Raw genomic sequence first — 121,896 nt, forward strand, 5'->3', positions numbered from 1 at the left:
TTGAACTACAAATCCCATCATCCCTGATAATCAACCATGCTGACTGGGGCTGATGGGAGTTGGTGTCCAGCAACATCTGAAGGCTGGGGTGCTACAGATTTTTCATCCCTAACATAAACTCGCATTTCCCCAAAGGGCTTCATGGCATTTTCAGCTGGACAGAATACATACTTCTGATCCAAATCACAAACATAGAGCTGCTTTCTTTTTATGTTTTTTGAAAAGCCTGCAGGAAATCCTTTCCCTGCATCTCTACCATTGTATCCACTGTGGTTCTTAGTAGCAACAAAGACCTGCAGTTTAGTGCATTTCAGCGCAGTTGAGGAATGGCTCTTACTCCAGTATCAACAATTCCAGCATACAATAAATCACAACTGTGCTATGCTGTAACTGTGCTATGCTTTCTTCAACCTGGGGTCTTCCAGATGTTTTGGATCCCTCACCTAGTGCCTGCCATATTGTTTTGGACTGTAACTCCTATCATCCCCAGCTAGTATGGGCCATCGTCAGGGATGGGAGTTGTAATCCAAAGCGGCACAAGATTGGGGGAGACTGTGTAGAAGTGGCTGCCCTGACTGATTTAAAAGGAGGATAAATCAGAAAGAGGAAGAAATAGTTTCTCTTGCTATTTACCCTTCTGACAGTAGTACAGTCATACCTCGGTTGAGGTACGCTTCGGTTTGAGTACTTTCAGTTTAAGTACTCCACAGACCCATTTGGAACGGATTAATCCACTTTCCATTACTTTCAATGGGAAAGTTCGCTTCAGGTTAAGTACGCTTCAGTTTAAGTACTCCGCGGACCGTCTGGAATGGATTAATCCACTTTCCATTACTTTCAATGGGAAAGTTCGTTCAGGTTAAGTACAGACTTCCGGAACCAATTGTTTACTTAAACTGAGGTACCACTGTATAAATGCATACCTACTGGCTGCATGCACTGTAGAATCCCTTGCAAGGACAACATGACCCAACAGGCTTCCTACATCAGCAAACCATCAACCACATCCAACGTTGCACATGTTCTTAGAAAAATGACAATATTCTCCCACACACTTGCCATACCCTTTTCATTTGCTCTCCATTGTTTGCTTACATTGCCTGTGCTCTCCTGGAATGAAATAACCTGCCATTCTAAGATTCACTGTGAAGTCTTCAAGCACATTGCAAGACAGAACGAGGGACCTCTGTGACAAGAAATATATTGGCAGAGAGCAAAGGTGAGAAATGTCAGCAATGAGCCGTGAAAACTGGAAAGCATTCATATGGCAAGAGTGTTGCATATGACTTACAATACCAATCTTACACCCGTGTGTGTGTGTGTGTGTGTGTGTGTGTGTGTGTGGTTCCCCCCCCTGGGGCAGACATGGGGCCTGTCTGAACCCTTAGCGGTTGGTATCCTGGTTCCCTCAGGTCACAAGTCCTGTCAACCATCATTACCTCAGACTCGACCAGACTCAGCTTCAATTCTATTGTAAAATAAACATGAGCAGAAGCCATGAATTTCTCTTCAAGGGAGACTGTAATAACAGAAGTACTCTTGGAGTAAGGGTGGAGTAATGGTGTGACTCAACTGCCATGGGATGCTTGTTTATGTGCCCAATACAAGTCATGAGTAATACTCTCTACATCAGGGCTGGGGACCAGTGGCAGAGCTTTATGCTCCAGCACCGGGGCAGAGAACAGGCAGGGGCATGGCCCACGGCCCACAGGGATGTGGCGTGCATCCCAGGGGCATGGCACACTACCCGCAGGGGCGTGGTGCACGTCCCGTGGGTGTGGTGTGCTGCCCGCAGCGGTGTGGCGCGCGTCCTGAGGATGTGGCGCCCAGTGGGGGGGCCGCGATGGCACCCCATCAGGATTGTGGTGCCGGGGGTGGTGCGCTCCCCCCACCCCCTCTTCCTCCGCCAGTAGTGGGGACAGACTTTAGGCTTGATAGATCTACCGGGGAGGGAGAAAATCAGGCCTGGGGGTGAAAAACAGTCTGTTAGGCCTCTCTATTTGGCCAGTGGGACTCTTCTCAGGACACAAGCCCTCTCCAGACACACATAACCCCCTGCTATCATGTTTTTGCAACCTCCTTGTGTGTTTTTCTGGCTGAAATACGCCCTTGAACTCTGATAATGTCTCTAGTATGCCTGGATGGAAGATAGACGTGTGTGTGTGTGTGTGTGTGTGTGTGTGTGTGTGTGTGTGTAGTGTACTAGTCTACTGTACAAAGGTAAACTTTTCATACGTTGCACCACCCACCTTCACCTCTGGCCCCACCCACTCGGGGATTTAGCCCCCAAAAGGCTGTCCAGAAGAAATTGTGACCCTTGAGCTGAAAAAGTTTCCTCATAGCTGACTAGAACCTTGACCTGATAGAGTCACATGAAAAATTACGGAGATTCATTCCCCGTGTCTGCAGTCATGGGATTGTTGTCTATCACATGATGGTGTATGTTTTCATTCCACAGAGTGGGGCGTGATGGAGACAGGATGTTTGTGTTACTGGGTTCCGTGAAATGGGATTGTTGTCCTTTGTTCTCTCTCTTTGCTGTCTGACGCTAGAGAGAGGGGGAGCGATGTTGCAGTGCTCCGTGTGTGTTTATATGTAAATAAAGTAGATTAGTCAAATGCTGAGTTGCTGAGGTCTGTTACGCGAACTGCGAACACTCTGCAGATCCCTGAGTGTGCTGATGTCTATTGGCATCAGTCGCTGTGATGTTCGGGCAGAAGAAAGCTTTTGAAGCTCCCGAATGATCGACCAGGAGGAAGAGAACATGCCAGTCAGACATGTGTCTCTACCAGGGTCCTACACGAGAGCAGGACGATCTTTACAACACCACACATACCTTGCTCACACCAAATCCCCCCAGAAACACATATACACAGAGACCGAAACACACAGAGAGAGAGAGAGAGAGAGAGAGAGCCCCGTGATGAAACTCACCCCATAGAACCCCCTTCCTCTTCTATTTCTTGCTCTACAATGACAACCCCTGAGCGGGTGCAAAGTACACACGTAAAATAGGCAAGCACAATTTGTGAGATTGCACATCCCTGTTGGCACACATGTGTGAAGGCATCAGCCTTAGCTTCTAGTTTCCCAGCGTTGAGGAGTTTGAGTCAGCATGTGATGATAACCTTAGCTCTGATCTTATGCTGGCAGGCTTTCAGATACGTAATTGCATTATACTTCAAATGTAGAAATAGCACATGGGGTTTATTGATTCCAACTAATAAAACAGGAAAGTAGGAAGGGGAAATTGTTAACTTACAGCTTCCTCTCAACTCTGCTTTCTATCACTTCACCAAGAAGCAGTGTGAAAATTATACAGTAGCCATAATAACTATTACCTGGGTGCTTGCTTTTGAATGGCTTATTCCCTAGTATATCCTGACAACTTATTCTGCAACTTCAATAGGGGAAAGCTTTACTACCAATGATTTTGAAAGGTTTGGGTTTTGGGGGTTTGGGTTTTTTTAATAACACTAAACAGAAAGAAGCAATAAATTGCTATTGAACAAGGCATTCTTCCTTTCCTCTTTCCCTTTCATACAGAAGAAAAAACATGTTTAGCACAAACCCAGTTACTGGAATATTGATCACACAGGCTTCTACTGAAAGAAACATCTTGATTTTATCAGGCTCCCCCCCCCCCCCCGAGTAACTGCAAAGAGAAACTAATTCTGCATACATTCAGTGTCAAGGCAGTTTTTATGTGGAAAAAAAAAACAACCCTAGAAAACAAAGGGAGGAAAAAGTAACAGCAATTAATAAACGTATGTTTACTGCACTAATTAAGCATTTCCTAGAGGGACTGATTATGTGTTTGTTTATACCAGCCAGATACCGCTCACTATGAGAAAATACCCACATTTCATACATCAAAAAGCCACTCCTTTCATTTTTCCTCTGCCATTCTCACTGTAGTGGAGTGCGAGACAAGAGCGTGAAAAAAAGGTAGAATTATTCATTACCTCGTCTCCTACTGGTTTGTATGTTCAGGATTTTTTTTTTAATAAGCACAAAGCCATAAATTAGCTTGTAGCAAAATAGAATTAATTGGGTGTCTTAGTAGGATCATCATGCCAGGGTTTGAAATCAATTCATCTGCCAAAGATTTCAGTAATGTAACCTTCACTCATTAAGGTGAGAGCAGAGATTCTGGATCTCTTTGTTACACACATAAACACACACAATAAAACAATACTGCTTGTTCCACACACACCCAAAATAAACACCCAATTAGATAATGTATGCATCATGCATATTGCCCATTCAGAGACATTAGGGGGAATTTTATAATCTTTTTAAAGAGTGCCATTTTTATGTCATACTCGGACAGATCTCAAGTGTTCATCAAAGTTGTAAGGTGCTTCCTGCACGATCAGTCAAAGCATATGCCAAATGCACTTGGCCCTTGAATGCGAAAGTTTCGTTTCAGTGACAATAGCCAAAATAGCTATTTATTTTTATTAGGTATGCACGTTTGTATAGCCTGCCAACTAATCTAATCTATGGGAAGAATGAAGATACAATAAAACCAAATATAATAGGCAATTAATGCTTTGCCAAAACATGCACACCAATTTCTCAACAACAACAAAAATCCTTTCCCTGCAAAGTAGGCTTCCATTTTTCTTCCTGTTTCTCAAGTTGCTTTAGAATTCCTTTAGAATTGTGGTGGGTTCAGGACTGAACTTCCCTTATTGTTGCAGCATTCACCCCTCCCAATCCCAATCCACGTCATCTTCTCTCACAGTAGGTTCATACTGTGTATGTATTGGAAGGCCATTGACTAACCTTGGCCGCAAAAATATGCTTTCTAAATAAATAAATAAGCTATGAACGACATACACTACTGTTAGACAAAAGCACATATTAGTCATTCATCAACATCACAAACATAATTCTCAGAAGGCCCAGGGCCTTTCTGGAGGGTAAAGCAAAGTCTATGGAAGGAAAATACACAGCACCTTATGAACATGCCAGTTTCTCTCATCAGAGATGTTCAACTCATTCAAAATACGCCATTTATCATCCTTTCTATCCCCAGTTTGGCATCCTCAAACTTACCTTTCCTACCCTGCCAAGTTTCAATTTAATCCATTGGACCATTTTTCTAACTGTAAGTTGCAGAATCTACCACCCCCCCCCTCCACTGATTTCTCATTGCAGTGGTGGAATTGCAATTCAGCTGACTCACCCTTAATATAGGGCCACCACGACAATAGCTCTATAATTTTAATTTTAATGCCTATGCTTTCCCACACAGATGCTCTGAAAGCAGATCATGTGATACACAGACAGCAATGGAAGGGCCAGAATACATATCGAAGCATTAGTACAACCAACAGCTTAGAACAAATTTACTTTTAAAGAAACAATCTAGCAATCTAAATAAACATTCCATTTGAACAATGCTAACAATACAAGATATCAGATTCAGCACAAAACAGGCATTATAAATTATTAAAAGCACATTATCAATCCACCGGCTTATCAGTTGTTAAAATACACAAGCCACAATGTCTCTGGAAAGTTCACAAAGAGGGAATGAAGGCAACAGTTAACTTCTGTTGTTTATTCCCAACTACCTTGAAGATATACTGCCTCTGAACTTGGAGGTTCTATTTACCACCACAGTGAGAATCAGTTTCACAATGGATTTATTTGTCTAAAAATGCATAGAGACGACACCCCCCCCCCAACTAACACACCCACCTTCCAGTGTTGCTCACTATCCTCTCATCATCCCTCTGGGCTTGGCTTCTGCTGTGGGGTTAATACATTTTCTGAGTACTCCACCTGCACTTTTCTGTACCTAGGAAAAATGCAACAATCCCTCCCAGATAGCACATTCATCATAACTTCCAATGGTGTTGAAACACATTTCACTGTCTCTTGATACTCTGTCCTTGTGTGGGCAGCACAGGATAATAGTTTCAGACAGAAACAACCCAGTTCTTTAACAATGGTCAAAATTGAACTGGAGGTGAGGGAGAAGAAAATCACAGAATTCGGCTACTTTAGCTGCAATGAGGACATGAACCTTTCTGCGCTCTGTGAAAGCAACTTAGGTTTGCTTCTCTTGCTCACAGAGCGGCAATAATGGCAAATGGGACTTGGAAGCAAGAGTGGCATTGGGCTGCTGTTCAAATAGCTCTTAGGATTGCAGTAATATGAGGCACAAAAGGTCTCTAAACAACCCTGCACAATTTAGAATTTAATCTGGAAACAGCAACAGTGATGAGATTCCAAGTGGGGTCCTTCTGAGGTCCAAGACGGAACTCCCCAAAGCAAGCAATTTTGACAAGCCAGCAAAAATGCTTTCCCCATCCCACCCCACAACTCACTTCTTTGTAACAGATATTCACCCCCAAATTTCCTTCAGCGAGAACCCGTAGAGACTGTTTTACTGACTCTGATCGGAAGTGGCCACAAGTATATTAATGCATATGAAAGAGATATAATAAGGCACACAGAGAATTAGCAGAAATGGGAATCTCAATTTGCAGGCCACCTGGATCATTTGGTTGGTTCTGCATGGATTGCTATAAAATTGAGAAACAGAAAGCAGAAACAACAAATTCAGCCATCTTTCCTTTACCTTTGACCATATCCCAACAGCATCCCAGGTCTGTTAGGGTGTCTACTTTGTATTGTCTAGGGAATAGTACTGGATGGTTTGAATGGATGTAAGTCATGCTTTGAAAAAGAACATCAGAAGAGACCAAGAAGGCTCTGTTCAACTCTGTTCTTCCAGCATAAAAACTAACATGGAAGTGGGAGGAGGAGGTTGCTGCCCAGCCCCACTCCCTCCAATGCATTGCCAATACCATGATAGGAGTTTGAGAGTGGTGAAGGTCTGAAGTAAGGATATTCCTCTATCTATGAGATCTGTGGGGTTCTACATAGCATGGGGAGGCTCCCCGATTCAGATCTTCACTCATGGGGCACTCTAAATGCTATAATGGCAATGTGCTGGAGGGGTTGTTTACACACAAGTAGAACAAACAGTCAACTAGGGCTGTGGTCTTCCCAAAACCGTATCAAGCATTAAGAGCTGCTCACATGCATGGCCACCACTCCCACCAACATTTAGGAATCTGGTGATTACGGGTGTTTTTCTAATTAGATGAAATATTTCCTAAGCCAGGGCAATCTGCAGTAAGCATGTACATTTTGAAAGGGGCAAAGGAGTTCATTGCCCAGATATCTCTATTTAAAGGAGATTTGCTTTTGTTCAGCAGAGCAGAGCACATGGCTGGGAAATGGCAAAGTGCCAGGATGAAACTGCTCCTAATTTTCGGAGGAGGCCACTTGCTAATTACACAAACTGCAGGTGTGAAGAGAGAAGCTCAAAGTAATCAATAGCAGTAATTAATCTGCTAGACTGGAGCTAAAGAGCTAACAGCTGGACATCAGCAATGGACACATGCAACAAGATCAGCAATAATTACCTCTTTAAATATTGAATTTCCATAGCAACAATTAGGTGGATAAATAAAGGCTTGAAATCAAGGTACCAAAGCAGGATGCAGAACTACCAACACAACCCTCCTACCAAACTATGGCTGTTTTTAAAACACAGCAATAGTTTCCTTAGGCAGGCTGGTCTCTGATGCAGCAGCAAGTTCCCTTTCTGCAACTTCTGGATCCATAGCTGCCAAGTTATCCCTTTTTTACAGGGATTTTCCCTTATGCTGAATAGGCTTCCTCGCGAGAAAAGCGAAAACTTGGCAGCTATGTCTGGGTCCTCTGGCTAAACGCCACTGAGCTGCTTCTGAACCTCAGCTCAACTTCTTTTTGTTCACCCACCACTCCCTGAGGAGAGCAGGTCAACAGCAGCAATAATGGCTCCAAGTACAAAGCGTGTTTTTCCCATAATGTGATGAAATGAACACATTAGCTAGGTTGTTACTGCAAATTAGGAATTCATTTCTCTAGAGAGTTCTGCAAGCCCTAGATCACAAAATCCCAATAGGTAGGCTTTATTTTCTCTGCTGGGTCTTGCGCTCCCCTCTGTAACAATCCTTAAGTGAACTCTTGAAGCTTATTTGAAACTTTGCAGAGAAGAATGCTTGGCGCCAATGCAAATGGCACCATTCCATCATCAATCCCTCAACTCCAGTTTCAGTTCTTGGAGATTTTGTATTGCTTCTTTCTAAATAGCCTGTGTGGTGAACACCTTTACCCCCAGCTCACTTGGTTCCCCAGAAGCCTTGTTCCACATTCCCTCCTTCACCCATGTGTGATCTGCTATGACAGGGTTGGGGAACCTTCAGCCCACAGACCACATTTGGTGCAGCAGGCCGCACCTTTTGACCCACAAGGCCATTTCCCCTAAATATCACATACAGGTGGGACTACAAAGGAAGAAGAAGCTTAAAATGAGATCCTGATAAGAGAGAAGAAGAAATACAAGCTAACTGTGATTTAAATATTGGCTCCTCTTGCCTTCAGTCCAATTCAGTCTTTTGCTGGGTCCTTTTCAACTGAATCCAGGTGAAACTACAAAGGAAGAAGAAGAAGGGTATAGGATTCGTGTCATATGAGGCAACCTTTCGGCTCCCACCAGGACTCAAGTGGCCACATTTTTTACTAGCTGGATTTTCCCAAGCCACTTTGAAGGCAGTCCTACACAGAATGCACTGCAATCATCTAACCTGGGCTTCACTGGTGCATGAACAGCCGAGGAAAGATCAGACCTCTCTGGATAGGGATGCACCTGATGTATCTGCCTGCCTAAACTACAGTGAAAACGCACAATAAACACAGCCTTGAAAACCTCAAACTTACTTTGGTGGAAATCTGCATAAAATCTCTTCAATAAATCTCACCACAGGATTTCAATCCTCACAGGCTCTTGTCTGAAAAGTACATTTTATTTCACACACAACTCTCGAGCATTGATTTCTGCCAGTAGCACTTCTGAATCTCTGTAGCTCACAATATTTCTGTACCTGGAACTTCAAAGTCTGTAATATTGATTCGTATGGCACATCTCAATTGCCTAACAGTGAAACTGCTATTTTTGACCAGCAAAAAATGAAGCTGGATGCTTTGCCCAACAGAATTCTGAAGCATTTTGGAGTTCATTTAACACAGAACATTTGATTTGCAAGAATTTTCTGTGGTGGTAGGGGAACATAAAGGAATAGTGAATGCTGACATCTGTGGTCACACCTGCACTGTAGTCACAATTAAGATTATTACTGTTATCTGAACATACATTATTCTCTTCATAGAGTTCAAACTCAAAACAGTGAATGTAACACACACATTGCCTTATGCACAACTGTATAAGATCAGAGTTGTACAAGAATATACAGGAATAGAGAATCTATTCAGAAAATGCATTGTCCCTCACATATTAAATCTTGAAGAAAAGTCTCCCACCATATCCCCTGCCCTTGGTTAAAGGTATACAAAGGGGCTCCGTCAGCTAGAACTGAGAGGCCAATAATGTTATTTTTTTCTTCTTACTTATTTAGAAACCAAATGTATCCCTTCACACCTGCTTTCTCCTTAATGAGTTGGCTATCGAAAAAACTTCAGATTAGCACCTGCCAGCTTCCTGCACTAATAGGAAGATTATTTTGTACCAGAAAAAAAGTCATGATAACACTGAAAGAGAATGCATTAGCACAAGCGGGAGATGACTCTGGGCCACTTCTCATGTTGCATTTCAAAGACACAGCTGTGTGTTAGTCCTGCATGTAATGTACACATTTGTAAATATAACTCAAAGAACACAATACTATTGTTAAGCATCTCCAGAAAAGAGGTAAGCCAATACAATGGCAGGGTAAGTCAATACATTTTAACACCTGGGGCGAACCACAAAATGCAGTCCCCTTCCTCACTAGGGAAGAAGGGGTGAGTGAAGATCTACTGTCTGTTGCCTCCAGCTCCTAGCAGCACCGCAATGCACAATAAGGGCTAGAATGTTGCTTTGGGGGACACCATCCCTACGGTATGTACCATTCGGGTTGATCTGAAGACCTGATTGTGACTTTGTACTATCCTCTGTGAAGAGGGTTCACGCTGAGGGTACGAAACCCTTCCAGGATTCAAATCAGGTTCCCAAGGTGTCTCGTATCCACACACAAAGAGACAGGGAAAAAGCCCTTGCGTTCTTGGTTGCTAATCCACAGTTCGCTCCCTCTGCCCACCATCTTCCCAACTCTGACTGCAATATCCCTACCTGGTCACCTCTCACATCACTTAATGATCCATCTGCACCATGGTGCCTACAGTAAACTACTTAATTACCATAGCTAAGCAGGTGGCTTGTTAAATATTCATCAAATTTCATTTATTCATTACCATAGAAAGCACTCCTTTTGAAACCTGCCGCTCGTGCATGTGGCTATTTTGTGTAACCATGTGGTGCCATGGTTATTTTAGTACGTCCCATTCTGCTTGGCGATGCCGCCGTCTGTTCTATCCTTTGCAAACGTCTGCTACGATTCAGTCAAAGCCCATTTCTATTTCAGTCTGTGACTTTCAACAGCCGAATTGACCTAACGTGGCATGAGCCAACCTGGATTCTGCTGAATGCTTAGAACGAGAGATTGGGTGGGGGTGCAGAGACAGTCTAACGGCAACAGCAGCAGGGAGCAAGGCTGCAGGATGGAGAAAACAGTATTCTTCCCTTCCCTGGGAAAACTGTCTCTTTTTCCCAGCAGTTTTTATTTTAATCATGGAGCTGTACTGGGATGGAGAGGGGGGAGTAGTGAAAAGTTGGTCTGGGGCAGGGGGCAACAGCTGCAGCTTCCCCCTCCCATTCACACATGCACTTTAACCTTTCCAGGCCTAGATTTCCACCAGTGCTGCTTTGTAGGGATTTGGTCATAGCCCTCACATGTCAGTCTGCTGCCATGACACCTGTCTCCAAATATAGTCCATACTATGGCATAGGACTGACTCCAAGAAATATATTAATGCACCCAGCACAGCCTATAAGTCCATACCTGGACAAAGGATTCGATTTTAGATTTCAGCACAATCAAGGCAAGTTCAGTATTGTGTTTATCAGGGGTGCCAACTTGAATTGGGGGGCAGGTAAGCCCCATCCCACATAACCGATCACATGAAGCAGTGCACACACACCATTTGAATGGCAATGCCCATCAGCTGGGGGGGCGGCCCCCTCAAATATTTTACTGGGAGGCCAAAGCCCCCTTGGCCCCTAGGAGTTGGCTCCTATGGTGTTTGTTTCCTTTCCCTTTTTTTGTCCTGTAGATTGCTTTGAGGGTTTTGTGCTGCAAAGTGATTTATATCCACTAAATAATAGTTTGTTATGAATTTGTGGGTGCTAGACTTCTCCTAAATTCTTGGGTCTAATAGATGTTAGAATTTAATTAAGGCTTATGTGTGAAAACAGATTGCTAGACCTATGTGTGTATTTGAGCTGTGTACTAGATGCTTCTAACTCCCTGGTTTCCTTTGGAGGTATTAGCCTGGGAATGAGCCATTAAACCAAAACATGAAAACATTAAAAATAAAGGAAGTGTGAAAAGGCAATGACTTTTAAAATATCATTTTCCTTCACAGAAAAAGAAATGAGGTCTCCTTCACATCGTCAATCAGCTTTGGCTACACAATCACATTTCTGAAGGCAAACAAGCGAGTTCAAAGCGAGGGCATTGCCCATTAGTTTCATTGTTTCAGTCATAATATCACGTAGCCAATGTTGATTGGCTAAACTCAATGTTTCTAACAACAAATAAATAAGTAAATAAATATTATTATTAAGATCATTATTAAGATTAATATTAATATTATATCCCACCTTTCTTCCAAGGAGCTTGAAGTGGCAGACATGGCTCTTCCCCTCCACAATTCTTCCTCACAACAACTCTGTGAGGTAAGTTAGGCTGAGAAACAGACCCTGGTCTGGGAGGACAGGGCCCTGATTGACTCCAGCTACAAAGGTTGAGGTATTGAAGAGGCAGAGACCATCTTGGCTGTGAGTCCTGGAAGATCATCTCCCTGTCTAGCAGGCCTTTTCCACCCATCCTAGCAGGGTGGACCCTAATTGACTCCAGCTACAAAAGCTGGGGCTGTTGAACAAACTCTTGGGTTTTTTTGTTCGGAGGGAAGTTGTTGCTGTTTTTTTGTTTTTGTTGTTTTTTGTATCTTTATTTTAGATCTTGTTGCGATTCATGTGGAAACTATTCAGTTGGGTCGTGCAATTTTAATGCTTTATTTGTTTATGACTACTTATGTTATGTTAGAGTTATGTGCTTTTTCAAGTTCTAAACCACTTTGAGCATGTCTTGAATTGTGGAAAGGCATACAAATAAAATTTTGTATGTATGTTACCCACTGAGCTTAATGGCTGAGTTGGGATTTGATCTCCCAGGTCCTAGTCCAACACTCTAGCCACTACACCACACGGGCCTCTTTTCTTCTTCTTTAAGTACCATAATAGTACCAATCAAAGCTGGAAACAGATGAAAAAGGTAACAGGGAGGGAGGTACTGAAGGAGAGCATACGCAGGGCCATCTTACCCATAGGCGCTAGGGGTGCGGGGCACCTGGGCACCAGACTCTCAGGGGTGCCAGGCCTTAGAGTTGAGTCCAGGGAAGAGCCCACCTGTCGGTTGGAGCGCTGCGGTGGGCTCTTCTGCTGTGGGCGCCTCTGCACCGCAAGTTCAGGGGCAACCAAGCCAGCAAGACGCTGTGGCAGCTGGCTGGCTCCACCCTCCTGCGCGCCTGGGACTGGGCAACCTGGGGGGGGCAGACCGGGTGGATCTTTGCACCCCAGTGCCGCATATGCTTAAGACAGCCCTGAGCATACGGCTACAGAAAGAGCGTTCACATTGGGGTGGACCTAGCACATGGCCATGGGAGTGAACATTTTAACTCCCTTTCATGCACCCCCTTACAACCTGGCAAAATAAGGGGCATAACTCACAACAAAGAAAGTGTCCACAAAATTCACATTCCACCCATTTCAGCTCCATACTAATTCTCACACATGTATGTCTTGCTCCCAGTTATACTCCATTAGGGGTTTGTGGTCCAAAGTGGTGTGAGTGACATTGCTCTCACACACATGTACTTTCCTCCTGAGTACACCAGACAAGCTCATGCGTGAATTATATAAGCAAGCCAAATAAGAAATAGTCTTATTCGAAAGATTATCAGGACATTCAGGATGATTTCAGGAGGTCGTGACAAATTGCAAGGGGATAGCTATCGCAATTATACAGAAATGTTGCAAAGCACTGAATGAATGACCACTCTGTAGAATTGACTGAAATTGCAGATTTTGCATGTCTGCTAGGTATTTAGTAGCACTATTTTACTCTAATGCAATTATAAATGTCGAACTGAACTCTGCCGGAATTCAGCAGCAGAAACCTTTTCCCTCTGCTATTTCTCCAGATTCCTGTTATAGCTCTCAAAAATGAAAGGTCAAGCTACCTACCTTCTCTTTATTACCCATGCAGTCTGGTTCTGTGAATGTTTACTCAGAAGTAAGTCCTGTTGATTTCAAGGGAGCTTATATCAAAATTGCATGTGCGTCACACTGAAGTCCACAATCCTTTTGCACATATTGTACAGTACTCTTGAAAGTTTCTCCTACTCAGTTTGTTTTCAAATAATCTTCAATACGTTCTAGGAGGCGATATTGACAGAAGGAGAAGCACGCCCACTGTAGGCTAGGTAAGTAACTGCTACTGCAGTTGTAATATTTTGTTAGGGTTTTTTCAGGCACATAGAAAAATGCAAAGGTGGAGGCTATAAGTGGAGGCAAGGGGTAAGACACCACTCCATTAAAAGGTAATTTGGGCAATAGACATCACCGAAGCCAGCAGATGTTATCTCTGAGCAAACATACATAAGACCAATAGACCTTAGTCTTAGACAGTGCTTTTTTCTGGGGGGTTGTGGGGGGGCACATACCCCTAAACATTTTGTGAACCTAAGTTTGGCCTCATTGAGGGGCAGCATTTCAATATGAGTAGGAAAATGAGAGTACCCCTAAACATTTTTTTAGAAAAATAGCACTGGTCTTAGACATTGTTAATTGTCTAAGGGGAGAGCCAAACTGGCCAACAATGACAGGGCTTAATAGAGTAGTGCAGTCACTCCCCTCCCCATAGCCCTATCAGTTGCAACAGCCAGGGCAGAAGGTAGGGGGCGGGGGGGACTATTCTTTGCTAGCATGATAGCAAAGAGACCCAGATTAGGTCTATTGCCATCATCTGATGGCATGGGCATGGCCAGGGGGGCAGGAGGGGGCAGCTGCCCCCCCTAGAAGCCAAAAAGGAGGGGGGAAGGTGTAGAACAGCTTGGCGCAAAAAAAAAGCCGCTGTTTTTTTACAAAGCAACAGCAGACCCGCTGCTCCTCTGGCACTGCGGCGGAACAAGCACCGCCATCCGCCTCCCTCCCTCCTATCTCGGAGGGGCAGGACGCGGGGGGCTCTCTTGTGACGTCACCCTCCCGGCACCCCTCTCCCCGCGGCCGGTCACGTGCGTCCTGGGTGAAGGTCCGCACAGGCTATGCCGGCGATGAGAGGCTGCAGGAGCTGAAGGGCCAACACGGCCGGAGAAGGTGAGCAGCTCGCCCCGTCCCCTCCACCAGGACCCAGTGTTGGCGGTCAAAGCGCGCGGGCATCCCTCTGGGCAGTGTGGCGGCGCTGGGCGGCCCACTGCCCATGAACCTGTTTGTGGCCTGGGAGGTGGAGGGCTCCGGCCCCAGCTGCGTCCCGTGGTTAGTCTCGCCTTCCTTGCACTCACTCCGGCCGGCCCTGCCACCCCGTCGAGGCTCCACCTTTCGCCGCCCCAGCCGGGATGCTCACCCTCCGGGGGGCATGGACGTAGACCACGCCTCCTGGGGGATCCCGGCTAAGTCATCGCCAGCCAGCCAATCCGGTGGCTGGGGGCAGGCAAGCCACGGGGCCCAGCTTTTGATCCTAGGTACGCCCATGGCTGATGGCAACAAGACCAGCTCAAGAAGCAGTGGATCCTGGGCTGGGCCAGCCCTGCACCAAAACTGTGGGAATTAGACTGTAGCTCCCATTTGTAAAGTATAAGGAAGGCAGCACTGGGTCATTTGACCCTTTAGTTCTCTTTTCCCTCCTTTAAAACTATGCGAGACACTCTCGGTTAAAGAACATATAACTTAGTGTACTTGCAGTTGCAGATTATGCGCGCACACACACACACACACACACACAAACTGCAGGTGGATGTTTCTTTCAGTTGCTAAAACATCTTACATAGATTAAACTGTTACAGACTAACTAACATTTAGAGACTGACTGATACAGTGGTACCTTGGGTTACAAACACCTCAGGTTACAAACACTTCGGGTTACAGACTCCACTAACCCAGAAGTAGTACCTCGGGTTAAGAATTTTACCTCAGGATGAGAACAGAAATTGTGTGGTGGCAGCACGGCGGCCCCATTAGCTAAAGTGGTACCTCAGGTTAAGAATGGTTTCAGGTTAAGAACGGACCTCCAGAACGAATTAAGTTCGTAACCAGAGGTACCACTGTCCTCTGACTCGGAGGCAGGCAGCAGCACGACACAACATGCCTGCCGCTCCGTTAAGACCCACAAGACTGTTAATAATTGAAGCAACTGAAAATAACTGCTTCAGGCGTATGACATCACAGGGTTCTGCAGCCCTTTGAAACACGAACCATTTACATATGCCTTTTGGATGCTAACATCCCACAAAGCCACCCCATTTGGGGCAGTTAACTGTGGGTTCTGCCACTCGGGATACCACTTGCGGTAACTTCCACCCACCCACAGCTTGGGTGGACACATTGGGGTGCTCCTCACTGGCGGGGCTCACCTACTGGCAATGGAGCTTCCTCACCAGTGGAAGTCAGCATATTCAGGCAACGGGACACCTCTGCCGCATTTCCCCCAAAGCACAGTGGGTCAAGGGTCTGGGTTGCCCAACAAGTCATACTATGGCCCCTGGCGGAAAAACAATTCCATGCTTTAATACTAGCCCTGCAAGCACGCCAATGTCATCAGCTCACTGGCCAGTGGGATCTCTCTCCCATGCAATTTTGTCAGCACCTTTCCCAATATGTATACATGTATGTGCACACACAGAGACTTTGCCGTTTTCCCGATATGAAAGAATAAGCCACAAGAAGTGTGGCTGGAGCAGATAAAGGGGTGGGGAAAAATCCCTCTGTCTTCAAATTGGCTGCCTCAGAGATTAAGCAGCAGGAACAGATCCTCGCTGATTCAAAAGCTGCCCCCGTGTCAGAAACCAGAGGTGCCTAAAACAAGATTTGGGTTGTAATCCTTACACAAATTATATGCCCTGGTTTATGAAAATACGAGGACTCAATTATGAAAGGATGTTATTGAGGACACCTTCTAGTGAGCATCATTATACCTTAGCAGCATCAGATGGCAGCGTTTTGGCTGAGCCACAAGACATTTCCTTTTATGCCTCTGCTTTCTCTGGCAAGGAAAGCTTCAACAATGTGACGATGTCTACATAAAGCCAAACATGAGCCATGCCGCAGTACTTAAAGATCGATATTATTGGCCTGGCTACCAGACAGACTATGCCACAGGAGAATAGCTTGATTAGAAGAAAAGTCAGTATCACATCCTCTCCTGTCAAAAAGTAAGGCTGGTATTTCACATGCTTTTATGACAAGACTGGAGAGCACGGGGTTTTCGGGAGAAAGGTGTAGAGATGGTGCGAAACTTCTTCAGCTCAGCAAAGCATTTGCATTTGCTAAGACCCAAGATATGTCTGTGCAAGGGCAGGTTCACACATGCATATTTGACACTTGAGGGCAGCAGCATCAAGAGGTGGGATTTATAGGTGTGAATAGGCCATAACACCATGAGTAGATCTTCCAGCTCATAGAGTTGGAATGGACCCCAAGGGTCATCTAGTCCACCCCCCTGCAATGCAGGAATCTCAGCTACAGCATTCATGACAGTTGGCCACCCAACCTCTATTTGAAAACCTCCAGGGGTTGGAGAGTCCACCACCTTCTGGGTAGTCTATTCCTCTGTTGAACAGCTCTTACTGTCAGAAAGTTCTGTCACAATCTCCTTTCATGTAATCTGAAACCATTGGTTCAAGTCCTACCATCCAGAGCAGGAGAAAACAAGCTTGTTCCCTCTTCCCCTTGAGATATTTGAAGATGGCTATCATATCTCCTCTCAGTCTTCGATTTTCCAGGATAAAGATATGCAGCTCCTTCATCTGAAGTGCAAAGGCTTTTCAGTAGAATCTGCAGGGATTGCGATAAATTCATCTGGTTCACATTTAAATGTGGACCTACCTAATACGGAGGGAAGCAGTTTTTGTTCTCCCAGTTTCTGGTTAAGTTCTTCACATTTTTGCAGCAGTTTGTGAGGAGGGATTTTTGAGTGTGTTTTTTTAAAGACCTCATGAAACTACACCAGCATTTTCTTTCAAATGTCTCCTAATAAATACATTTCATATGGAATTTCGACTAATGCATATTTTTGCAACAATTTTTCCTAATAAAATTAATTTTTGTCTTGTATTTTCAATATATCCATTTTCATGCACACTTTCCCATAATGCATGCATTTTTGTAAATACTTGACGGTTGGCGAACTGCATAACAAAATTCAGATATGTGCAAATTTCAAAGGATTGCTGTTTCTCGATTCACATATTTTTTGGAATGTGCAAATTTGATAGATTCAAGCTGTCTTTTGAAAATTGCACTTCTCTTGAGTTTTCCCATGCAGTTTTCCAACCAAACCATGTATGCAAAAATGTATTTTGGGGGAAAACAACAAACAGAAACTGGGAAATTGCTGGGGAGCTGGGGAAGAAATATATATTAGAAAAAAACATAGGCAAAAATGAGTACAGGCTTTTTGTGTAGCTTAAAAAAAAGTAACAAACTGATGTGGAACTGAAGTGAACTGACTTAAGAGCAGAAAAACGAAAATCTGAGAGAAGACCAGAAGGCAGACCCAAGAAATGGTGAAGGTCCAATACTGCATGAAACATATTCACACCTTCACAATACTTCTGTAAAAGACAAGATTAGACCAAACAAAACAAAACTGTCCTCACATTCACCGACTAATGATTTTATATGTTTTAAATCTGTTTTGAGGGTTGTGTTAAGCCAGGAAGGCCTCTACATTAAACGGGTTGTCTGTGTAGCACCTATAAGCCAGAGAAGAATTTCCCAAGGAGTCACCATATGTGCCTGGAATGGTCTTCTGAAGCATTATCTTTAAAGAGATAAATCAATAGTGAAAATAGGCTTGTTTATACTGCTAGATCCCTGCACTGATTGTTTAAGAAGGGGATATGCTCCAGAAATTGCTTTGTGAAAACTCAGAGGATAAGAGTATAATAAAAATTTATAGCAAAGGCCAGAAGCATCAAGACTAATGGAAGCAATGCTATTAAATCCCTGTCTCCATGCGGAGGTAGCCTTCACATATCCTTCACCCAGAAAGCTAGCAGTTTCGTAGTTCTGATGTGACACTGTGAACTGTGTACCAAAAGTGGAATGAGATGCACCTCCATAAGAACGCAAGAAGAGTCCCTGTTGGATCAGACCAAAGGCCTATTGAGTCCAGCATCCTCTTCCCTCCAGTGGCCAACCACATACCCATGGAAAGCCCTCAAGTAGGAGAGGAGGGCACTGGCCCTTTCCTTCTGTTTCTGCACTTCAACTGGAATTCAGGTGCTTGTTGCCTCTGGTAAAAAGGTAAAGGTAAAGGGACCCCTGACCATTAGGTCCAGTCGTGACCGACTCTGGGGTTGCGGAGCTCATCTCGCTTTACTGGCTGAGGGAGCCAACGTACAGCTTCCAGGTCATGTGGCCAGCATGACTAAGCCACTTCTGGAGAACCAGAGCAGTGCACGGAAACGCCGTTTACCTTCCTGCTGGAGTGGTACCTATTTATCTACTTGCACTTTGATGTGCTTTTTGAACTGCAGGAGCAGGGACCAAGCAACGGGAGCTCACCCCATCACGGGGATTCAAACCGCTGACCTTCTGATCAGCAAGCCCTAAACTCTGTGGTTTAACCCACAGCACCACCCGCGTCCCTTATGTTGCCTCTGGTACTGGAGGCTATATAGCCATCATGATAAGTAGCCATTCACAGACTGATCCTTCATGAATTTGTTGTTTTACTGTTAGCATTTGAAGAACCCTGGGACTGTGATCCTGATGGTGCACCTGGAGACATATTTCAAGTGGAGCTACAGGAACTTCTTCTGCAAAGCATGTTGAGTGTGCCCATCCTGATCATCTGCATGCCAGTTGCAAATCCTATTATCTAGCAGCTTAGTACACTAAATCTGGCCTGTGGGGTTACACGGACACAGCTGCTTCCTTGGCAGAAAGGCATTTACAAAGCTGCATAGTCGTTGCTTCCATTCCAACCCCACACTATCTTCTCTTCCTTTAGCCGTGCCACCAAGTCACAGCTCTGCTTGCTGCAATGGTAGGCAAGGAGGGTTGTGGCCACTGCTGTGCAGTCACTGCACCCCTTTGTGCCTACCCAGTGCTCCACGCTGACTTGTAATCTATCAATGCACTAGTCCTTGTTATGCCCCTGCATGCAGATTTATGTGCCAACACCCGGGCAAATTCTGTCATGTAAGCTCCAGAGCATTGGATGCCCCTGAATAAAATGGACTTCTGCTCTCCTGTTCTCACAAAGGTTTCCTTCCTCCTGACATCTGTCAGCTTCACCGCGACTTAAAAGCCTAGGCAAGGCACAGAGGGTCCAGTATCCTCTGAAGCTGCATCCAGGTCCCTGCCATGCCTTCTGGTCCGCACTGCTTCTGTCGCAGTGATTATGAAGGCAGCAGTTGTACTGCAATTAGGATCCTCTTGGGCTGGCCAATCTGCATTAGCCATTGATGCCAGCTGCTCCATCGCCAGAAACATCTTCTTGGCACATCTTCCATGTAGGCACCCGTCCTTTCCTGGAATCTATCTCCTTTTCCAGACCACTGCTGCTATTCCGTTAGGCCTCCAGCCAACTCATCTGCTTCCTTCTACTGCGGACTTTGTTCACTTAAGCAGTTCTTTTAAAATGCTACCTGTGCTTCACGGCCAAGGTCTGTGCTTCAGGCTCTGGCTGAGCTGGAAACAGAGATTCATCCTCTGAACCTCCCCACTGCTGTTTTCTCTCTCTCTCTCTCTCTCTCTCTCTCTCTCTCTCTCTCTCTCTCTCTCTCTCTCTCTTTCTCTCTGAGTGGTACAGATGTTTGAGGGCTTCCAAGGGGAATGCAGCGTCCCTGAGGCCCCATCTCAGGCTCTTCTTGTACTAACCTTCATCTTTCCAGATGATGCATATTCCTCTTCCACATATTTTGCTTGTATTGTTTCATTTTCTTCTGGAAATGAATCCAGACAGCATTTCATTCATTAAACACAGACGTGGACCATTTGCTTCAAGGGTTTCAAAATGGAGGAATTTGCTCACATATTTTGCTGTACTTCTTACAGCCACTTATCACTGGACAATGCTGAGAAACTATTTTATTTAAAAGTATTAGGAGGGGTGTGTTGTTGCTTATTACACATTTCTATAGCCCAGCCAATGACATATGTTCTCTGGAAAGGTCACAAGATATTTTCTGTGGTGGCTCCCTGCTTGTGGAATGCTCTCCTCAGGGAGACTTGCCTTGCACCATCCTTATATATATTTAGGTGCCAGGCAAAAGCGTTCCTCTATAACCAGGCCTTTGGCCTTTAACTACTTGTTTGAAGTGGGAAATACTTGTTGTATTTCTTTTTCCTCTTAGTTTTAATGTATCTATGCAAGGTGTGTATGTCTGTGTTTGGTTGTAAGTTGCTTCAGGCTGCCCTGGGCAAGATAAAATGAATAACAAATGTAATAAATAAAAATAAATAAAATTTTCTTTTAATTTCATATGTGCTATGGACAGACAGATATCTAAATCTAGCTTGTAAATGTAGAAACAAAACAAAACACATTAACCCAACTCAGACAGCATAGTCTTATTGGATGAACATGTAACATCATACGTGTCAGGTACAAAAGAGAAGAGGATCTTTAATAACAGTATAGAAGAGGGAATTTCATGACAACTATTAAAGGTGCAGTAGCCCTGTCCAGTGGCAGATTTAGGGGAGCGCAACCAGTTCGCCCGCACTGGGCCCCAAATCAAGAGAGCACTGTAGGGGACAACAATGACAAACAACGGAAGACAAGAGGTGGGGGCACCAAATTCTGGCATCAGACAGGGCACCACTAACATTTTAAAGCCCAAGAGGTCTGCATTTACTTCCCAGTTGTATGTTTTCCACCAATTTACAAGGCAAGAAGAGATATACTAGGGAAACATAGGTTACTGCCTCTGTTTCTCACTCTTAAGATTTAATTTTGAGACCCTGAAGGAACCTGAAAAGGTAAGAATGGTAACAAGGCATCCCCCAAATCCAGAATTAAGGATAAAATTGGAGAAATGGTTTAGTAAGGACAAATACCAGATACTCTGGAAAAGAGGAACAGAAGCATATGTGTTTTGCATAAAATTATTCCAAACTCCTCCCCCCATATTATTATTATTAGTAGTAGTGGTAGTAGTAGTATACCGCCCTTCATCCATAGATCTGAGAGTGGTTCACAACATAAAAGCACAATATAAAACACACAAGACACATAATAAAGATAAGAACAAAGACAGACCCTCCCACATTTAAAAGGGCATTGGATGTAACATAAACAATATAAGCAAAATATATATTAAAAAAAATAAGCATTTATGGCTATGATGTGATAACCATCATACTAGATCTTATACACACTATGTCTAGACCTCTTTGTCCTTGACCTTTGTCCTTGCACAGTTGCTGGGAGAGCCACGTCCTGCTTCAACCTGTTTAAAACAGGGCTCAGCATTCTCCCCTCCATCACCCGTCAGCTGGGCTAGGAGAAGGGCAATAGCTCAGTGGCACAGCATCCGCTTTGCATGGAGAAACTCCCAGGTTCTAACTCTAGGTGGGGCTGAGAGAGACCCTTACCTGAAACTTTGGAGAGCCACTGTTTGTAAAGTGTAAGCCATACTGAACCAGATGGACCAACAGCCTGGCTGGGTAGAATGCAGCTTCTTCTGTTCCTGAAATCAGACAAAATGAACTTCTGGCATTGGCAGAAAACTCTGCCGCTACTTTTCAAGAGCACAGGAATCAGGAATTATGGCTCTAACATGACTACCAATCTCCCAAACACCAATTTTCACGTAGCATGTGGACAAGCACAGAATAAAAAGTCCTTGGTGATCTTGCTTGAGATGCAAGATAGGTACAAAATTCCATGTAGTTGCCCTCCCTCTAGTGACCAATATAAAAATTGCAATCATGCACCTTTTTATTTAAACAATTTATATACTGCTTAACTACAAACATCTCTAACAGACCCCCCCAAGTGTCCCAATTTTCCAGGAACAGTCCCGGATTTACAGAAGCTGCCCTGGTTTCTGATTTGATCCTAGAATGTCCTTTTCCTTAGGACGTCCCTATTTTCATCAGAGAAATCTTGGAAAGTATGGAGTTATCCGACCCCCGAGCAGAGGAGATAACCTTTAGAAGACATCTGAAGGCAGGCCTGTATAGTGTTTTCATGTTTAATGTTTTATTATGTTTTTATATATGTTCAGAGTGGCTGGGGCAACCCAGTTAGATGGGTGGGGTATAAGTAATAAAAGTTGTTGTTATTGTTGTTGTTGTTGTTAAACAGGAGGCCCCTATTTTCATCAGAGAAATGTTGGTGGGTATGCTCTAAGTCATGTACAAGAAATGCAATACAGAAAACTTTTTTAAAAATGGTAAAAACTGTAAAAATCAGACTTGTTCTGGGGACAGAAGACAACTGGGACATAGAAACTATAGGGGGCTGTATAAATGCATTAAACAGGAACTTAGGACATGGAAACCAATCAGCCTTAGCTAGCTTGGGTTAAAATGGCAGTGTTACCTAAGTTTTTTTCCTTCAAGTTTTGCTTATTCCCATCCTTCCTCTTCGGCTAAAGAGATGCATTTGTGTCAGGATAAGCAGGATATCTAGGATAAGCAACAAAACTCTCTACAGGGCGCCTTTGGATCAAGGTGTGCCAAGAAGAAGAAGAAGAAGAAGAAGAAGAAGAAGAAGAAGAAGAAGAAGAAGAAGAAGAAGAAGAAGAAGAAGAGATAACAATGGGAGAGATTCGTCTTGGGCAGACTAGCTGGAGGCTGGCCGGGAGAGATGTCTTGGGCTCCATGGCTGCACTGCTGAGGAGAACAAGCCCTTCTTGAAATGGCCATGCTGTAATATTTGCACTCCCTGATATAGACTGGAGGCGCAAGTAGGTGAATAAACCATATTTCTTGAAGCTATGACAGTCTCCGACACATTTTCAGTTCTTCAAAGGAGCAGAAAACCTGAGTGAGCACCTGGAACCCTCCAGAATCTTGCAACTGCTCAGCAGAGAGTTGGGGTCTCCTTATGCCAAGTTTGGGTTCAAGAAGGACATTATATGGACTAATGATCTTGACCCTGGGGGTGGGAGTTGGGAAAGTGTTGCATTCTGGACAGCACACAATAGCCTGCCTTGCTGCATAAGTTGTTGGTGCTGCTCTAGCTCGGTAAGCACATACACATTTCACTTCTTATTTGCTTGTTCCCCATGGTTGTCTCAATTTTAGGTTCCTCTACAGAGGACGCCGAGGTGGGAATTATTGCAGTTGTATAGTAAAGTTGCCCTGTGATGCAAGGGCAGCCAGTGGGCTCCATGCTGCACAACAACACAACGAAGTTTCGTTTTCGGCTTGGCTTTGATACACATTGGAGCTTGAAGTTCTAGTTGGTTTTATATCTTGTATATCAGTTCCTGGCCTGTGCAACAGCCAAACACACACACACACACACACACACACACACACACACTAACCCTCTCCGTTCTCTGGCACAATTGCTATACAAGGGGATTCTTGTTGTGCCATAAAGCCTACAATAACATCTGTCTTCTTCCTAAGAATTGGCCTTGTAGCTCGGACTGCCAGATGTCCTATTATTCCTAAATAATAAATAATAAACATCACAGTTCACAAGAGCACAAAGGATGTTCCATGTAACAAAAAAAACTGTTCTGCAGCACTCAACAAAACAGACACCATACTTCCACCCTGTCATGTACGGCTATATTAATAATACCTAACACTTGTATAGCGCTTTAATGTGTTCAAAATGAATTAGCTGGTTATAATGCTTGCAACAGGGATGAGGGATGTTTTTCATCCCGGGGACCACATTCCTTTCTGAATTACTTTCCAGGGGCCACATGCCATTGGTAGGCGGAGCCAGAGACAAAAGTGTGCCAAGCAATGGACCCGTGTTTCCCCAACTTGGGTCTCTAGCTTTTTTTGGACTACAGTTCCCATCATCCCTGACAACTGGTCTTGCTAGCTAGGGATGCTAGGAGTTGTACTCCAAAAAGCAACAGGAGACCCAAATTTAGGAAACACTAGGCCAGGCATCCCCAAACTTCAGCCCTCCAGATGTTTTGGACTATAGTTCCCATCTTCCCTGACCACTGGTCCTGTTAGCTAGGATCATGGGAGTTGTAGGCCAAAACATCTGGAGGGCCGCAGTTTGGGGATGCCTGCACTAGACAGTAGGCTAGTTTCTACACACACACACACACACACACACACACACACACACACACACACACACCTCTTTACCCTCCATCCAGGCAAGCAAGAGGTATTAATTCCAGCCTGATAAAAGCACTCGAGGGAGGTGAAAAATAGGTCCAGGGAGGGTGTATGACCTGGGGAGAGTTTTGAGGGCCAGACAGAAGGGTGTGGAGGGCCACATTCTGCTCCCAGCTCTGAGGTTCGCTGCTTCTGCCTTACTTCAGGGGCATACTTCTTGCCCCCACCCCGTACTGCAGATGAGTGGACCAAGATCAAAGGTGGTTTGTCCTTATGCCATCTAGTAAATTAATTGCAAAAGGGAAATTCCAACCAAGGACTCTCTGATTCCAACCAAGGAGCTCTGAGCCACTGTGATACACCAGCTTATTATTATTATTATTATTATTATTATTAGCCACCCGTCTGGCTGCATTGCCCCAGCCACTCTGGGCAGCTTCCAGCAAAATATAAAAACACCATAAAACATTAAACATTAAAACCTTCCCCATGCAGGGCTGCCTTCAGATGTCTTCTAAAAGTCATATAGTTGTTTATCTGTTTGACACCTGATGGGAGGGTGCTCCTAGCATCAAAAATTATTGGAATTGTTTAAGGAAAGCATTACACCAAAAATGAACTGTGCTACAAGAAAGAAAGGTGGAGGGAGCGGAAGATGGACCTAATTATTATTTACTTTCATGACAAGTAGGCTGCCAAAAATAGATTTCCCATAGCATGTGAAAGCACGTTTGATGGAGCCACTCTAGCATATTCTACTCTATTTAAACCACTTTCCATAAGCACTCATAAAGCATGGCGCAAAGTTATTCAAAACATAAAAATGTATAAGATCAGTTTAAACATATAAAAGTAAAACTTTGTATTTTATGTTAACGACATAGAGCATTTTTAATATTATATGGTAAATAAAGAAAATAATTGTGTTAAAGAAAATGAAGCGAAGGTGTGTTTTTTTAAATGGTTGTAAGTCTAAGAACTGTGCTTGAGTTGTAAATTAAATGCAGAACATGAATGTGAAAATGCAAAGCAGACCTTCTGAAGGCAGTGTGGCATACCAGGAAAAGTTTTCCTTTTTTATAGCCACTGAAAGTGACTTGTCCTGTGTCACCTTCCTCCACAGGTGAGTGGGCAGGTGGGAGAGTGAGCACAAACAGGAGGAAGGTTGCCTCTGATGTGACAGCACCAGGCTCCTCGGCAAGAGCCGGAGACTCTTGGTGCCAGATGTGTTAACCCCAGGGCTCAGCAGCAGCAGCCAAGGCAGCTCTTATGGGGGCAGCCTGTGACTCCAGGAAGTTTGGACTGAAGCCAGCCAGAGCTACTTGTCAAGGACAACCTGGCAGTCATTCCAAGGATACTCATCAATATACCTTTTGGAAAAAGCATACCACAAAACAACAAGGAGGCCATCTCCGGGAAGAGGAGGAGGATTCCTGCTCACATATGATTTATAACAGTCTTTTACACCTCATCTTTATGCACAGTGTTCAGTCTCCTTAGTCAAATAAGCATATTTTTGTTAATAGGAGGAGCACTAACCAGGGGAGGTGGAAGGCTCCCAGATAGACACAGAGTGTCCTGCATGTGTTTAGAGTGGAGGATGTGAATACTTTCCTCCCTCAACTGCTCGGTGAATGGAGGGAGAATATTTGGAAAATGGCAGGGCAAAGGGATGGGTTGTTTGCTAGCTAGGTGTCATGGTGATGTGTGAGAGATTTTTAAAAGCTAAGAAAACTTTGGCCTGCTGTTGTAGTTGGCATCTGTCTGTCTTGAAAGACAATGGAGTGCACCTCTGGGGGTGAGGTCAAACCGCTGGAGAATCACAGCACCTGCTGTGGCTGCAGAGACCGATAACTCGTAACTGCTGCCTCCCGTGTTGCTTTTGCTACGTTTGCAGCACTAAAGTGACCTCTCCTGGGTGCAAGCCTGGGCAGTGTGTTTGGAGGTCCAGGGATGCCCAGATGACAATACACACACACACACACACACACACACCCTGTCAGTCTCTCTGATGTGGTCCAAACGATAGGAAAGCAATACAGTGGTACCTCCGGTTACGAATTTAATTCATTCCAGAGGTCCATTCTTAACACAAAACCGTCCTTAACATGAGGTGCACTTTTGCTAATGGGGCCTCCCACTGCTGCCACACCACCAGCACGCGACTTCTGCTCGCATCCCGGGGCAAAGTTCAGAACCAGGAGCATCTACTTCCAAGTTAGCAGAGCTCGTTACCCGAAGCGTTCGTAAGGAGGATGGTACGTAACCCGAGGTTCCACTGTACATTTGGCACCAGCTTAGCTACAGGAGTTGCCAGAAGGAGGTGTGCAAGAGGCATCCAACCGTCTCTGAGTCTCCATTCTGGATTTGTGTAGGGTTTGGTCTTTAGCTGTTTCGTCTCTCATAGATTTCCAGCAAGGCAGCTTTAGCCTAGCATTTCAGGAAAGGGCTTGGCCTGAAGAGCATTGCTAACCACACTTTAGCCTTTGTGCACTAATCCTGCAAATGCATTCAATGTCAAATGGTGTGGTGTTCAATCTACTACAGTGGTACCTCTGTTTATGTACACAATTGGTTCTGGAAGTCCGTACTTAACCTGAAGCGTACTTAACCTGAAGCGAACTTTCCCATTGAAAGTAATGGAAAGTGGATTAATCCGTTCTAGACGGGTCCGTGGAGTAATTAAACTGAAAGTACTCAAACCGAAGCGTACTTAAACCGAGGTATGACTGTATATACTTAAACACGGAGTGAACGGTAACAGATGTGTGCCATTTCTTTTCCTTTATTTATTTATTTGATGAGCACTCCAGCACTGGAGAAGTTAAGCATGACATCCTTTAAAAACTAAATAAAGTTACATTATGTTTTAAAGAAAATTAAAGAGAAAGCTAAAAGCAGAAGAGTAATGGAATAGAAGGGCATTGGCTGGAAAGGGTGAGAAGGGAATAAGCTTAGGAGCTTTCACTGCTTTTTTTTTCAAAAAAAATAAATACCATCTGGAGTGGTACTATAAAACGGAAGTACTCAGCCTCTATAGTCTCTTTAAGAACATAAGAACCTAATTGGAACAAACCATAGGCCTATCCAGTCCAGAATTCTGCTTCCCACAGTAGCCAGTCAGATTCCTATGGGAAGGCCACAAGCAGGAGGAGTGGGCAAAAGCTTTCACCAGCTGTTGTTCCCAGCAACTGGTTTTCAGAGGCAATCCACCTCTGATCCCAGGGATAGCATGAAGCAATCAAAACTGTTGCATTTTCTCACAGTATATTTGTGGTGTGGAAGTAATTGCGGTGGGGCTCATTCTCATGCCACTTGAGCAATGTGAACCAAATTTATGTTTATTTTCTGCACAAACTATTCTTAAATAGTTCAAGATGTCAGAAAAACCAATGTCTCTCCAATGAAATACCTAACAATGCATTTTCTAGAATATTTGGAAACTTGAGCAAGAATTTGCTTTATGGCAGACAAAGTCAATAACAGGAAAGCAATAATAAATCTCATGGAAGGTAGAATAAATTCCTATTGATTACAGCACAGAGTGTGTTTCTTGTGTCCTAAATTTGCTAATTTGTTGTTTCTTAAAGTTGGAAAGAAACACCGGGAAAGTGTTGTTTTTTAAGTGCATTCCCTAGCACATGATCTTTGGGGGGGGGGAGAATTGCAAGGAAAATATAATCAAGCTGCCACGCTAGTTCCCTTCCATGGTACTTCTCTCCTTGCTACCTCAGATAAAGTCACAGGTGAGCCAGAAAAATTCATCAGGACAGCGGCAGCTGTGGAGCATTGCACACATACTAACTGTGTAAAAAGCAGGATGTTGGAATGTTGTGGAGAGGTCCCAGGGATATACAAAGACAAGGGAAAGGCAGTGGCGGTCGTGTAATTATTCTTTCTTTTTACTTATTTATTAAATTTCCATTCCACCCTTCCTCCAAGGATCACAGGGAGGTTTATACAAAACCCTAAAAACACATACCATAGTAACAAACAAAAACAAAACCCACCACCCGACACAGTTTAAAAGACCATAGATTGTTTAATTACCCAAAGGGAGAAGAGATTGTTTTAGCCTGACACCTAAAGATGTGTAACAAAGGTGTCAGATGAGCCTTCCTGGAGAGAGCATTCCACAAGAGGGGAGCCACTGCAGAAAAGGCCAGTTGTTGTGTTGCCACCCTCTGGACACAGGCATAGCCAAGTGGGGGCAGGGAGGGGCAGCTGCCCCCCAATCAATAAAAATAAATAAAATACATAGGAAACTGAGGTTCTGCCCCCCTAACAAAAGGCCTCCCCCCCATAACAAAAATCCTGGCTGTGCCCATGCCTTTGGACCTCTCATGGAGGGGGGCACACAAAGAGCCTCGGGTGATGATTGCAAGTCCTGAGTTGGTTCATATGGGGAGTGACAGTCCTGCCACCCTCTCTTGAGTCAGTTGTGGGGAGGGGGAGGAATTGTAGACTAGACACTGAAATTCCACCGTTTATACGTGCCACCATTTATTCCTAAGGGCTCCCCTCCTGCCTGAAGGCCCCACATGATGTGCTAGCAGCATGGAACAGCAGAAGCACCAGAAATAGAGGAGTCCAAATGGGGAAGGAAAAGTCCTAAATAAGTTCTGCAAAGTGACTCATCATCTGCTTGCTGACATTAACATTTCAGCTTCAGCCAGCTGGACAGCTGCACTGGCCAATTGAATAGGATAGGAATGTTTTGTTCTAACTGAGACCAGAGGAGGGGAAAGCTTCCATGCATGTGTGTATTTATGTTATTGTTGTTCTTTAGGTCCAGCCATTATAACACTAAAAAATAAATAAATGATGATGTTACAGTTCACATTCCCCAGACTGGCAATTCTGTGTGCGCAGCAGGGGCCACAGTAAGTCACGATGATTCATAAAATGGAATCAAACCTGCTAAGGTATAATTGCAATTACATTTTGAGCAATGCCTGGAGTCTCATCAGAATAGCCCATTAATCTATTTCAAAACAGAAATGCATTTGTACACAGAGAATTCCCGGTGATACATCTCACCTCAACATGGTGTGGAAAGATTCCTCTGTAAAGATGACCAGAGCTCATCTTCTGAAGTCTGAAAATTTAGCAACTGTTTAGTGCTCATTCTCATTGCCCTCTCCATGAGGGAAGAGATGGGCTATGGACCTGTAGTGGACAGCTCCCATGTCCACCAGCCAATGCAGGTGGCCAGAAATTATGTACTACCTTCCAAACCTGCCTTGTTCTGAATTTCTGGCATAGAAAAAACACCTGCCCCACACAGATTTTATCTGACAGTGGCTGCCATTGCCTACAGAGTAAAGCCTTGTGGAACCATAATCATACATGCAAGCTGCTAAATAAAGCCTATGGACCTTAGCACTTGGATCTCTACAATGTAGTTCTGCAGCATCTTCCCTTCACTCTTTGCAAATTATTGTACCAAGATGCCATGATTAGGAAGTGATGTCCCAGAGTTCCCCATCGAGCTCCAGCTCCAGCCCATTGTGTCCCCTCACATCCTGTTCTATAGTCACCACTTTTAAGGAGCTGGAGGAGAACCAAAGAAAGCCCCATTGCACGAGAGGCACTTGATCTTCCCTTTATCTTCTATCATTCTCCTGCCCCCATCTTCCATGGGGGTTAGACTATTTAGATAAAACCCAAGCCCCTTTCCAAGTCTGGATTAGCATTTCTTACAAAGTAGGGGCAACTCGTAACAGGAGGTATCCGACAACACCATTCAGAATACGTAGTTCAACCTGGAGCACAAAACGGTGATCTGCAGCTCTATAAGGAGAACCAAAGCTTTACCTGGAAGGAAGTCACAACAGAGCTTTGTAAACTGAGCAATGGAGCCTTAGGTTGTTGTTGTTTAGTCGTTTAGTCGTGTCCGACTCTTCGTGACCCCATGGACCATAGCACGCCAGGCACTCCTGTCTTGCATTGCCTCCCGCAGTTTGGTCAAACTCATGTTCGTAGCTTCGAGAACACTGTCCAACCATCTTGTCCTCTGTCGTCCCCTTCTCCTTGTGCCCTCCATCTTTCCCAGCATCAAGGTCTTTTCCAAGGATTCTTCTCTTCTCATGAGGTGGCCAAAGTATTGGAGCCTCAGCTTCACGATCTGTCCTTCCAGGGAGCACTCAGGGCTGATTTCCTTAAGAATGGATAGGTTTGATCTTCTAGCAGTCCATGGGACTCTCAAGAGTCTCCTCCAGCACCATAATTCAAAAGCATCAATTCTTCGGCGATCAGCCTTCTTTATGGTCCAGCTCTCACTTCCATATATCACTACTGGGAAAACCATAGCTTTAACTATACGGACCTTTGTCGGCAAGGTGATGTCTCTGCTTTTTAAGATGCTGTCTAGGTTTGTCATTGCTTTTCTCCCAAGAAGCAGGCGTCTTTTAATTTCGTGACTGCTGTCACCATCTGCAGTGATCAAGGAGCCCAAGAAAGTAAAATCTCTCACTGCCTCCATTTCTTCCCCTTCTATTTGCCAGGAGGTGATGGGACCAGTGGCCATGATCTTGGTTTTTTTGATGTTGAGCTTCAGACCATATTTTGCGCTCTCCTCTTTCACCCTCATTAAAAGGTTCTTTAATTCCTCCTCACTTTCTGCCATCAAGGTTGTGTCATCTGCATATCTGAGGTTGTTGATATTTCTTCCGGCAATCTTAATTCCGGCTTGGGATTCATCTAGTCCAGCCTTTCGCATGATGAATTCTGCATATAAGTTAAATAAGCAGGGAGACAATATACAACCTTGTCGTACTCCTTTCCCAATTTTGAACCAATCAGTTGTTCCATATCCAGTTCTAACTGTAGCTTCTTGTCCCACATAGAGATTTCTCAGGAGACAGATGAGGTGATCAGGCACTCCCATTTCTTTAAGAACTTGCCATAGTTTGCTGTGGTCGACACAGTCAAAGGCTTTTGCATAGTCAATGAAGCAGAAGTAGACGTTTTTCTGGAACTCTCTAGCTTTCTCCATAATCCAGCGCATGTTTGCTATTTGGTCTCTGGTTCCTCTGCCCTTTCGAAATCCAGCTTGCACTTCTGGGAGTTCTCGATCCACATACTGCCTAAGCCTGCCTTGTAGAATTTTAAGCATAACCTTGCTAGCGTGTGAAATGAGCGCAATTGTGCGGTAGTTGGAGCATTCTTTGGCACTGCCCTTCTTTGGAATTGGGATGTAGACTGATCTTCTCCAATCCTCTGGCCATTGCTGAGTTTTCCAAACTTGCTGGCATATTGGGTGTAGCACCTTAACAGCATCATCTTTTAAGATTTTAAATAGTTCAGCTGGAATATCATCACTTCCACTGGCCTTGTTATTAGCAATGCTTTCTAAGGCCCATTTGACTTCACTCTCCAAGATGTCTGGCTCAAGGTCAGCAACCACACTACCTGGGGTGTATGAGACCTCCTTATCTTTCTGGTATAATTCCTCTGTGTATTCTTGCCACCTCTTCTTGATGTCTTCGGCTTCTGTTAGGTCCTTACCACTTTTGTCCTTGATTATGGTAATCTTTGTACGAAATGCTCCTTTCATATCTCCAATTTTCTTGAACAGATCTCTGGTTTTCCCCATTCTATTGTTTTCCTCTATTTCTTTGCATTGCTCATTTAAGAAGACCCTCTTGTCTCTCCTTGCTGTTTTTTGGAAATCTGCATTCAGTTTCCTGTATCTTTCCCTATCTCCCTTGCATTTTGCTTGCCTCCTCTCCTCCGCTATTTGTAAGGCCTCGTTGGATAGCCATTTTGCTTTCTTGCATTTCCTTTTCCTTGGGATGGTTTTCGTTGCTGCCTCCTGTATAATGTTACGAGCCTCCATCCATAGTTCTTCAGGCACTCTGTCCACCAAATCTAAATCCTTAAACCTGTTCCTCACTTCCACTGTGTATTCATAAGGGATTTGATCCAGATTGTATCTTACTGGCCCAGTGGTTTTTCCTACTTTCTTCAGTTTAAGCTGGAATTTTGCTATAAGAAGCTGATGATCTGAGTTACAGTCAGCTCCAGGTCTTGTTTTTGCTGACTGTATAGAGCTTCTCCATCTTTGGCTGCAGAGAATATAATCAATCTGATTTCGATGCTGCCCATTTGGTGATATCCATGTGTAGAGTCTTCTCTTGTGTTGTTGGAAGAGAGTGTTTGTGATGACCAGCTTGTTCTCTTGACAGAACTCTATTAGCCTTTGCCCTGCTTCATTTTGAACTCCCAGGCCAAACTTGCCAGTTGTTCCTTCTATCTCTTTTATCTCTTAGGAGCCTTAGGTAGAGATGGGGAAACCTGTCCTGTTTCATTTTTTCTCAGTTTCACATTTTTCCATAGTTCTCCACATTTCCACATCAGTGGGCATAAAAAAAAAGTCCCTGTGAAATTCAGCAGCATTGTAATGCAAACATCTCCTAATATACATGTTTGTTTGTATGCATTTTTGCAAAGCAGTTTTTCCCTTTTGAAAAGCATTTTTGCATGTGCATTTATAGCCACACTTTGCCCCCAACACATGCACCTCTGTTCACACCTCCTAATAGGAGGCCTGCATTGCAAAATTCAGAGATGGGCAAATTCAAAGGATGGCTGTATTTTGGTTCTCATCTTATTTTGGAAAATAAGTAGAAGTTGGTTCACCTCTAAATGTGAACTCAATCAAATGTCTTCCCCCAGCACCAGCACCAGCTATTCAGGTGTTATTTAATTCGATCCTTTAAAAAAAAACAACTAAGGAAGTTTGAAACAAAAGGCATTTTTGTAAATGTGGCGTTTTCCCATTAAGCACAGAGAAAAGGAAGGAGGGTCCCCTCCCTTCATTTTGAACTAATTCTAGGCATTTTAAACTGCAAAGATTTCCCAAATGTTGAAAACTTGTAAAGGGCACGTATAAACACTTCATTTTCGTTTCTAAAATATAAAGAGCAAATTCAAGAGCAAAAGGGTTTTAAACTGTTGATTGGAATATTTGCATGCAGAGTATTGTTTTCTTCTTCTTGTTCCCTGAATAGCAAAACAGAAAAATTATATGTAATTAAAATGGAAAAAGTATCAATTAGCAGTGATTCTCAAGAGCTGGGATGCTCAAGAGTGGGCTAATGAGGAAAAAACAGAACCCTTCCTTTAGCAGTCTCTTCACAGCAAGAGTAATCTGGAGAAAAGAGAAATTCACTACTCAGTAAATTCTATTTTAAAAAATCAACCAAAAGGGCTTCATACATAATTTATAAATATTATAATAATTGTATCATTTAAGCACCTTTTTATATATATAAAAAAAAGCAAAACTAAAGGCCTATGCAAACCGATGCCCTCATTTTTCTTCCTTGAAGTTGGATCTCTGCAGTCCTAGTTATTAGAGAACCTTTTACCTATTTTGGGGGGGGGGGGTTGGACATAAATTCAGCGGCAGTCGTAGCCACACCACCAGCAGCATTTTAAGTTTATTATACATCTGAGGGTAACAGGCGGAATTTGGGAAACTGACACACACCTCCAACTCTTTGCTGCTGCCCTTCCCACACCTGTCTCCCCTGTATCTGTTGCCTGAGGCAACCACCTTACCTTGCCAAAGAACAGGGCCAACCCTGGTTAGAACAAATTCACACAACAATGAAGGGATGGAATGGGAGAAAGCCACTCATCCCTAACTATATGGCTCAGGACCTCAACACCTTAAGGACCACCTCTCCCCATACAAACTGACCCAGACCCTGGGCTTGTCATCTGAGGCCCTTCTCTGTGTCCCGTCCCCCCAGTGAGGTTTGGAGGGTGGCAACACAAGAATGGGTCTTTTCAGTGGTGGCTCCTCATCTGCAGAATGCTCTCTCCAAAGAGGCTCGCCTGGTGCCATCATTACATGTCTTTAAGCACCAGGCAAAAGCATTCCTCTTAACCCTGGCCTTTGCCTATTCAATGATCTATTACAGGCATCCCCAAACTGCGGCCCTCCAGATGTTTTGGCCTACAACTCCCATGATCCCTAGCTAAGAAGACTAGTGGTCAGGGATTATGGGAATTGTAGTCCAAAACATCTGGAGGGCCGAAGTTTGGGGGTGCCTGATTTATTACCTCTGTGCTGGGGTGCTATTATTATGATTATTTCATTTATTATGCTTTTTATTATGTTTTGATTATTTGTGCTACGTAAAATGTGTTCTTAACATTGCACCCTGCCCCTGGATCTTTTGATAAAGGGTGGTATATAAATTGAATTAAATAATAATAAATAAATAACACAGTCCTCTGGATAAACTCACAGAAATCCTCTCAAAATCATTCAGTTATTAAAAATGCATGGCTCCTCTGAAGAACATGGCTGGTCCCACAGAAACTCTTGGCCCAATTCAAGGCCGGAAAGGGACAGTCAGATGCTTCTCGAGTATTCCAGATTTTCCAAGCAACTTTCTCTCCCCAACCCCAGGCTTCTATTATCTCCAGACAGTTTCTCTTTATTTGTGGATGTGGAAATGGAAGATGTGCAAGGGAGAATAGAAAGACTATTCGTACCCAACAGTCCAATATTTCAAAGATATTTTTCCTTATCTTGTGTACCAGAAGTCTGTGAATTTGACTCCTGCTTTCCTCCTCAAGTCACAGGCAGATACTACAAGAAGCTGCTGGTCTGACTTTCAGATGTGCTAATGCCACACAACTTGAAGCAGAATTCAGAGCAAATCTGTCCAAGGCCTCCTAACACAGTTTTGAAGCAGATGGTACTGGACACATCTGAGGAAACAAGTTACATGTTTCTCCTCTCCTCAATGGGATGAATTCAGAGGAGCTCTCATAGCTTGTGAGGAACCTCTCAGAAGGGACATGAGAAATACAGGCCAATTGTTTACAACAGAGCGGGAATGCCAGTTGGAACTGTGTTGGATCCATTGTTTTCAAACACCTTTAGTCTAAGTGGCTTATATCAGTATTTGTGGGGTTACCATTAGCCAAGGAGAGAGGGTGGTTCCCTCAGGCAACTGACTTTGGGTATCACAAAAGGGAAAGCAAATTGTTAGTTATCAGCTGTGGTGAAGAAGGTGGAAGGTGGAGGGGCAAAATGACAATTTTTTTAACAAGGCAACCCAATACACATTGCAGCCGTACGGAAACACATGAAGATAAAGTAAAAGATGAGAATTATACAAAAAAAAGAACCTTGACCTATACAATAAATAAAATATACATTAAAAAACAGAATCATAAATCTCGGGAGAGGCTACATGACCTTGTCTAAGCTGAACATTCTTCACTGTGAATTTTGCTGTTTTAAACATTGCAGACCAGTCCAAAAAGGGCAAGACAACAGGTATTTAAGCTTATCCATATTACTGAGGATAACAAATATCACAAAATGTTTCTCTAAATATTTTAGCCTATGTGTTTTCATACATTTTGCAGTATAGCATACAAGGGAAATTTTCTTAAATCATAAAATCATAGTATCGTAGAATTGGAAGCATCCATGACAGATGGCTACCCAACCTCTGCTTAAAAACCTCCAAGGAAGGAGAGTCCACAACCTCCTGAGGGAGACTGTTCCACTGTCAAACAGCTCTTTCTTCCAGAAAGAATTTTTTTCTCCCAGAAAAAAATACTTCGTGGTCTGAAAATACAGGGCTGTAATTGTTTTGCAGGGGGAAAGGTGGGCTTAGCTCCGTTAAGTATTTCTCTTCCCCATGGTGGTATTTTAAGGTGGGGAAAGTGCTGGAGAGTCTGGATGGTGGCTGCCGAGACCACATAACACCTGTCTTGAAAGACCTACATTGGCTCCCAGTACATTTCCAAGCACAATTCAAAGTGTTGGTGCTGACATTTAAAGCCCTAAACAACCTCAGTCCAGTATACCTGAAGGAGCGTCTCCACCCCCATTGTTCTACCCGGACACTGAGATCCAGCGCCGAGGGCCTTCTGGCAATTCCCTCGCTGTGAGAAGCCAAGTTACAGGGAACCAGGCAGAGGGCCTTCTCAGTAGTGGCACCCACCCTGTGAAACGCCCTCTCACCAGATGTCAAAGAGAAAAACAACTACCAGACTTTTAGGAGACATCTGAAGGCAGCCCTGTTTAGGGAAGCTTTTAATGTTTAATAGATTATTGTATTTTAATATTCTCTTAGAAGCCACCCAGAGTGGCTGGGGAAGCCCAGCCAGATGTATAAATAATATATTTATTATTATTATAAATAATATATTTATTATTATTATTATTATTATTATTATTCCTAGCCCAAACTACTTCACTTAAGGAAAGTTCCAACTATCATTCTCACTATACTATTGACTCCAAAAGTTGAGCCTGCATATTGCAATTCATGCAAATGAGGTTATTGATAATTAAGAGATTTGTATATGCTCTTTAAAATACAAGCAAATTTCATAAAGATAGTGGGAGAAAGGAAATAAAACAAGCTACTCACTAAAAGAAAAGGATTCCTGGATCCAAACATTATTCTGAAATTATTATTGTGTTTGTTTAGTCAAATCATTCACAAATTAAAACTAAAAGACACAATCTATTCCTTCTTTGTAGCTGATGCAACTACAGAAAGAGCTTCGAAAATATGGAATTACAACCACAACTAGTACTATCCACTGACTGCTCAAGATTTGTGTCCTTGCTTTTTTACGGTTAAAAACTAAAAAGTAAAACATGGGTGCGTTGGTGGGAAGAAAAGCATATTCAGCTTGTCTAAACATTCAGACAGAAGGTGCTGTAGACGCATCATTATCTGAAACTTGCTGATAATTTTTGGAGTTGTTTTCATGTAGTGTCAAAAACCGCTTCTGGGCCACACTTAAGGCAAATGTATCTCTCATTCTAAACAAGGGACAACAGAAATTGCCAAGGCTTGAAATGTGACACCACACATCACAATTTAATGAGGCCTCTAGGGCCACCAGAAATATAGCCTCTTTCTAATGGCGCACATATGCAGGCAGAGAAACCCTGACTTAGAACAGTGTGTGACGTCCAAAGTTCCCCCACAGCCTTGAACACAGCAAAGCCATGATCGGTCTCTCCAGCTGTTTTACAGCCCTGGACTATGAATCAGTGCAACTGCAAAACATGGCACATATGGGAGAAGACACACTTTTACTTCAGATTAGTTAAAGTGAAATGGCTACCACTTTGAGGCTTTAAAGCCATAATTTAAGAGTTCCTACTTCAACTATAAGCTGGCATTTAAAGAGCAGAGAGGTAAGCATATTTCACCATTCTTTAATCCAGCATAACCAGCGCTGGCATAAATTCCTGCCGTCCTGTCGTGGCTAAAGTATTTGAGGGCAGAAACAGGAAAATACTGGTTCATTCTGGAAGGTTCTGTTCTTTTCTGCTAAGGCAGCTGGAGATATTATGAGTTACGTTTTGTTATCTCAAGGTCATGCTGAGCCAGAAAGATGAATCTGTGAGCTCAGTGAACGGGTTTATCATTCTTACTTTTGTTTTCTAACCCTTCACACATCTGCTAAGTTTTCTGAAGCATTCTCTATCTCTCTCTCTCTCTCTCTCTCTCTCTAAGCTGAAAAACCTATAGTAAAAAGTTCATCTTTTGCTAATGAACATTGCCTCTGCGTGATTTAATAAGAACCATACATATCCACTCCAAACAAGCTTCTGCAGCTCTGCTATCCACAAATTCCACGCGTTGGAATGAAGGCCAAATCATGTCACATCCTAGGACAGCTGTTGGCACCCCAATTTCCTGCAAGTTCCCCCACTGACACTTGTCCTGGGACCACCTTTAAAGGTAAAGGTAAAGGTACCCTTGATCCTGGTCCAGTCACGGATGACTCTGGGGTTGCGCGTTCATCTCGTTCTATAGGCCAAGGGAGCTGGCGTTTGTCTGCAGACAGCTTCCGGGCCATGTGGCCAGCATGACAAAGCCGCTTCTGGCGAACCAGAGCAGCGCACGGAAACGTCGTTTACCTTCCCGCCAGAGCGGTATCTATTTATCTACTTGCACTTTGATGTGCTTTTAGAACTGCTAGGTGGGCAGGAGCTGGGGCCGAACAAAGGGAACTCACCACTATCGTGGGGATTCGAACTGCCGACCTTCTGATCGGCGAGCCACAGTGCCACCCGCATCCCTGGGACCAACTTTACTTATAAACAAATATTTCTGCTCTTCAATAAACACTGGGTGGCTGGGCCTTGGAGCTGCCCTTTCAATGCCCCTGGCATAGCATGGCTATGGATCACTGTAAGAAATTAAAATGGCAGCCCCCAGTGGGCGTCTGTGAGGCACCATTTTATTTTTCACAGTGCTCCAGACATACTGTCACTCCAGGGCATTGTGGGAAATTCTAATGGTGACTTTAACCCAGCCAACCAGTGCTAATCAGTGCACTGCTGGTGGTGTTGCCCACCAGATAAGCCCACCGGGGGATAACAACCAATTAGGAGAAGGCCTGCCCACTGGAGGACACTTTGCTGAGACTTTGCTCAAATATGGAACAGGTGCTGAACATTACATTGTTAAAACCTGTTAGGAGAAAAAATAGGCTGCATTGAAAGAGTTAAACTACCGTATGCACCTAAATGTTTTGTCTGGGAACATAATGACTGTTGTGTCTTCACTGATGTTGCAAGGTGACTGGGGGGGGAATCATTCTGGCAAAGCAAGACACACCAGCACCAGTAAACAAAGAACAGCCACCATTGCCAAATGTGACACACTGGGAATGGGCGCAACTCACTTATGCAGCTATCATGATCCAGGATACATGCACAGCTATTCCCTCATGAGGGTTATTTGGGGAAATGGCTACCAAAGGCATAAGTGGAACCTGTTCCAAATGGGGTTGGGGGTAGACATACTCCTTGGTGTACAAGTGATAGCCAAGGTAGAAATCCAAACAATCCTATAAGAAGTCAAGAAAAGACAAAAGTTGGAGAAAAGAGGAAGGGAAGGGAGTTTTGACTTACTGGTCATGTTCTCCAACACAATGATCAAGACAGAAGTGTGTCAGGAACCTGGGAGCATTGGATAGTCACAAATAAGTCTTGAGACCTCATAGGCTCATTCCAGTATGCTTTTCCGTCCTCTCTCACCCAAGCTGAAGCAAACCAGACTTGAAGGATGATGCCAAGCAGGCAAAAGGTCTGGGGAAGCAGTGGCCACAGCTGCTCTGCGTCCTGCTTTCATTTTAAAGGGATGGGCCAAATTACTGGACTGCAGCAAGCTAGATATACGGTAGCTGTGAAAAGCTGGTAGAGAGTCCCAAGTAAGGCTGAGCACAGCTTGAACCTGGAGGGCATAGACAAACCAGAAGGCAGCAGTCTTTCAACATTCGCACATCTCCAGATATTGCAAGGCAGTTTGCCAGCCAAGTAATGTTTGCAAAAATGCATATATTGGTGAAAATGACATACAAAAATGCATTATGTCAGGGGGAGGGTGTCTATATTAGGCAAAACTGCATATATTAGGAGAAATTTACACTAAAATGCTAATGAATCTTCAAGGGGATTTTTTAAAATCACAAACTGATATGAAAATGCAGTTAATTGAACTTGAGCTTGGAAAAATGCGGAACTGAAATTTGACAGCTCCACCCATTCCTAGCTTGAACTGAGGCTCACTGAGGGGGGAAACCTCTTGTTGTTGCTCCTTGACTGACTTCTGGGGAGTCTAGCTGGTTCTCAGCCCACCTTCTTCCCCTTCCTTGCAGAAACCCAGGAGCGCTGGCAGAGGCGTCTAGCCAGGTAACTAGACAGGCCATGTCAAAGGAGAAGCCTCTTTGGCACAGCAGCCCATCCTGAAATCCACAATACAGCTTGACTGGCTTATTTCCAACGCTTCTGCTATCAAACTATGCTAAATGCCAAAGACCAGATCCCCACCAGCTCCACTCTGTGCCCTTCTCCCCCCACCAAGAAACTTGATCTGGCAACCCCACAATAGAGAGCAAATCAAACCCCCTTTTTTCTCCCCTTTTCAGAAGGGAGGAAGGGGGCTCTCTTGCCAGACAAGCAAAGCAATTGTTTCCCGCCTCTCATGTTCAGATGTGCCCTGCGGTAACCCTTGTGCTCTGAAATGCTCCTATTAGTTATTTCAAAGTTGGGTGCAGAGCTGTGCTTTCCCATGTCTGCCACTAATGACTTGCAGCTGTTGCTAATCTGTGCCTCTGATTTCCTTTGATTACTATGTGTATTGATGCCTGTGGTAAATAGGCATCTGCCAGGTGCCAGCACAATTGGAGGGGGGGAGGGGAGATATAAAAAGTTCCCTGTTTCAAATTCAATGTGACATTGTGCGAGGCGAGAGAGAGAGGCGGACAGCCCTTTAACTATTTAAGGGGAACCGGTCCCTGGGATCGTCACCAGCCTACTGCTTAGGGAAATTCCTGTGTTTGAGGTGAATAGCGATTCCCAAAAAAACCCATGCTTTTCCAGAAATGATGCCCAGAAGCCTTTTTAATAAAAATGTCCAAGCTGGAAGGTGTGTGCTCTGAAGTAAAATTTGTTAGCCCAGTGCTTGAAAACTCTTCCACACGTGACTGCGAGGAGCAGCGCCAGCTGACCAGAAGCAAAGTGTTGTCCTGGGACTTTGAACAGCAGCACGGTCTAGAGAAATCAGCTGGCAAAGTTGTGCTGTTAGAGGATAGTCCCAGAGGCAGGCGCTAAAAGACGGAAATCCCACTGAACAAAGAGGGACGTTTCCGATATTCTTTAACTACTTAGAAGAAATAAAAAGACACCCGCTATTTGAAGGGGATGGCCTTTATTTCAGAGCATGCCACCACCTCTGGTGGATATTCCTTCTTTTGCCTCTGCTCGGTGGCTGAACAGCACATGCCTTGCAATAAGGGCCCAGAACAGGTTCAGTTGCCAGTTAAATAACAGGGAAGAGGAAGTATCAAAGACTTCTGCCTTAAATCCTGGAGATTGCATACCCTCCAAGTGTCCCGGTTTTCCGAGGACAGTCCCGGAATTATGAAAGCCATCCTGGCTTCTGATTTGATCCCGGAATGTCCTTATTTCCCCTGCCAGTGCTGCCACCACCATACCTGGGGAGGAGGATGAGCAGGCGCTTGTTCTGTGTGATGGTGGCGAGGAGGGAACATCCCATTGCCTCTGCTACCAGCCTCCTCCCTTGAGAAGCTCATAGTGGCTGCTGGAGAGAAGGAAGAGAGGCTGTCGCCACAGGGTCCCATCTCTGTGTGAAGCATTGGCTCTGAGGGGCAGGCAGAGGGCAAGACTGCCCTGGGTGGGAAGAAAGGGAGAGTGGAGTGGAGGGGGTCTTGATTTTTTTATTTTAAAATGCTTTGTGCATCCATGTCTAATCTTGTCCCTTTCTCAAATTTACTTATCGGTGTGTGTTTTTCTTTTTGTCTATCTACCAAAGAATAAAATAAAATAGTAAAGAGGAGGGTGTTAGATACTCCACACAGGCGGCTATTTTCTGCCACTTATGAGCAAGCCTGCCATTCACCCATTCTGCATATTCAAGAGCAATAGTATAGTTCTCTCCTGAATGGGCTTTCCACAGTAATGTTAAGAAAATTTGTATACTTCACATGTCCAATGCTACAATATATGTTAAAAGAAAACTGTTAAACCCCGCATTGCCCAAGGTACCGTCAGGTGAATTGTTTCATTTTGTAGATTCCTTGTAAGACTAATACAGAAACGGCATTCACAGAGTGTAGGGGAAAATACTGTGAATAACATCTACGTTTACATGAAAATAGGCAGATTGGTTCTTTTTTAAAAAAAACAAAACACATTTTTAATATAATAAAAAATCAACTATAAAGTTACAATAAGCAAGGAGATGTTTGGAATCATAAATACTGGGAATGCTATTCCAGAAACCATTTTGTAGCCAGATCTTCACCAAAACACACTCTGCAGCCACAGAAGAGCTCCTGCAGATATTTTCTCATTCTTCCTTTCATTCTATTTATATGCTACCTTCAAGACAGCCAAAAGGTCCTCAAGGCCTGGAGCAGCTGTTCCTTCCTCTCAGCCATCATTTCTGTTGCTGGTATCTATCAGCTAATGACTTCCAGCTGTTAATTATCCAAGACTACAACACACCTGACCACCCTCTTTGCCTTCGGTTTGGTAGCCTGCATGTTTAAAAGTAAAGCTTCGGAGACGAATAAATAGAAGCCAATTATCTTGCTAAGACCAAAGAGAGCCATCTAAACTTTGCTGAGTCCTGAAATGATGTTCTTGTGGCAGAGTTGTCACAATTCAGATCACAGATTTGTTTTGCCAGCAGAACATGTTCTAGCTGAAGCAATGAAATGGAGTTTAGTGGAACCAAGACATAATTTTTGGCCACAATCCTAACCCCACTTACCTGTGAGTAAGCCCCACTGAAATTGCTAGTAATTCCCATTGAAATTGCTAGGAATTTCCATTTCCATTGAAACTGGAGACTACGTAGCATAGCTCCAGTGCAAATTATTGCTGCAGTCATCTCTTCACATATAATTATTTGCATTTTGGGGAATGTTGTGTGATCAGCTTAAGAACTGTTAGAACAGGCATCCCCAAACTTCAGCCCTCCAGATGTTTTGAACTACAATTCCCATCTTCCCCGACCACTGGTCCTGTTAGCTAGGGATCATGGGAGTTGTAGGCCAAAACATCTGGAGGGCCGCAGTTTGGGGATGCCTGTGTTAGAAGAACCAAGCCATGTTTCACTATTCTTCTCTTAACTGAGATGCATCATTTACAGCCAACTACAGGTATGAGCCAACTACAGGTGGGGACGCAGGCGGCGCTGTGGGTTAAACCACAGAGCCTAGAGCTTGCTGATCAGAAGGTCGGCGGTTCGAATCCCTGCGACAGTGTGAGGTCCCGTTGTTCGGTCCCAGCTCCTGCCAACCTGGCAGTTCGAAAGCACGTCAAAGTGCAAGTAGATAAAGAGGTACCGCTACAGCAGGATGCTAAATGGCATTTCTGTGTGCTGCTCTGGTTCACCAGAAGTGGCTTTGTCATGCTGGCCACATGACCTGAAAGCTGTACGCCAGCTCCCTCGGCCAATAACGCGAGATGAGCACTGGCAACCCCAGAGTCGGTTACGACTGGACCTAATGGTCAGATCCTTTACCTTTTTAACAGGTATGATGCAGCGAAAAAATTGTGTAGTGCTTAGTGTGGGTGGTTTTGGACAAGTCAGTGTTCCTCAGCCTATTTCTCCAGACTACAAAACACCCTGTGCACTGATAAAAGGAAGAAATTGTTATGTAAAGTATGGAAGAGATGAGTCAGATTTCTGCAACCCAAAAGCATCCAAAATTAATGGCAATGAGCAACCACTTTGATGAGCTGCAATCTTACAGTGAGCTCTGTGGGATTTGTTCTTTAGCATAAGTGTGCTTAGGACTGCAAGTTTAAACTTCTAATGATTTTAGTTATTATTAAAATAAAACTGTTTGTTCCCAGCTCCTCTCCTTCTCTTTCATAGCCCAAATAACATACAGATGAATATATATATATATATATATATATATATATATATATATATATATATATATATATGGACATGTGGAATTGTTATACGTTCCTGGTGATATATATCGCTTAGCCCAACTCTAGACACGTGTGTACTTTAAAGGGAATTATTTGGTTAAACAACATTAAGCATTCATACTCTTTGCTTGTGCAGCATTTATCCTTCATTGATCCTTCATGGATCACTGCCTTGTCGTGGCGAAGGGGCTTGAATAACTCAGAGAAGCTATGAGCTATGCCATGCAGGGCCACCCAAGATGGACAGGTCATAGTGGAGAGTTTTGACTAAATGTGATCTACCTGGAGAAGGAACTGGCAAGCCACTCCAGTATCCCTGCCAAGAAAACTCCATGGACAAAGACAACAGCTCACTGGAAGGACAGATCGTGAAGCTGAGGCTCCAATACTTTGGCCACCTCATGAGAAGAGAAAAATCCTTGGAAAAGACCCTGATGTTGGGAAAGATTGAGGGCACTAGGAGAAGGGGACGACAGAGGACGAGATGGTTGGACAGTGTTCTCGAAGCCACGAACATGAGTTTGACCAAACTGCGGGAGGCAGTGCAAGACAGGAGTGCCTGGCGTGCTATGGTCCATGGGTTCACGAAGAGTCGGACACGACTAAACGACTAAACAACAACAACAACACATCTTCTTGTTAATCATTCATCCGTCCCACAATTTCCAGTGCATTTCCCCCATCACATTCCTAACTACAAAAAGTCTTTTACAGAAAAAAAAGTGGGTATGTTGTGCTAGGGTGACAAAACACTTCAATTGCTCAAACCTAAGTTCGCCATATGCTCCCTGGTATCCCTCTTGCGAAATACAGTACTGCCAGTCTCTTTGAAGCTCAAAGTAAACGAAAATGGTCCGGCTTTTAATCTCTTTTTTGTTCTGTTTTTAAGCATTCGTTTTCTACCAGCTCTGCAGTTTTATCTGGATTCTTCTATCCTGCAAATAAAGTTATGTAGCAGACAGCGGGGAGAGGGGGTTGCATTTACTACAGTGACCAAGTTCACAACCTTTCCCAATTAGTTTGGTTACACTGACATCAAGAAGTCAGGAGGCTAAGAAAACAGGCTCCCCCAGTGTGGCAGGGGATAAATAAAGCGTTGAAAGGTGTTACCTTTCACTGCAGAGACTCCCAATGGTTCTCGGAAGAAGTCAAAAGTTATTTAATACACACAAAAATGGAATCCCCACTTGGGCTTTTCTCTTGTTTATGTCATGATTTGTGTTTTTGAGCCAAGAGGAACCTGTGAGGGGGGAAAGTGTTTCTCTTTTTAATGGCATGAGAGAGACGGGGAAATTTATGTTATCATCCCTGTTGGCGTATCTTGTTTCTGGAAACTAGCATCCTATAACTTACTAAAGGCTGAACTATATGTCACGAAGCAGGGAGGGTGGAATGAGTGAGGGAAATCTTGGGTCAGAAATAACAAATGAGACAGTTGGGGGTTGTGTTTTCCCCCAACTGAAATGTTTGCCTCAGTTCTAACAGCTCAAGAAGGGAATCTACGGAGAGTACATTGAATAGATTGTTCAGGTGACTGGCTGGCTGCTTAGGAGGAACAGTATATCCGTATCAGATTATCACTAGGAAGGAACCCAAGTCATACTCAAGGAATAATTCAAATCTTTGTCCTTTGCCTGATTAATATTCTATGGCCTTTTAAATGTGTTTGTGGGAAGTGGGGGTTATTGTTTTGTTCTGCTTTAACTATTTATTTTGGTTTTCCCCCCTCTGTATTTTTATCTTATGAACTGTCCTGATATATTCAGATGAAGAGCAATATATACATTTAATAAATTATTATTATTATTATTATTATTATTATTAGCCAGAGTTCACTTGTGATTCCACTTGCTTTTCAAGGCAAGAAATTAGCATTCTTATTTTGTATAGGCTGCAACCCTATGGACATTTACCTTGAAGTAAATTCTGTTAAAACTCCTGTTTATTTGACTCGTTATATGATATTTCTCGTGAAATATCAGGGTGGTTTACAGCACTATAAAAGGACTTGGAAACCCATTAGAAGCAGTACTACAGAACAATTATTAAAACGGCTGACTACTCAAGAACATATTAAACAGCTACATAGAACTGTTTGTGTCAAAGTCTCCAAGAGACACTGGGAAGTCAAAAGCAGGGATGCCTGCCAAATCTCTGCTGGGAGAGTGTTCCACATCACTGATGACACTGAATGCCCAACTTCTAGGTGAGGCCAGTTGGGCCTCTGGAATGCAGGGTATAACAAACTGCTCTCCTTGGATAAACTCGTGGATTAAATCGAAGATGGGGAACCAGTGGTCTTTTGAGTAGACTACAACTCCCATCACCCCTCAGCATTAACTGTAACGGATGGGGCTGATGGGAGCTGGAGTCCAACAACATCTGAAGGGTCCCCGGCAGCTTCATGGGATACAAATACATTAACTTCTCTGTGACAAGTATCTTACTCGGACCCCTGCCTGTGTGGTAAAATAAAAGCAGCAGCACAGGCATCAATATAGGAGATCTGGGGCTCCTGAGTCAGTCAGGGGTGATAGTGAGATTTGATTCTGGGTAGTCCAATTCAGGACTAATGTAAGTCATGCACGCTCTCTGTAAAACAAAGATCTCCATTCTGCTCCCTCTTGTTTTTCTGACTTTTCTGACCTAGCAAGCCTAAATTCTCGTGCTACGCATTTTGAAATGATTTGAGCAGCTAGCTTCACGGCAATCTTCAGTGCAAAGTTGCTATAGAATTTCTAGAATTATTTCCCCATCTGCATGCTGCATTTAAAGCAGTATCATACCTCTTTAAACAGTCACAGCTTCCCCCAAAGAATCCTGGGAGCTGTAGTTTATGGACGATGCTGAGAGTTGATAGGTGACCTCTGTTCCCCTCTCAGAGCAACAATTTACAGAGGGGATTTAACAGTTGATCCCTCTTTCTAGGGAACTCTGAGGATTGTAACTCTATGAGGGGAACAGAGAGAGTCTCCTAACAACTCTCATCACCCTTAGCAAACTGTAGTTCCCAGGATCTTGGGGGTAGCCATGACTGTTTAAAGTGGTATGAAACTGCTTTAAATATATAGTGCAGATAGGAGCCTATGCAAGTCTTTGTGGGAAATGTGTTTGTTCTGGCTCAAAGGGCATGATAAGGGTGGACAAGCCATGTCCGAGCTTGCTACTTCACCAGCAATTTAATATGCCTTTGAAAACAGGTTGAACAAATTAAGATCAGTCATATTGTACATCCTTGTCTTTCCCCTCTGTGGCCCTTCATCTGTAAGTGATAATCCACAGAGTGAAGGGAACATACTTCACTCTAATTAGGGAGGAGCTAATTATCTCCCATCAATTAGATCCTACAACACTTATCCGTAAACAGTTGTTGGAGACACACACAAACAGATTAGGGACTGAAAGCCTAATTAATAAGGAGTAATGAGCTCCTTCCTGTGCAAGGTGGAAGAGACATGTTCTTCCCTCTGCAGAGGCCACTGGAGAAGATCCATAAGGAAATGCAGAATGGATGATGGGGTGACATTTTGCCAACTACCTCTACCTAATTAGCAGGGCGTTTTTAATTTCTGTGCACTACTATGACAACAGTGACTTGGAATTTGACATGCCATCCATGTCAATGGCATGTTACAGAATAGCTGTAGATGGGGAAAGAGATAACAAGGAGGCGGTCTGCTGGAATAATATGAGTCTACATAAGGGATCAGGAAGATGTATCCTTCCAGATGTTGTTAGACCCCATCAGCCCCAGACAGCATGGGCAATGGTCCATGTTGGTAGGCACAATAACATCTGGATTCCCACAGAGCCACCATTCCTGGCTTAAATGTTGTGGTATAGTCTTTCATCCTGATGGTCCATGCTCAGGTTGGCTAGCCATGAGAAGTTCCAAGGATGCACTACTTGCCTGGGTTTGATGTTCTTTGGAAGGAAGGGTCCCTGTAGACTTCGTGGCATTTCTGTGGCACTTGAGTTTATTTACAAATATCTTCTTCTTTGGCGATCACTCGTATCTGAGTAAGATTGTCTTCCATAAACACAGTTTTAACAATGGGTCTGTAAGTGACCAATTCTGGCGGGGACATTGGTTTCCGAGCGGGAGTTGATCACGGTGTGGATTTGCCAAGCATGCCTTCCTCTTAGCATGTTTCTCCCTTGCGTCCTGAGATCAAGTGTCTTCAAAGTCAATTGAGCAGAGGGGGTGACAGAGTTGAAGACGTTGACCAACTCCACTCCACTGCCCCACAACAGATCACTAGATAGAAAGGCACCCCCAGATACCCTCTGTGTGTGTCTTGGGCCATGATCAGACTGTCCGTATTTAACAGGAGAGAGTCAGTCACAGACCAGCAAATTTAGGTTGATGCAATTAAAGTGGATTGAAATGCTGTGATGCAACAAACCTACTTTAACAGAACTAATTGGACTTTTGCTGTAAGGAAAGGGGAAATACACAAGAAACGGTGGAACAAGGGTCAATTGGTGGGAGGGAATATAAACTCCATACAAATAAATCAGGATGAATGCTGAAAAAGTAGACAACATATAAATATGTATAGGATTGCAGCCAATGTCCACCTAAACAAGGTACCTAGCTTCCTTTAATCTATTATTCCATTGCAACCTCAATGAATTAAAGCAATCTAGTTTATGTCGAAAAGAGCAAAAATCCAAATGCATTAGCTTATGGTGGGAGAATTAGAGGTGAAACAAACGCTTCTCAACTCTTGGTGAATGTTGGGGAAACTCTTAATAAATGTTGCAACTGTACCACACACATTGTTTCTTCCCATCATTCATCTTTCTCTCCCATCTCTGTATGTTGTTGGCACCCGTCTGTCTCAGGAGGCAATGGAGGAGTTTGCCTTTAGGGCTGAAGTCAAACTTTTGGAAGATTGCAACTCCTGCTGTGGCAGGAGAAACCCGATACAGGAGAGAGATGTTTTGTTGCACCTGGGGCAGATGAAGGCATCTGGTCCCTGGTGGGTCACCATTCGTGCCTGGATGGCTGTGTTTGGCAAGGTGATCAACGCTGCAAAGGCATGAGCAGCCTAAGGGAGGGAGTGTTCCCATTAAAAAACAAAAAACGCTTGGGAGGAATGACCCCGCAAAAGCCCAGTTTTGCTATTTTCCTCCTCAGTTGTGTGATAAGGGATTGAGAGAACTTATGAGTGTACAGATCTTTCCCAAAGTCAGCTCTTCAAACTTCAGCACCATAACTCTCTGATCATTACTGTATATGCTCATCAGGCTTTCCCATTCTGAGCTCAGCTCTCTCTTTCCCAAATAAGTCACCTTCATCACTATGATGTGTATTAATGTTGCTACAGCTGTTAAGTCCTTGGACGCAAAGTCACCAGGCTTTCTGCCAGTTGGAATTCCTGGGTTTTTGCCATTAACTTCTAAAACTTTATTAGACTTTCAACACTGTTCAACTGTATAAGTAAGCAGCCAAATAAGGATTATTTATTCCAGATGGATATCTCATTAAATTGTCTGAAGGCTTCCCCCCCCTCTCTTTTAAAAAATATTTCAGCATAATATGGGGTCCTTGCTGTTACTGGGGGTGGGGTGGGGAAAGAAGTTGACTTTCCAAATAAATTAATGCCTTTTGTTTGCATGCATATAGAGCATGAAGTTCTGGTGTATGTTTATTTAACCTTTTCATTATGATTCATGCTAACAGTTGGCAATAAAGGAGATTGATGCACATCCCCATCCAATGCAGGCTGTCATTGTATATTAAAAACTTGGGTTACAATCCTACGCACACATGCTGGAAACAATGGGACTTACTCCTTAGTAAGCATTGATAATAATACTAATAATAATAGTAATAATAATAGTAATAATAATAATAATTATTCTATACCACCATTCAACCGAGGATCACAGGCTGGTTTGCAATATAAAAACACAAAAATACATACCATAGCAGCAAACAAAAACAATAGTTCATGTGTTAATCAGCCAAAGGCCTGGTGAAGAATTTTCACCTGGAAGAATTTTCACCTGGAGCCTAAAGGTGTATAATGAAGGTGACAGGCAAGACTCCCTGAGGAGACAATTCCACAAGCAGGGAGCCACTGCAGAAAAGGCCCATTCTAGTGTTGGCACCCTCTGGAAGAGGCACACGAAGAAGGGCCACAGGTGATGATTGCAGGGTCCGGGCTGGTTCAAATAGGGTGATGCGGTCCTTGGGGTATTGCATCCTGAGCCATTTAAGGCATTATGGCTCAAAACCAGCATTTTGAATTGAGCCCAGAAACTAATTATAATGCATTCTGCTGGCCTGTATGGAGACTAGTGTGTGTCTGTTCATGCCCACCGACTGCTGGAATGTGGCCCCCAGAAGGTTTCTTACAAGCAAATGTGGCCCTCAGCCAGAAAACAGTTTCCTACACCTGAAATACCTGAAGGGATTCAAGTTTCCCTGCACATTTTATTTCCCAACTGATTACGGGTGTGCTAAGTTTTATCTACTTAGACCTTATTGGCAGAACGTAAGGGATGGAGTGCTTGCCATACTGTACTATTTCTGTTGCTGGGGGAGGGAAATTAGGCCAAGGCAGGAATTCATCAAGCCAGAATAGCCTTGTCTATTTGTGTATTGCCTTGAGGGGCTGTCTCCTGGAGGTGACAAGGACGGTCTGGCCATTAGTGGCAAAATCTAACCAGAAGTTTTAAATGCAAAAGAAGGCTTGAACACAACAATACAAAAGGTATTAACCATCAGGGAAGACTGTGCTCTCTAGCTCACTCGCTGGCTTTAACCTCCTGAGGGTCGTTGGGGAAATGCACAGGGACTTTTTGACTTTGAGAATCTACCCAAGTTTTGCATACTCCTGGCATCCAAAAGCGACCAGAAGCCTATCGCAGAGAAGATGGATACACCTTTGGAGACTCTCAATATTGCTTTACGGCCTTATTATGAGGCTATCTGCTCGAAGAACATCCCTGATACATGGTTCCCAGTTCCGCTGAAGTGTCTCATAAATTCCCCCTCCAAACATCCGTGTCTCTAGCATATGTGAAAAAATAGTCTCTAGTGCCCAGTTCTCTAAAGGGACAGGCATTGATAACCTTTTCTTTAAGGGGGAAAAATATCCTGCAATTGCACATTTGTTCTTTAACCTTGTTTTAAAGCTCTCCTGGCAACACAATGGCAAAATGACGTATGGTGCTTCATCTTGCTTTGCGGTACCCACTCAAGATAAATTAAGGATAGAAGTAAACATGAATTATGGTGGGGAGAACCAAAATGGAAGCAGAGACCATCACCAAGAAGCATTTTCCCCCAAGGGAAAGGGAAAGAACAGTCGTTAACTCTGTAAGGTGGCTGGGATGAATAGTGTGTGTGTGTGTGTGTGTGTGTGTGTGTGTGTGTGTGTGCGCGCGCGCACGTGCGTTGTTGCAATAAAAATAGTAATGTAGCACAATGAATGTATGTTTCTTCAAATTCCATTGGATGGGCTTTATGTGAAATTCCAGGTTGGACATCAGTTTTTCCAAATCAGTAGCAAGACCAGCTTCCACACCACTAATCTTTAAAGCCCTAAACAGCTTGGGACCTGATTACGAAGAGACTCCCATCTCCTGCATGAGCCTGCACTTGTCCTGAGTGGCAGTGGTGGCAGTGGTGGCTGCAAAGGAGCATCCCATCTCCATGGCCACTGCTGTGGGCCTCCTCCTAGGGCCATCTTTACCCGGGGGTGCAAGGGGTGCATTGCATGCAGGTGCCGAATTCTGGAGGACGCCCGCTGCTAAAGCCGCCTAAGCCAGGCATCCCCAAACTCGGCCCTCCAGCTGTTTTGGGACTACAACTCCCAGCATCCCTAGCTGGTCAGAGATTATGGGAATTGTAGTCCCAAAACAGCTGGAGGGCCGAGTTTGAGGATGCCTGGCCTAAGCTCTTAATCGCGATCCCCAGATGATTGTGGTCAATGGGTCATTTCCGTACTCTTTTGCAGAAGAGCTGCAGAATCAACGTATCTGGTGGCGCCCCCTAGTGGTGTATTTCATTTTCACATGATCGCAAAAAAGGAAAGACGGACTTATTGCTGCCGCTTTAAATTTTTTCATGTTAGCAGTTTTCGCTGTTCCCCTCCTTAAAAGCTCAACAACTTTGATCTGCCCCCCCAAAATGGGGGGGGGCGATGGACAGATCTTTGCACCCCGGCGCCACATATGCTAAAGACGGCCCTGCCTCCTCCCTTGGGCAGCTCATAGCAGTTGCTGGAGAGCAGCTGAGGAGGGGGAGAGACTGCCACCCTTAGGGAGCCTTGGCTTTTTAAAAAAAGAAAAAGGAAGAATGCTTTGTGCATCCATGTCTAATCTTGCTCCTTTCTACAATATATTTACTGGTGTGTGTTTTTTTCTTTTTGTAAATCTACCAAAGAATAAAATAAAATAAAACTGGGGTTTTCTCAGGGCGGTGGAGGGGGGGGTGTGCCATGTCCCCTTGGTGTAGTGGGGGTAGCACTTGCTCTTCTTCTGATAGGAAATGTTCTTGGGGGAGGAACAAAAATGGGGGGGGTTGAGGAGAGTCAGTTGGGGGGGAGTGAGAAATGTCCCTATTTTCATCTGAGGAATGTTGGAAGGCATGCTATCTAAGCAAGCATTCAGACTCCCATAGTGTAAGGTTACCAGATTTTTTTCAAAGAATCCGGGGACACCTTTAAAAAAAAAAAGAGGGGGGGAGAAGTAGTAATGTCTTCTCTTCTGTGGTCTCCTCTGTCACGTGGCCTTCCTCTGGGCCCCGGCCTGCTCTCTTGGAGCGCTAACCGCCGTGGAGTAGGCTCGGGTTGGGCCTGGGCTCAGCCATGTGTCCTTACCCTCCCGGTGGTCTCCTATGTCTCCTCCTCAGTGGCGGCGTGGCAAGGTTGGGGCTCCCCTCTTTTTTCTCCTTTCTCTTTTTATCTCTTCCTTCTCCTTCTCCTCTCCTCCTCCCTGCGTCGGCTCTGGGGGTTTTACTGGCCGTGGAGTGCCACTGGGCATTTGGCCAGGTGGCTGGGTGCTCTCGCTCCAGGCTCAATTTGGGTCGGCAGGGGGTCAACGGTTCCCCTAGTTGACACGCCGGGCGTCCTTGGTTCCCTGTTGGCAGTGGCAGCAACAGTCTCAGCAGCCCGGAGACTGTTGCGCAGTTGGTAGCGCAGTTGGCTGTGGTTGGCTTCAGGAGCGGCTCACTGCCGTGGTGCCCACCATTTTGCCTCACTGGAAGTCCCCATATGATGTGTCTTGTGCCATTGAACCAATTACGCAACATTCATTCTCTACTAATAAATCTGCAACACTTAAAATATAGATACGGGGACATTAAATGAAATTCAGGGACATTCCGGGGACGGGTTTTGTCCGGGGACAGATTTGTAAATCTGGGGACTGTCCTCGGGAAACGGGGATGTCTGGTAACCATACCATAGTGGCTAACCAGATGCATATTGGGAAGCCTGGAAGTGGGATATAAGAACAATAGCCTGTTGTTCCCAACTATTCGCTATTTGGAGCAGTGGCAGTCAGTGGGCCAGCGAAGGACTTCCTGCACTGCACATATGGCTTCTGAATGGTAATCGTTGCTGCTGCTTGCCAAGAAGGGGTGGGGAGAGACACGGGGAGTTCAGCATGTGGTAGGCACAGCAGTGGCAAGAGCAGCAGATTCACTCTGCTGTTGTGCCTGCAGTTTGCTCAGCAACCTGCTCCTTGCCCCTTCTCTCTCTCTCTCTCTCTCTCTCTCTCTCTCTCTCTCTCTCTCTCTCTCTCTCTCTCTCAGAGCAGTGGTGCTCACCATCCCAAAGCCAGGTATACAACATCACCCTGCTTTAGCTGCCCTATCACATCTGATTTTTGGCATGGCATACAGCCACCATAGTCTTACATAGTCATGGGAGGATAAAATCTATTATTTTATCTATTAATTTATCCAAAGTGACACACAGCTATCCCTCAAAATTTGCACTTTTTCGAATTTTACGATGTGGTTCTCCAACCAAACAATATATACAAAAATGCATATATTGGGCGGGAGCGGATGTGCAGAAAAACACATATAAAATACATTACATTAGGAGAAATTGCTTGCATATTGGTCTGTATACTGGTCAAAACTGCATAGAAACGTGTTTATTAGGAGAATTTTTCACTGAAATGCTAATACTGTGTAGTTGTGTGAGGATTTTTTTTAAAAAAAAGCAAATCTGCAAGCTGCTGCGGAAATGTGGAGAATTAAATTAAAGATTGGAAGATGAAAAACTTGAGAAACCAAAATTGATAGATTTGTCCCTCTTTAGACACCCTTCCTCCCCTGAGTCTCCTTGCTTTCCGAAATTAGTCTAATGGTGACTGAGGGCAGGGTCTTCTCAGTTGTGGCATCTCCTCATGTGGAATGCCCTTTATGTGGAGGTGCCAGACTTCTTCGCCACCAGGGTAAATACATTTCCCTTTGTCTAGGCCTTCCAGCATGTTACCTGGTTGCATTGATCTTGCTTCTGTTCATGTTACACACGCAAGCCTGTGGTGTCACTGTTATTGTTTAAACTTTGTGGAATTGTTTTACCATAGTGTAGGTTTGTTAAAACTGAAGGGTGGTATACAATGTTTTGGCTCAAGCAATCCGCTCTGAAGTTGGCTTTGTGATAAAAGATCATCCCAAATTGTGTATGATATATAAGCACACTGTTACTTTTACAGACATTAAATGATGGGAATCCTACGGAACATGGAAAACTGAAACAGTACATGGACCTAATAGCATATTGATGACCTATGGAGAACCTGCTTCTACCACTCCTCTGTGTGCGTACATTGAAATAGAAAAAAACAAAAAACATGCAGTTGTCTTGACTTTCCATAGTGCTACCACTAGGTGATGCAAACACACTTTGCTTCAGTATCCTGCAGACACTATGGTGACAGTTATCTAATCTCGTAGGCATGTTTAGGTCTACACATCTAATGTTCAGGTGATCAAATCTAATAATAGGGGCCCTTTGTGTTTGAATTAAACTGGAAGGCATTGCAGACAAAACACCCTAGACAAGAGCTTTCAGATAATTTTGCTGTATTTTTAAGATGCTACTTGCATGCTTTAATTTTCAGAAACCGGCCTATACCAGCAACGTTGTTCAGTCACGCAATGAACAAAATCACAAGATTTTCTCATGGGCTAGATAAAACAAGGGTAGTCATCCTTTCTGAGTCACGCACAGCGAAAACATGATTTGGGCACCCAAAAGCAGAGGGAACCAATTAATGAGATTACTTTCCACTGCATTTTGTGGCTTGGGGAGCACAGTGTCTTCCAGGACCTTTTCCAGATGGCATATAAAGTTAAAAATCTACTGTTCGCCGAGATAAGTGAAAATTGCATCACTGTGAGATTGAGAGTCCCTGTATGCGCCATTTCTCAATCGATGTATTTTGCACATCCCATGCAAGAATGAAAGCAGAAAGAAGGAATGATGATATCTGGGGGAATGGTGGAGCATGAAAATGTGGGATTGATCCGACTTTGCCATTCTAGGCAAGAGCAGCTTTGCTGCCTGCCCGTGTGCTTTTAATGGCATGCAGGGTGTGCCCTTCCACATACACGGTGGTGATACGGGCTTGGGCTGATTGGTACGTGGCATAATTGCCAATCAGGTAGTATGATCAGCATACGGGAGGATTAATTTGAATCACAAGGAAACCAAACAGCAGTGACAATACCTAACCACTAGATGGTACAATGAAGGAGCCGCATTATACAGAGTCAGGTCACCTAGCCTTATGGTGTCTACACTGACAGGCAGCAGCCCAGCTGCAAACCTGACCCAATATTGCCTACAATAACCGGCAGCTGCTGTACTGATCCCCCAGTTCAGTATTGCCAACACTGACTGTTAGCAGCTCAACCTACTATTGCCAACCCAGGAAGATGGCAGCCCAGCTTGCAAATCCAACTCACAATTGACCACACTGACTGGTAGCAGCTGTATGGATCCAATCAGTTCCGCATTGTCCACACCGATTGGCAGGTGCCCATCCAGGCTTCCAGTTCTGTTCCTTCTCACCACAGTAAACACAGAAGCGAACAGAAAAATACCCCAAAATAGCAAACCTCACACAAAACCAATCATACTGGCACACACCTTTGGCACATACTTTGCCTTGGGTATATCTAGACTCCAAGTCTATATTGGCTTTATTATACTACCGTACTCATTCTTTAACTGTCAGGCTTCTCACAAAGAATCCTGGGAACCATAGTTTGATGACAATGCTGAGAATTGTCCGGGACAGATCTACCATCCACCTCACCAAACTACACTTCCCAGGATTCCATGAGAAGGAATGACTTCCACCATAGCGTACATGTGGCTCTTCTGGTCTCTGTAATTTTGCAAAGGGCCATAATCAAAACCATCACTTACTGTTTCTCCAAAAAATACTTCCGGTAACCTGATGCCTGAGACTTCTAGTTCATAACTCATTTTCTTAACCACACCATACTTTATTTTGGTATTTAATTTGAGTTTAAATAGAGACAAATGCTAGGTGAAAAGCAAAGTTGCCCTACAAACCATGGTTTGGGAGTCTCTCCTGCACAAGACTTATTATAGTTTGGCCTCTTCATGACTCAGAATCAATAAAGAGGCTATTATTGTATCCAAAATACTAGGGAATCTGGATGTCATCAATGCAAACATCAATGGGGAAAAAAATCAGGCTGTGCATTAGGACAGAACCAGCAGCTGAGAATTAAGGCACACGATAAAAAACTGTATCATTTTGTTTTAATGTTTTTATCCTCAGCTTTCTGCCCTTACTGTTGGTCCAGACTCTGACTTGGCCATTAGAAACATCAGAACCTCTCCTGTGAGCAAGCAACAAGCTTATTGCCACCGTCGTTTAAAAACATGGTATGAAATATAAGTGGCAACCATTCAAATTAATGACAAGCTTTTAGCTACCTTAGAATATAAATGAACATTGTGCTGCTAATAGGGTTTGAAATCTACTACGTACATGATGACCTGAGGAGATTTTACTCTGTCCTTTTCATGAATATACAAACACCCAGAGCATCACCATCCTTACTGTCTCCAAGAGATCTCAGGCAGAGTACCAAATACCTGTTTTGTTTTGTCATCAACATAGTGAAGGAATAGCTTGTCATATGCCCTGTTCTATCACATTTAGGGCATTATTATTATTATTATTATTATTATTATTCAAACAGAAAGGACTTGGGCTGCTTTTGTAATATCTGCATATATTTGCAAGCAGGATAGGAGTTACACTGATGGGTGGTTCTCAGATCCAGTCATTGGGTTTGCTGCTTATTACTATCCACCTGAAAGAGCAGGTATGTAGTCTGGGTGCACTCCTTAATCCAGCATTATTGTCACTAGAGGTACAGGTGGCCTCAGTGCTATTTTCCAGCTATGGCTGGTTTGCCAGCTATGGCTGTTCCTGGAGAGAGACTGATTGGGCTTCAGTGACCCATGTTCTGGCAATGTCCCATTTGGATTGCTGCAGTGCACTTTACATGGGGTAGTCCTTAACATCAATCTTGGAGCTACAATTAGTGCACAATGCAGCTGCCAGGGTGTTGTTTGGGACAGCGGGCAGAGATCACACAACACAGATCCCAAAACATTTTAATTAACTGCTAATATGCTGCCAGGCTGAATTAAAGGTGTTGGGGTTGACCTATATAAGGCCTCAAACAACTCAAGACTCAAGAATCTGAGGAACCACTCCTCTCTGTTATCAGCTTGCCTAGATTCTTAGATCCAGGGGTGAGGCCCTCCTTCTGGTCCCACCATTGGGGGAGATGTGTCATGTAACAACACAAGGCAGGATCTTCTCTGTGGTGGCACCTCAATTATGGAACACCTTCCACTGGAAGCATGATAGGTGCTGATGCTTTGGCATCTCAGCACCAGGTAAACACCTACCTGTTTCTGCAGGGTGCTAGTTATAGTCTGCTGTTGCTGTGGAGAGTCATGAATGGCTCCATGAGAGTTTATAAATGATGTTATGAAGCAGGGGTCAGCAAACTTTTTCAGCAGGGGGCTGGTCCACTGTCCCTCAGACCATGTGGGGGGGGCGGACTATATTTTGGAAAAAAATATGAACAAATTCCTATGCCCCACAAATAACCCAAGATGCATTTTAAATAAAAGCACACATTCTACTCATGTAAAAACACCAGCCGGGCCCCACAAATAACCCAGAGATGCATTTTAAATAAAAGGACACATTCTACTCATATAAAAACATGCTGATTCATGGACCATCCGCGGGCCGGATTTAGAAGGCGATTGGGCCGCATCCGGCCCCCGGGCCTTAGTTTGGGGGACCCCTGTAATATGAAGCATTGTACAAAAAAATGATAGCAGCATCATTTTATTTAAGTCCACTAAGAATCCAAACTGAATGCAGACTTTCCGCTGCCTTTTCCGCCGCCCCCCTGCCCCCCAATGATCCTTAAAAATGTGACACATGGCTTTGAATTGTCCTCTGTTGATAACAAAGCTTTACTAAACGTCCACAATCTGTTTTAAAAGCAACTTGCTGAAGACAAACAGAGACAAACTGCTTTTGCTGAATTTTTAATTTTGCACATGTTGCATATTATAATGTTAGGAGGGAAAGCCGGGGGAAGAGAAGGAAATCTCAGAGGCTGAAAATATATATTGCATGAATATATACACACAGAGCAAAGTACATTTCCAAATGTTGGTTCATTAAATAAAACTTACAAGAGCACTTAAAATTTCTTCATACACATCTGCTTTCTTTGGAACACATACAGAAAAGAGTTTCTACTAAATCTTACAAAGATCACAGCCTTGACCCTTCACCCTATTAGGAAAGTGGTGAAGAAAATATATTCATGGGAAATGAATTAAGACCAAGAACTAAAAAGTACCAGTAGACAATCCAATACCTTGACTACCTGCATAGTTGAAGCCCTACATCAACATCATTTTGAAGCTCCACCACTGATTGACTGTCCATTAAGGATTTGGTTTCTAGTCTGATACAGCAAATGTTTATACAACAAAACAGCAAACCTTAAGTAACACAACCTTGGCAGAAAGGGGGGGGGGTGGATTTCATACAATTAACATACAATATGAAATTCTTATTGGCAAGGACATGGACGGAATTCAGCGTTGTCATCACGCATGGCTTACCATCATGAAAGGGAGACTAAGATAAAAAGGAGCTTCATAGACATACATAATTCCCTTCCATTTGCTAGTGAAAGTAAGGAGGGTTGTTAGGTCAAAGAAAGCTACAACGTTTAGCTGACTAATCAGTTTGATTAAGAAGGTGCCCCTGAGCAATTAGGGTGGTAGATTTTCTAAATAAACATATTTATCCTGCCATTCACCCTGAGGAGCTCACACCCAGTATTCAAAGGGAGCAGCAGGGAGTAAAAAGTATGTTAAGAATTGAACCAGCCAGAAAGGGAAACAGAAGGCAAGTAGGCATTCGTTTTCTCCCTAACACACACACTCTCTCTTCCAAGATGAAAATCCACATCAACCACAATCTTGCTTTATGTGAATATGAGCAGTTTGTTTAAAACCCTGGTTGCAGAAGAACTAAATAATGCTTGTCATTGTTCCTTCTCCTCCACCCAGACCCCCAAATAAGACTCCCCCCCCCAGTACTAATGTATGCAGATTTGGGTCAACTGAAAATGATACAACCAAGGTTGTTTTTTTTAATTGAGTGACAGCCTGGGCTGGTGTTAAAGAAGCCTTCACCAACCTGGTGCCCTTCAGGGGGTTTGGACAACTCCCATCAGTCCCAGCCGGCATACAAGGCTGTATAGTATTAGGACATACGGTAGTTGCCTGCAAAGCTAAACAGGCTCAGCTGGCAGTTTAGGACACCCCAACCCCTATTATTGACTCTAATGAGGCTATTTTACTATCCACTTTGGACTACAATTTTCACTTTGGACTACAATTTTCAGATCTAAAAAGGAAACACCCATCATTGTTGTCCATTTTGTAGCGCCTAATTTAGGTGTCCTGGCTGTTTCTCCAAGTTGAAACTCTTAGATAAGAGGTTTTTGTTTTGTTCTTTATATATAAAAACATTTATATCCAGGCTTGATTTCCAATAGAGTGGTACCTCGGTTTATGAACACAATTGGTTCCGGAAGTCTGTTCATAAACTGAAGCGTTCATAAACTGAAGCGAACTTTCCCATTGAAAGTAATGGAAAGTGGATTAATCCGTTCCAGACGGTCCGCGGAGTAACCGTTCATAAACTGAAGCAAACTTTTCCATTGAAAGTAATGGAAAGTGGATTAATCCGTTCCAGACGGGTCCGCGAAGTACTTAAACCGAAGCGTTCATAAACTGAAACATGGGTGTAATTGGTTCCGGAAGTCTGTTCATAAACTGAAGCGTTCATAAACTGAAGCAAACTTTCCCATTAAAAGTAATGGAAAGTGAATTAATCCGTTCCAGATGGGTCCACGGCGTTCATAAACCGAAAATTCATAAACCAAGGTGTTCATAAACCGAGGTTCCACTGTAGTTTTTCATGTGAACTATGCTTCCTTAAATTAAATCTGTTTCTCTGCTTTTTTGCTTCAGTATTTATCTGCCCTTCCTCTTTTCTGTTTCTCTGCTCAAGCTCATACAGCTGTAGCCATATGACGTTAGTTGAACTTAGGCTCCACAGAAATCAACGGAACAGAAGTCATTAAACTTTATTTAATGGTACTCAAATTCAGCTTACTTAGTTAAAGCCTCCTGAAAGCTTACTTCTTTTAAAAATGGCAAGATAAAAATAAACTTGACTACATGTCTGTCCATTGTCCTTTAAACCAGATATTTCTGATTAAAGAAGACTGCAGCAGCAGTCTAAGGAATTCCTTGCCAAGATGGCAATCACCTTTCAAAACTAGACAGTCCAACAACCTCAGATTGTTGTGGAGTGAATTTGCCTAGCTGAAATACTATGTACTATAGCAGGCTTTCCCAACCTTCGGTCCCCAGATGTTGCTGAACTACAAATCTCATTATCCCTGACCACTGGATTTGCTGACTGGGAGTTGGAGTCCAACAACCCAAGTTGGGAAAGGCTATACTATAGTACACGCTCAAATGCATATTTGTTTTGTGTGTGAATGTAATGTGCACACACGGTATATACCATGAGACATACACACCTTGCCTTGAAGAATCATGTTTATTTACATTTGTACTCTACCTCTAAAGGAGTCAATACAGAACAACATGAGGCCACAACCAGATAGTCAGCCCAAAGCTAAAGACTGTGGTGTACATAAGCATAATATTTCAAGAAAGAGATGCTATATGTTTGTTATGCAATACCATTTTCCACCACAATTCCTCTTACACTGCCTTGTAATCCAGCACTAGATAAAATGGTTATCCCACCATCCCACTATTTTGACCTCATCCATTGTTTTCCAGACTATGCAGCTCCTTCAGTCACAATCTAGCTATGGGCTTGTCTTATAGAAGACTAGAATTCATTATTGGGGGAAGTAGGCCTGTTCATCTTAAAGTTTGCAGCCATTAGCTAAGTTTTTATATAGGACTTGCTCAAGGTCTCGATACTGTTTTTACAACTCCTCACTAACTCAGTGAAATAATGTAATGAGGCAGTATTTGCCCAGTGTAGTGTAATACACCTGAACAAATTGCTGGTGCTGTGTATATTTGTGCGTGTGTTTAAGTGTACATGTAACCCTCTAATTTTCACCTGAAATTATAGTTTGCATCAGTGATGACCAACCTTTTTGGCAAGTGCACCACAAGTTGCCAGAAGTGAAGCCAAAGGATACACAGCACTCTAGTGCCACTGCAATACAATGCTTGGGGCAGAGTGTGGGGAGGGGGGTTATTGTTATTATACCAGGCCAACTGGATCCTGTTCCATACCATGAATCTCCCCTACACTTGCCACTTCTCACACCAGTGCAACATATGTTTTGCAAAACGCTTGACAATAATTCACACCCAATCCTAATCAGTGGCTCAGCTGGAGCGATTTACTTGGCATATTGTGCCACTGCTATGTACCTGCAACAGCTGTTTCTGATGCTGTACCAAGGCTGATACAACTTCTTGTTGGTCCAGTTTTGATTGGGCGTTTAGCAAATGTATATTAACAATATCCCATTTCAGTTATACTTCATTTCCACTACCTTCCCCTTTTAAGGTATATAATTTTTTTACAGGATATATTTTTAGTAACACTGAAATCTGCCCCTGGAAAGTGAAAACTCAATAATATCCAAAGATCTCTTGGATTGCATTGTTCACCTGTGTTCCCTCACTTAACTGCAGGACTGCTCCATGAGTTGCAAAATTAAAGTTGCTCAAAAATGGCCACATATCCAGACTCTGGAAAATACTATAGAAGCAAGCAGAGGTGGGTTGTTTTGAAGAACCTTTGAAACTATGTTTAGAACCCCTGCCTCTTTTCCTTAGAAAAAGAAAAAGAAAATAGCCAGAGCTGAACTGAAAACACCACAACAGACACCTATCCCACTGTGGAACGGCAACTTGCAAACAACACTGCATCCCGTGAAACTGTAGGCACTTTTTGCAGAAGTTGGCAAAGAGAAGGAGAATTGGTTGGGAAAGCATTGGCACCAGAGGTCAGCCTTCATGTCTTCTCCATCACATACAAGATGCTGGTCTTCACAGCCAATAGGGTGAAAACTTTAGGTTGTTGGCGGGTCATGTTTCTTTTTCTTACTGCGGCACGATTTGCAGACACAACAGATGATGCATGGCGAGGCTAGGAGCAGCAAGGGGGATGTTACCAGGGCTATGATACCCAGGCCCACAAGGATCCCAACAACCTGAAAAAAGCAGAAGGAGAAATGTGATAAGGAACAGGAAAGCTGTGTGTGAGCAGATGGAAAACATATCTCATCCTGATATAGTCTCAAGCTTGGGTCATCCGCATTACCTGCGTTCTGTTCCACATAACTGAGGCACGGGAATGACCCAGTTTGTTTCGGCAAGGGCCTTTGTCATAATGCCTTAGGAAGATATCGTTCTGAAAGCAGAAAGAAAAGAGTGTGTTTAGTAGTTTAGTAGTAGAAATATCAACAACCTCAGATATGCAGATGATACAACCTTGATGGCAGAAAGTGAGGAGGAATTAAAGAACCTTTTAATGAGGGTGAAAGAGGACAGCGCAAAATATGGTCTGAAGCTCAACATCAACAAAACCAAGATCATGGCCACTGGTCCCATCACCTCCTGGCAAATAGAAGGGGAAGAAATGGAGGCAGTGAGAGATTTTACTTTCTTGGGCTCCTTGATCACTGCAGATGTGACAGCAGTCACGAAATTAAAAGACGCCTGCTTCTTGGGAGAAAAGCAATGACAAACCTAGACAGCATCTTAAAAAGCAGAGACATCACCTTGCCTACAAAGGTCCATATAGTTAAAGCTATGGTTTTCCCAGTAGTGATGTATGGAAGTGAGAGCTGGACCATAAAGAAGGCTGATCGCCGAAGAATTGATGCTTTTGAATTATGGTGCTGGAGGAGACTCTTGAGAGTCCCATGGACTGTAAGAAGATCAAACCTATCCATTCTTAAGGAAATCAGCCCTGAGTGCTCACTAGAAGGACAGATCGTGAAGCTGAGGCTCCAATACTTTGGCCCCCTCATGAGAAGAGAAGAATCCTTGGAAAAGACCCTGATGTTGGGAAAGATTGAGGGCACTAGGAGAAGAGGACGACAGAGGACGAGATGGTTGGACAGTGTTCTCGAAGCTACGAACATGAGTTTGACCAAACTGTGGGAGGCAGTGCAAGACAGGAGTGCCTGGCATGCTATGGTCCATGGGGTCACGAAGAGTCGGACACGACTAAACGACTAAACAACAACAACAACAACAAGTAGTTTGCACGAATACATTGGGCCTGCCTTGAAATAGGTGCCCAGGTGGCAATGCAGCAGTGCAAAGTCTGGTGGGTATTTCTGGCCTGCCAAGACTTTTCTTCCAGCAGTACACTGCTGCAAATGGGAATTTCTCAAGTGCGATTGCCACAGAAAATTTGACACCTCTTGCTCTTCTACAAAATGTATGCTTGACAGAAAGGGAGACATGTGAGTGGACCAGTCACATGTCAACCAGTGAAAGGAGTCGTCAGCATTTGCAAACCCACTTAATGTGAAGGCCAGTAACATTACTCTCCAGAGAGAGAGAGAGAAATAAAGTTATTGGTGAATGATTACAAAATCAGGTATTTTCAGGATAAGTGTCTGGAAAGAGAATGGCAACATTTGAACCCAATTTTTATAGTTTGGGGGGGGCAGTAGCCAAACAGGAACTATCAGGCACAGATTAAGTGATGAATGGAGACTCCCCACTAAATCAGCAACTTTTTCAATTGACAGTTTCTTCCAAAACATATCATGCAGTATCTATTTATTGCTACTATAGGCAAAGCACAGTACCCCTTTGATGCCATTAAGAGACACTCCCTGATGAGTGTCCCATTCTGTTTAAGTTAAGATTAAGATTAAGATTAAGATATCTTTATTGTCATTGTCCCCTTGCGGGAGCAACGAAATTACTCGGTTGCTACATCCATGCCATTAAGTGACAGCTACTATGTGACAGAGGATAGCCTGTGGCTCAATAAGATAATGGCCAATGACAGCTCATCACCCAACAACTTAAACAGGTAGAATTTCTGGTGGTAGCTGCGATTGCCACACTAGCATAACAAGTGAATCTAACCTCAGTTAGAGAGAGATTTACTCAAAGATGGAGGACAGAGTAAAACCAAATTGCAGGGGGAGCAAGAGAAGGGGAAGGCTATGGCCTTCAAGCCCCATCTGTAGGATTTGCATATGCATCTAACTGGGCAACCTGAGAATCAGGACTGGGTGAATCTCTGATCTGATATAGCAGTGCTCTTCTAAAATTCTTAGTTGCCAATAAGGTGTTTCCCTCCCCTAGTTACAAGCCATTTTAAAGGAACTAGAGGGCAAAAACCTGGACAACTCCCACCCCAAAGCCCTTGGCATAGGTCACTTACATCCAGATTTTGCAGACAGTACCAGCAGAACGTGTGCTTGCAGTTCTTACACATCATTTGAGCACAGCCTTCATTCCTCTCAATATGGATCCGGCAAACCGGGCACTGCTTAATTGGAGCTTCCGGGGTGGTTTTGATAAGCACTCTAGAAAAGTAGAGGGGGGAAACCCTGTGAAAGATGGTAGTTCAACAAAGGACAGTAATCGAGTTCCATGCTTATTTCACTGTCGTTCAGGTTGTGGCGCCTAAGCAAGTAGCACATAGAGCATCCTTAACCCATGTGCAACATCACCATGGCATCAGACATCAGTACACTTTGGGGGACAGCTAGCACTGTAACTAAGACACTGCACCTGGGTCACAGCCACACAAAACATTTAAAGCACTCTTATCACTGCTTCCCCCAAAGAATCTTGGGAACGGTAGTTTGTTAAGCGTGCTAGGAACTGTAGCTCTTTGAAGGGTAAATTACAGTTCCCAGGGTTCTTTGGCGGAAAAACCATGACTGTTTAAAGTGGCGTAAGAGTGCTTTCAAAGCACGGTGCAGGTATGTTCTGGCAATCTATTGAAAATGCTTCCCCACCCCTGACAACGGGCAATGAATTAATTCTACATCTACAAATTTCGACTAAAGGAAAGCTGAAATTATTGTGATTATGAGATGGAAGATATGCAGCACCTCAGCAAATCCTTCTCTTACCCTTGCTCACTTGGTGCCACAATAAGATGGTTTTCCAGGCATAGCCTCTCCAAATGCCAAGGCTCTTTGCATGATGAACAGAACGTCAAGTAGCAAGCCTGACATTTTACAGGCACGGGTAGTCCGGATTCACTTGGTTCAATTTGGCACACGGACTGACAGTCACCAGAAGGACACCAGGTTCTCAGAGGATCCAAATGCACTTCTAAAAATGTTTATTAGAAATCCAAAAACACAACATTTTTATTTATGTACTTCGTTTACAATTTGTTGATTCACATTCAGCCTCCGTTGTTGCTGGCTTCAGAAACCAATTCACTGTACTGTGGTCAATGGTATCTGACAAACCTCTTTATAAACCAGAATTTTTCAACAAAATGTCAAATTCTGGAAGCTTTGGTGGGGGCATATAAAACCTTTCAGCATCACAGCCAATTTTTAAAATGAAAATATTCTTAAAGTTTTTTTACAAAGCGGGGGGTTTGAGAGAACGGGAAGACACAAAAAATATTTTTGTATCATAGCAGCAGGCCTATAGGAGCAGCAAGTTTTTTATATAAAATAATCAAAAGGGTGTACAGTATGTTTTTTTATACAGAAGAAACATGAGGGGGGCATAATCACAGCGGAGGATTCACTTTTCTTAAAGGCAAATTGGAGGAGGGGAGTTCTTGGCCAGTCACAAAAAAAACTTGAGGGGGGCTTAGATGCAGCCAATGGGCTGTGAGCCTTATCTGTGATAAAAGTATGAGGGCATCATAATTGATAACATTGACCAGGTATTTTATTGCTTTCTTTTTCAATGCAGAAGCATTGGCTTTCCTCATATTCCTGCACTTCCTTTTTTTTAAAAAAAGGCATTTGTTTAGTCTAATAAGTCTTTCAACCTATTATTCAAACTGTTTTGTGGGTTTAATTATACTGTACATGTATATCTGGTATTCACCCCCCTAAATCAATGTAAAAGCCACACACCTCTTTCAAATTTCAATCGCTGGTATAACTGAAATTGATCAGCAGGCACCAACCTGGAGATCTGAAAGAAAGAAAGAAGACAAGATGTTAAGATGGAAGGTGGGAGATTAACTAATCCTAAAAATGAGTGAGTGAGTGAGTGAATGATTTATTTTAGCTTTAAGCTCATATACACATAAAAATAGGCACAGCGAGACATACTTGCTTTACAATTAATAAAATAAATATAGAACTAAAAATATAATAATTACAGATAATATAAAATTAGGAAAAACGATATGGTAAAAGCTTTCAGGATGCATGTAACAATCCATTTCACCTCTTATTGGACAGAACAGAAGTTACAAATCTTGCCACTTGCAAGGTTACGAACGAATCAGTATCTTGCAATAATAGGGCGAGATGAGTCTCTACTGGAAGTCCAGAGAATTTTTGGACTAATGGACTCAATAGGTTTTTCCGGACAGCACTATACAGAGGGCATGTAAACACTATGTGCTGAAGGGATTCCATCGACTTAAAACCGAAACTCAGCCCTTAGAGAATCTGTGAAGAAGGACGTTGGAGGGAAAAACATTGAACCGCGCTTTAATAAACGCAAAGTGATGGCTGGCAACAGAGAGGGATGATAAATAAGCTGGGGAAAATGAGTCAATGAGAATGTCTGCTGACATTTGCTTCCAATATATCTCCTGTGGTCCATAAGTTCAGAGAGGGGGAAAGAGAGAAAGCGATCACAACAAGGCTTCAATTTTGAATTCAATATCATTTGGCAACTTAAGAGGAACACAAATGTTAAAAAGTAATCTGCCAAAACCAAAGCTGGTTAGTATTTACAAGAACTCAACTGCAAACAATATTCTATTCTGCTAAAACAAATATGAGTAAGCTTAGAAATTTGGGGTACAATTCACCATACAACTGCCAGCATAGTTTGAAACGAATAATTAGTGGTGTTAACTTGTTGGGGCTGCTTTGGGCTGTGCTAATCGGACATCCACACTATGTTTAGCATCAGTGGCAATACAATGAAATGCTCAAAAATCACACAAAAAACCCCACCTTCCAATGAATTGTTTGTTTTTTTTGAATTGTTGTCATATCATCACTGAAAGCACTTTTCAACCCATTGTGATAAAACCTTTACTCAAATACCCAGATTTGACACAGAGTAAATTAGAATTAAGTTTCTCAAAATAAAAGGCACTTTCTTTTAATTTTACTGCCAAGTTTACAGTCTCTTGCCACTACTATATAGATTCATACCACTCAGTACATCCAGGACAATCTCAGGTTTGCAGTGTACCTCATTCAATTGCACAAACTTTGAATTCACAAGCAACTTTGATAATATTGGACCAATACCAATAAAAATAGGCTACAGGGAGAACAGGAAACAAAACAAAACAAAAATAAATAATATGAAGACAGTATGACTCACTAGATCATGGGATAATAAACTGAACATGAACCAACAATATGATGCTGTAGCAGAAAAAGTTGGTGTTTATATTACTTAATAAGTTTGTGTTAATATTTTTAAATTATTTGGAAAGTTCTTGTACCATTGTATTTAATTCCAGATAGCCAGTCCAGCTCATATTTCAAATGCTGAATGATATTTCAGAAGACAATTCACAAAAAGATGACAATAAGAAATTCAGGAAAGGTTTACAATGATGATTTTTTAAATAAAGAAATATTACAACAGATTAGGCTACAGGGAAATTTGCACTTTTCAAATATTTAAAGAGGATGTAAAAAAAGGAAGGAAACATATGCCAGGCATTCTCTATGAATAACCATGTTCTACATATTGACCTAAAAGAACACCATCCAATATCAACCCTACAAATGGTATGTGAGACCATGTTGGTGGTGCCACCTTCAGGGGCTATCTGGTTGGTGTTGTCTCATGCCAGGGCCTGTTTAGTGGTGGTTCACCATTTGTGGAATGCCCTCCCTGGTGAAATGTGCCTTTCTCCATCATTAATGAAAACATACCGGACCTGTTTACGCAGGCATCTGATGAATGGACATTGTTCCTGGCAATCCTGAGATCATTGAATAGAGAGCATGTTTTTATAATGTGTTTAACTGCAACTGTTTTAGAACACCTTCGAAGAAGAAAAAGAAGAAGAAGAAGAAGAAGAAGAAGAAGAAGAAGAAGAAGAAGAAGAAGAAGAAGAAGAAGAAGAAGAAGAAGAAGAAGAAGAAGAAGAAGAAGAAGAAGAGTTTGCCACCCCAGGCTCCTTCAAGAGGAAGGAAAGGATATAAATTCAATAAATAAATAAATAAATAGTTGTGGAATATCTGTAGGATCTCTCCCATATCTAAGGTACTAGGTTTATGGCTGAACAACCATAGAAGAACAGCATGCACAAAAGAGACCTAGTTTTTCTCCTCTTGTTCTAAGATGAACCTGAGTTATTCTTTTTAGGAAATTGATTAGCTCATGACTGCTAGATACTACACTGAATTAAGCAGAGAATCTTGGCACATCATAAATCACTGCAATGAAGGGTTACAGATTGCTGTAAGGCAATAGCAGGATAAACAACAATGATCCAATCCTGTTTGGTGCTCATAACCCTCTGTGCCAGAAACACAACCACCCAGTTCCCTATGTCAATGATGTCGCCGCCAGGTCTTGGAGATGGAAATAAACCGAAAGCAGTCACCAAAAACTACTAGATCGTCAGATTTACCAGCCATCAGTCAAGATGGTGGTGGAACAGTCACTCTTTTCTCAGGTCATTCTATCTTTCATTAATTTGTCAGATACAACATGATAACTGTCATAAACGAACTGGGGGAGGAGAAGCAATGAAAGGTGTGGGTGGCTTTCTACTAGTTCAATTACTAGTGCATATCATTCATTGCAGCTGAAAAATATAGCATATGAAAAGCCAAACTATTAAAATAAACTTAATATCTCAAAAACACAAAAGGAGTCACAAGAAAAGGAGTAGGGGTGGATGAATCTGTCAATTTCAGTTTCCCCTTTTTTCTAGTCTTTTTCCACATCCGTTTGCATTTTTAAAAAATAAAATAATGAAAATTCATCAGCATTTTGGTGCTGATCACTTCTAACATATACATTTGTCTGCCATTTTGCCTAATATATACAGTTTTGCAAAGCAACTTTCTGTAATATAATGCATTTTTATGTTATTTTGCTAATCTATGGATTTTTATGCACACTTTGCCCCAGTACATGCATTTTGGCATGCATTGCTTGGCTGGAGAACCGCATTGCAAAATTTAGTGCAGTACAAATGCACTGGCAGTAGCCATGAATTGGCTCTGCTGGTGTGTTTGCACTGCGCTGAGTTGTCAGACATCTTGCCCTTCTCCCTCTTGATAAGCAACAGTGACCCACGTGAAGGGAAGCCAGCAAGCAGCTCTGCTGCACAGGAACACAAGCAAAAAGGAACATTATCAATATATACAGAAGCTGGCAGTTCCACACCTGGGACACAGCCACAAAGAAACGCCTCTCGTATGTTACTCCAGTGCAGCTCAGAAAGAGTCTTCCGGCTCCATTAACCTATTCAGCTACTAACACAAATGTTAGCTTATCGATACCTGCTTTCTGAGTGTAATCTAATAGTGTACAGAACTGTCTTACAAAAGCTAGTAAATGTTAACTAGTAAATGTTCTGGGATAAAAATAGTACCATGCATTTTTTATTGCAGCAAGTTTAAAACAATAATTTTTCAAGTCTTTTTAGCTTGTCATGTCTATGGATAATTCACCTACTGCTGTAGATATTTAAGTGCCAATAATGTTGCATATCACATAATCGAAGGTGGTTTCAGGGAACACATTTCTATAAATCAAGAGCACAGATTTAATTTATTATATTCCCTCCAATATCCCCACTACTTTTGGCTTCCACAGCATGTCACATTATTACCGCCCCTATTCTAACAAAAGCCTGCGCATTATATCCATCATTAAATATTCATATGTTCCATTAAAGAACTCCCTTGCTACTTAGAATAAGACTTTATGGGTTTTTATTAAAAACCGCAATGTATGCGGAGAGAAATGAAATGATTAGATATTCAAAAGTAAACATATTTGGCCAGGGTTCAAAACAAACAAACAAACAAATCCAGAACATTTAATGGAATTTAGGAAGACTACCATGCGAGAGACCGTTGTGTTGACAAGAAAGCATGTACCACAACTTTATAGTTTCAAATTTAATTTGTGAAATGCAGCACTCTGAAACACAAGCACTTAGAGAACACCTCCTCCTATGTGTCCCATTTCAATTTATTTTAAAAGATTCCATTTGTGGCTCTTTGATGCCACCTACGCATCACTATGCAACTCACTCCTATGGCAAATTGTGGCCAAGGCTGAACATCTTTTTGAAACATGCTGAATGAGGCCACCTTCTTGGACTGACTTTTAGGACTCAGTGTTAAGGTAGGATAGAAAAATGGGGAAAGATAGACAGATTTAATTACGTTTTTACTCTGTAGACAGTGGTTTGCTTGCTTGTTACTGCCCATGTTTCCTTTTTTATTTTTTAAAGGATGGGAACATGCTTCCATTACTGACATGCAGTTATGCTTTTATATATATATATATATATATATATATATATATATATATATATATACACACACACACACACACACACACACACACACACACACACACACCAAACTAAGCAAATCCTCAGTACACAGGGTGATTGTGTGTGTGTGTGTGTGTGTGTGTGTGTGTGCACGCACGCACGCACGCACGCACGAATATGAGATCCTTTTTACAAACAGCAGATAAATTAATTTGATTCTTCAAGTATCTCCTCCATACATGCACAGTGTACAGAACATTTTCTACATCCCGTCATTCTCCTCCTGAAGTTGCCTAGACAACCTTGTTTGCCATGAATAAGGTTAGCTTCATTTCAATTACAGATTCCTCCCAGGCAAGGAATCAATATGCCTCATAACGGTATATCTTCAGACAGAGCAAATGTCAGGAAATCATCTTGGCAAACAACAGCAAAGAGGGGGTTTTTTGTCAGATTCTCAGCCTCACATCAAGCCTCAGTCATACAATGTCATGATCTTCCTAGATTAGAACTGGTTACAACATCAGCATCAGAATAAGCTACAAGTTTCTCACCCTTGGTTTAAGGGGATAGGTAAGGGTTTGCTCACCAAAACTCACCATTAAGAGGCCTTAAGGAGTTGAGCACATTGGCCAGTTGCCAATCAGGAACGGTCAATAGCCACACACCCAGGTTGCTGGTTATGGGTAGTTTGAATTCCCCCTTCCAGTCATTCCTTATTTTGGGCTACTCTTCCTCTCTAGGTTACCCAAAATGTGGGTTGCATTAACTCACCGTACCTGCTATCTGTAGGTGGGCTATTAGTAACATCACTATGTCCTTGTATGTAATAGAAGCTTTGGCCCTTTTAAGTGAGACTTGTTTGGGACTCCCATTCTTTATTCCCAATCTATTATGGCACAGACAGTGGGTGCTTACCACTGGTAACAGATTCATGATGGGAAAACAGGTGATGAGCCCAGAAATTCCAATGATTTTCAGTACACTTATGAGTTTGTATTCACCATAGCCCAGCAAATAGCCCAACAATGTTGTTGTTGTTGTTGTTTAGTCGTTTAGTCGTGTCCGACTCTTCGTGACCCCATGGACCATAGCACGCCAGGCACTCCTGTCTTCCACTGCCTCCCGCAGTTTGGTCAAATTCATGTTCGTAGCTTCGAGAACACTGTCCAACCATCTCGTCCTCTGTCGTCCCCTTCTCCTAGTGCCCTCAATCTTTCCCAACATCAAGGTCTTTTCCAAGGATTCTTCTCTTCTCATGAGGTGGCCAAAGTATTGGAGCCTCAGCTTCACGATCTGTCCTTCCAGTGAGCACTCAGGGCTGATTTCCTTAAGAATTGATAGGTTTGATCTTCTTGCAGTCCATGGGACTCTCAAGAGTCTCCTCCAGCACCATAATTCAAAAGCATCAATTCTTCGGCGATCAGACTTCTTTATGGTCCAGCTCTCACTTCCATACATCACTACTGGGAAAACCATAGCTTTAACTATACGGACCCACTGTCCAACAATAGAAACCCAACAATAGAAACAGCTTAAAAGGACATACATATCTCACTTTAAAGTTAATATCAGGACTCAGTCTGGAACAATATATGCCAAAAATCATTGGCTAGCTCCTGGTAGCCTGACCCAGACTATTAAGGTTATGGGTCTGTTTGTTTGTTTTTTAATGTAGTCAAGGGCAGATTAGCATGGAAATGTGATCAGAACTCTGTTGGCAAAGCAATAGGCAGCAGTAGGAAGGGCTGTGAAGCTGCCCTATATGCTAATCAAGAGAGGCATCAGGTTGTTAAAACTTTAATGCAATTAAGATCACTTCTTGTCCTTGCTCCTATTCTGTTCAGGAGATTATTATTCCTTATATGCTCAGTGAAAATCATAAATATATAATGAATAATCACCCTGGACAGAATTTAGTACATTCCATCATTCATGGACCATTAAATACATTCTTTGTTGTTTATTCATTCAATTCTTTGCCCCTCAGTCTACAGAGGAAAACACTAATGGCCCATTAATGCATACCCTCATGTGCCCTCTTGCTTAGCTAATTGAAATGGATCTTTAGATTTCAGAAGCTTTATGAACACTACTATCATATTCCAGTGTTGCTTTGTGTTTTCCATGCAAACTTTGAAGACACACACTCAAGACTGACAAAACATTGAAGTGAAAGCTTATGAATACTCCAGGCTCATGTTATCCGAGCAAAAGACCAAGTGGCCTTACCCACACATATTTGCCGATTATGAAATCCAAGTTGAATACCTGACTTAAAAATCATATGAATCTTGCGGGAAATCGCAGGTCCCTCTCTTGTGTGTTCCTTCTAGCATTAAGGAGGAAGTTCTGGGGTGCCATGGTGGGAGGCACAGATGGAGAAAGGGGTGGACAGAGAGGGAGGGCAGGGCAGGTAAAGGAGCAGACTGAAAAATGCTTTAAGACATTACATGAACAGAGTTCATGGAGTCTAGTCTACAAAAGTTTAGGCCATAATAAGTTCAATAGTCAATGCTGAAGTTTCCACCTCTAATTTTACCTGCCGTTTGTCCAGCCTTTCTTCAGAAATCTTGTCAATATAAAATAAGTAGCTTGTGTCCCAACACACAAACACACACACACACACACACACACACACACACACACACACACACACACACACCGCTATATGTATACATAAATACCGTCACTTCTCTCCTGAAAACTATTACTGGTACCTTCTAATTTCTATTCACACTTGCCCGCAGTTCACAATTTAAGCAGCAAGTGACATGTGTAAAACTCTCTACGATTTGTGTTTTACAACCTGGAATGCCATACATATTCCAACATTCATTTTCTAAAGGAGGGCTGATGACATTCAGATTGGGGATGTTCTGGCTTTTAAGCAGACAATTTGGAGACCGCCTGGATGCCAAGTAAACATTTCCCCAGGAAAGGAAAAACAAGAAGAAAACCATCTGCTTGTTTCTAGTTTCTCCTGTCAAGTGGGCCTCCTGCCAAGTAGTCATTAGAGTAATTAAGGGGAGGAAACATTCTAATGTATTCATTATGTAAATGAACAAATAATATTAGAAAGGAAAAGAAGTGACAAATGGAGATACCTCAGTTTCTTGCACAGACCCATGGTTGAGGCACATCATGTCTGGACAAGTGATGGGAGAACCACACCCCTCACGAATAGCCAGCTGCATATACTGTTTCAGGCACTAAAATAAGAAGAAAGTGAAGAAAACATAAGTTACAAAGTGTATCTTAACTAACAGTTAACACTTCTTTAATTGGCTCTCTTTGAGCTTCACTACTCCAAGACCTGCAATTGCGATTGCAAAGCAAAGATTAAACAACGGACTGCAAAAAACCGTCATTGTGTCCCAGAAGCACACGGGCTCAGTCAGCAACCAGGCGCAACAAACGTACATGAGACCAGCGTGTGGGTAAAAACTGACTGCAACTTTATTGGTTACAGATATATCAGAGTTTGGCACCGCACAGAGCAAGGATCTGTTGGACAGAAAGTCTTGCTGGCTGATGCCAGGCCCAGCCTGCCTGCTGGACCTACTCCCAGGAAGCAGACTCTTGATATCAATGCCATGCAGGCTGCTCAACATGAGCATGCAACAGCCTGCCCCAGTCCCCCAAGCTAGAACCTCAGCATTCAGGTGCCACCCCAAGACCCCTTATGGGGATTGCCTCGCTATCTATTGATCCTGCCCTATGCTCTCCCTGGCCACAGTTATGACCAAAATGAACAAATGAAATCGAATCACGTACCCCTGACATGAGGAAGGGGGAAAACCTGACCACCGAAGGCCAATTGTGATGTACAATCCTTCTCAGTCCTGTTAACCAACAACCAATGGGAGTTCACGGCGGGAACCATTGGCCCACAAGAACCATTAAAGCTAAGGGAGTGGCAGGAGGGAAGAGACCACATTGGCAATGTGCTGCCAACATTGCAGACTGTGTGGTCTTATAATAGGACAGCTGCGGACTAGGGAAGAAGTGTTCCCTCTCAAGTGCTTGTCCGGTCCACACTCATCAGGACTCTGAATCAGGGGTGTAGCATGGGGGTGCCAGGAGGGCCGTGTCCCCATGCAAATTTTTGAGGGGGCATGAACTAGGTGCCCCCAAGCAGGCAGCTGCAGCATGGCACAGCTTGGTACTTTTCTCCACCCTCCAAGAGCCATATCGGCTGGGCAGGCGGCTCGGCGCACCCCCGTTTTACTGCGGTGGGAGTGGGGTTGTTTCACCAGCTTCTTCCTTCATACAAGCTCAGTTTGTGCTCAAACAGAGGGAGTGGAAATAGCAAATTAGAAGGTGGGGTCAAAATCGCACAACGTGAATTGACCCGCCACATGGAAATGCCCACAACTACGGGCAGGAAGCAGCAGTTTTGTAAACTAAAATACAAACACAAATGTTCTAAGATCAAATTCAAATGGGGGAACAGTAGATCTGGAGCAAGATGCCTGCTCACCTGTGGATGAGCCCCTGGAAAGTGCTTAACCCTTTCCTTGCTAGCTGTTTTCTGTCCAGAAATCCACCGCACTCTCCAAGCTGTGTTTTCTTTGGTGGGGCTCCAAGTTCATGTTTACACGAATTATTATGCATCTGGAATGCCAGAAGCAGGAAGGGAAAGCAATTGGGCAGCTATTTAAGACTGTGAAGAATGGCTGTCAATGAAAGAGTTAAGGCACATATTGTTGCCACTTCTGCTCAAAATTTCATTACAGCAAGCCTTGGGAATTCACATGTGTGTAACTGTATAGTTTGCCAGTAAAGAAGTGTGTTCTGATCTCACGTTGCTAGGTAATGGCTCAACGAGGCACTTGCGCTCCTCTCACTGCAAGGCCACACCATTATTCAAGACCACTTGTGGATAATCTCTCCCCACATCCACAAGCAAAGGAAGCTGATCACAGTACACCACATGGCTTTTCCCAAGGACACCCAGCCCTCCTTATTCAACACGTTCCATTTCACCTTCTCTACTTCAATACTTTAAAAGGTTTCCAGCTGACTAATTGCAACCCTTATTATTTGGAAAGCAAATGACAAAACGAAAAATAGGACCAATTTTAGATTTTTAACCAGGAAAGGCAGAGGGAGTTTGAGTAAAACATAGGCCAAGAACAGAAAATCAATACATACTATAAACAAATACCCTAGGGTGTCTAGTGTTATATGTTACAAAAGCACATTATTTTAATCCAAAGCACATTGTTTTAAATCAATCAAGCTGATATTTGCATATTTGACAGAAGGGATCTTCTGATAACCAGAATTTTGATCCCACCTGCAAACTTCATCTACCAGCTTAGCCAAAAACACTCCAGCGGTGTGATTCCAGGAGTACCAGACGCACTTTAACCCAGCACCTGTGTTTCCTCTGGGACAATAAGACACAACAGGGATTGCGGTATCTTTATGCTATGTGGTTTATTTACACATGTATACAACTTTAAGCGTACAATGGAGGGGTCCACAGCATTCCTGCCAAAGAGATTCTATCTGTCTCATACACATAGCATTGCTTCCAAGAACAGACATCAGCATCTCTCTCTCCAGCACACTGCTTACTAACCCCCAGATTCATATCAGTATTCATTATGCTAAATGTAATTCTGTAAAATGGTGGTTATAAATACATAGCACAGGCATCCCCAAACTGCGGCCCTCCAGATGTTTTGGCCTACAACTCCCATGATCCCTAGCTAACAGGACCAGTGGTCATGGATGATGGGAATTGTAATGCAAAACATCTGGAGGGCCGAAGTTTAGGGATGCTTGACATAGCATAAGCACAGGGAATTGTGAGGTGACCAGGAGTCACTGGTCTGATTTGTATGCAATTCTAAACTGTGTTTTAGCACTATATGGATGTCAGCAAGCATGTGCAATGGCTACTTCACTCCCACTTGCAGTTGGGAAGAGCCTTCTGTCAAATTTACTTTTTGTTTCAAAACCAGGAATTCTGGCTTACAACAAGCTATGGTTAGTTGCTAAACAAGCAAACTTCAAACCCTGGGTTGTGAAATTTACTTGTTTAACAACTAACCATTGTTTGTAAAAAGGATTCCCAACTCATTTGTAAACAAGGCAAAGTGATGGTGTGATGCTAAGCAGATATTATTTTAAACTGCAAAAGATCTCAGCAAAAGACCTCCCAGGTACATGTGAGGACTGCACGTCACCAACAATTTGATCAGGTTCACTGAACTATCACACTGTAAAGGCTAAAAAAGGATGCCCTCCCCCACTAGATTGAGTATCGACTGACAGTGCAGAGGCCACACCCTCTATTTTTCAAATGATTTTTCATCACTAGGTCCTTCATTGGTAGATTGTACATGGCACAAGGAGCTTTTCTTCCTTCTTATAGCCTAATAGCCCCACTCCTACAGAGACGGCATGAAAGGCCAAGAATAATTTTCCTCTGTTGGTGAACACACACAAGTTAATCAACAATAGCTATCTAGGTAAGTAACAATTAAATTAACTTCTGGAAGCACACTAGGGCAAAATTCCATCTTTTTTTTTTAAGTCTTGAAAATACACCCTTCCATGAGGCCATAAACACTAGTATGTCCTTGTGCCAGCATATAATGGGTGTGCTCCTTATACTTGTTACTAATGAACATTTCCAAGTTAAAGTCATATTACGAACAAGAGGTTTTATTTTTAAAAACAAAGTTTAAGCCAGGCATCCCCAAACTGCGGCCCTCCATATGTTTTGGCCTACAACTCCCATGGTCCCTAGCTAACAGGACCAGTGGTCAGGGATGATGGGAATTGTAACCCAAAACATCTGGAGGGCCGAAGTTTGGGGGTGCCTGGTCTAAGCTCAAGCTACCCAAATGTGGTAATTGACTACCTGTAACAAAGTGAGGAGGGGGGGGGGAGAGAATTTGGGATAAGCCTTATTTAAAATCTCTGAATCATTATGACAGTGTGTCTGTGCCATTACGGCTTTGAGCTGCACATGTTTTCCCTACACAGGGAAACATTTTGCATCCATGCACACTTGTAATCTGTAACAAAGTACAGTGGTACCTCGGGTTACAAACGCTTCAGGTTACAAACTCCGCTAACCCAGAAATAGTACCTCAGGTTAAGAACTTTGCTTCAGGATGAGAACAGAAATTGTGCTCTGATGGTGCAGTGGCAGCAGGAGGCCCCATTAGCTAAGCTGGTGCTTCAGGTTAAGAAGAGTTTCAGATTAAGAACGGACCTCCGGAACAAATTAAGTTCTTAACCATAGGTACCACTGTAATGCAAGCATATATTGCACTATGATTATACATGAGTGTATAGTGTATAGTTATTATCATTCTGCCCGGACACTGAGGTCCAGCATCGAGGGCCTTCTGGCGCTTCCCTCGTTGCAAGAAGCCAAGTTGCAGGGAACTAGGCAGAGGGCCTTCTCGGTGGTGGCGCCTGCCCTGTGGAACGCCCTCCCAACAGATGTCAAAGAGGAAAACAACTACCAGACTTTTAGAAGACATCTGAAGGCAGCCCTGTTCAGGGAGGCTTTTAATGTTTAATAGATTATTGTGTTTTATTTTTCTGTTGGAAGCCGCCCAGAGTGGCTGGGGAAACCCAGCCAGATGGGCGGGGTATAAATAATATATTATTATTATTATTATTATTATTATTATTATTATTATTATTATTATTATTGGTGTGGACCAGGATTTTTTTATTTGAAAAACCACAATGTAAGCATAGGTGGGGACATAGCAAGTTCCTTGCAGATAGTTATGTTTCCTCAGACTAGTTTCTCTCTCCCCCTCACCCCTCAGTCTTGTTGCTATCTTCAGGACAAAAGAGTGGTTTCTAAGGAAACAACTTATCAGCCAAGTCCTCAAGGCTAACCTGAAAGCTCTATGAACAAACAATAGTCGGAACATGGAGCATAGCTCTTGCTTGTTCCTGCATCAACATGTCAGGAAGGAGATGTCTGCCCAAGACAATAGCACATTCTTCATTAAGGAGACCTTTCCCCACAAAAACCAGGTTATTCATCTCCAAAAGGTACAGGGTCTATCCTAGACCACACACTTATTCCAGAATCCAGGTGGGATGTTTTTCAGGAAATACTGGTGTCTAGCCACTTCTTGGTTTCACCTTCACTAATAAGGAAAAGGGCGACTTCTTCACATTCTGTAGTGTAAACTGCCTGTAGCACGCAAGCCACTTCTGCAGTCTCTGGGAAATCAAAACTTTATAGGTTTTTATTGCCCGTATAAAATTCAGTGATAAACACTCCAGGTTCTCAATTTACAAACCAGGTCTTGAGAAACTCAAAGCTCACTATGACTTACAGCTCTTACTATTTCGATGCCTATCCAAAATTTGTCAAGGGCTGATTTAAAGTATCCATATGAATTTCATTCGAAATGAAAGAAAATGTTTTCTGAACAGCTGGAAATGGTTGAAGACAAAGCAAGGTTTCCCAAGGTATACATTAATTCATCTCTCTCTCTCTCTCTCAATCACACACACACACACACACACACACACACACAAAACAGGCTTCTGGTAAAACCTGCTTTTGAAAAGGGAGGGACTGACCTGAGTGTACACAGTACAACCAAAACCCCTCTTACAAACTACCTTTCAGATCTCTGAAAAACCATTACACAGATCACTGGCACATTGTTACTTATTGGCTAAGTTTTGGTTTAACCAATGTTTTGGAAAGTGTGGACAAAGTTGAATTGCCTTGAAATGCAAGCTGAATTGAATTGCTCCTCCATCTCTAGCTACAAACCTAAACACATTCTAGAATGTTAGCCCTAGTGAGAATTATCAGTACAGTACATTTAAAGACTGTAGCTGGGGTTGCTTCCCTTTGGAAGGAAAGGTGAGTGGAGACTTTAAAGATTTCTGCTAGTGGAAAGTCCTGCTAGTGGAAGGCTGCGCAAGGACTTCTACTAGGGCATCAGGGCTTTCCCCCTCTGTCCCTCTGCCCCATACCCCTCCAAACTGGCTGGTGGGGGTGTCAGTACAACACAGGGAAGGAGAGGGGCAACATGCTGGCTAGCGCTGAGGAAAGGCCAGCCATAGAGCTATATTGAATTCCTCCCAATACCATCCTTTCTCTGGCGCACTGTATTAATCTGCTTCTGTTCCATTCGTTCCTTCACACATATACAGATATCTATTAAATCATCTTTCGCTGCAGGGATGGAAAGCTATGCTGGCTTTCCCATATGGAACACTGCAGAGTGGTCTCTGTGTCAAACACTGAGACAGAGGTATCGGGTATCCAGGTTGACCAGTTTTCATAACAGCCCCTGTAGTCAACCCCACCAGGTGGGGGAAAAAGAGTACATAGCCAAAGACCCAATTTATGAGCATCAGGATGATCACAATTCCTGGTCAAATAAACTCAATGCCAGGGAATAAACCCCACTGAACCTAATGGGGCTTGCTTCTGACTCCATGAGGTCCCACTTCTCTGTGTAAGAACCAGGATAGCACTTTGTACTACCACAAGTGATGGGATGTGGTCTCTGAGTGGTTGAAGACTGAACGGTAGGTCCAGACTTTAGGAAATAGGTGCATTATTTGGAACAAGGTGATATTTTATTACTATTTTATTTTTGTGTTGGTATTATTTTCTCTTCTGTTTAGTTATCCCTGTTAGGCTACCTTATTTGCATTATGTTAAATAACGTTGCATGGACCGATCTTTTTGAATTTACTTGCTGATATTACAATTCTTTCCAATTTTAGTTCCAAATACATTTCTGAATTTCTATCAAATGAACAATACTTTGCTGTGAGCCACTCTGGACACAACTCTGTGGGTGAGTGGAAGACAAATAAACAGGAAACGATGATGTATTGGAAAGGAAGCTGAGCTTTTAACTGAAGAACATCAGCTAGTTGAAATGCAACTTCTAGCTTTTAATTAGAAATGCAAAACAATCTTGCAAGGACATGTTACTATTTAAACTGCTATGCTAATCTGTCACAGCAGCAAAACTTAAAAGCCTCATCACCTCATTCACTTGCCAATTACCTTGGCACTCCAGCAGAGAGGTCATCACTCCTCCTGCTCTGAAAAAAAGTCCCAGAGCTGTGCTCCACTCCATTCTCCCTCCTTTACTGACATTATTGCCATAAACTTTTGAATGAAAGCTGATGCTCATATAAAACATTGTGCCAGCTCCACAGCTTATCCAAATGGCAATGGCTATTTATAAGGTAGCCGCACACAACACCCACAAGCTGTAGTTTGATATTTGCTACATTAGTTAACTGCAGCAGCACCGTGGCCCACAGTGTTAGAAAGAGGCTCTTTACATACACGATTCACCCAATCCCTAGATCTTATATGGTCTTGTTCATCCAATTTTCCCTACATAAGGCAGCAAGGAATTGTAGCTCTGTGAGGTGGGAACTACAGGTCCCAGAATTCTCTGGAGAAAGTCATATGTTTAAAATGTGCATAGCTGCCAAGTTTTCCCTTTTCTCGCGAGGAAGCCTATTCAGCATAATGGAAAATCCCTGAAAAAAAGGGATAACTTGGCAGCTATGAAAATGTGTATTGAATGTGTTTAAATGTATGGTGCGGATCCGCCCACAGAGTGTCAGTGCTCTCTGTGGAGTAAACATGGATAAACAAACTTCTCTGAACTCAATGGTGCCTTCATCTAGGTATTGTGGGCAAAATTCAGCAAATGGGGAAATAACCCATGCTTTTTTACAGACATGCATTCACCAATTTGACCATAAATGCCTCTTTGCCACACTTACTATTGCAATTACTTTGCAATCTTCCCAAATCCTACTGCACCCAGACCATTCCAAAAATGATGAATCATTCCACTGCCCTGTAGATATAAACCCACTGCCTATTTGTTATGAGCCTGGCCTACTGTTTTATGCATGAAAAGAAGCAGCACAACAATGGGCCAGCTTACACACAATTCTAAATTAAACTGTGGCTTGGTGTGAATAAACAAATGCGTAGGTTCGCAGGGAGGAGGTCATCACCACTTCCCTGTACCTGTGTTCCTGCTTCTTTGAGCTAATTCATGACGTTGCATCTGAATCCAGGCTCATTGTTTTGTCTCCCCCAGACAAACCATAAGCAGTAAATAAGAACCTTTCATTACAGCTTGCTGTTTATCTGGAGCAAAAAAAACCTTGTGTTCAAGTTCAAATGCCATGCTAAGCCAAATTTTGGATTAGCCGACAGCAGCAAGACCAGAGGAAGAGCAAAGGGGCTGCAAACCTCTTTCTGGGAACCCATGAATTTGCTTGTTGGCACTAAACCATAGCTTGGCTTAGAGTGATGTGCAAGTCTGTTCACCTTTTATCTGGTGTACAGCGTTGCAGCCAGTCAACCGAGCCTCAACAGTTTTCTGGCGTAGGCGGGGGTACGCTGCCTTCCTCTCCTGTGTCACAGCCGGCCGTGTCATCTGTTCCCCGGGGACAGCTCCAGCCAATCTACAGCCAGAGTGGGCCATTTAATTTCGGCACAGTCAGCTCCCTCTTTCTTGCCTCTTCATCAGATCACCCTACCCACCCACCCTCTTTTCATGCTTTGCTCTGATATGGCCTTGCTATGGCAGTTGTCGTTCGCCATGTTGTTGGGTAGGAATTTTTTCCATTTGGCAAATTCCATTTGGTTTTCACCTACCTAGTAGCAATCGTCACAACTTTTGTGAGGTTAGGCATTGGGTAAGCCTTTTGGTTGGTTGGAGGGGAGGCTGTAGTCTTGCCTGCCCCTCCTCAGTAAGGGTATCCTGTTAAAGGGATCCAGGATGTGAATACTGTCCGAAGCCAGGGTGTGGGCTAGGGCTATGTCAAAGCCCCTAAGGGGACCCCTTAGGGTGCCACTTTGAGACGTATGTTATAGGGCAGCCCCTATCAGTGGTTTACCCTTCCGTGGACTCCCTGCAGACGAGCAGGAGTCAAGATATAGCCCGGTTTCACCCAATGCCTAAGCCAAACAGCTCACATCTGTAACCAATAAAGCTGTGGCCTATTTGAACCCATAAACCAAATATTCTGTGTCAGTGTGATTTATTGTTCTCCTGGGAACTTTGTGGCTCAGGTGCCTTGGCATGTAAGCCAGGTTCCCAGTTCAAGAGGAATACAAGAGTGACATAAATTGCATATGGTAGAGATTTCTCAGGATTTGCAGCTGAGCTTGCCTATAAGTTCCAGACCACTATTTGTCCCAGATAGGGATTAGGAAAGGTGCAAGTTCTGCTCCTATTAGTAGGGTGCCTTCTCTGTGGTGGGATTCTGGAGTTCCTTCACTGGAAAGATTCACATGGAGCCACCATTTCTGTCACTTGGGCACCTGGTCAAGACCACCCTATTTGTGCAAACTTTTAAATGGTATTTTTTTAAAAAAAAACACATTCTAAGTATGTGTTCTTCCTTGTTGTTTCCAAGATTCCTATTGCTATTTTAATTGTTTAATGTTCTTATCTTAAATGATAGTTTGGAAGCCACCTTGGAGATTCATTAAATTGGAAAGGTGGAATCATATTTTCAATGAAGTTCTAGATACAACAGGTACGTTTTCAAGCTGTGAAACCATTCATTGTTCACCTTGGGTGCTGTTAATCAGTAACCTTTGACCCTCCAGGTGTTACTGGACTGAAATCTCTATCATCCTTGACCATCGGCCACAATGATCCTTAGACAGCTCAGGACCACAATACCTCAAGGAGTATTCATATGAACCTACCCAGATCATCGTGTGAGGCCCTTCTCCATGGGCCTCCTCCATGAGAAGTCTGGAGGGTGGGCAACGTGAGTGCAGGCCTTTTCTGCAGTGGCTCCCACTTTGTGTATTTATTATTATTATTATTATTATTATTATTATTATTATTATTATTCTGTGCCAATCTGGCTGGGTTTCCCCTACCACTCCTTTAGGGAGGTTAGCCTGATGCTCTCATTATATATCTTTAAGCACTAGGTGAAATTGTTCCTCTTCAACCAGACCTTTGGCTGACTAGCATGCTATGTCTTTTAAATGCATTTGTGGGAAGGGGTTATTGGTTTGGTTTGTTCTCTTGCTTTTATTACACATATTGTGTTTTAATCTTGTATTTTTATGCTGTGAACCCCCCTGAGATATACAGGTGAAGGGCCATATACAATTTTTTAATAATAATTCCTACTACCACTCCTCACAAGTGACTATTGCCAGGAATGGTAGGATGAAGCTGGATATCAATACCTTTGCTGACAACTACTGACCCACCCACCACAGTATGAAGTAGCAAATATATGTTCATAGAAAGCAGAGCTGCCTATGCCAGCTGCCTTGTCATTATGGGATGTGCATGCTAAAATCAGAAACATTGGAATGGGAAGGCCAGAGTTTGATCCTCTATTTCAACTACACAACCAGGCAACAAGGTTCTTACTTAGGGTCTGCATACAAATACAAAATCCAACTGCCTTGCTTCACATTGCCCTCAAGTATGTGGCAATCAAGGAGGGGGTGTCTCAGTACCCCAAACCACATCGTTGCAGCAGTTTTACTTCTGCAAATGATTTCCTCAGAAAGGAAGTGGTAAATAAGGCTTTCCTAACGCAATCTTCAAAACACAACAACAAAACCTAGATGGAGGAACTGCATCAAACACAAGCTAATGGCGTGTAGAAAGGGCTCCTTCCCCCCCCCCCTTTTCTTTCGTGGGGTAAAAATCCACAACTTGGTGGATGATGACCAAGCAAGTGAGGTGAAAATGACTAATGTTACTCACCTTTATCAAAACAGATTCACAAATGCTTTGTAAAATGTTTATTTGAAATTGTAAAACAGAAAGTTTAATAATATATTAAAAAACATATTCACAAACACAATTTTAAGATTAGAGGATTTGAGCTGTAACTTGCTACCCCCACTTGCAAATACACTAGAAATGTCTACCAGGGAAAGAAGAGAAATATCTCAAGGTTTAAATTTTCTAAAGATACTTCCCTGGGCTAAGAAAGGTTCTAAGTGTTGTTATCAGTGGGCTGGACCCATGGGGGGGGCCGCAAAAAGTTGTTTTAGGGAAGATCACCCCTAAAAGTTGAGCTTTTGGGGGAGCTCATGGGTAAAAATCCCCCATAAGAGCATTATGGGGGGGCAAGCTTTTGTTGAGGGGAGCCGGATTCTGCTGGATGGGCAAAACTGCAGTTAATTGAGTATTTTTAATGCTTTTCAATAGTTTTTGAGGATTTAGGGGGGCAATTGCCCCCCCCTCGGCTACACCCATAGCCAGATCTGCAAACCCCCGAAATTGCATTATCCCCACCCCCAATATCTGCCAATCAAGACCCAGTTGTCCATATGGTAAAAAAATGAGCTAAACCATCTGCAATGAGGAGAAAGAGGGCAAACATTATTATTACCACCAACATCTGATTTCTTGCACACTTTCTAGGATATTATTATTATGATAATAATAATAATAAATAAATAAATGAATAAATGAATTATCATCATCATCATCATTATTATTAAAGTATGCATACAGGCACTGAAACACAGAAATCAGATAATGGTACTACTACGACTAATAATAATTCAGGTTGCGTATCATATATCTGAAAACAAACCATATATCATAAAGACATCATAGTCTCCACTGTGCCTGGAATGTTGCAACTGCTTGGAGATTGGGGGTTGGCGTGCAACAATATGATGACTCATGTGGAACAGCGCTTTTGTTCCACGTTCTGATTTCACACACAGCTGTTACAGGGAGGTGTTGGAAGCCCCAGAATTAAGGCTTGACTCAAACTACCGGTATGCAGCCCTGAGATCAACCTAGTTTCCTAGAGCCAGTGTGGTGCAGTAGACTCGTAATCTGGGGAACCGGGTTCGCGTCTCCGCTCCTCCACATGCAGCTGCTGGGTGACCTTGGGCTAGTCACACTTCTTTGAAGTCTCTCAGCCTCACTCATCTCACAGAGTGTTTGTTGTGGGGGAGGAAGGAAAAGGAGAATGTTAGCTGCTTTGAGACTCCTTTAGGTAGTGATAAAGCGGGATATCAAATCCAAACTCTTCTTCTTCTGCAGAAGAGTAAAGACAAGAAAACTAGGAATGATGTGGTAATCATAACTTTACCATATGGTATCAGATATCTGTTTGTTTGTTTGTTTGTTTGTTTGTTTGTTTTAGTAGGTTAAAATGTGGCCATAGACACAGTAACAGAGTAAAAAAAAAAGTATAGAAATCTCAAGCAATAGTAGGAAATGCTAACATTGAGCCTACATTACAGACAGGGCTTTTAGCAGCTGGAACTTGCTGGAACTCAGTCTGGCACCACTCAGGAGCATAGCTGCCAAGTTATCCCTTTTTTACAGGGATTTTCCCTTATGCTGAATAGGCTTCCTCACGAGAAAAGCGAAAACTTGGCAGCTATGCTCAGGAGGGCGCCATTGCCATTCTGAGAGAGGGAGGGAGGTGTTTGTGGTGACTTCCAGCACCTCTTTTTCTAGAAAAATAGTGCCGATTATAGGTCCTGTCTGACCACCTTTTCATGCAGTGACAGGTGCCACACCAAACTTTCCAGGAAATACCTTGCAGGTGCTAATCACTTGGTTGGTAGTATAATATGTGCCACGGAGTGCACCCAGGGCTAGAATGTACAGACTGGACTCCGTCACCATGCTAGATGATTAGTACTGTACATAGGAGCCAACTCCTGGGGCCATGGGGGCTTCGGCCCCCACAATAAAATATTTGAGGGGGCCAGGCTCCCACAAAGTTGATGTTCATTCCTATTCAAATGGGGTGTGTGTGTAGTGTGTCAAGTGATCAGTTATGCAGGGTGGTGCTTACCTGGGCACCCACAATATCTTATTCAAGTTTGCACCCCTGGTACTGTAGGCAAGAAAGATTGGAAACCACTGATATTTAAATCATTTTCTTAATGTACAGATGCTGACAAACTATTCTTAGACCACTTCCTAATCACAAAGCTAAAGCTTAGTATACTAATATTTACCGAGTAAAACAAACAGCGCCCTATGTACCTTAGACAGCAAATCTCTATCACTCTGGGAAATTGCAGTAATCCTTATCATCGCACCCGATGCAATAAACTAGTCTCCACAATATGGTGTACCCGCTTATCCTTGCCTAGTGAACAACTTTTGAACTTGGTGACATAGATTTACTATGTCCTGGTGTTTTTCCAAGCAACGAGTCTAGCTGGGGACATCAGTGCCAATGCTCTTAAACCCAACAGAGCTAACATAGTATTTCATCCCTATGAAACATGGTGATGCAGGAGAGCCTGTTCCCAGAACTTTTAAAAAAAAAATGGAGGAAAGATATTCCCTCTAGCCCTACAAAGTGGAAAGGTTAGCCTTTAAAGAAAGGTTAATAAAACTGTAGGACAGCCATCCCAGCATGCATGTCTTAGCCACCAACAGATATGTACAAATCAATTACCTTCCCTGGATGCTCCCTTCAAAGTTAATGAATTTCCAGAGAGGGAGCCCTGTTAGTCTTTTACAGTAAAAACAACAAAGTGCCGTGTGGCTCTTTAAAAACTGCTAATGAAGTGGCCAGTGACCCATCACGAGGCAATGTTTGGCTGCAATTCTAACCATATCTAGTAAGTCCCACTGCTTCAGGATGAGAACAGAAATTGTGCTCCGGCAGCGCGGCAGCACCAGGAGGCCCCATTAGGTAAAGTGGTGCTTCAGGTTAAGAACAGTTTCATGTTAAGAACGGACCTCCGGAACGAATTAAGTTCTTAACCCGAGGTACCACTGTACTCCCAGGTAAGTAGGGTTAGGACTACAGTTTCACTGTCTTGAAACTACATCTCAGTATAAATTGCAGTGGTACCTTGGTTTTCAAATAGCTTAGTTGTCGAACAAATCAGCTCCCAAACACTGCAAACCCGGAAGTGTGTGTTCCAGTTTGCAAATGTTTTTCGGAAGCCGAACATCCAACGCGGCTTCTGCTTGAGTGCAGAAAGCACCTGCAGCCAATCAGAACCTTGGTTTTTTTAACGGTTTTTGGGAGCTGAATGGACTCCCAGAATGGATTAAGTTTGAGAAGCAAGGTACCATGGTAATCCTACTTTAGGAATAAGGAAAGGATAGTTTAGCACCCTGCTGATAGAGTTTCTTTGTGTCTTGGATTGTATGAATTCCTGCGGGCATCTTAAATACTGTTACGAAGATTGCACACCACCCCCAATCTCTGCCGAGTGGTAACAAGATTCCAGGGGGTTCTAGGAGCTTCCCAGATGTTTCCGTTAGGAGTCAAGGCACAGCAGAGACTGTTGCGTCTTTAAGAAATGGGTTTATTTTATACATATTTATACCTGGGCATAACAAGCAAACAATTTAGATGCACAAACAAAGTCATACACCACTTCAGAAAAAAAAGGAAAGCATTTAGGCGTCTGTCAGGACTGCAGCAGGAAGAATATGCAGATAAGGTACGCTGCAAAGCAATTTACTTTTCTATTTATGTATAATGTGTACATGTTGTGGGGTGGGGGGGACACTTTGGTTGTAGAGAGCTAAGGCTAAAAAGCTTTCATAGCCATGATGGAGGTCAAGCAGTTGGAGGAAGGAAATTCAGCTGGCAACCTGTTTTTAACAGATTGCTCCAACATCACTGCTCTCAACACTGTTCCTTAATATGACTTAAGTTACGGTCAACACTTACCGATGTACAAAAGATGCAGCTGCAATCTTGGAGAGTGGTCATCTTATCCAGTGAATATTCAGACAAGCATAGTTTGCAAGTGATCAAAGGCTCCAAGGACAATTCCCCAACCTCTGATATTCTGGTCGTCATGGTGTGATAACAAATCTCAGCAGCAGATGCCATCAGCTCAACCAGGCTCACCAGTTCTACAAAAGATAAAAACAGGAGTAAGCTAGTGAGGATAATTCTCCTTTCTGACGTTCAACACAACAGAATTTTTTAACAATTTCATGTCACCATCTTCCATCATTCCTCTAGCTTCTAATCTACGTTCACTAGTAACTTTTAAGAGAAATTTAAACATTCCCTTTTTCTCAGGCATTTGATGGTTGAAAGTTCTGTCCCTGGCAACCCTGAAATTCTTAGTTTTAGTGAGCAGGGGATTGTTTTTTTAGGATTTTTAACTGTTTTTATAAGTATTAAAGGAATTGTTTTAGTATAGACATGCTTGCTGCCCTGGGCTCCTTTGGAGGAAGGTAGAGGAAATGCATTTAATTAATAAAAATTTCCTGTCAGTGTAGCCTGCCAGTCACAATGAGGAGATGACCCGGGTATGTGAGCATTAACATAACTACTTGTACTCCTTATGTTAGAGAAACAAGTAACATGAGCTCACTGAGAAGGAACATTTTCTATCTAGAAGTATTCATAAATATCCCATGGAGGTCACTTCAAACTGCAGAACACATCAGTATATTTAACCGTGAATGAGAGCTTGGGCAGTGTGCTTATCAAATTAATGGGCAATATTAAGCTGGGAAGGACCTGCAAACATCTTTAGCAGTTAAGTTAAACATTCAAGACATCAAGCCAAACAGGAAGAACCAAAATGAAGCACAACTACAGGGACCAAAATGAGCATGTACAAAGTACCTAATAAACATTAGCTGAACTTGCAAAGGACCGCCATTGCGATATTGTGAACACTACAGTTTGGGTTCGGTTTTACACCGTGCCCCCTAAACATATGTTTGGATGTATTAACAGGAATTCTATCAAGAGTCAGGAAGTAGTATTAACCACCCCTGGTCAGCCTGCATACCACGGAGCCTGGAGCCCTGTGTGCAGTTCTGGACATCAAAACACAATGTTGATTTTATCAGAGAAGGAATCAAACAGGATTACAAAAAAAAACAGGCCAGGAATTACAAAAAAACAGGCCAGGATATTCTTATTTCCCCTTTCTTCTTTTGCTGGCCCTAGTAACCATCAATTATTTGTGGTATGACCCTTATTCCCCTTAAGTTCTGAGGCACCCCTCAGGGAGGTGTCACAACTCTCAATTTCTCCACCAAGGTTCAGAAGTACTTGGAATCATTGAAACTACTTCTGCTTCCAACCAACTCTAAAACCCCAAGAGATTAGTTACAAGACTCACCTTTCCTCCAGAACCTGATACATAGAGGCACACAGGGGATAGGGGGCTTTCCTTCTCTTTCCTCCCCAACCCCAAGCGTTAGACATCCAAATTCTCTGTGCTATGTACTAGATCAGGGACGGACAGGTGTCGGTTATAACCAAAGATATGGTCACAACAGGAAACTTGGCACCTGCATTTGATGGCAACCCTGGACTAGGTGCAAGGACTCCATTTTTCACTTAGAGGCAAGGGGAGGGGGGAAAGCAGAAATTTAGAAATCTGGACAAAAATAGACAAAATTCCAGTTATTAGCAAGGTGTCAAAAAGAAGGGCAAACCCCACCATCTTACCCATTGACAGTAGGGTTTTAACTACTGGAAGGCAGATTTAGATTAAGTTTTAGGAGTTTTTTTTCTAACTGCAGGAATTGCTCACAACATAAGAAGCAGATAGATTTTTAAATGATACTTTATCTCTAAACAAGCAGCAGCACTGTGACACAAAACTCAACACCAATACATGTTAAGTTACCAAGATCTTGAATCACTTGATCATAGGAATGATCACAATAGGCTGCAGCAAGTTGCCTAGCACAGGTATGACCTGTATCTTTAACAGAATTGTGTCATTTGCATTGGGAATCATCTGGCTGATGAGAAGCAAGGTGAGGCACTTTAGTCCACCTAAGCCAGAACATCAGAGGGAGCAGAAGTAGCAGCTACAAGAAGATGAAGCAACTCTCCAAGGGGAAAGAACTCAATTAAATCAAGAATTTAATCAATTCATGGAGCCTTCGTGTGATAGTACTTTCTGATGTGTATGGTTGTTGCTGTTCTACTTTCAGAATGCTGCTTATTTTTGTGGCATGCAATGCTCCTAATAATTTGCAAGCCTAATGCTAATAGGTAATATATGAGCCTGGACCTGCCAACAGACCCATCCAGCTCCAAACCAATTTTGAAGCTCAAGGCCTGACAGCAAGGCAGAGCCATGCACCTTGGACACAATGCCTTCACCTATATCTGGGGAAAGGTGGGAAGGGGGCAGGAACAGCTTCTTCTGATGCTAACAGAATGGGAGTCAGGCAAAGGACCAAGGCAGCGAAATGCTACAACAGAGCAGAAGCTGCTCTTCTACAGGACACACTGGTGTAAATGCATCTTGTTCAGTTTCAGTTATTTAATCCATCATGTCAGGACTGCTTCAGTTTTCTACCTACGTGAAGATAGCTGGGAGATAAAACACATATCACTTCTGCATTGTGAACTATTTTCATGTAACCCAAATGCAATGAATGAAGTGGCTCTTCCTGATTTGCCCTATAAATTTATTTATTTTTCCCCATTGTAAGTCAGTCACATAAAAACATCTACTCATGTATGTACTTCAACCTGCAGCTGAACAATGAATTACACAACCAAGGGTTATCGACTTGCACAGTCTGTTCCTGGAAAGGTAACTAACCATCTGCTTCTGAAGACTTATGAAAAGAAACCATCTACCCCGGACATGCCATTAGCGGCAAATAATTCCTTATGGGTAAGATCCGGAATATGCTGCTATTACCAAAAGCTTTGGGAACAATATCTTTTAGCGAAGTCAGAATCCACAGTGCGCTGTTTCGTAATTGCTGCAGCAATTATAGTTATCAGTGAATCATCAACAATGCAATGACGCATCTAGGGCTACCTTTACATACGTCTATGCCTTTCTTCTCAATCTGCTACATTAAGAATGTAAATATACATATTGTTTTCAGCTGCACTGCGACAAAGTCCTGCTGCCACCATATGCTAAGAAGTGCTACATGGTTAGTTTCTCCCACATAGCTCTGTATAGTGCCAGCAGCAAAATGGGTTTAATGTTTCGCCACTTGGACTGCACCTGCAAAGTTGGCGGCATAGAGTATCTGGCCTTGAGCTGCAGATTCATGTAGACTGGGTGGGGTAGCCATGCACTGGGGGTTGGACTAGACGACCCTTTGGATCCCTACAAACTCCACAATTGTATGACTCAACTCACAGCTATGCCAGGACAATGTGGTGGTGCAGAGACAGCCTCTGGATGTTGGTGGACTACAACCCCCATCATCCCTGACCTTGCTGGCTCGGGCTGATGGGAGTTGTACAGCAACATCATCTGCAGGTCCACTGGCTCTTCTTATCACTGCCCTAAACACAGGTGATCACACACACATATACGCACATTCATGAACCTGAGGAGCTACAACCATCCCCTCGTTCAGTATTCTTAATGGTTGAGGCAAGTATGAAACAGAGGTCCGCAGCAAAACAAGGTACCTATAAGCATGTACAGAGTGTGCATTGGGTAATTAGGGCCCCTTTTAGTATACTTTGCATGAAGTAGTAGATCTTCCTTCCAGGTTAAATGGCAGGGCTTTCCGCGTACCTCCCTAGATACACATCAGGCACAAGCCTTAAACGACTCAGGACCACAATATCTCAAGGAGAGTTTCTCCCCATGTGAACCGACCCAAACCCTGCAATCACCACCTGAGGCGCCACTTCCATGACGGGTCCAGAGGGTAGCAACAAGAGAAAGAGTCTTTTCTGTGGTGGCTCCCAGTTTGTGGAATGATCTTCCCAGGGAGGCTTGCCTGGCACCTTCTTTACTTATCTTTAAGCACCAGGCGAAAACGTTTCTCTGTAACCTCTGGCTGATTAACATTCAATGGCCTTTTAAATGTGGCTGGGGGAGAGGGTTATTGGTTTGTTTTTATTTTATTATGTATTTTGTTTTCTCATTTTGCATTTTTATCTTGAGAACCACCCTGTGATCTTTGGAGAAAGGACAGGATACAAATTTAATTAATTACAACAAAACAACAACAACAACAACAACAACAACAACAACAACAACGCATTCCAATATTTACAGAGCAATATTTTCAGCCTGTATCAAATAGACAGGAATTTTTTTCAAGTATCAAAAATGTAGTATTCAGGAGACATCTCTGCTTGGGATGGGCTGTACTATGAGCGCTTCAGTGTGAGTAAGCCACCTTAAGTTTAGGGAGGCTTAAGGCTGAGACACTACAGCAGCACCACATGTTACTCACTTTTCAAGTGAAAAGGTGGAGGTTTCAATTTTATCAAAGGGATAGAAGGGAGCTGAACACTTCCTTCCCACTTTACCTCCTTGAATTCCATCATCCCTGAGTCTTTTCTCTCCCAGCCTCACTCAGCATTCCAGGCTGAAAGGGAAGGTGTCTGTTTCAAAAGCCCTGAAGAAGTTAAGGCAGTGGAGGGAGGGGGCTCAGGTTATGTCCCCTATATCCCCCTAGCTTCACCTACCCATTGCTTTGTGTGTGAATGAGGGGGACACATTAACAAAGAGATACGGCTGCCACTGTGTGCCCAGTTTGGCCCTCAGTAAACCCAGGCACCTCTGAATTCTAGGTGGTAAAAAGAGTGGGATATGCCTGTATGGGACAGATCCTTTCATTTCCCAACATGGCTATCTCTTTCCTTTCAGGAAATACTCTGCTCACTCTGGGTTTACACAGAGGAGAAGCAAAAGGACTGTCCTTCAGACAATGCCATTTGACTACCTTATACCACCAAAGGTCAACAACAACTAGGTCATCATTCAGGGCCTCTCAGCATCAAAACGAAAGGGAACGCTGCAGGCTGGCCTTGGGAATGTCTCAATGTTGCCTAAACTAGCTGGGAAAACAGCCCCAGCTGGAAAAACAAAAGAAAACTACTGTCCTACAACAGCCACCACCTAACCACAAATAATCAATGTAAAGGCACCACACCCCCATGGAAGGAAGTAAATGGCTTAGGACCAGGATCCTTCAAAAGACTGTCTTACGAAGTTCTTTTTCTTCTTCTGTCTGCTATTATAAAGCTATCCACTATTGCTACAGGACTTTGAAAGCAACAAAACGATAACAAGACACAGTATTGTGTCTAGAGTTGATTCAATCTAAATAGACTTTTGATAGAAGATGGAGTTGGCCTCAGGTGAAGAAAACAGAAGAGTTGTCGCAAGTTCAGTTTGCAGAGCCTCAGCACTGTCCACAGTATAATCAGCATATCTGTCTATTCCACGCAATGGAAAAGCTCTGCTACTTTGTCTTGGTGGTCTCTGGCCCTGGTAAAGTGTCCTAACACATCTCCCAAGCAGCAAAAACACCAACGTCCCCTTGAGTGTACCACCAAACAGTAATAATGTCAGATGCCACATAAATTGGCTTCAAGATGCCCGTTGCAAGCCACTGTTTTGACACAACACAGAGTAGGTTTTCGTAAAATAAGATTAAAATCTATTCTGGGCATAGCCAAATGCTGTTGCAAACCTGGAGGGTTTTTCTTCTCTCCAAGCAGGGTCCGGTGCCATATAAGTTGCTTTTAATGTCCCCTCAATTTAAAAAATGGCTTGCGATGTGCTATCAGTGATGGCTATTCCAGAAAACAAATCCAAAACTGCTTTGGACTCACAAAACTAGCTGCACAGTTCCTTTGGATCTTGGCCCAAGTATCCATATTGTATTATTTTCTTGCAGATAACAGCTGCTGCGGGAAACAGGATGTTAGACAATTGACAAAATGAGCAAAGAGCACTCCCTGTAAGAATCTGTTCTCACCCACTATATCTTTAGAGCTTGATGTGGGAGGTAGCCCTGAGACTTCATAGTACAATCACAGAAACAAGGAAAGAATTTTTTAAAGTGAATATTCACACACACACACACACACACACACACACACACATGTTCAGGTTGCATAATACATTACTGGGAGTAGCCTCTTCAAACAAACAAGGATTTATTGCTAAGAGAACTGCCAGCCAACTGAAGTTGTTGATCTTTCCTTGTCCTAGATATAACATGAAAATGCACATACAGTAGTTATAACCTGAAGGTCTCAAGCTTGATTGTTATAATATATAATTGAAGAACCCAAACTAGGGTTCCCGGTACTGTACTGAAGTAATAACTAAAAAGAAATTAACAGTGCTCTTAAAAGTTATCATGCTGCATGTCAGTGCAAATCCACAGTCTTCCACACAAAAACACAAGCACCCCACCAAGCACAAAAAGATGTTTCATCCAAAAATCTGTTAACCAGGAACAAATCAGAATAAAGAGCCTTAAATACATTTTTGCTATTATTCCAGACACAGTGGAATTCACAATCAAGATTAATTGGGGACATTAGTTGGCCGGTACCATTTTTTTAGAGCCAGTTGTGGTGTAGTGGTTAGAGTACTGGACTAGGGCCTGGGAGAATAGACTTCTAATCCTCACACAGCCATGGAACTCACTGGACCAATTACTGCCTCTCAGCCTAACCTACCTCACATGGTTGTTGTGCAAATAAAATGAAGAGGATGAAGAACCACATACACCAGCCTGAACGTCTTGGAGAAGAAGGTAGACTATATGTGCAAATAATAATAGCCATCATCATCTTGTGGCCAAATCAAGGTATTAGGGACTGACTACCTATCTTCTTATGGGACACGGGTGGCGCTGTGGAGCCTAGGGCTTGCCGATTGGAAGGTTGGCGGTTCAAATCCCCGAGACGGGGTGAGCTCCCATTGTTTGGTCCCAGCTCCTGCCAACCTAGCAGTTCAAAAGCATGTCAAGTGCAAGTAGATAAATAGGTACCGCTCTGGCAGGAAAGTAAACAGCTTTCATGCACTGCTCTGGTTCGCCAGAAGCTGTCTGTGGACAAACGCCGGCTCCCTCAGCCTATAGAGCGAGATGAGCACGGAACTTACCTTTACCTACCTTCTTCCTCCAAAAAAGGTATTGGGTAAAAATAGTTTGGTGTAACTTTAAATCTGTTAACATTTATATCCAGCCCTTTCTCCAAGCACATATGGAGTTATGTGATGGTCCCCCATGAGGGGTTGACTTGGACCAGTCCAGCTTAGCTTCATACAGAGACAGAACGATATCAAGCATCTTCAGAGAACTGTCTGGGTGCAATTCTAAGTACTGCAAAGGTTAAGTTAAAACTAGACCTCGCAAGAGAAAAACATATCAGACTGATGTTGAGGGGGAACTAAAGTTGGACTACATTTACTTAACCTTTAAAATCTATTAGACCAGGAACCTTTAGAGAGCACGCAAGCACAGTATTCCTACTTAGCAAACCTTTACTTTGTTTGCTTTTAAAAGTTCTCCTGTCTGTCTATGGCACTACACCACAAACAGACTTCTAATCTTTTATTATCATCTCCTATACACTTTAAGAAAATGTGTTCAAAGATTAATCTGTCAACAGAACATAGAATACGTGGGGAAGATAAACAAATGCTTCTTCTGTTTAAAAGAACCAAATGCACAGATTGCTTTTATATTGCATGCAACCAATTCAACACAAGTGACAGGAAAAAGAACCAAGATGGAAGAGGAACTATGGTGTTGAGGTTATTTTGCCATCAATATGTGTCTCTCTCTCTGTGTGTGTGTGTGCCAATTGTAGTATAAGCTCATCCTGTTTAATAAGGGACCAGTTCCATCTCAAGGCTGCCTTTTTACAAAACAAACTAGTTCAGTTCAAGTTCATTAAAAGTTCATACTCAACATCCCCCCCCCTCCAACATTCAGAACATTCCAAACTGCTGTGTTGGTCCAAAAGTAAATCAGGGACCACACATTAGTAATAAGGTATCTGACAGAAAATGTCAATAGGTGACACTTTCCCCATAATAGAAAAGGCTTGACCAGTTTAATATGTGTCAGTTGCAAGGCATGATTCACTTTGTTTCTGTACCAGTACTTCTTGCGGCAAGGTACTCCTGCTGGAAGATAGAACATCTCTTCAGCAGGGAAGATACAGGAAATGCCTTGCATTCCTGATTACTAAGTGACAGTGGAAACAGTAACACCTCCATATCTGCCTAATAAGCCTTAGAATTTTGCTGCTGCTTCTTTTATTTCTGACTTTCTTTATAGATGTTCAATTGACTTGCTTTTTTAAAATGAAAGCTAAGAATCTGAATCGTCTGCTGGGGGTGGGTGGGAAAGAATGTGAAGATGAACTTGAAATTGTTCAAAATTCTATTTCAAAATGAACTTTATTCATCTTTAGTTCACCTGGAAATTAGGATAATTGGTTTCAGATGTAGTTCAGATTTGTGCAACTGAACTAGTTCACTTTTGCATAGTAAGGCCTATATTTTCAAGTGACAGAAACCACCCTGGAAGTGAAATTAACCAAACAACAAGAAAAAAGAAAACCCTCCTTTGGATGCCAAGATTCATAACATTTCCCAGTGTTTTGAACAGGATAGTTCCCACCCACCCCAATGCAAGATAGAGACTATCAAGATTAACATTTCATGAGGCTAAACTCTCATTTGGCAAACTGAGCAGATGTTTGTTAACATTCAATTATAATGGGTTCTTACAAAAATTACTCATTGACAGTTGTGATACATCCACATGACAATAAAAGCAAAAGATAGAACACAGTTCTTATTAATTCAACATCTGATTAACTGAAGAGAGCAATAATGCTTCACAAAGTGTATATAGATGTTCTATGCCAGAGTATGTAGTTTCAGTCTAAAGAAGTGGTTTTTAAACTGTACTCCGATAAACTCCCAGGTTCCTAAAAAATATATCTAAAGGCAGACCAGCTTCATTTTAGAAAGAAAGCTTTCCATCTTCTACATGTAAGAGAAGAGTGCTGAGGGGGCCAAATTCACTTCACATTGTGCCTCCTATAGCATCCCACAGAATTCAATGTCTGAAGGAGTCGCTGCAGAGGTTCTGTGACAAACAAATATGGAAACACATCCTGAAGACAGAACATGTGAAAGCCACTGTTCTATTAAGTGGCTTGTCCACACATTTGGTAATGGTGGTTCTTCATAATACGCCACTGTATTCACTTAGAACCAAGCAGAGGGACACATATTGTGGGATAGTGCAGTCAAACATAACTATGCACGAGTGCTATTTAGCACTTGAAGGGTTTAAAAGAATAGAGCTGGATTCCTAGACTCAGCTAGGTAGGTCACACACCCTCTTTTCCAGCGAGAGAGGAAGTGAAGCCTTCACTTCCTGTTCCTCACTCATTCACTCACTCACTCTACACCATGTAACTGACCAAGAAAGATGTGTCTGACCAAGCTGCAAGCTTAGAGCATGTGTTTGGAACAATCTTTCTTTATTTTCTACCCAAGATATTCTGCATGTGTTCTCCTTACTGCTGCTTGGATAAATGCACAAATCTGACCTTTGGAACGTTTTGTAAGCATTTTAACCTTAACAGCGTGTGGTCTGTTCATTGCAAGAGGGGAAGAAAGTGGGAAATGCTGTATGGAACCAAGCAGGATAAAAGGGTCTAACAACCTATATCCTCACATTATGCTGCTACCAAACTACTCTTCTACTGGGGGCTCTCTCCTGCTTGAGGGTGAGTTTGGCCCCACCTTTTTTAATCCAGGCACCCGGCTGATTATTACAGTGGTGCCTGTAGTTACGAACTTAATTCATTCCGGGGGGCCGTTCTTAACCTAAAACTGTTCTTAACTAGAGGCGTGTTTTCTCTAATGGGGTCTCTTGCTGCCGCTGTGCTGTCGGCACATGATTTCCGTTCTCATCCTGGGGCAAAGTTCTCAACTCGAGATAACTCTTCCAGGTTAGCAGAGTTTGTAACCTGAAGCGTTTGTAACTCGAGGTACCCCTGTATTTGTGCCATACATGTGGGTCACAGGATCATCTATTTTTCCTCCCAGATACATATTTCCTATCATCCCATGTTCATCTTTAAAAGGATCGAGACATCTACTGTAATAAAGTCCACTATCTTCCCTTTAAGTACATCAACTGTGTATAAAAAAAAAATCTAAGTATTTTCTAGATAGGTGAATAGCAAACTAAGCAAAATATATGTTTTAGCCACAATAAAACTTGGTCTATTTTTTCAGGGCCATAGTTGATCCTGATGCATTTTGGCACTCTTCTATTCATGATAGCTCATCTCGGCCATTCTGCTGTTCAGTCACCCCCTGCTGATTTCCTGTAATTGTTTTCTCACCTTCACACCCAAGAGCCCATGACTCTTGATTCCTTCTGCCGCCATAACTTTACCCCAACCCTGGATACATACAGTTATGTTCTTTTCTGATCATGTGGGTCACACACCTGTCCTCTGCATGATCAGCTCCTCCATCCTTTCCTGCAGTTCTTTTGCAGACCTATCTAATCTTTCCCAGAAAGCTGAGGTTGCCCGTTTGACAAATAACTGTGCCTGAGAACCTGGACCCATGTAATATTCTGCAACAAAAGTGCTTCACAACAGATATTAAATACGTTTTTTGTTTTAAGGAAATCAAGGTCACAAAATGAGCAGCAAAAAACTATGAAAAGCAATGGCAGGAGTGGGGATGGGGGAATCAAAGCTAAGTTCTCAATCTCCTCAAAAGAACAGCCTTAATCAGACTCCTAAGAGTGAAAAAGTCAGGTGAGTTTCCTAATGGAGGAACTTCCAGCGTGGAAAATTCTAGTGAGAAGGCCCTGCTTTTCATACTTACCTACTTTACCTCTTTCGATAAGGACACAGAAAGCAGGGCCTTCAACAAAATTGACCAGGTCAATTGTGCAAGTTCATATGGGAATAGGCAATCCTCCATATTAGTACTTTTAATCTGACCCAGAAACAGAAGCCAGGTCATCTGCTAATTAGAGTAATAGACAGTGGTGCCTCGCAAGACTAATTTAATTCGTTCTGCGAGTCAATTCGTTTTGCAAAAAAAATGCCTTGTGAATCGCGGTTTCCCATAGGAATGCATTGAAATTTCTTTTTTTTCTTTTTTTGCCCATAGGAATGCATCAATTAAATTTCAATGCATTCCTATGGGAAACCGCGATTCGCAAGACGAATTTTTCACAAAACGAGTTTGTCTTGCGAGTCACCATCAGATCGCAAGACGCATTCATCTTGCGAAAAATTCGTCTTGCAGGGCATTCGTCTTGCGAGGTACCACTGTATTGCTACAAGCGTTGTCGTATGCTTGCTAAAAATGTCCCACTGGACTAGTTGCTACCAATAAGGTAAATTCCGAGCATGGTAAATAGCCACGAATGCCAACAGCCAGATACTTTCTGCAGCCAGGAAAGGACATGGAAGGCATACCAGTCTAAGAAGGTAAAATGGTGCTCTTCTGGGCACCATTGCCACCTGGGCATCCAAGACCACTTACCTGATCCCTAAGCAAGTTTCTGGCTGAAAAGTTACTCCAGTGAAATGTTTATGCCTCTCACACAGAGACTGCCATCTCCCATATCAATGACTCATACCATATAAATGCTTTTTTTTTAATTCCCATGACTACCGCAGAGGAAAGAGGCAAAGCATTAAAACCAGCCTTCAGCTTCCTAACATTGAAAAGTCAATACTGTTAAGTGGGAGTAAGTGTGGGCACAAATGGTCAGCGCTTTCATTTTTAGTTTGTAAAAAATAAGGCTGCATTGTGGTCGTGCTTCACTCTGATCACCATTTCCTCCTTCCTCAAAAAGGCACAAAGGACCCTGCCTTATTTTGTCATCTCAAAAGCCATGTAAAGACCTCCGCAGTAATCTGAAAGCTTGCCTCCGTTAAACAGAGCCTTGATGCAACTTTAGTGGAATGAGAAGTGGAGCTAACTGAAGGGTATGGAACAAAAAATATTATATAACATGAGGACCAGGTTTTCTGAAGGCAAGGACACAGAGTGGGGAGGCATAAACATGTGCAAGGTCATCCACTTGCAGATATCAAAATCCAATGTCCTCAGAAAAAAGCTTAAGAACAAAAAGTTCTTTCTGTCAAGGTCTGAATTCTCTTGAGGGTAATAATGACAATGGTCATTACATTGGGTAATAATGACAATGGTTGAGGGTCACAAGACAATGGTCGGTGGAGTAAGAGCCAACAATGTGTGGAGAAGGAGACAAAAGTGCTCTGGATTAACTAATCTGGAATAACAACCACCCTGCTTGAATTTTTCCACAGTGAGTGGAAATTAGAATTTCCAACCCCATGTAGATTTTCTTAGATTTATTTAAATATAACATGAATATATATATCATAGTACAGTGGTACCTCTATTTATGAACTTAATCCATTCCGGAAGTCCATTCTTAAACCGAAACCGTTCTTAAACTGAGGCACGCTTTCCCTAATGAGGGCTCCTGCCACCGGTGCCCTTCCACTGTTCGGCTTCCATTCTTAGACCGAGGTAAAGTTCGCAAACCGGGACACTACTTCCGGTTTTGCGAAGTTCTTAAACCAAATAGTTCGGAAACAGGCCTGTTCTTAAACCGAGGCACCACTGTATACATATTTAAATATATGGAATAAATATATTGTTTTAGACATAAACCCTACTTGATTTAGAATATATAAAGCTGCCTTCTACTGACAAAATGAATTTCAATAGGGACAAATGTAAGGTTCTACATTTGTAAGGCAGGAGTAATCTGGACATATATAGGATGAGGGACACCTGGCTTGACTGCAGTAGATGTAAAAAAAGGATCTAGGTATCTTAGTAAACCACAAGCTTAATGTGAGTGTGATGCAGCAGGAAAAAAAGCTAATGCAATTCTAAGACATTGACAGGTGTCTAGTGGCCAGCTCAAGGGAAGTCATAGTGCTGCTCTATTCGACCTTGGTTGGACCCCACCTGTACTGTGTCCAGTTCTGGACACAGTTTAAGAAAGATATTGACAAGCTAGAACACATGCAGAGGAGGACAACCAAGATGATCAAGGGTCTGGAAACCAAGCCTTATGAGGAACAGTTGAGGGGTTTGGTATGTTTAACCTGGAAGAGAGAAGACTGAGAGGTGATATGATAGCAGTCTTCAAATATCTGAAGGGATGTCATGTGGAAGATGGAGCAGGCTTGTCTTCTGCTGCTCCAGAAGGCAAGATTTGAACCAATGGGTTCAAATTACAAGAAAGGAAATTCCAATTAAACATTGGGAAGAACTTTCTGATGGTAAGAGCTGTTCAACAGTGGAACGGACTACATAAGAAGGTGGTTGATTCTCCTTCATTGGAGATTCCTAAACAGATGTTGGATGGCCAACTGCCAGGGACTCCTTAGCTGTTATTCTTGCATTGCAGGGGGTTGGACTACCGGTAGATGACCCTTGGGATCCCTTCCAACTTTCTACAGTATACTGCACGAGACCATTAGTCCATCAATCTCGGTACTGTCTATAGTGACTGGCAGTAGTTCTCCAGGATTTCAGATGGGGTCTTTCCCACCCTAGTGAGTTTACTCTCCCAAGTAAACATACAAGGGATTTTTTTTTGGTCCAACACAACTACTCTTCTGGAAAGCAAAAGGTAACAATGCTGCTACAGTTAAAGATCCTGTTTACACAAAAAGGACCCAAACAGAATACAGGAATTTAGTTTCTCTAAACTTTGCATGTTACTCTGCTTATATGGTCCCTTCCTGCATTTCTTGGTTGTTTTTATTGTGGTCATTGGAGCTTCAGCTTAGGGTCCTAGTAATCACATGAAACTTGGAAGAGACCTTTCCCCCCCTTCTCTCTCTCTCTCTCTCTCTCTCTCTCTCACACACACACACACACACACACACACACACACACACACATCAAGCTATTCCCATGAAACCACAGAAACTGTATTAGAATACATAAAAACAAGCAGGTGTGCCCAAGTTTGGCAATGTTCAGCAATATCAATTTTGTATTATGTAGCTGGTAATGTGGTTTTTACTGTAATTATCTATATGGTGTGTAAATGGATGGATAGTTTTTAATTCTATGTTTAATTGTTTTTAAAGATTTTCCCACCTATGTTTTACTTATTTTCTATCCGTAAGCCACCTCAAGTCCCTGTCAGAGAAAAAGGTGGGGTGTAAATATAAAACGATTATTGTTGTTGTTATTGTTGTTGTTGTTGTTATATCTTCTTAACGCAAGGCCCAGCTAATGTGCAACACAAAGACAATGAAAACTCAGAACAAAGTTATTTGGCACTGGCAGATAAGTAAACATTTGTGAATGCTGCAACCTTAACCCAGTGATTCAATAGCACTCAAAAATTGCATTTTTAGTAGGAGTCAATCTTTATGGTCAGAAATTCTAGTGTTCTACTCAATTTCAGCCAGTACAGATTAAGAGCTTGTTGCCACTGAATGCATTGCTTGCTAAGAACACCTGCCTTCTTGGCTATGGTCAAAGCACCAGGCTTCTCTTTATTTGCCTACTGCAGTTTATTTTCAAAACATAGACAATGTTCTCCCAAAGATGCCAAAGTCCAATGCTCAGAGGCAGATATACAGGACCAACCTAGCAACTTTATAATCTACCGTATGTGAACAAGCAATAGAGGAAACAGTAGAACTGGGTAGGGGGTTTTTTTTAAGAAAAAATAATAAGGCTATCAACTTTCCTTTTAAAAAACAGAGCAAGTTCCTCCCTCATGGTTGTAAAAAGGCACAGCCAGAAGAGATTATGCAGATCATTTCAGGCTTATTGCTCGTAGGCAAAGGGGGCATCCAGGCATGTTTTCCAGTTATCATGGTTACTCTATGGCTCCCGGAAGTCCTCCCAATGGCCTTTTGCCATGTTCCCCTTTACCTGTCCTATAACTTAATTTTGCTGGAGGCATTGGGAGGTAGAGGGAGGACTGAACTCTTCCCACCACCACCACAAATTGTTTGTTTGTTTGTGTTTGTTTGTATACTGCCCTGTACCCATAGATCTCAGGGTGGTTCACAACATAAAATTACAATACAAAAGAAATAAAGAAATGAAAAGAAAAGAAAAGAAAACCTATCCAGTTCTTATATATACAATTGGCAAACCTGATCCAATCCTCATTTCCAGCTCATTTAACTTGACTGGGGACCAAGATCAGCACCTTTCGCCTGCCACATAACATCAGCATGCTGTTTGCCAAGAAAGGAGCAGAGTTCCAGGTATGAATGTACTAAAGCCCTTAATGTACCTGCACCTTGTGGTTTCGTCGTGTTGCTTCGCCTTGTGGTTTAACTCTGGTCACCATGTGGTTTGGTACCTACTGACTAATTCTGGCATACTTCCACTGAAAACAAGGCTCAAGGAAACCAGAAGTTCATTCTGAGGTGAGGAGAAGACAAGACACTCACTGCCCAAAGTAGTTAATGGGAAAACCCACTAAGTGACACATCCCTAAGAGCTCAGTTTAGAAATGAAGAACACAACGCTGGTGGGTTCTGGAGACAGAGAAAAGAACCAGAGCTCCTCTGACTCTAGTTATCAGATTATTAGAAGAACAGAAATGGACCACAAGTTTAAGAGCCTGCTCCATTCAGAGCACCAAACAAAAGTAAACAAGCTCAGAGCATGGAAGGTTTCACCTGATGAATAAAGACTTTGGGGAAAGCGATCACAGAAGTCATGCCCAGCTTTCTTTAGGTTGCTTGCAGAATAAAAAAAGGAGCAGAATCGACAGTGAAAGAGGATGCTATTAGAAAACCTTTTGGATATGTTGTAAAGTGTAACTGTCAGAAACTTTGCCACATCATTTGCTCAAACTTTGCTCAAGCCACCCAATGGAAACAGCCGCTCTTCATCACAACTCCAAACCCACAGCATTCAGCTTAAAAAGGGATCGCTGCGCAAGCAACATGACTTATGAGGAACGGTTGAAGGAGCTGGGTGTGTTTAGCCTGGAAAAGAGGAAACAGAGGAGATACAACAGCCATCTTCAAATATCTAAAGGGCTGTCGCATGGAAGAGGGAACAAGCCTGTTTTCTCCTGTTCTGGAGGGGTAGGACTCGAACCAATGGCTTCAAGTTACAAGAAAGGAAATTCCAACTAAACATCAGGCAGAACTTTGACAACAAGAGCTGTTTGACAGTGAAATGCCCTCCCCCCAGGAGGTTGGGAGCTATCCTTCCTTGGAGGTTTTTAAGCAGAGGTTGGATGGCCATCTTTTGTGGATGCTTTAGCCAAGATCCATGCATTGCAGGGGGTTGAACTAGATGACCCTTGGGGTCCCTTCCAACTCTACGATTCTATGATTCCATGACTGCATCCACTCAGAGTCCTGTGTAGGTGTCCAAGCTCAATATAAATGTACACATGGAAGGGAAGATGCAGATCCTGCCTCTGAACCTCAGACACCGATACTAATTTATGTGCAAAAGTCCAAACAAGCATACCTCCAATGCACATAGGCCAGGCTTCCTCAAACTCGCCCCTCCAAATGTTTTTGGACTACAACTCCCATGATCCTTAGCTAGCAGGACCAGTGGTCAGGGATGATGGGAATCGTAGTCTCAAAACATCTGTAGGGCCAAGGTTGAGGAAGCCTGACGTAGGCTATGAACACATATCCTGTACCCTGCAGAAAAGGAAAAAATAAGAATCATACATTCAGAACCTATGAGTGTAGACCTCCTGGCCCCTGCAGGTGTGAGTCCAGCAGGCAAGATAATCATTCTCCTCTTCCCATGTGTTACATTTATTTTCAGTTTATCAGCTAAGGTGAACGTGGCATAAAGAATAACAGAAATTCCACAATAGCAGATCCCCGCAATCACAGACACTGAAGCCTCATCTTCAGAAATAATTCTGGCACATATTAAGGCAGAGAAATCATACTACACCATTTCCTTAAACCTTCCAAGATATTTAACTGGAGTTCAGGGCATTATAACTGACTTACACTCTATGACACAAACTCTTAAAGCAACAGCTATTCACAGGAAAAGTGCAAAAAGCACTTCACACTAGGATGATGGAACAAGACACTGTATCCAAAATTACTATAAATATGCAGACACATAAGCACGTGGCTTTCATTTTCTGCCTAGAATAGTAAAACTACAATAGGAACTAAAAATATGTATATTCTGTATGTTAATCCTGAAGTTTTAAAACAATTCGAGAAAACAAAAAAAACCTATGTCTCTATAGTCAGACATAATTCCACCATGCAAGGTATTTATGGAATTATGCTGCAAATTACATGACACAAAGTATGCATCTTTTCAAATAGATCCTCTCCTTAGCACCTTTCAGATCGTCCTTTTATTTAAAGAACAGAATTTAAGTTTCCATTAGGAGTGAACAAATTTAAAATGTTCACATGGTTTGAAATCATCTTAAAGACTTTTCAGTTTGTCCCACACACAAGTAAAGTGAGCATTTATTTCTGCAATGCTATTCTGATGAAACCAACATAGTTCACCACCCCTACTGAAGAAAGTGCATAAGTTACTGCTCTAACATTGGCATTTAATTTCTAAGAAACCCATTTTTGCCTCAGATGAACTACAGTGCTGGCTGTGTACATAAAAACAAAACAAGTACCCAAAATGATTGAGTTTCACCTCCTTTTCCCCTTTAGGAACTGGAAAGGAAAATGACAGCCCTTACTTAATTGCCCCCGCTATAAAGAAATGCAGATCGTTCCAGCATACCTTGCCAAAAGAGAGCAGGATTCGATCCCAAACGTTTGACTTTTCAATAGCTTCACTCACACTTCAGTGCCTCGGAGACATGTCACCGCCAGCAAAAGCTCAGAGTCTGAAGAAACGCATTTCATTTCTCGCCGCTTCCTTCCTTCTCCCCGCATCTGAAAGCTTCACACGTTATAGGTCTGGAGCAGGGCTCATCTTCCAACCGTCTCGTCGCTCCGAAGAATAATCTCCTCCCAGCTATTAAGAGCATGTTGCCATTATTTCTTAAAATGCACGTCGCCGCACATATGCAGTAGCTGTAAGAAAGCTACACTTATTTATACAGGAAGCTCAAGCCACAGCAGCACTTCCTACTTCCAAGGCTCATTTCAACTGCAGGTGATTGTTTTTAACCCTCCAGGAACCCAGATGCTACATAGCACAACTTCCTTTGCTGTTAAAATGAACAACTTCTTGCTGAACTCCGGGTGGATAAACACAGGAGTGTGATCAGTGATCACCCTAGCCTCCCAGTTTTAGGTGTGGCTAAATATTCAAATACAGATAGATGCACCCAATATTGTTCATGTGGCAGAAAGCCGCGTAGAGCCAGTTTAGGATGGTTACCTTTCATTTCCAGCAGGCTCCTGTGCCTTTAACAGCTGCAGGATAGGCAGAAAAACAACAGCGGTGCCTTAAAGGTCTGCTGCACCTGTTTAATTTCTGCTTGTCAAAAACATTTACAATGTGAAACTTTGTGGAATAATTCAAAACATAAAGATTAACAAACTAAAGTCTCTGAAAGTCCTGAATGAATCATGGTGCCAGACTTTACTCGGTGGAGAACAAGCTGTGAAGCTTTGTAATCGGCAATGTCCAATTCTGATGTCCAACTCTGAACTCTGCTGAACAGTGTTTCCGGATAGCATTATGTATAATTCTAATAATTCTATCTGGTGTATTCTAGTGAGCCCATAATGCGATTTTGAGACTGTGGGGTGGTTGTGGGACCGAAAAGCAACGTCCAGTCCTTAGTAAGAGATTTATATTTGGATCTGTTGACATTGGTGGGAGGATATCTCCTGGAACGAACAGAGTGAGTTAGAATTTCTGCACTGTTACGGATATCATGGTCAAAAGAGGAATTTCTTTTAAGGCGTAAAAATTGTCCATAAGGTAAGTTGTCCCTCAAACGTCTAGGGTGAAAAGAAGAAATAGTGTATATTCATAGTGCACCGTGATTCATTCAGTACTTTCAGAGACTTTAGTTTTTTAATCTTTATGTTTTGAATTACTCTTTATGTTTTGAATTATTCCATAAAGTTTCACATTGTAATTGTTTTTGGCTATCGTGTTGCGTTTGATATTGCTGAGTCATATTTTGCAACGCAGGGGTTTGCGTGTTTACTAATTTCTGCTTGTCACAGATCTGTTTAAAGGTACAGGAACCCAATTAGGAAAAATAAAGTGGCAACCCCATCCAGAGACAGGGAGAAAATAATTGATCACGCACTTCAGATATACGATATGATAGTAATATTTTTTTAATGCTTCTGTTTTAAGAATTGCATCAGAATCTGATAACAGTAGGGGGTACTATACTTTGGATAATGGCAAAAATTACAGCTCCTAAAAATATGGCACTGGAGGGCAGATCTGGCTGTAACTGGAAAAGGGGTGGTGATATATATATATATATATATATATATATATATATATATATATACATACACACACACACACACACACACACACACACACACATATACACACACACACACACACACACACACACACACACACACACATATATATATATATATATATATACACACACACACACATATTCTTGTTTGGCGATCACTGCCGAGTAAGATTACTTGGCGCGTTTCTCCCTTTCATCTTGAGTTTGAGTGTCTTCAAAGTCCATGACACCTTTGGCAAAGGCTTTTCTCCATTTGGAGCCCTCACAGGCCAGTGTTTCTCCCATGGGCAACTTTGTGGGAACCAGATGGCAGCACTTGGTGAAGCCAGAGGTAAAATGTAACTTACTATACTATACTATACTATACTATACTATACTATACTATACTATACTATACTATACTATACTATACTATACTATACTATGATGCGGGTGGCGCTGTGGTCTAAACCACTGAGCCTGGGGCTTGCCAATCGGAAGGTTGGCAGTTCGAATCCCCGCAACAGGGTGGGCTACCGTTGCTCGGTCCCAGCTCCTGCCAACCTAGCAGTTTGAAAGCACAAAGTGCAAGTAGATAAATAGGTACCGCTCCGGCGGGAAGGTAAACAGCATTTCCGTGCGCTGCTCTGGTTTCGCCAGAAGCGGCTTAGTCATGCTGGCCACATGACCTGAACAAAGTGTCTGCAGACAAATGCTGGCTCCCTCGGCCAGTAAAGCGAGATGAGTGCCGCAACCTGAGTCATTCGTGACTGGACTTAACTGTCAGGGGTCCTTTACCTTTTTATACTATACTATACCATACCATACCATACCATACCATACCATACCATACCATACCATACCATACCATACCATACCATACCATACCATACCACACTACTACACAAAAGTAAGGGTCAAATCGATTTTTTTGTCTAGAATGCACAGCTAATTTCTCATCATCCTGTGCCAGATTGATGATAATTGCAAGTGGCGGAATAGCACGGCCAGATTGAAGGAGCTTTTTTGTGTCACCTATGACACTGTCTCAGAGGCTTGTCCTTTGCAACCACCACAAGCTGTATACTCTAGTAAAAAGGAGTCCAGGAACCAGAAAGTGAAAGAGATTACAAATTGTGCATAGAGGGGAATTCCTGAGGAATGTAGGTTGGGTTGGGAGGAGGAGGTTAAGGAGAAGGAAGAAAAAGAGAAGAGACAGTCTAAGGACTGACAAGGAAATGAATTCATGCTGGATGTATGTGTTGCATGAGACCACTAGCGTGGGAAGACAAGAGAGTGATTTTTTTTTTTTTGTAAGGAATGAAGAAGATCAATAAGTGGCATTTTGTGTTACAACTCAGAGGTTCTATATGCAGTTTTTTGATATCCTTGCTTTGCTATCTGATACCTCCTGAAATATAAGATTCATTTCAGCTTGCTACCAGAAAAATCAAAATCAGTCTACTTTTACTCAAGTATCAGTCTTGATCTGCAGACTTGAAGTTTTAATTATCCCCTTGAGCTAAACCATAATTAAGCTATTTTATGTAAGGTGTTCAGCTGTGAATATAGCCTATCAAACAGAATTTAATCAAACTCTTTTAAGAAGCTTCAGTGATAACATGGGCTCTTCAATAGGGGAAGGAATGCAACAAACCATGTCACCACAGGTATTTCTCATTCTCCCATACCAGAAACAAATACAGTACAGAAGTTACTGGTGGATTTTTCCCCTCTGAACATTTACTTCATCTGATACAGATAAATAAAACTGCTTAGAAGTTTTGCTTACCATTATGGTTCCATGTGGTATACAAATTCTGTGAAATAATGTAAGTAAAAATAGTTAAGATGAATGAAATGAACAATCCAGTGTCGCTGAAGTCCACACAATGAAGAAAAGGAAAGAACTTCTGAATGTAGATAGCCCTTAAACAAATATATACAGTATTATGTTTCAAATGCCATCACTGACCACATGGGTTAAAACTGAGATCTGATGGGGGGGGGCATTGAACAACCTGTAAACAAATGTCCCAAAAGGTTCAACGACTGAGCTTCTGGACTTCAAAGAGATTGATTCAGGCACCAGCTCAACCACATCAAGTAGCCTGACTACTTGACACTTCACAAAATAGCCTGACATTTCACAAAATAGTTGTACAAATACTTAAGAACCTTTAATCACTTTGTAAAAGTAAAGTGATTAACACTGATTTAAGAAAAGTCCATCCCTTGCAACCATTCAGCCAGTCATTCTGAGGGTGTTTGCCACATGATAGGTTAAAAAAAAAAAAGAGCACAAAATTGGTCTTGGGAGCAGCCTCATCCAATTTGGTTTTAGATGAATACATATATAATCCAACCAGCTAACTGTGTAATCCTATAAATGTCTGTTCAAAGTAAACTCCAATGTGATGTTCTACCAAACAGGGACTTCTTCATGGATCACTGCCTTGTCGTGGCGAAGGGGCTTGAATAATTCAGAGAAGCTATGAGCTATGCCATGCAGGGCCACCCAAGATGGACAGGTCATATTGGAGAGTTTTGACTAAACGTGATCCACCTGGAGAAGGAACTGGCAAGCCACTCCAGTACCTCTGCCAAGAAAACTCCATGGACAAAGACAATAGGAGTGCCTGGTGTGCTAACGACTAAACAACAACAACCAAACAGGGAGGTGTGTATAATATTGGGTTGCAGCCTAAGAAAAGATTAAAGAGAAGCCTTCTATTCAGGATTGTGTAATCAAGTCACATAGTTCTAAACTGTAGATATTATCAAGAAGTATTTCGCCAATTAAATGTGTGCCTTACAAATTATTTATTTTTAAAGGTACAAAAATTTTGCATACGTATTACCAAACCCCAATACAGGTGCCTCTTAGAGATCCTGAAATGCAAGGTAACTTGCCATTTATTGAACAAAATCACCCTCATTGCATTACCGGTATGTCTTTAGCTCTCTTCAAGAGTCAAGCGAGCACACAAAGTGGGGAGGGACAACACACTAGTTCTGCCCTCCCACCTGGCTGTCATTCCCCTTCTCCAATTCGCCTGCTTCAACCTGACACCCTCCAGATATCTTGAACTATGGTTTCTATCAGCCATGGCCTCAGTTCAAAGCATCTGGAGTCACCAGGCCTGCGAAGGCAGCTCCAAGTGGAGAGCAAACCTCTGGAGCAGGGTGCCTCCTCTATTCATTCCAAAACATATATAGGTGATATTACCCTCCTTGAGTTGGAGGGCAAGAAAAACAGCAATGGGCAGAAGCTAGTTCGCTCATCTCTGCTTCTCCTGGCCATCCTCCCCATGTGTTTATTTAATTATTTTTAATTATTTCCGAAGAAGGCTTCTGTGACATTTCAAGAAGATCTCCAAATCAAACACCCAGTTTCCTACCTTTATTCGAAATATTGTTAATCTACAATTAACACAAATCACATGGATATTTTTATATTGTACTTAGCATGTACCACGAAAGAGATTTTGAAAACATTAAGCTGTTTGGAAATGGCTTTGAATAAAATTAATACAGAAATAAAAATAAATAAACCCATGAAGAGCGATGTGTGATTTTTCTTTCCCCTCCCTCGTGTGTCGACTGGAAACAGAACCCACCTGTGCATCACTGTATGTTTTCTCTGATTGTGTGTGTTGTTTTTTTCCAGTATTTTGCAAACAGAAAAAGGAGTGGTAGATTCACAGATTATGTGCAGGAAGTCAACTTTCCACATGGTCACTGTTAATTCTCAAAAGAACTTAAACTCTTTTCATTTCAGTTTCAGTAAGCACAATATGGAAGCATTTAGCATTTTGTTTTGTTTCGAATTTAGGGCAGCTAGTTATCTCTGTAAGAGTTGTACAAACAGCAGTACAATTAGGCTACAGTTCTAATTGTTCTTGGGAATAAGGGCAAATAAATACAGCGAAGCACACAGACGCAGAATCAATACCAGGGTGGGGCAGTTTAAATCATAACAGGTTATTATTAGCCATGTTCAGAAATTTGCATAGTCTTTGCATGCCCATAACTTTCTGGCTTTGGCTGTGTGCCAAAAGCGATACTATCTTTTTACAATTAATTACATGCCTTAATGACCTACCTAACGTTGCAACAATTCTAGGCAGTCAAGTTACATTGCACACATTGCCCTGAAAACTGGAAGATCAGGAAGACAGAGTTGGGCAAACAGATCATTTTCACTGTAATAAAGAACAAACACACAGTCCTGTAATCAGGGGAGAAGAAATACTCTCAGATCACAGATGTCGGCTTCTTGGGACCAATGCCTTCAGATGTTTTTTGCTGCCCCTTTATTACAGCACTCAAATTAAGTGAATTAAGCACGCATCCCTTCACTTCAATGCTAGGGTGTAAAAATAGTTTCACATTAAAATGCAGTAGAGTTCCCACTTGTTGCTTGCTCCATACTTCAGATTTAAATAGCACACATCTAGACCTCTCTAAATGACATTACAATATAACTTTATGCATATTGCTGAGCATATTTCAGTATGAGCATTGATCTGATCCCAACTTTTAAATATTACTTCAGAATGTATCTCAGACTGTGTCCATTATCATATCTTGGCACAAACAGAACTAATATGAATGTAAGCCTGGATGACTCCTGCAAATTGTCACATATTGAAAAGAATTTTAGACAGACTAGGGTCCCATGATAATGTAACAGGACACAATAATCTCGCACTTGTTAGGATAGCCCAGGCATCCCCAAACTTCGGCCCTCCAGATGTTTTGGACTTCAATTCCCATCATCCCCGACCACTGGTCCTGTTAGCTAGGGATCATGGGAGTTGTAGGCCAAAACATCTGGAGGGCCGCAGTTTGGGGATGCCTGGGATAGCCTATCCATCTGGTGCTATCCAGATGTTTTGGACTCCAACTCACATCAACCACCCCAGCCAATGACGAGGGATGATGGAGATTATATTTCAGTAGTACATCCAACTAGCAAAATACTCATCAGTAGGATGGACTGGATGGGTATATTGAGGGGGTGTTTCTGTATGTTGCAGAGCCTCCTGAGAAAGGTAGTTCAAAAGCAACCTACATCAGCCCCCTAATACAGCCTTCTAAAACCTGCTGCCATTCATGAAAACAATAATGTAAGCTATTTTGGAAGAGCTGAAATGTACTTTCTTGTGCAGTGCATTCCAGCTTCAGTACAAGTGAGTCATGGTGCTCTGACACTCAGCAGTTCTATTTTTCAGCATTTGACAGCATAAATGTACAAACCCCCTCCACACACACAAAATAGCTACCAGGAAACAGCAAAATCTTGCCAATCTTTATTTCTGATATCTCATTTAAAAAAAAATCTCATTACACTTATTTGTGGTACCTGACAATGAAAGACAACTCAATGTCAGAGGTAGCAGATGGACTTTAGCTCAACTACAGGACTTTATTTGAGCGCAGTCCTTCCTCCTCCTCTTCTTCTTTCTTCTTCTTCTTCTTCTTCTTCTTCTTCTTCTTCTTCTTCTTCTTCTTCTTCTTCTTCTCTCAGCTGTTCACTTAATGGAGAATATAAAGGGCTGCTCTGGGAGGCACCACTGGGGTATGGGCTAGATCTGACCCTGGTGAGCTCAGAAGCTAGGGAGAGAAGCAGGTTTTGCCCCATCTTAAATGTATTCCAGATCTCAATCTGTTTGATTTGTCCTGTTGAATTTTCTGGAAGTCATTGGAAAATTGGCATGGAAGCTCTTCTAAGGGTCAAGATCAGGCTTCCTCAAACTCTCCCTCCCCCCCAGATGTTTTTGGCCTACAACTCCCATGATCCCTAGCTAGCAGGACCAGTGGTCAGGGATGATGGGAGTTGTAGTCTCAAAACATCTGGAGGGCCGAGTTTGAGGAAGCCTGGTCAATATGATGACCTACTAACTGTGAAGCTTCCTTGTTGTCTGGCTAGTTTACTAGCAGCTCCTTTGCTAGAAGCATTGGATACTGCCTTATGGGTTAAGTCATTGGTCTAGTTCAGAAGATCTTCAAAGGTTCAGGCAGACGTCTTTTCCCACCCTACCTAAAAAAGCCAAGGACTGAACCTGGGACCTTCTGCAAGGAAAGCATGTGCTCTACTACTGAGCTACAGCCCTTGCCCATTTGCTTGGGTGGGAATGATACAGAGGCTCATTGCCCACTAAACATCTCCATAAGGACATAAAAAGAGCCTGCTGGATCTGGCCAGTGGTCCTGTATCTTGTTCACATGGTGGCCAATCAGATGCCTGTGGGAAACCCACAAGCAGGACCCAAGCTCAAGAGCACTCTCCCCTTCTGCAGTTTCTATTTAGAAGCATTACTGCCTCTGACTATGGAGGCAGTGCATAGCCATCATGGCTAGTAGCCACTGGTAGCCCCATCATCCATGTTTTTGTCTATTCCTCTTTTAAAGCCATCCAAGTTGGTAGCCAAGTTGGTAGCTTGTTGGAGCAAGTTCCATAGATTAACCATGCACTGTGTATGTCCAATGTATGTATGTCCATGATTCAGGGCGGACTAGGGTCCCAGGAATAAACATTTTTCCATTTTGGTTTTTTGCCATAAGACCTTTCACATATTCACCCTTAATGCTCTTTTCACCATTTGGGTGCAAAGCGACACATTCTGACCACATGCTCTACACTGGGCATAACAGGAGAATTTGCTACATACACTGCATACTCACACAACACATATTTGCTTTCTAGGTGGAGAAGCTAGTTCCTGGTCTGCATGGATATGCAGTACAAAATATAGGTGTGTATCAGTGCCTAGCTCTGCTAATGATTAGTGCCAAACTTGCTTCTTTGCAGTTGCCATTAGGATGAAGCCTCATAAGAATAATCCCTTTGGAATGTTGTACTTCACACCCAATACCAAAATGCTACATTCCTGAGATTAAGACAGCAGATTCAAAACAAGCAAGGCGGGTGGATCAAAGATACTTTCACTTGCACTGAAATACAGACCTTTTCCTTTTCCTTTGGATACCGCAGCTTCATTTTTAGTCAGGTTCCACTGTATCTCTGTAGAGTTCTCCCTTTTACAAAGGACAGTGTGCGGTCTTCTTAAGTTGCATGCTTACTTTTGGCATCTGCTTACTTTCCTGCACTAAACACAAGTAATAATTTGACCTACAAAGCGGTGGTTAAGACCACCGCTTAAGGCAGAGCTTTCCAAACTGTTCATGTTGGGGACACACTTTTTAGACGTGCATCATTTTGTGACACAGTAATTCAGTTTTGCATCATTTCGTGACATAGTAATTCAGTTTTACTAGCAAACCGGAGGTTAAACTAACCCCTTTCCAGCAACCAACACACTAACATGTCATGACACACAGTTTGGAAAGCTCTGGCTTAGGGCGTTCACAGATAAAATAACCTTGCTGCAACATATCCAGCATAAGCAGAGTGCATTGTATTGCTTCAGGCAGAGATGACCCCAAACACTTTGGTGGTAGAGGCAGACAATCCACATGGTTCCTCCCCTACAGTAGCACAATCCTGCAGCTAGAGTGCCTGCAGAGGGTCAAGATTCAGAGGGTGTCCACTTACCTATGCCATACCGTCCAACTTTTTCTGATCAAAAACCAGGACACGCATCTTCTGGGAAGTGCTCCCGGGCAAGTCACATGACTCACGCAGCACTCCCGCCCCCCGAAAGCATTTCTTTTACAGGGTGCAATCTTGTGCAGTGTCAAAAAACACATGTTTTAGGGCGCTGCATGAGATTGAAAATCCCGAAAAAAACACAAAAAGCGAGAGCACGGCATGGGAACATGTGATATTGTGGCACCCAAATGGCTGCCATAATCTGAAGCAAAAAAAAACAGGATGTCCCATGAGTAGGCCAGACCAGGCCCTCCTGCACCATATGCACTGGCCTGAAGCAGGGGAAGGTTTCACAAGCCACAGTCCCATTGTCTCAACTGTACCACTGGGCAGTGTGGGAGGGGCGCACTGAGAAAATTTCTAACTTCTTCAGCACATACTGCTGTTATGTGCTTGTATTTGGTCACAAAAAAGAGAGAGAGATAACTTGACTTCTTTGGGGGAGTTGTTTTTCTTCAAAGATAAGCCAATTCCTTTAAATGTCATTTACGCAACCACCCCACCCCACCCCCCTTGCATTTCAAAGTCCAGGAAGGAATCGCAACCCACAATCCCAAAATCTTACATGTGAGTAATTTTTTTGGCAGTCAGTACTAGTTACATGTCAGCGTTTTCCATCTGAAAGCTTCTGTTAAGACACAGGGGCACTTCAAAACATAACATTTTTCCCACATAGAAAAAGAACTTCTGGTAGGAAGATGTATGAAAAATATATATGTACCCCCATCATTTTTCACTGTATGAACACACTGAGTGGGTTTGTGCAGATGCTTTGAGAAGATGAATGTATGACCCCACTATGCCGTCACATGCAGAGGGATGTGGACATGACTGGTGCTATAATGTGGATTATAAATCAGTACCTGTGCAAGCAGTGTCGGAAGCAAGTACTGAAAGAACTACAGGATCAGCAATCACACGAAAAAGGTAAAGGTAAAGGACCCTTGGGTGGTTAAGTCCAGTCAAAGGTGACTATGGTTGCGGTGCTCATCTCACTTTCAGGCCGAGGGAGCCGGCGTTTGTTCACGGACAGCTTTCCAGGTCATGTGGCCAGCATGACTAAACTGCTTCTGGCACAACAGAACACCATGACAGAAACCAGAGCGCACGGAAACGCCATTTACCTTTCCGCCGCAGCAGTACCTATTTATCTACCTGCACTGGTGTGCTTTTCAACTGCTGGGCTTGCAGGAGCTGGGACAGAGCAACAGGAGCTCACCCCGTTGCACAGATTCAAACCGCTGACCTTCTGATTGACAAGCCCAAGAGGCTCAGTGGTTTAGACCACAGCGCCACATGGGCGTACCCAGGATCAAAACTAGGGGGGGCAAGGGGAGGGGCCAAGGCACGGAAGGGGAGGGGCCACAAAGTGGGCGGGAACGGCGAACTCACGCTCCGCCGGGCTGTGCCCCTCCCTAGAAGCAGGGCTGGTGGACGGAGGCGGAGCCCAGCCCAGCGGAGCGCGAGTTCAGCGTTCCCGCCCGCCGCGCTCTCTGGTTCCCTGCCGCGCTTGGCCTTGCCAGAGGGCGCGACGGGGAGCTGGAGGGAGGGCGCAGCGCGGCGGGCGGGAACGGTGAACTCACGCTCCGCCGGGCTGTGCCCCTCCCTAGAAGCAGGGCTGGTGGGCGGAGTCGGAGCCCAGCCCAGCGAAGCGCGAGTTCGGCGTTCCCGCCCACCGCGCCGCGCTCCCTGGTTCCCCGCCGCGCTTGGCCTTGCCTGAGGGCGCGCCGGGGAGCTGGAGGGAGGGTGCGGCGCGGCGCGGCGGGAATGGCGAACTCGCGCTCCGCCGGGCTGTGCTCCGCCTCTGCCCACCAGCCCTGCTTCTAGAGTAGGGCAGCTGCCCTAACTTGCCCCGTGGTGGGTACGCCCTTGCAGCGCCACCCACATCCCAATCACACTAACATGGGGCTAATGGCAACAGGTGATTTTACAGCACTGGAGCAGCTATGGCTGGACATGAGGGCCAAAGTCCAGCGATCCACATAGCTCAGCCCCTCCCCAAAAGCGACCACCCTGAAAGTGGCAGATCAGCAGTAGTAAACTGACACCCAGCCCACTTTATTTACTGCTTTTATATCCTGCCTTTTTTCTCTAAGTAGTTTAAGATGGCACACACTAATCCCCACAATAACCCTGTGAAATAGGTTAGGATGAAAGGTAGTGACTCGCCCATATTATATAAATGAATATAACAACAACACAAGTGGCCATGGTGGGTTGTGGATTCTCTCTTAAAAAACACAACAAAGGAGTCTTCCTTTTATAATTCAGTATACAAATTAAATATATTTAAGCATTTCTCCTGATCTGCTTAATCTATTCCAGTCATAAAGATAAGGTGATCTCGTAGAGTTTTATCATTTATCATAGTTTTATAATTCTAGGAAAGTTCCTTGTAATTTGCAGAACTAGATTTGTTTTAATAAATAGACAACTCATGGTTGCCGGGCTGGGGGGCAGGGGTTTGGGGAACTACTCAAACAGGTTTAACAAAGAAGCCTGCCAAACAAGAACAAGTTCAAACACATTATTACCTGCTAAAAGGATGCCTGAACAACTTTTTGAGATGTGACTGTTGCATCTGAGGGAACATTGTAGCTGCTGTGAACTGGTTTAAGCAAATTGCATTGCATTTTGCCTGGTGTCCATTAATGGTGCAAAGGTGTTATTCCGAATAAATGGAAAATACTACTGCTCAGTTATTTTAAGAAAGTTACGTCATGAGAGAGCCAGGAAGACTTGAGTTCAAATCCTCACTCTGCCATGAAGCTCACTGAGTGAGCATAGACCAGACATTGCTGTCTCTCAGCCTCACCTACCTTACAGGATTTCTCTGGAAATAAAAATAAGGGGGAGGCAGTGTAAAAGCTGTCTTGAGCTCCTTGAAGGAAAGGAGGAATATAAATGTAGTGAAACAGATAAAAGGACAATGTTCTGGGGGGCGGGGAGGGTGATGAATGGAAACTGTGGTTCCCCTTATTTAGAGACAGCAAGGGCCTCTGCTCTCCTTACTAGTTTTTATATTATTTTATTTATTTATATTTTCTCTTTGTAAACCAGTGCAGTGAAATTTTCATGCAGTCATAATTTCATGCATTTCATACTAGAACTTGAAATCAATCAAGTGAAATATACTAGAAAAAATGATTCTGAACAGAAAAGTAAATATTTCCTTGCACAATGCATAATTAAGTCACAGAACACATTAGAGAAAATGCAAACCCTTTTGCTCTAGGAGGCTTTTGCTCTAGAAGGCTTAGTTTGTTCAGAATTGAGTAGTATACACTTCCATAGTTAATGTTTGAATACATTACTTCTAGTAAATGAGTGACCATGGCCACTAGAGGGCAATGAAAATTTGTGTCCCGGGTGGGTGGCGCTGTGGGTTAAACCACTGAGCCTAGGACTTGCCAATCAGAAGGTTGGCGGTTCGAATCCCCGCAATGGGGTGAGCTCCCATTGCTCAGTCCCAGCTCCTGCCAACCTAGTAGTTCAAAAGCACGTCAAAGTGCAACTAAATAAATAGGTACCGCTACAGCGGGAAGGTAAACGGTGTTTCCGTGTGCTGCTCTGGTTCGCCAGAAGTGGCTTTGTCATGCTGGCTACATGACCTGGAAGCTGTACGCCGGCTCCCTCGGCCAATAACGCAAGATGAGCGCAGCAACCCCAGAGTCGGTCACGACTGGACCTAATGGTCAGGGGTCCCTTTACCTTTACCCATGTGCTATCTGAAACCAAAGGGGCTCATTGGTTGCCAGATGTGAATTTTTTCCAGCTCTCCTACCCCACTAATATGACAACACATACTTCCTGCATCCAGATGGCTTTGGAGAGGAGAATAGCATCCAAGTGTGAATCATCTCTACTATAGGCAAACTCACGGACCTGTAACCGAATTGTTTAGTCCTCACTCAAACATACATTATTCTAGATACCTTTTAAGGAAACTCCATGCAACTCCTTTAACCTTTGCACTCTTGCTGGTAGGTATAATAATAGGTTTCTTTTTCTCTCCCTGCCCCCCAACAAATCCTTCAAGTATTACTGGCAACCTGCCAGGAGGATTCCCTTGAACATGTTGTTGCACTGCTGAGACTTACTGGTGCTGCACTTTGATTGGCACCTGTGTTACAAAGCAACTCCTAACCATGTCTACTCAAAACATACTGAGTTCAATGGGGCTTACTCTCAGGTAAACAGGATCAGGGCTGCATCCTTAAATAACACCACTCTAGCCATGAATGTGGTTGAGGACAGTAGAAGCAAATCAAACAAAGCCATAAGAAAGAACCATGATATGCACTCCGGATTACAACCCCAGATCATAGCTGCCAAGTTTTCCCTTTTCTCGTGAGGAAGCCTATTCAGCATAAGGGAATTTCCCTTTAAAAAAGGGATAACTTGGCAGCTATGCCCCAGATAAAAAAAGAAATGTGTTGTGGTCTCTGTACCTGCTTTCTATTTTTCTCGTGTTTCTGTATATGAGATTATAAGATTAGTGAGCACAGTGGACTTCTACACATCCTTCCTACAGGTTCGGGCACGAATGGAAGGAGAGCAAGCTTCTCTCTGTGTATGAAAGTAATGGGGCTGGAGTAGGAGCAGTTCATTTCTGTTTACCCTCCTGTGGGATCCACAGAGAGGTGAGGACGACTCTTTCTCTCTCTCTCTTTATAGGGAGACAGCTCATTAACTAATGCATGATAAATAATTTGTGCACAGCAGGTTCATTAATTTAACATGGAACCATCAGCAGATTGTAATTACAGGGTCCCAAGGTCCTAGAGATGCGCTAGCAATTGTAGCCACCCATCCATTAGGCGAGTTAGGCCTCTGTCTGTAGCAGAAACGCCACACGAAAGACAAAACCACCCCAACGACTTGTTTTGAGAGCTAGTGACAGGTTTCAGAGTTAGCCAAGATGATTCCCATTCCCATTCCAGGTAAAGTCATCTCTGGCCTGTCAATGCCCCCTGGCATGAACACAAGCAGAAGCAAATTTGGATATGGATAGATACCTTTTCAAAATGAGAGCATCAAGTGATACTGCAAGGACCCACTGCTCATTGAGTTTGTATACATACTTAAGAGGCTTGTTTATCATTATATTTAGGTAATGATTCATGTTCTTATGTAGCTGCATTGTTTTACACTGTCTGGATGTTGCATGTCCATATTATAAAGTACAGTAGTTGTGTTCTGCGTTATAAACAAGCACTGCTGGGAGTTTATTTTTGGTTTCCAATTATTTCTCAATATAAAAAAAAACTAGTGTTGCATGAGCACATTTTTATACTGAAAGTGTGGATCAGAGAAACAATTTGAGAACACTGGGTTAATGAATAACAAGATCTATCCAGCCCTGGGTTAGAAAGGAAATGTTTGCTATATTTCAATATAAGCAGTGAATTGTATCTTCACTGAATTCTTTACTAAATTGGTATAGGGTTTTTTTTGCAAAAGGATCCATTACAATTCTATAATTGCTTACTGTGCCGTAAGTCCCATTGAGTTCATTCGGCCTTGGTTCTACATAGGATTACAGTCTTATAAGTAGCTGCAGTGCTTTTTTCTGGGGGGATGCAGGGGTATGCATACCCCTAAACATTTTGTGAATCTAAGTTTGGCC

At 42.9% G+C, this 121,896-nt stretch overlaps 1 protein-coding gene across 2 annotated transcripts; it reads right to left on the reverse strand.

Moving 5' to 3' along the window:
* Positions 1-59,877: 59,877 nt before the first annotated feature.
* RNF144B (ring finger protein 144B) lies at positions 59,878-107,491 on the reverse strand. Of its 2 annotated transcripts, none has more exons than XM_060277946.1 (8): positions 107,047-107,491; positions 89,163-89,350; positions 74,597-74,701; positions 66,895-66,955; positions 65,920-66,124; positions 65,220-65,364; positions 63,129-63,218; positions 59,878-63,018 (listed from the first exon to the last, which is right to left on the reverse strand). In XM_060277946.1, the coding sequence occupies exons 2-8, from the start codon at positions 89,325-89,327 to the stop codon at positions 62,878-62,880; spliced, it is 912 nt and encodes a 303-aa protein (XP_060133929.1). In that variant the 5' UTR covers positions 89,328-89,350; positions 107,047-107,491; the 3' UTR covers positions 59,878-62,877. The 2 variants fall into 2 exon arrangements, with proteins under 2 accessions (XP_060133929.1, XP_034980918.1); XM_035125027.2 differs by having other exon boundaries at positions 106,987-107,487.
* Between the last annotated feature and the right edge of the window lie 14,405 nt (positions 107,492-121,896).

This window comes from Zootoca vivipara, chromosome 8 (genome assembly GCF_963506605.1).
Source record: "Zootoca vivipara chromosome 8, rZooViv1.1, whole genome shotgun sequence".
Classification (NCBI taxonomy): Eukaryota; Metazoa; Chordata; class Lepidosauria; order Squamata; family Lacertidae; genus Zootoca; species Zootoca vivipara.

What these genes read in the sequence shown, in the direction of transcription:
- RNF144B (XM_060277946.1), bottom strand. Translation starts at nt 89,327, where the DNA reads ATGGCATCTGCTGCTGAGATTTGTTATCACACCATGACGACCAGAATA. An exon ending in GTGGCACCAAGTGAGCAAGG is followed by an intron (nt 65,365 to 65,919) that starts GTAAGAGAAGGA and finishes CTACTTTTCTAG; the next exon opens with AGTGCTTATCAAAACCACCC. An exon ending in ACTGTCTGCAAAATCTGGAT is followed by an intron (nt 63,219 to 65,219) that starts GTAAGTGACCTA and finishes TTCTGCTTTCAG; the next exon opens with AACGATATCTTCCTAAGGCA.